This window comes from Hippopotamus amphibius, chromosome 13 (assembly GCF_030028045.1).
Source record: "Hippopotamus amphibius kiboko isolate mHipAmp2 chromosome 13, mHipAmp2.hap2, whole genome shotgun sequence".
In the NCBI taxonomy this organism is placed as follows: domain Eukaryota; kingdom Metazoa; phylum Chordata; class Mammalia; order Artiodactyla; family Hippopotamidae; genus Hippopotamus; species Hippopotamus amphibius.
In genome coordinates, this window is record NC_080198.1 from 20,698,717 (window position 1) to 20,801,044 (window position 102,328).

At 38.0% G+C, this 102,328-nt stretch overlaps 3 protein-coding genes across 7 annotated transcripts; all 3 read left to right on the forward strand.

Annotated features, from left to right (window-relative positions):
* Positions 1–1,100: 1,100 nt before the first annotated feature.
* UBA3 (ubiquitin like modifier activating enzyme 3) lies at positions 1,101–23,891 on the forward strand. Of its 2 annotated transcripts, XM_057704856.1 has the most exons (18): positions 1,104–1,458; positions 1,644–1,685; positions 3,541–3,661; positions 4,981–5,061; positions 9,175–9,257; positions 11,831–11,911; positions 15,365–15,408; positions 15,757–15,821; positions 16,117–16,272; positions 17,103–17,205; positions 17,337–17,450; positions 20,786–20,839; positions 21,325–21,361; positions 21,447–21,528; positions 21,882–21,982; positions 22,100–22,163; positions 22,252–22,306; positions 23,089–23,891. In XM_057704856.1, exons 1-18 carry the CDS (start codon positions 1,439–1,441, stop codon positions 23,175–23,177), a joined length of 1,392 nt encoding a protein of 463 aa, XP_057560839.1. In that variant the 5' UTR covers positions 1,104–1,438; the 3' UTR covers positions 23,178–23,891. The 2 variants fall into 2 exon arrangements, with proteins under 2 accessions (XP_057560840.1, XP_057560839.1); XM_057704857.1 differs by lacking the exon at positions 1,644–1,685 and having other exon boundaries at positions 1,101–1,458.
* Positions 23,892–25,426: 1,535 nt separating this feature from the next.
* TMF1 (TATA element modulatory factor 1) lies at positions 25,427–56,368 on the forward strand. The gene is made up of 17 exons (XM_057705714.1): positions 25,427–25,997; positions 28,501–29,705; positions 31,459–31,562; positions 32,226–32,352; positions 34,811–34,916; positions 39,014–39,156; positions 39,530–39,696; positions 40,003–40,159; positions 43,432–43,524; positions 44,242–44,398; positions 47,687–47,879; positions 48,717–48,786; positions 49,020–49,112; positions 49,976–50,077; positions 50,351–50,503; positions 52,336–52,461; positions 53,476–56,368. Exons 1-17 carry the CDS (start codon positions 25,856–25,858, stop codon positions 53,617–53,619), a joined length of 3,282 nt encoding a protein of 1,093 aa, XP_057561697.1. The 5' UTR covers positions 25,427–25,855; the 3' UTR covers positions 53,620–56,368.
* Positions 56,369–61,793: 5,425 nt separating this feature from the next.
* Positions 61,794–93,639, forward strand: EOGT (EGF domain specific O-linked N-acetylglucosamine transferase). 4 transcript variants are annotated; one of them, XM_057706520.1, is made up of 18 exons: positions 61,794–61,886; positions 62,680–62,838; positions 63,562–63,617; positions 65,358–65,581; positions 66,982–67,082; positions 67,690–67,798; positions 69,460–69,554; positions 69,909–70,013; positions 73,846–73,952; positions 76,695–76,798; positions 81,890–81,982; positions 82,326–82,397; positions 82,543–82,629; positions 83,135–83,203; positions 86,624–86,685; positions 89,012–89,131; positions 92,385–92,487; positions 93,074–93,639. In XM_057706520.1, the coding sequence occupies exons 4-18, from the start codon at positions 65,372–65,374 to the stop codon at positions 93,218–93,220; spliced, it is 1,584 nt and encodes a 527-aa protein (XP_057562503.1). In that variant the 5' UTR covers positions 61,794–61,886; positions 62,680–62,838; positions 63,562–63,617; positions 65,358–65,371; the 3' UTR covers positions 93,221–93,639. The 4 variants fall into 4 exon arrangements, with proteins under 4 accessions (XP_057562503.1, XP_057562505.1, XP_057562504.1 ...); XM_057706521.1 differs by lacking the exon at positions 61,794–61,886 and adding an exon at positions 62,295–62,510; XM_057706522.1 differs by lacking the exon at positions 62,680–62,838 and having other exon boundaries at positions 61,814–61,886.
* The last annotated feature ends 8,689 nt before the right edge of the window (positions 93,640–102,328 follow it).

Genomic DNA, 102,328 nt, shown 5'->3' on the forward strand with positions numbered 1-102,328 from the left:
AGTGGGAGTGCCTGGTGTCATCTATCAAAATACCACCACAGTGAGTCAGGGTGTTAGTCCCAAGGCACGAGCAGGGCCAGATGCCTTTGCAGACCTTTTCCTGGGCCAGCAGCTTCTTGTTAAAGGGCCTCAGCTTCCTCCTCACAAAAGAGATGGGTTTGGATTACATGATCTCCAAGGCGCGCCTTGGTTTTTACCATTTGAAGGGGTTGTGATGCTCTCTGCCACTAATGGAAAAGTCTCCTAAAAGTAGCATTGCTGGGGGCCCAGTACACATGAGCCTGTTTCGAAAAAGAAGGGTTCAACCTTAGTAGTTTCCATCTGTGGAAGAGTCTGGGCAAAAAAAAGAGGTTTCTGGATCGATGTTGAGATGTGAACTGGAGAGAGGCTCATGTCCCCTGCTACCCACTGTGGACTGTGAACTCTATCCCTCCATTTACTGCCTGGCACAGACTTTCAGCTCAATGAACGCTATTGAATTAAACCTGATTGGGGGATAATAAAGGACAAAGAAGAGATTAAATATCATAATTTATTAATAGCGGCTACATTTGCTGAGTGCCCATCAGGCTTTATGCATTCCACTTCGGTGGTTCTCAAGGTTTATTTTGCACAGAATCATCCAGGGCTTAGCAGAATGTTGGGGGTGGGACCTGAAAATTTGCATTTGTAACAAGTTCCCTAATGATGCTGATGTGGCTGATCAAAGACTATATTTTGAGAACACTATGGATTTCATTTAATTCCAGTCTTACAAGGTGAACATTATCATTCCCAGTTTACAAATGAAGACAAAGTGCCCAAGCTTTCATACTTAATAGGTGGAGAGTTAAGGACTTAAATTGTCCTTTCTGACTCTAAATTTCTTTCTTGTCCCACGCCAAGAAAAGATATATACATATATATGTGTGTATATACATATATACTTTTTTTTTTGAACATGGTTGTTTTTCTGTATCCAGCCATCCAGACATCCAAGCACACGTGTGCGCGCGGGGACACACACACATACACACACACACACCCCCCTATCTATCTCTGATTCTGGAACAAAATAGTCCAAAATTCTATCACCATTTATCTTTAGGTGATGAGATGCTTTGCATATACATAAATTGTATAAACAAAAATATATTACGTCTATATTTTCACACATAATAACATTATGCACTGGGTGAGATTTCTCTAAGTGTATTTAATCAAGATTTTAATTACAAAGAAGTCTTTAAACCCATGGGAGCCTCGCACTGTCAGTCCCAGCAGCCCCGCCCCCCCGCCGCCTCCTCCCCCGCGCCTCCTCCCCCCCGCCCCCCGGCCCCGCCGTCCCCGCCGTCCCCGCCCCTCTTCTCCGGCCCCGCCTTCTCCTGGCGGGCCCCGCTGCGCCCCGCCCCTTCTCTCCTCCCGCCGTGGGGGTGTCTGGGAAGAGGCGGAGAACAATATGGCGGATGGCGAGGAGCCGTAAGTACCGGGGCTCTGCAGGCGCCCCGGGCCGGGCTGGGTTGTGAGAGAGCGCGGCGGTGGGCGGTCGCCGCCTCCACCCGGGGTCCCCCCACCCTCCGCCCCGTCCCCTCGCCCCCCATCCCCTCGCGGCGCCCAATGTGTAGCGTGATGCTGACCCTTCTTTTATTCTCTCTTTCTTTTAGGGAGAAGAAAAGAAGGCGAATAGAGGAGCTGCTGGCTGAGAAGTTAGTGCTGCCGGGAGGCCGGGGCCCTCTCCGGGGACCCCCGCCTCCCCCCACCCCAGGCCTAGGGGACCAGCCGCAGCGGGCCCGGGGGGCTGGGAGGGGGGCACCCGGAGCGCAGGCCGCGCGGCCTCATCCCCCGACCCCCGCCCGCAGCCCCAGGGGCCCGGCCGGCCCTCCTGGTCTGTGTCTCGGGCGGGCGCCGGGCCCGGGTCCCGCGCTGGCCCGCCGCGGTGCTTGACCTAAAGGTCTTGCGGAAGGACCCTTGCGCCCCCTTCCTCCATCCCAAATTGTCCGAGTCGTGACTTTGTGAAAAGGGGATCTTGCTGTAAAACACATGAAACGGACACGGGGCCGTTTTTGGCCTTTCGTAAACACTGAGACAAGAGTATTAATTGCAAACTTTTTATGAAAACTTTATGTCAGGTATTGTACTAAGCACTGAAACCATTTTTGTGAAATCATTGGCTCTTGAAGGAGAGTGTCGACTCCTAAGAGCTTATTTTCTCCATTTATTACATACCCTGTTTCACATCAGATGCTTAGTTTTGTGCTAGTGAGACAGGTCTAAACGAAGTGTTTTCCACCCTGGGCCACACCACATATGTTTTTTCTTCCTCCTTCCACGGGAGGGGAAGAAAGTACTCTTGCAGTGGGCGTGGTGAGTTAGTAATTTCTGTGCCAATTCCCCGTAGCAGGGCCTTAGAGTCTTTAGGTATCTCCTTCAGAAAGTTGAATTTCATTTGCAAGAGGACTTGGAACAAGTTTAGTTTCACATTTCTGCGCACCTTTCATTTCCTTCCCACTTTTGCTTAAAATGACAGTTACAAATGACAGTTACAATTTGAATGTTTACTGTATACCAAGTATTGTTCTAAGGCCTCTGTGGATTATCTCATTTATCCTCATTCTGACCTTAAGAAGTAGCTGCAAACAAGGTGCAGATGAGGTTTATGGCTGTTGAGTAATCTGCTCAAGGTCACAATGCTATTAATTGTGGAACCAAACGCAGTTGTGACATCACAACCTCTATTGATAGGCGATACTTGGTCCCTTTTGCAAAAATTGGATGTTACTAATGTTTGAAGGTAGAAATTGTGGGATTTTAGGACATTTGAAAATTAAAAATAATCACAATGAAACATCAGTCTTGCAATGAGTAGAAAATACATGTTTTTGTTAGAGGAGTCCCTTGTTAGTTGTATGTTCTAAAAGATTTCTACATGGCAGTGCTTATCTATGACATAATTATAACCTAAAACTTTCTTTGTGTTTAGTGACAACAGAAACCACTTCATAGTCCTAAGAGGTTCTTTTTTGAGAGTTAGGACCTCTCAGAGAAAAATGTGTGAAAATTCCTCTCATCAAAAATAATCTTTAAGTCTCACCTTTCAGACTTGGAAAGGATACAGGAGTTGTGTTAGATGTCAAGCATCAGGATTCTGGAAGTGGAGGGTTTTTTTGTTTTTGTTTTTTCTTGTAGCTTATATTTCCTGTTCCAAGTGTATTCCTAGAACAGATTGGGCAGTTTGCAGAGATCTTTAGTAAACTCCAAATATTTAGAAAGCCCATTTCTCACTCGTTGACCAGTATGCCATGTTTGATCTTAGGTTGTTTTAGGAATCCAGAAATATGTCGACTGATTTATTTTCTCAAACATGCGCAATTCTTACCTTTAAATAAACTACATAATAGCAGGAAAAGACATTGAAAGCAAAAGCATAACCACATTGACTATTACCCTTTTTATTTAAGCAGGTCTGGTGTGGTTACCTTTTCTTTTGGGGAAACCATAATAGTTGTAGGTGTGGCTTTTTCATACTGATCTTTGCAGCTGAATTTACTGTGTTCTGTGCAGAATGGCTGTTGATGGTGGGTGTGGGGACACTGGAGACTGGGAAGGTCGCTGGAACCATGTAAAGAAGTTCCTCGAGCGATCTGGACCCTTCACACACCCTGATTTCGAACCGAGCACTGAAGTGAGAAACGTTTATTTTTAAATAACTCCTCTAATAATTTTATGTTTCAAAAATAATAAAATGCTTCCTTCATTTACTTTTATAATAAAAATACTAATAAAATTGTGTAAGTTATCTTGAAATACTAAATGGAATATTTACAACTGATTTTATTTGAATGACTAATATTTGAGTTATTTTCACATTTCTCATGTAATAGGTTGAAAATTTTCAAGAGTGAAATGACTTCCTAACCTCATTTAAAATTCTAAGTTCTACTTCAGTTAAAATTACTTTCGAGGCACACCTTTTTAGCCCTGCTATGAGACCTGCTATGAGAAATTTAATTTTCATAGGAATATAAATGTGCTTGTTTAAATTTTGAAGTTTATTTGAAACGAGCGTCTTAGAATTGAAGTATGTGACTGCTGTATAATAGAGGAATAGAATTTGGAACTGGTAGTGTCTGACTTAAAGCAAATGTTCGATTAGATACAACTTGTTTTTTATTACAAGGTAGGAAATGTTCCTTTACGGTAAATTTTTATGTCCTTTTGTATTGATGAAGAGATGTTGTTTTGAAATAGAAATATTGTGCTGCTCCTCAAGTTAAGGTGCAGACTCTTGGATTTCATGCAGTGTCTTAATCTGAACAACTTTTCTTTCCTTTAATCTTGGACAGAATTGACGGTATTCTGTGTTTCTATTCTATTCTGTTTTCTTGTGCTTCTTAATTTTTTTTCTTGGCCTAATAATTGAAGATACTCTGTTAAGTGGTTGCTTCAAATTGTATTTCTGCTGATAGGCAATTTTCTGAGTTTTATCTGCTTTTTTTTTTCCTGTCATCTTATGTTTTGTAGGTTTAATCTACTGTATTCAAAAATGGCTATTACTGTTCTTACCCCCCCATTTTTTTAAAAGACCTCTAAACACCTTGTGCAGTGCTTGATCTTCAGTTCTTAAGATTTTTACATTTCTTTTTTTAAGAAGTCAGTTAAATAATTGAGTATGATGCTTTCCATCCCTTTCAAAGTTCTAAAAAAAGACAACTCTTAACTAGGCATAGTTTTTCTTTTTAGAAATAGCCTTTTAATTTCATACAATAAAAATCCATTTACAAACATTAAAGTTGGAACTCTCTGAAATCATTAGGGTTATAGAATTTCTGGTTCTCCCTTGTTCATAAATTTAAATTAATTTATTAACTACAAAGGCTGCTCTTTATCTTCAGTTGCATTTTTCATGGAAACATCAGAAACTATTTTATAGTTTGTTGCTTTATTGGTGGTACTTGTGGTTTTTATCAACCAGGTTTTAATAAGCCTTTTTGTTCTTTACAGTCTCTCCAGTTTTTGTTAGACACGTGTAAAGTCCTAGTCATTGGAGCTGGCGGCTTAGGATGTGAGCTCCTGAAAAATCTGGTAATATATATACATAAAATATGTATTTTCTTCTTTATAATAATTAAACCTTCTTCCTTTTCTGTCATTTCTTTATTATGATTGTTAACCATTTCTCCTGTGCCTTTGTTAGATAAGTTTAACAGGTCAAATTCCAGATAGTAATTAAAATGATGATGTAACCCTAAAGTCCTCGGCTATAAAGTCATTGATAGAAATTCTTACTTCTCTTTTCTTCTCTGCTTTTTATTCAACAAATCTTTGTGCTTCCCCTTACAAAGTGCTCATTAATTCAGTGAAGTAAATAAGAGAACTGGTAATTCATATTTGACATGTAACTTCAGAGAATTTATTATTTCTTTTGTCCCTCAAAATAACCTACTTGGGTTAGGATACTGTCTCATTTTATATAGAGGGAGACACAGGTTCAGGGTTGTTAAATGACAAGTTTTTTCTGGATTATGGTGATGTGCCTGGAATCTAATTCAGGGTATCAGTTCTCAGTCAAGTGTTTCACTGAACCATTAGGCCCCTACGTGATCTAATCATACAGCAATTTTTTTTATTTTTATTTTTTTATTTTTTACAATAAACTGCATATATTTAGAGTGTACAATTTGGTATCCCAATCTCCCAATTCATCCCCCCCTGACCCTCCCCACTTTCCCCACTTGGTGTCCATATGTTTGTTCTCTACATCTGTGTCTCTATTTATGCCTTGCAAACCGGTTGATTTGTACCATTTTTCTATAGTCCACATATATGTGTTAATATACAATATTTGTTTTTCTCTTTCTGACTCACTTCACTCTGTATGACAGTCTCTAGGTCCATCCATGTCTCTAAAAATGTCCCAGTTTCCTTGCTTTTTACAGCTGAGTAATATTCCATTGTATGTATATACCACATCTTCTTTATCCATTCATCCATACAGCAATTTTTTGATGACCATATGGTAGTAGACCCATAAAATTTAAGAGAGCTAAACCCTTTTCTCCTTTTTTTGGTCAATCTGTTTTAAATGACTGTCATCTTAAGAGAGGATACTACTTAGTGAAGCTATATTTACATAATGGTTGGAAATCCTTAATTTGTGACTTAATTAGTTTCATTGACTTCTGATAACTACACAGTAGCTCTTTATAAGACTTTATCAGTTTATTTAACAAAAATGGATAGGGAAGAATTGATTTGGAGCTGTTGTATGCCAGCCTTCTGATTAATATGTGCAAAACTGAAAATGCTAGAATAGGCTTCTTAGAAAATGAAGCAGGAAACAGCCAGATGAAGGATCTAAAAAGTCAGCCTTGGGACCAAAGTTTAAATATAAACAGCCACATTAATTTTGCTAGGATACACATCACTTCTAGTGAGACTGCAAAAACTTAATACACTTCATGGTACTTAGTGCTCTGCTGGGTTCTGTGGGCCTTGTAGGTTATCATGATCCATGTCCTTAATGAATTTGAAGTATCATTGGGAAGACAAGTCTCTCACAAAATAAGCAGCAGAGGTATGATATTCTCGGTGATAGGGTGCCAAAATGACAATACCTTATCAGAAGTAAATACCCCAGCAACATGAGAACCAAAGGATTTGTGGAGGATGGGCAGTGGTTTTGGTAGGCATTGTATTCACAAATCCCCTAAATAGTTCGCTTTTTCTGTTTCAGAGCTGTTATTTGCAAATGTGATAGGTATCAGTTTTAAATGTAAAGTAATTGGAGATTAGATCTTAGGAGTAGTCATCAAGCAACTTTAGGAGTGGTCTTGTTATTTATTTATTGCATTGTGGTAACCTCTTAGGCAAAAGAAAAAAACTAAGGGTTTTCAATTTTACCATCTGTTACTTGGCTTGTTTCACACCTAAGTACAAAAGAGATATACATATATGTTTTTTCGATTGATTGTAAGCCCCCAAAGGCTTATTCTAAAAAAAAAGGATATGACATTAATATTATTGATTGAGCAAATATTTACTGAGCATCTCCTCTGTAACCAGGTACTGTTTTAGATGATAAAGATACAGCATTGAACAAGACAGAAGTGTGTTTATGGGTCTTCTGTTTTAGTGGAAGGGAAAAGACAAGTAAGTTATGTAGTATGTCAGATGGTATAAATGCTATGGAGAAAGGAAGGATGGAAGATAGATAGCCTGGCAGGCAGGGAAGGGTTCACAAAAGCTGCTACTTGAACAAAAACGTGAGCAAGAACACTCTAGGCAGAGGGAATAGCAAGTGAAAAAGCTGTGAAATGGGAGCGTAACTGTTATGTTCCAGGAGAGCAAGGAGGTCATTACAGCTGAAGCAGAAGTGAGGAAAGAGGGTCATTTTCTAGGAGGATATCAGAGATAATGAGAAATGGAGGGGCTTGGAGTGGGTATCACAAAAGCCTTCAGGTGCCACTGTAAGAACTTTGCCTTTTACTCTGTCAGGAAGTCATTGGAGAGATTTAAGCAGATGAGTTGACTCGATCTGACGTTAACCTGGATCACTGTGGCTGATGTATTGAGAAAAAGACTAGAGACAGAACAGAGGAAGAAACTGAGAGGCTGGTTGGAGAGTTGTTGGCAGTCTATCTAGGCAAGAGGTGATAGTGACTTAGAACAGGGTGGTAGTACTGCAGGTAGTGAGAAATGGTTGGATTATGGATATGTTTTGAAGATGGAGTCAACAGGATATGCTGATGGGTTGGTGTGGAACATGAGAGAAGGAGAGGAGTCAAGGATGACATGATAAGGTTTTTACCCTGAACAACTGGAAAGGTGGAGTTGGCATTCACTGAAATGAGGGGAGCTGGGAAAAGGACAGATTTGCTGGTTTTGGTGAGCAAGGATGATTGGTTTTGGAGACTGTTAAGTTTGAGATATTTGTTGGATGATGCTTTATCTTATGAGATTGTCTGAAATCGCCAGAACTAATAAGTGCAAGGGCACTCCAAATTCTGGCCAGTAAACTGGGAGGAAAACTCATGAGTGTGGTGAATCGGAAACCAATTTTTAAAAAATGTTCAAATTCTCATGAGTGGGGTGACCAGGTGAAGAACGTGTTTTAAGGAGGGGAATTGATCCACACCCTGTCAAATACTTGAGGTGGGTCATGTCAGAGAAACTGAGAGTTGGTCATTGGAAGTAGCAATGTGGAAATCATTGGTGACCTTGACAAGTGTGGTTTTTGGTGGAGTGGTGGGAGTGAAGGCTTGTTTACAGCAAGTGCAAGAGAGGAATTTGAGAAAGAAAATATGGACAAGTCTTTTGAGAATCTCTTGCTATAGACGGGCAGAAAAATGGGGAAATTATTGCCAAGTGATTCAATTTGATTGTAGAAGTAAACTGACCAAAAACAGAAAAACATAATTGATTATTGAGACCTATTTTTTTTAATCTTTTGCTTCTGTTGGTAAATTTGAACAGTGGTTGTACTGTTAAAATATGTGGCATTATCATTGAGACATAAGAGTGTTGCTTCCCTCTAGCTTTTTGATTGCTTGCTCTTGACTCAGTACTTTTAAGATATAGTATTTCTGTTACATGTGCTGTGTGTGTGTGTGTGTGTTAATGTCTTATAGTTAATTGTGAATGGTGGCATACTTATGTAAATGAAGATAAAGCTGGTATGACTTACTTTCAACAATATTCTGAAAAAGAATAGCAAATACAGTTAAGTAGTAAGACTACTAACATTAAAATATCTAGCAGTAGCAAAGCAACAAATTTTATAAATGTGTTTATGGAATTATGAAACAACTATAGAAATTTTGAGTTATTCTCTTTTGGTTATGGACTATTTAAAGCTGAGTAGTTATACTTTTTTTTTTTTTTTTTTTTTTTTTATTGTGGCACACGGGCTTAGTTGCTCCGCGGCATGTGGGATCTTCCCGGAGCAGGGATCGAACCCATGTCCCCTGCATTGGCAGACGGATTCTTAACCACTGCGCCACCTAGGAAGCCCAGTTATACTTTTTTGACCTTTACAAGAACCCTGAATTTCATATACCTCATAAGACTGTTTAACCATTGAATACAATTGTTCAGAATTTATTGAGAATTTGTAGACTTAAGACCACTGAAAAGAGATTTTAAAATTTCAAATGTGAGGAAACTTCTACTTAATTGGGTTTTTTTTTGTTCCCACAGGCCTTGTCTGGTTTTAGACAGATTCATGTTATAGACATGGACACTATAGATGTTTCCAATCTAAATAGGCAATTTTTATTTAGGTAAGTTTTAATATCTCATTTTAAAATTGTGATAATCGTTTGAACTTGTGTACATTGCAGTTTAATAATTTTCAAAACTGAGAGGATAACACTAATTTTATTAAGAAATAACTGCCACTCCCATCTTAGGTAAAATTTTGCAGGAAAATTTTGGACATTCTGGTGAAAGTAGTTTTGTAAGCAAATATATAGTTTTGTTGTTTTTAAGGAAATTTACAAAAGATGTATGTGATTTTGGGGCGATTGTGCCCTGAAGACACTGAATGCAGCACTTGTCTTCCTGTTGATTTCATAAGAGAACAGTAACTATATATTGGTGGCGACTTATGAGCCAAGATTTGAGTGGTGACTGGGGTAATGAAGTTGTGACAGAGTTTGAACTGAGTCAAGGAGAGAGAATCCAGGAGCAAGTGGAATGGAACAAAGAGGGATAATTACCTTAGACATACATGAAATATAGAAAGTGTCTATGTGCGAGTGTAAAAACTGAAAGTAGGCCTTATATGCTGATCTGAGGGAAAGTTCATTAATGAATTTTAGTATGTAGTATTTAGGGGCTTTAATGGCTTAGATAAAAATGTCTATTTGTTAATCAAAGAATTATAGATATGGAGAGATGAGGACTTTTTTCTCTCTCTCTGGTGATTATAGAGTACTGACAAAAAGCGCTCAAATAGTCCTAGGTATGCAGGATGAGGTTAGGTAAGCAGAAAAAATAAAATTAAATTTGTGGAAGATCTTAACGAGGTTGAAGGATGGGTTAAACTAAGTCAAGTTACTGCAGTATAGTAATTATAGTGTGAACCCTTCGTTTAACTTTGAAGGTTTTTTGTTTGTTTATTTTTTTAACCCTTGAAATTTCTCTTCACTTGATAGGAAAAGTTTGTGGGCCCTTTCCAATCTGACAAATTTTTAGTGTATGACTGCTCTAAAAAAGACACCAGTGAATTGATTGGTTATTGATAATAGGCTATGCCCTTTAATTTGGGGCTGAAATAGTGATTGAAGATCATAATGACAGCTAACATTTGTGGAGTGCCTAGGATGTAGTACGTACTTTCTCAACTCTTTTTTTTTTTAGAGTATTTTATTTTATTTTATTTTATTTTATTTTTTATTTTATCGTACTTTCTCAACTCTTTATCTGTATTACCTCATTTAATCTCAGAGTAAACCCCAGGGTAGATACTTGTTTTCCAGGTTAAGTAATTAGGCCAAGATGTCCTGCAAGGATGATGTGTATTAAAAGGCCATTTTACTCAAAGTGCAGTTTTTAGGTGGAGCAATCTAATCCCCTAATTCTGGAATGATAATGTATAACAGTTCCCACAAAAACCATCTAGGAGTTCTTTTATTTAGGATCTACTATGAAAGCACATGATGCACAATCTAAAAGATTCTTGAAACTCTATTTTATCTCCTTCACATATTTAAAGAGCTCTGTCCAGGGTAGTTGAATGCAATACTGAAATCAAGTTGTTTGACCTATGCTAGACCCTCTTCTATTGCAAATTAGGACAAAGTCAGAATAAAACTCTTATCAGAAGTTTTGAGTCAAAAAAGCATACCACTTTATTGGAGGAAAGAAAATTGACTTATTAAAGCATTTTTAAATTATAATTTTAAATAAAATATGATTATTAGGCACATTGATTTTTTTTAAATTTTCATTTATTTTTGAAGTGTTTACTTTGTGCTCAGCTAGGAAGGAGTACAAAGAGATAAGAATATGGTAACTTTCTTCCAGTTATTCATAGTTTAGTAGGCATGATAGACCTATGTATATAACCAAAAATATGTTGTGAAAAAGTAGTAATGAATAACTTATTTATAAATGAGGGAGTGATTTATTTCTGTAAGGGGAATGAGGAAATATTAGGAAATAAAATACCATTGGTACTGAGATCAGAGGAGAGAATTCATGTCCTTTCCTGTCTGTAGCTATGGTTATTATCTAGGAGTGACCTTTTTAGGTCTTTAATTTTTACCTTGAAAATTTTGAAAACATTTGCAATTTTGGATAATGCCTTTGGAATTATTCCTTCAAAAACATGGTTATGGCTTCTTATGGGACACAAAATTTACTACTTAATTAGCACACATGGGAAGAAGGGGATAAATGAATATTCTTGCATCCCTAGGACCCCTCAAATTTATTTCCACTAAGACCTGCATAGTAACACCTTGAAGTTCTGGGGTTCAGGGCAAATGCTTGGAAACCTCTGGATCTGGGATAATTTTTTACATTGGGAAACACAACAGTGAGAAGTGGCTAGGAACCATGCTGTTATTATGCTTTACCTTAAAAAATAAAAAAAAGCACTGTTCATATTTTCACTTAAATACTTAATTAGACTTGTCAGTACTTGTAAATACTTAATTTGGAACATCAACAAGGGTTGACATTTAGTGTTGAATGACTAATTATTCATCAGAAATACTTAGGTAAAAATAATCCTTCTAAATAGCCTCCAAATAAACTCACCGTGGATATTTTTATGTGTGGAAGTAGATTATGTAGATAATCTAGATTTATATCTTGAATGATAATTTAAATATAATTTTTCCTGTAGGCCCAAAGATGTTGGAAGACCTAAGGCTGAAGTTGCTGCAGAATTTCTAAATGACAGAGTTCCTAATTGCAATGTAGTTCCGTATCCTTTTGTCAAATAAGTTACTTAATACTTAAGTTTTTGAAGCTATTATTATTATTATTATTATTATAATACAAGAGATGTTTAACATAGAGAATACAGATAAGCAAAAGGAAAATAAGCAGCAGCAGTAAGCTTATTATTGAGATACCTGCTGGTAACACTTAGTTTAATGTCCTTCCAATTTTTTCTTAAGGTTATATAAATTTTATAAATGTAGCCGGTACCATCATTTATTTTGCCTTTTTGCCCTTAGTTTCAGTTTCAGTTGTATATCTCCTCTACTGTAAGTTCTTACACTGGATCCCTTTTAATCTTTGTGTTGCATTACCATAACAGGCAAAGTAAAGAGTCAGCTTTTTATTAGTCAAGTGGAAGGTGTGTCAGAGTAAATAGATTTTTATAAGAAATATATGTTTTAAAAAAGGACTGTTCACACTGTGTTGATTCCCATACCTATAGATCCAGGGGACTTTTAGTATTTTATAGAAATTTAGGAAATGGGATTTGTTATTTTTGGAAATACTGCAGGATACAAAAAAAGTATGGGTCTTGTATGCTGAATACTGCAAAATGTTGATGAAACAAATCAAAGAAGATCTAAATAATGGAAAGACACTTCGTGTTAAAGAATTGGATGATTCAACATAGTGACGATGTTGCTTCTCCCCACATTTGCATGCAAGTTTAACATAATTTCTGTCAAAATCCTGCATTTTTTTTTTGTTGCTCCAGACAGGATTCTTCTAAAATTCATAGAGAAGAGCTAAGGAACACCTAAGACAATACTGAGAAAGAATAAAGTTGGAGGAATCATTAGCCAATTTCAGGAGTTACTGCATAACTATAAAAATGAGGACTGTGTGGTGTTGCCAGAGAGATAGACATATCAGCAGAACAGAATAGAGGAACCAGAAATAGCCATGTGCTAGTTCAGCCGATTTATACTTGACAAAGGTGCAAAAACAACTCACTGGAGAAAGGGTAATCTCTTCAGTAAATTGTGGTGGCAAAAAAATGAATCTCAAACCTCAAAATCACAAAAATAAACTCAAAATGGATCATAGGTTTCAGTATAAAATGTAAAACTGCAGAACTTTGGAAGATAACATAGGAGAAAAATCTTAGGGATGTAGTGCTTGATGAAGAGTCCTTAGACCACATCAAAACATAATCCGTAAAAAAAACAAATGGTAAATTGAACATCATCAAAATTAAGAACTTTTGCTCTGAAGGATCTTGTAAGAGGATGAAAAGATAAGCTATACATTGGAAAATACTTAGGAAGTAGGTATCTGACAAAGGACTCATCAAGAATATATAAAGAGCTTTCATAACAGTAAAAAACAGTGCAATTAGAAAATCGACAAAGAATAGGAAGGGATATTTTGCTAAAGAAGATAGCAAAAAGCGCATGAAAAGATGCATTATCACTAGCTGTAAGAGAAATCCAAATTGTGATCATGAGTTATTACTATGCATTCTATTAGGATAGCCAAAATAAAAAATAGTAATAAATGCTGGCAAAGATACAGAAAACCTGTATTACTTGTACATTGGTGGTGGGAAATGTAAAATGGTATAGCCATCTGGAAAATAGTTTGGATGTTTCTTAATTTTGAATATATACTTTTCATACAAGTCAACAGTTTCACTCCTGGGCACTTACCCTAGAGAAGTGAGTACTATGTCTACAAAAAAACTTGTTCTCAAATGTTCATAGCAGCTTTATTTGCAATAGCCAAAAACTGGCAACAATCCAAACATCCATCAATAGGTGAATTGTTAAACTTTGGTGCAATTATACTGTGTATACAATATACAGTTATTGTACTAGTACAATAATACTGAGCAATAAAAAAAGAACTAATAAAATACAACTTGGATGGATATCAAGAGCATTATGCTCAATGAAAAATGCCAATCTTAAAAGGTCATATATTTATGATTGCATTTTTATAACCTTCAAATGAGAAACTTATGGAGATAGCAAATTGTGATTGCCAGGAATTAGGCATGGTGGAACGGATAGGTGTGACTGTAAAGGGGTAGCAGGAGGGAGATATTTTTGATGATGGTATAGTTGTGTATCTTCATTGTGGTGGTTACACAGATCTTACATGTGTTTAAATGACAGAACTTTACACACACATTTTATCACATTTGTGGTTTCATGTTGTACTATAGTTAACATAACTTGGGGCAAACTGGGTGAAAGAAATATGGAACACCTGTGGACTATCTTTGCAAAAATAAAAGTTTAAAAATGCAAATACAGGTCCTTATAGGTAGAAGGAAGCGGGGGAGAAAAGAGTGTGCACACTCTTTGTCTACCCCCATTTTTAGATCTGGAAAACTTTGGGCATTTTGTTGAAATCCAGGAGATGGGATTTCTTGGTCTGGCTCGTGCGTCTCCTGTTTTTGTTCCTCCAGTGTTTGCTCTGGTTCTCTTTTGACCTCCCTTTTCTAGCGGCAACTTATGCCTCTTGTTTGCCTGGCATTCTTGAATGGATTTTTCATAACTTTATTTGTAGGCCGGAATAAAAAAATCTATGGCAGACATATTATGTATTGTCCCTCTTTTCTCCATTTTGCCTTTTAAAATATATAATTGTTGATTTGTTTTAGGGGAGTATAACTTATATGTTACTAAACAAAATTGTTCCATTGGAAATTTTTTTTAAAAAGGTTTTTTTGGCATACATATCCTGTTCAGATGTTAAGTACTGTGATTCACACCCACAACCAGTTTTGAATGGGGTTCCCTTGGCACCCTCCAGGCTGGGGAAGACTGCTGCTATGGTGTGGGTTGGGTGAAAAGAGAGTCTTGGAAAACTGAGTTAAATGAGAAAGAAAGAAAATTCATCTCCTCACACCCCCAAGGGAAAAAAAACCAATAACAAAAAATTAGCACCTGAAAAAGCTGTTGGAAACATCTATGTTTTCTAAAAATTAACTTTGCAGTAACTTTTTTTAAAATTGACTATATCTAACATATAACACTGTATGAATTTAAGGTGTACAATGTGTTAATTTGTGCAGTAAATTAACTCCTAAAATCCCCTTTCTAAATGGGAACTATAATGAGCTTGTTCCCTTCACTAAACAGATGTTTTTTGCCTCTGCTTGGTGCTGGTGGCTGAAGACACATTCTGTTTTCCCAGGGCTTATGGTTTTATGTAAGAACTGAAGCAAAGTAGAAAGTTTAACAGAGACACAATTATAATGATGTGGAGGTTTGGAGATGTGAGAAACTGTAGTTAGGGAGGAGTGTTTAGAAAAAAGATTTTTCAGGAGGTAGGGTTGTATTCATTTTGTCAGATTCCTTGAATTCCACCCTTTAAACATTGATGACTTATGTCTTGTTTTAAATCTATATTTATAATTTGGCATTATTGAATTCATTTTAGAATTCAAAAGTTTAGCAGCTTAAGTTCCTTTACTTATATTCAGACATTTCAACAAGATTCAGGATTTTAACGACACTTTCTATCGACGTAAGTTTTCCACTTGAAATTAAATTCTCACTGAATTCTTACTGTTTTTCAGTTGCTATCTGTTTGAAGATTGCTAGCTATTTGAAGACTATTTATTTTCACTTTTTGGTGTTAGCTTTTCAGGAATGTTGTTGACTGATTGAAAAGAGAATAGCACTGTTTTAATTCTTACATGGTACCATTAGCTGCATTTTTATATGCTGTCTTGAGTAAGGATTACTCAAAGACTGGAAGCTGTAGGTATGTGTTTTATAATGAAAAATGTTTTTTTGTTTATTTCTTAGAAATTGTGGATTATTTTGTGCAGCAGCATTTTAAAAAAGTCAACTTGCATTTTTTTTCTTGTAGAATTTCATATAATTGTGTGTGGACTGGACTCTATCATAGCCAGAAGATGGATAAATGGCATGCTGGTAAAGACTGAGTGTTTTTACAGTTCTCTGAAGTTCTTCCTGCTGATTTTAACATACTGAAATTGAGACTTCTGTATCATATTTTTGAAAAATCAAAGTTAATTCAATTTTCATTAATAGGTGTAGTTCATTGTTTATTGCCAGGTGAGGATGTAAATTGCTACTAATGTAATCCCTTAGTTTGATACATCAGTACTCAATAATGTGATTGACTTATACAGTTACTTGATAGCATTCTCCCTTTTTTGAATTCTTATCCCCCTCTTCTTATAAACCCTTCAAATAATTTTCCTAGATATCTCTTCTAAATTATGAAGATGGTGTATTAGATCCAAGCTCCATTGTCCCTTTGATAGATGGGGGGACAGAAGGTTTTAAAGGAAATGCCCGTGTGATTCTTCCTGGAATGACTGCTTGTATTGAATGCACACTAGAACTATACCCACCACAGGTAATCACAAAAGCACCCATGTCTGTTTTATAGTATCTTGGGGTGGAATAAGGGTTGAATTAAGACTAGTCAATATTTAGGATTTTTAATTAGGAGTAACCATATTTTAAAAATCATGCTAAGAAGAAATGATAAAATATGAAATTTTGCTCTATTTTAGGAAAGATATAGATTGAATATCATCATTTTGATACTGTTCTATTCTCATAATTCATTTGTATTGTTTTTTTATTTGGAAAGTGGATATCAAGGTATCAGTTACAAAGTTATATGCTGGGATAGAGCTATAATCTATTTTGTTTGTTTTTTGCCTGTGTTGTTTCAGGGAGTTAAAGATACCAGAGATGAGAATGGTATTTCCAAAGATGGGGCTCCTTAATCTACATACCTACTTTAAAGGGCATTTAGAATTTTGATTTATAAATGTAAATAATTTTATTAGTATTTACTTGGAATTGATTTAACTATGAATTTGTTTTGTTTTGGTTAATTTTATATCTTCAGATTTAAATATTAGGTAAACATAATAAACTACTCATTTGAGAATTTATTCAGCCCTTTCTTTCCCATGTTCTAACAAAGCTTAAATTTATATACTTTGTAAATGTAGAACAAACCTATTTTTTAGGCAGATCAACTAAATGAAGTGACTCAGATCTTTTGTGTTAGTTTCAGAAGCATTCTCAATAGCATAAAATGTTTTGTTTCTGTAAGTGGAAAGCTAAAATGAATTATAAGAAACTGTTACAAACTAGATCATAACTAGAAGTTACATTTTAAAATAATTTATTGTTTAGAATCCACTAAAAAAAGGCACACTGTGGTTTTAGGTTAATTTTCCCATGTGCACCATTGCATCTATGCCCAGGCTACCAGAACACTGTATTGAGTATGTAAGGATATTGCAGTGGCCTAAGGAGCAGCCTTTTGGAGGTAATAAACCTAATTTTATACTCCAGAATTACATAAGATATTTGTCTGTTATTTATTTGCATAATTACGTTAAAAATAAGTTGGTTTATGTTTACATGTTTCTGTCTTGCCTTTTTTTCCTCCTCTGACAGAAGGGGTTCCATTAGATGGCGATGATCCTGATCATATTCAGTGGATTTTCCAAAAATCCCTGGAGAGAGCATCACAATATAATATTAGGGGTGTTACGTATAGACTCACTCAGGGTAAGTTACTGAATTGTCATGAATTATGATCTTAGGATGATCCTTTTTTCAGGGAGTGGGATGCTTTGGGGGAAAGAATTGATAAGTGATTTCAGATAGTACTATCCATTTGAGATTCAGTGAAGGTGCTGTGGAAGTAATAGTTCCCAGGTGCCCCAAATTTGGTAGGAGGGAGCTGAGTTTGCCAGAATCCATACTACTTCTTAACTAGGAGGAATTTAATAAAATCATTGGATCTTATTTACTCAGGGTTGGAAGAGGCCCTAAGTCATCCAAGTCGAACCATTTATTCACTTTATCTTTTGCTGGAGAGCAGTTTATCCCTTCCTGGGGCAATATATTTCATATTTGGACAGTATTGTTAAGACAGTTCTTCTACATATTGAGCAGAAATCTCCATCTTTAGTTTGTTCTGAGCATTGTCCCAGACTATGCCATATATGAATTTAATTCTCTTTTAAGTAATAGCCCTTAACATATTGAACCCTCCAAATCGTTATCACTCCCATCAGCCTTCCTAGTTCCTTTAACCCTTTGACCTGTTTCATGACTCAAGGTCCCATCATGTAGTTTTTTTCTAACCATATTTACTTATCCATACTTCTCTTAACTGTCCAGGTGAGAATACAGTGCTCTAGGATGGGTGTTATGATAAACTTGATCATTGATGCAGTCTTAGAGGAGAGCAGGCTTTTTTATTGTTTGTTGTTTACATTGATGCTATACTTTTGATTCCTTCAGGTTACTGCCTGCTAAAATCTGCAGGTTTTCTCCACATACACAATTTCTAAGCCATATCTCCCTATTACAGATTTGGCAGTTTTAGGGGGTGGAAGTTTTTTTTTTTCCCTTTTCTTTTCTACTCAGGTATAGGTCATTATAAGTTTCTTTTTAAATTTCCATCCTGCTGTTCTCTCTCTATATGTATATTCTTTTGTGCCTGCCAATTTATGTATTCTTTTTAGCTTCATATCACTTGTTGTTTTGATAATAATATCCTTTATCTCTTTTCCAAATAATTAATTAAAATTTTTAACAAGACTAAACTGGCTGAGAACAGACATCTGAAGCATACTTCTGGTGAGGCCCTTTTAGATTTATCTCCTTGTATTGATCATAGCTTCTTGAGTACTTTATATTTCTTTGCCTTGTTCACAAGGATGTCATGAAAGACCTTTCCAGATGCTCTCATGAAGCCTATCTTCCACATTTCCTTGGGTTGCAAAGCTAGTTGCAGTAACTAAATGACGTAGTCTTGTGACTTCTCTCAGTGAACAATCATAATGCTCAGTTTTAGTGATCAGTGTTTCCTAATGTGAGTTCACCCTTCCTAGAATTTTGTCCAAGATCATCAAGTTCACCAGAAAGAGCTTTGTCTTTGTGCAAATCTGCCATTTCTCTCCTGTGATTATTTCCTTATGTTTACTAATGTTCTAGTTTGTCATTTGAAAATTCCATTCCTATACACTCCCTTTTCCCCTATTCTGACCTTCTTTGTGTTCCTGAAACACACCAAGCATGATCCCACCTTAGAGCTTTAATGTACGCCTGGAATGCTCTTCCTTGGATTCTGCTCAAGGTTGGCTCCTTATCCCTCCAGTATCAACTGAATCATTTCCTGATCATTCAACTGAAAATGACTTCTAAGCTATTCACTATTTTATCTTTTTATAATTGCTCAGAACTAATGGTAGCCTTGTTTTTCTATGCAAAGAGTATTTTCATAATCTGATTCATCCCTGTTCTTGGGCCTTTGCCCTTGCTGTTTACTCTGTAGAATTGCTGTTTCTCTAGGTCATTGCATGGTTGAGTCTTTCTCTTGGTTTAGATTTCAGCTCAAATTATCACCTCCCTGACCATCCCGTCTTAACGGACTCCTCCATCATGTAAGAGCAGATAATTTTTTTACTGCTCCTATGTACAACACCTAGAACAGTGTCTGCCATATAGTGCACATTTATTTGCTAATTGTTTGAATTAACAAATGAAATCAGTTTGTCCTGATCAGGAACTGTAAACTCATTTCCGTATGTATTCTCATTTATCCTTCCATACCTTTTAGCAAGGCTTGGTGTGTACTTCTCAGCCTGATGACGGAGGGCCTTGACAAGGAGTACGGAAGCCAAACTGGAAGTGAAGTCCAGTTTTTTGAGGGGTGGGGGATGAGGGCGAATCTTTTATCATTTTCACGTTGCTTTTATTGGACAGTATTTCTTCAACTCCTCACTGCTTGTGACTACCTGTTCCTCCTTCCAGTACATCCTGCTCTATGTGGTTCACTGGAGAGCTTCCAGTAATCATGAGGTTAGCTCCTCCCTATTTCCCCTTCTCTGAAATTGTACACAATCAAGTGGTTAGAATTAACTTTTTAAACAGCTTTCCAAACTTCCTAACTGTCTTCCTTTCATGTCTTCTTAGATGTTTCCCTTTTTTCTGAGGTTTTTAAAACCTGCCTATGCCTGAAGTCTTGGGAACACATCTCTACGGTGGGCTCTCTCACACTCTAAGATAATATGGCTACTTTTCCCTGAATTTTTGTTTTCTAAAATGAACAGTACAAATATAGTTACAGAACATTTATCTTATACTTAAAATGGTTTAGGGTGAGGCTTTGTTCATTCCTAATCTGTGGATACTGATAAGAAAACAGTGAGGTAGAAATAGAGAACTATGTTTAATATTTTGTGTAATCCATGTTATAGAGTGAAACAAAAAGATTATGGGCAGTTTTTTTGTTTGTTTTAAATTTTTGTGACTAGAATGGCTAAAACTATTAGATGAGGAAAAATTAGATAACTGTTATTGTCCTACTCTATTGTACTCAAACCTTACTGAATACAGTATAGTATACTGTATCAGTTAAGATTATGCACTTTAGGGCAGATCTCAGTTCATATACCACCCCTATCACTTATAGCTGTGCATGTTGTTAATTTCTCTCACTCTCATTTTCCTTATCTGTAAAATCAGAATAATAAGACTAACATGATATTTTGAAAATTCAGTAATAATTTTATTTAATCTTCATACTGTTCCTAGGACAAAATAGATACTCTAATTTTTAGCAGTTATTAATATATTACTGTCTCATCTTTATATGAAACTTAGTGTGAAGAATATACTTTCTTTCCTACTGTAATTTTCTTAAGATAATGAACATGCTACAAAATGATGTGAATGTGAAAGATCATTTCATGGTAAAGCTTAAGTCTATTTTCTGACCTTAAAGCCTGAAAAATCAAGTTATGGAAAATGATATTTAATCATCATTGTCTAATTTAAGATACTTACTTTTTAAAAGAAATGACCATAGTTTAATGAATATATTTTTTCAGGGGTAGTAAAACGAATCATTCCTGCAGTAGCTTCCACAAATGCAGTCATTGCAGGTGAGGAAAAATGGCCACTACTTGTTTTCTTTCCTTCAGGTTTTAATTCAATACCTAAATTGGTATTTCTGTAGCTACTTGATCTCAGAAAACTGGTGTTCTGGGAATTTGATTATTCTTCTTGGGTGGGCAGTGGTATAATCAAGCTGCACCCAAAACCACAAAACAAGCTATTATATCATAGATAAAGTGCTCTGCAGTAGGGGGGTATCTTAGTGCCATTTCTTCTTAATCAGTATAACAGACTGCTCAGTAATCTGAAGAAGAGGGAGGAAAATGTAGTGGATTATAAAAAATAAAAAAAAAATGTTACTTTCTCAGTTTTTAAAAATAAGAGGGTTTATATATGTATTTTTCTATTTATTTTGTAATCAACCTTGTAAATTTATCTGCTCTGATTTATAACTGACTTTTTTTAAAAACTTCTAATTTTAAATATCTAATTTTTATTGAGTTAAAACACCTTTATTTTCTCTTCTCTTTAGCTGTGTGTGCCACTGAGGTTTTTAAAATAGCCACAAGGTAATGGGTTTCATTATTAATATGTATGTAAATTTGTGTTTTGATCTGGCTCAATTACATAAAAATGAACATTTTTTCATTACAGTGCATATATTCCCCTTAATAATTACTTGGTATTCAATGATGTAGATGGACTGTACACGTACACATTTGAAGCAGAGAGAAAGGTTAGTGATAGTATACTAATGAAAACTTTTTCAATCATGCCTATTTTGATTTTTTAATATTAGTTACTGGCTGGAAATGTGAATGAAATTGCCTACACCCTTTCTAAGTATTTTCTAACTTCCAGAACCCTACTTACTATGTATCTTTTGTAATACTATCTCCTGAAATAAATACTGTGTAGCAAAATAATTTAGAAAAAATGGCCCATTAGGAAAAGCAGGTTTTAAAACATAAAAATTTGTTCATAGGAAGTATCCATGATTATAAAACAACTGGATTTTCATTTCATCATTATAAAGAGACTGTTATTGGTACATGTGCCACTGTGATTTGTGTTTTGTGTTATACCTAGGAAAACTGCCCAGCTTGTAGCCAGCTTCCTCAAAACATTCAGTTTTCTCCATCTGCTAAACTGCAGGAGGTTTTGGATTATCTAACCAATAGTGCTTCTCTGTAAGTGTTCAAGACTTTTGTTATGTTGTAGAAAAATTTTTGTGACTTTAAAACTTTAAACACTAGAGTTGTTTTTATAAAAAGTGATCTTTGATTTTTTATTTTCTTATAATTTAGGCAGATGAAATCTCCAGCTATCACAGCCACGTTAGAGGGTAAAAATAGAACACTTTACTTACAGGTGATCAGTGTTCAGTTTTTATTTTTTTCCACAAAATTATATTAAAAGTTTAATTTCACTTAATGTGCCTTACATTATTGTTTTCCAGTCAGTAACCTCTATTGAAGAACGAACAAGGCCAAATCTCTCCAAGACATTGAAAGGTATTTTATTTATTTATTTATTTTTTTGAGATCTCAAATTATTAATTTTATTGCCTTAAGTTTTTGTTTACTTATTGGGGATTTTTTTTTAAGCTCTTTATTGGAATATAATGGCTTTACACTCTTGTACCAGTTTTTGAGGTACAGCAATGTGAATCAGCTGTATTTATACATATATCCCTATATTCTCTCCCTCCCACCCTCCCTGTCCTGGCCCTCTAAGGCATCACCCATCATCGAGTTGATTTCTCTTTGTTGTACAGCAACTTCCCACTAGCTATCTGTTTTACAGTTGGTAGTGTATATATGTCTATGCTACTCTCTCACTTCGTCCCAGCTTCCTCTTCACACCACCCCCCCACCTCCAACCCCGTGTCCTCCAGTCCATTCTCTGCATCTGCATCTTTATTCTTGCCCTGTCACTGGGTTCATCAGTAGAAAGGTATTTTAAATGAGTATATTTACTAATACTAATCAATTTCTTTCTTTTTTTTTTCCCTTCAGTAAATGTAATAAATGTTTCTTCTAGATATGCTCTTAATGCTTTTAAATAGTGGCACCATCCTAATTACTTATATCTTTAGAAACATTAACAGTTAATTGCTTTTTTAGTAGAATGTTAAAAAATCTCTTGGAATCAAATATAATATCACCTTGCTTAAATAACAACAACTGGATTTTAATGTTTATCTAGACCATAATTCTCCATAGTTTGTGTGTATGTGTGTTCTCTATTTTGTTGAGTTTTTATGCTTGGGTTAATTGTACTTTTTTTCTTTTAGAATTGGGACTCGTTGATGGGCAAGAACTGGCAGTTGCTGATGTCACCACACCACAGACTGTACTATTCAAACTTCATTATACTTCTTAAGGAAAAGAAATCCGCACATAATAGAAAACTCATGAAAATATTATACTTCATGGATGCTAAGAAATTTATTTGATGTCATTTTTAGCATGTGTTGCTGGAATTTGACTTTTTTTTATATAATGAGCCACTCTTTTTTAACTTTATAACTTTCCCTTGAAGACAGAATTTTGGGGTTGGTGCTTGTCAGCATTTTCATTAGTAATATGGAAAATGGTTCCTGGAGAGAGATTATGAGCGAATGTATTGCTTCTTTTAGAGGAAGCGGCAAACAGCCTCTTGTATATGAATTTTATTATGGTCAAAGAATGCATTCTTCAGTTTTCATTTGAGCACCCACATATACAAAAGATATCCCTTTAAAAAAATAAGGAAATTAAGTTTTAAATAACAGTAAATGCTACAACCTGACATGTAGAGCATATTGAACATAGCCTACTTCTTGCTTGATTTAATATTCACTTAATTGTGGCTGTTCAAATGAATATTATTGCAAAAGTTACCTTGTCCATAATAATTTGTAAATGGTGTTATAGCTGAATACCAGTGCATGGAAATGGGAAGTATTTTCATGTGTTTACTTGCAGTGCCATAGAGGCCAATATGCACAACATTAAAGCCAAGACATGGATGTTTAAAAGAATTTAATGTTTAAACAGTTATCACTGATGCTTTCACACTATTTATTAATAAAATCATATATTGTCTACTTTTCTCACTGAAATTTTTTAAAGTATGCTAAGGATAGTAAGTAGTTTTGTAGTAGCATAGAAATAATTTTTAAATATGTAGCAGATATGCTAATACAAAAATTTTATGGTAGCTGAATACTTTAGCCACAATAAATATCCACTGATTTAATATTTCTCTAACATAATATAATGAAATGGAATGCTTTTTTCCCTGCTCCTAAAAGACTAAGACTTAAAATTAAGCATAAGTACTGAAAATATGTCTTAGTATCTTAGTGTGGGAACAAGTAGTACATGTTCTAACCCTGTTTCTGACTTGGATGGCAATTTTGTATTTAAAAGCTTTGTGGTTACTTGTGACTGGGTTAAATTTTCAGTTATTTTTATTTTTACTTCAATATTGGGAAATAATTTGTTTCATTATAAAATCATACTGCATAAATTTATATGCTTTCCTTACAAAGTTACAGATTCAGTTTACAGGTGCTATATACAGATGCTACAATAATTCTCAAAGTAGCCTTGTGAGGTGACAGTATCTCCATCTGAGAGCTGAATAGTTTTAGAAAGTTTAGGTCATTTACCTCAAACTGTATCATTAGAAGTCTTGGAATGGGGAGGGATTCCACCCTTAACCTGACCTCCTCCTCAGGTTACTTAGCTAAGCTGTTTGAAGTTACCTGAGTTATTTAGTACTACTGTGTAGATTACTAAATTGTAGAAGTTTCAATATACAGATTTTTACAGAAGTTAGATAAAATCATCGTAAGATCATAACTTCTCAAGGGCAGGGTTTAAATCTGGCTAAAAATAATAAAAATAATTCCTTTATGGCATGGTTCCTTGCAGTGGGGTAAAACAAATAAGGTAAATAACCACAGTCGGGAGAGTGCAATTAGAATAGGGGGGTCTGTGACACATTGGAGCGAAAATTATTTGTCATAAGGTGCAACTGTTCCAGCTGACTGCCGTGTTGGTGTACGTATTTTTCAAAATCAGCCGGAAGTCTGGATTTTTTGTATGAAATCGGGCTTTTAAATGTTGGTAAAATTTTAACATTATGGGGGCCAAACCAAACGGCTGCTGACTAGATTACGAACGCCACCAATTTGATTTGTTTGAAGAGCGTATGCAGAGAAGTTGTATTTTAAATAATATGCGCAGAAGAGTAGTAGTTTAAATGCTTCCTCGGTTTGGTTTGACAGGCAGAGTGGATGTGTATTGTTAGGGGCAGATTGTGTCCTTGTTCAGATTTTCTCGTTATTTATTGTGGAGGACTGCTTTTTACTTGCTTGCATGTGGTGGGCTGGATCAGGTCTTTTATATGATGCCCAGTATTTTTACACAAGCCCAAACCCAGGGTTCCTTCTTAAGGCCAAGTTGACACGGACGTGATTAAATATTTGAGAGAAGGCGCTGAGGGAAATGCAAGACTCAAACTTCCCTGTGCAATTATTGCTGGCAAGGCGCTAGCTCTTAATAGGAGAGCTATTTTCCAGGAAGGAACCCAGTTGAAAACTCGCATATTCCTCCCAGAGGAATCAGCGCCCCGCCGGCGTAGCCACAGATTTTCTCCCGGGGCTGAGAATTGCGGCACTACGTTTGGAATCAGTTTCAATAGGGAGCGTTCCGCGTGGTTCGGTAACTAGTGGCAATCCTGGGCCCCCGGAAGTGACGTCAACGTTCTTCGGTTCTTCCGTCTATCGGCGGAACTCTGAGCTCCCGGACTTGCTGATTGTGTACGTGGAAGCAGCCAGCGCCTGCGCAGTCGGAACGTTTCGTCTCAGCTGTGCGGGAACCGCGGAGGGTAACGTTACGGGCTTGGGGGAGATCTTTGGGGTCATGGCCGCCTGCTGACAGGGCCCGGCGGGTGGAGAAGGGGGCGAGGCTCTCTGTGCACCTCCCCCGGGCCCGCGGCAGTCGACCTGTCCCTCGGCCTTCCCGCTCGGCGCTGCCGCCGCCGCTAACGCCGGCGGCTGAGGAGGGAAGATGAGCTGGTTCAACGCCTCCCAGCTGTCCAGCTTCGCCAAGCAGGCCCTGTCTCAGGCCCAGAAGTCCATCGACAGGGTCCTGGACATCCAGGAAGAGGAGCCGAGCGCCTGGGCCGAGACCATTCCGTACGGAGAGCCGGGTAAGGGCGCGGGCGGCGCCTTCCCTGTGCTCTCGCGGGCGTCTCTTGCGAGGCCAACAGGTGAAGCGGGGGGGCCGGGCCTCTGCCTCGCTGAGAGACGGACATCTGAGCAAGTCCTCGCCCCAGCCCGGCCCCAAACCCTGCTTTGGCCTCTCAGTTGATCTCTGCTTTCGTCCCGAGGGCAAGTCGAGCCCCGGGTCCCTCCTTGCCTGTGGCCCCGGGTGGGGGGCTGACGGGGACCCGGTTCGGTGGTCGTGGCCCCGCGCCCTCCCTCCACGGAGCCCCGAGCGCAGGCCCCCGAACCCGGGCCGGCTGCACGCTCGGGACGCCGTTGGAGCCCAGTATCGGAATCAGTCCGCGGGGATGGGAAGAAGCGTCGCGAACACTTAGCGAGCGCTGCGAGCTTGGAAGCGCGTCGTGTACTCTGTATCTGTATGGCCGTCTCTCGTGAAACGGCTCCTCGAGTCCGGGTGTTGTCCTCCGTGTGGACGGCACGGTCACTTCCTCTGGGTCACTCCGCCGGAGGGAGGGTCGGTGGGGGCGCGGCCCGCGACTCAAGGGTTGCATCGCGGTCTAGGCTCTGATAGCCCCGTCTCTCTTTCTCAGAGTCCTTGGGCTTCATCTTTAAGGGATCTAAAGTTGCTTTTGGCTCCAGGTCTAAGGAACAGTTTATCCTTTTGCTGTGTGCGGCAAAGATTGGCCCGACTTTGGGGTTGTGAACCTCTGGGAGAAAGAATAAGTTGTTCCTCACTACTCCTTTCTGATTTCTGTTTCTAATTTTACATCGTTGAGAAGTCAGGACCTAAATTTGAGGTGCCTCATTTTAAGACATTTTGGCTCATGTGTTTATGTCATCATTCTGTTATTTTTTTTACAAGATGTTACAGGATCTTGGTGGGAGGAACTCAACTTCCTTTTTAAAGGCTACCCCACATTTTAGTATATGCGCTGCCGAAGCGAGCACGGGCTGCCCCACATTTTAAGTGACTAAACTTTAAAAGAGACAGAATACAAGTTGTACGTGTAAGGATACTCCTTTTATGAAACCCGGGGCGTGAATCTTGCTCTGTAATTCTTTTATTTATTTTTTTTAATAGGTGACCCAGAATAGACTCAGGTTTTAGTGAAATGCCATAAATGTTTACTGATCACCTATGTTTTACGTCGCTGTCACTGAAAGATGACCAGTCCTCAGAATGGAGTGATTTAAGTGGATATTCGATAACGCTGCAATTTATGTTAAACTTTATACAACAGACAAATTTGGCTTGTCATTCATTGCCATGACCTAGTAAACTAATCAGCAGACTACTGTGCTTGTTCCTTTGTATCTTTTTTTCACTGTTCTAATATACTGAGCAAATGCATATAAAACTACATCCCCTAGCTAAAGTTTGCTCCCTGCCTCTGAAGTCGTATTAAAGGGTAGGCTTTAGTATCGGCTTGATAGCTTTTAGGAGTTTTTAGGTCCTTGTGCTCTGCGCACCAGCTTTTAATTGTTGGGGGTTTGTGATGATTCTGCTCAGCCACTTTTGAATTTAGAAACGGAAGAAATTTTTTTAAACAAATGCTTTAAATATTTTAGCAAGTATGCCATTTTTTATTTATCATCGGATTTTTCAGTAACATATTATTTGTATGACTGATATAATTACCTTTTTTTTTTTTTGCCCAGAAGATGGTTATTTTCTCCCTAGGGTTTTAAAAAAAATCCCATTGTAAACTGCTGTCTTTATCAAAAAGCAATAATTCTAAAAAAATGTGCATTTCTGAAATTCATATGACCTTCTACAATTGCTAACATAATTTGGAATTTAGCAAGAGAACAAAACTTTTCTCAGAGAGTGGGTTTGGAGAGTGGGACTTGGAGAATGAGCTTGTCATTTCAGTGGATGAAAATGAATTTGTCCTTTAGAAGTTACTGTTCCTATGAGTTTGCTTTGATCTTTGAAAAAGGACATTTGTCACCAGTATTTTGGGTTCAGTTTTTGAGTGTTGCTGCCTGTCTAGCTGATAACTATGTCTTATCATTGATATTACAAGAATAAAATTAATATGGAACTAATTGTATAGAAGGTAGATTCTATTTGCCATGACTACACATGACCTGTAAGTGAAAATACTGCCTACTATTGTGAGATGCATCGTATGTATCTTGGACTTAGCATGGATTATTAACATATACCATTACTTTATTGTTGTAGGAGGAAATAACATACTTGCTTCTGGTAGGCCAGATTCAGTCTAGTCTTTCAGCTTTGCTCCTAGTTCCCCTTGGGCAGATACATACCACTTTTCCTCTTTAAGGCCCAAAGTTAACAGATGAACTGATTAATTATGTAGTAAGCAAGGAGTTTAACTGATACATATTACATATCCCTTGCCTGACAATTCTGTAGGGTTTTTAAAAAAATATTTATATTGACTTATAATAATGATTGTAATTTAAATGCTTTATGTATATGTATAATTCTTTCTTTTTTTAATATTTTTTGTGTTAAAGGAATAAGTTCCCCTATCAGTGGAGGATGGGATACTTCAACCTGGGGGTTAAAATCCAACACTGAACCTCAAAGTCAACCGGTAGCTTCTCCTAAAGCAATTACAAAGCCAGTTCGGAGAACTGTGGTAGATGAATCTGAAAATTTCTTCAGTGCCTTTCTCTCTCCAACTGATGTCCAGACCATTCAGAAGAGTCCAGTGGTATCAAAACCACCAGCTAAATCACAGCGACCAGAAGAAGACGTGAAAAGTACCTTACAGGAGTCCTTGCACACTGGACAGCCAAGAACAACTGAAGTCACTGAGTCAAAAGTAGAAGACTCTCCTCCATGTGTATCAGGCGAAACTCTGGCAGTGAGTACTCTGTCACCTAAAACTGAGGGCAAGCATGAAGAAACTGTTAATAAAGAATCTGATATGAAGGTGTCAACAGTGCATTTGAAAGTATCTGAAAGTGTAATTAATGTGAAAACAACTAGGGAAAATGTATCTAATATGTCTACCCAGTCTCTCACAGCAGAAACAAAGGACATGGCTTTGGAACCTAAGGAACAAAAACATGAAGACAGACAGAGCAATACACCTTCTCCTCCTGTTAGTACCTTCTCGTCAGGTACTTCTACCACTAGTGATATTGAAGTTTTAGATCATGAAAGTGTAATAAGCGAGAGCTCAGCAAGTTCGAGACAGGAGACTACAGATTCAAAATCAAGTCTGCACTTGATGCAGACATCCTTTCAGCTTCTCTCAGCATCTGCTTGTCCTGAATATAATCGTTTAGATGATTTCCAAAAACTCACTGAGAGTTGCAGCTCATCTGATGCTTTTGAAAGAATAGACTCATTTAGTGTACAGTCATTAGATAGCCGTAGTGTAAGCGAAATCAATTCAGATGATGAATTGTCAGGCAAGGGATATGCTTTAGTACCTATTATAGTTAATTCTTCAACTCCAAAGACTAAAACAGTTGAATCTGTTGAAGGAAAATCTGAGGAAGCAAATGAAACATTAATTATGCCCACTGAGGAAACAGAAATGGAAGAAAGTGGACGGAGTGCAACTCCTGTTAACTGTGAACAGCCTGATACTTTGGTTTCTAATACACCAGTAAATGAAGGACATACTGTCCTAGACAAGGTGGCTGAGCAGCCCGAAGCTCCTGAAAGTCAGCCAGAAGCACCTTCTGAGAAGGAAGATATATGCAAGGTAACTAGGAAGTGGAAGGGGATTTTTTGATATGCTTTTCAAAGATTAAGTTATTGGTTTATTTTTAATATTCAGTGATGCTTAATGATTTGTACTGATTTAAAAAGACAGGCATTTTGCCATTTAAGTGTGGTGTTCAGGATCTTAAAAGTTGAAGAATTACTGATACTAAATTATTTGAAATTTCTCCAAAGCAACTATGGTAGCATGGTTGATATTTCAGTATAACTAAGCATAAAAAAGTTTCCATCTTAGGCCTTTACCGTTGAGTTTGTACCACCTTAGTATGTTCTTCTGCTTTACTCATTTATTTGTTAGTTTGTAAAGGACTGTCTTCTTAGGTAAACAGATACCTTCAACTCCTTTGCAGATAGAGGTGCTCAGACAGATCTAAATATTATATGATTTTTCTTATATCAAAAAAATTTTACGTGTTTATATTATTTGTAGCACATCTTGAATGAAAAATTTGGGCTCAGATCATTGATGTTTTCCTGTTGTTATTAATTGCTTGTTTGTTTTCTCTTTTATGTTGTTTTTGATATTTCCTATTGATAGCTGTTTTAAATGAATAAGAAAGGGAAGTGTCCAAGGATCAAAAGTGTTGCTTAGGAATGATAATTTGCTTCTATCTAATACATAAAAAAGGAAAGTGGTGTGAATTCTTTAACATTAAGTCACAGTTTTTTGGTTTTTCCTGTGATTTTTAGATATAGAAATTGAGTTGGATCTGGCATCTTTAATAGGCTCCTCTGAGATATAAGCTATCTTGAAGAAATGTCCTCTAGGTGTCATGTATTGAATTATTTAATGTAAAAAAAGTGCCAGATTCTGTTACCTAGGTTTAATATTATTCACAAATGCCATGCCCTAGCTATAGTAGCAATTTGAATTTATAGAAACCATCACTATTTATTATTATTAAGATATTTTTGAACCATTGTTAGAAGGTAAGTGATTTGTAAGTTCATCTAGACCTAAATCAGGTAAGACTTTATTTTTTAGTACCAAAGGTACCATTCCTCCCCTCATACACAACTGTATTTCTGCTTTAGCAGGACCTAAGAAATAAGATACTCTAACCATTCCTTTTTGTTTAGTTTTATACTGATATATTCTGGAGATTTTAAAAATATATGCCTATGGATTTTCTAAAGTTAATTCTATTTTTTAAATGCAGTGTATCTTGCTAAAAATGTTGCGTGTTACATGTTTGGGTTGAGGAATAATATGGAGAAACAAACAGTTGTATATCCATTATCCAAGATAAGGGAGAACATTAGTAGAGGCTTTGAAGCCCCTCTTTGATCTTTTTTGGTTGCATCTAATCTCCCTTCCTCTTTTAGTGGACATGTATACTCTTCCCACATTTTTGCTGTTACAAACAAACTGCTGTAAATGTTCTTGTACACTTATGCAAGAGTTTTCTCTTCTGAGGTACAACTAAAAGTAGACTTTTCCACATGAAAGGGTATGTAGATCTTCAACTAGATATTGCTTAATTGTCTTCCAAAGCGTTTTACCAAACTACCAAGTGTGTGGTTATACTACTAATTTATACCCTCCTACCCACTGTGTGTGAGTTCTTGCTGTTCTCTGTCCACTGTGTTCCCAGTTTTGTTTTTAATTCTTTTTATGAGATAATGCTGTTTTATTTATTATAGTGATTAGGTGACCTTTACAACTTTTCAGCTGCATGTAAAAATGGCCTTTTAAAGTTAAATGTTGGACTTTTTGTGTTATTCTTATCCAGACAGTTGAATTTCTGAATGAGAAACTGGATAGAAGGGAAGCTCAGTTATTATCTCTTAGTAAAGAAAAAGCACTTCTAGAAGAAGCTTATGATAATCTGAAAGAGTAAGTACTTTACAGTTGTGAGTAACATTACACATTTTATAGTGGCCCATATACTTTGTTATTACTTAAGAATGTTTTTTTAAAGTAAAATGTTTTATATTTTAACTTGTTTATAATTATTGAAAATTGAATAGCATTTCAGTTCTACCCTTAGAGATTACTTTTCTCTTCAAATTATCTTACTCTTTTACCGTTGGCACTGAAGAGAGGTGTTTTGCAAAACAAAAACAAAAAATCTTCCCCTTTGTTATTAATAATCTTTTAGTGTTAGAGATTTAAAAGGTGTATTTAAAGAAACCTGAGGTTATAGTTTAAAAAAATACTGGTAGTGGTTTGCTTTAAGGCGCTGATTAGTAAAATGTGACACAGTAATATTCAAAAATGAAAAGTTTTAGTTACCTTTTTGTCATTTTTACACATCAAATATTGGTGACATTTTCAATTTCTAATGGTTTTTTTGAAGTGTTTTAAAGTGAATTAAGCAGGTAATTATTCTCTTAAAAGTTCATAGGCCTAAAATTAATCTATTTTAGTAAAGTGTATGGCGAAGAGAATGTGTTTTGGGGGGGTTTTTTTGTTTGTTTTTTTGCAAAGTGAACTCATCTTGTTAATTTTGGAATATATAAACAAGTATTTTCAGTCTCAATATCATTTTAAATTTAGTGAAATGATCAGAGTGAAAGAAGAGAGCAACAGCATTTCTTCCTTGAAAGAGGAATTTACTCAAAGAATTGCAGAAGCAGAAAAGAAAGTTCAGCTAGCCTGCAAAGAGAGAGATGCTGCTAAAAAGGTAATGGAAGTTTAAAATAACATTAATTAAACTCTGTAGAGACATAAATTTTTGAGGAATGCATTAATAGTATTTTAGTGTTAGAAAAAAGAAGATTAAAGGGATATGTAGTATATTAACACATAAATTTTAGATTTTTCAGTACCTTTAGGATTACAGATTTTTGATACTTTAAAAAAATCTTGGACTTCCCTGGTGGTCCAGTGGATAAGACTCCAAGCTCCCAATGCACGGAACCTGGGTTCCATCCCTGGTTGGGGAACTAGATCCCACATGCATGCTGAAGCTAAAGAGTTCTCATGTCGCAGCTGAAAAAAAAGATCCCGCGTGCTGCAACTAAGACTTGGCTCAGTCAAAATTAAAAAAAAAAAAAAAATCTAAGCAGGTATTTGTTTGTATGATATATGTGTAAGTCCTTGCAAGGTATCTAGCCAGGATCTTTAGAATAATTTTTATAAATGATAATTCCACATAAATCTAAATGGCACTTTGTAAATTTTAAAAATTATCATTACTCTCATTTGTTATTTTCCCTTCTACTTCAAACATGTATATACTCCTTGAAGTCAAAGTAATTCTAAAATAAAAATTCCTAATGATTTGTGATGTTAAATATTAGAATAAAATTTTGATTTATTCTAATGTAGGATTTCTCCACCTCAGCACTGACATTTTGGGCTGGATAATTTTCTATTGTACGGGACTTCCTGTGCATTGTAGGGTATTTAGCAGCATCCCAGGCCCCTACCTACAAGATGCCAGCATCACCCCTCCCCACTCACCCTCATCCCAATCCTCCCTCAGTTGTGATAATTGAAAATGTTGCCAGACATTGCCAAATGTCCCCTTGGGAGCAAACCTGCTCTTGATTGGGAACCATTGTTCTAATTCTAATAATTTGGAACAGTTGGCTGTTTCAGATACTGGTAACCAATTAAGGTTAGTAATTATTGCTTGTATCCCAGCTATTAATAATAACATTTCTCAGTATTTGCCCTTCCGAGGTGGTTTTTTCCCTTCTTGACCAATGTTAATGTTAATATTTATAATTTTCTTGTGTATATTCATACAGAAAAGAAACATGATATACTTCTGTCTGCTTGGTTGCTTTAATTAGCAATTTTAATTAGTATTATTTCAGGCACTAACAATAACCTGAGACTGTCTAACCAACTTAACTCTTCTTGTTCTTGCTCTATTCCATCTGAATACAGTACAAAAAGTAGATTTTAAGTAACATTTGTCTTCTGTAGTGCACTTTGAATTGAAGATCTAAAATAGATCCAAAGCATTAATTATAGGTGGAAAAAACTTGGGTCCTAAGTTTTAACACATTTTATGTGTACTGCCATGTATGAACCCCCTGCTTAGGATCCATAGGAAATTTAAAGGTGAATTTAATTATCTTAAGGGAAGAGTTTGCTTTTCTAGTGTTGGAAGACAAATAATGTCAGCAAACATATAGTAGTAGGCAGATGAATATACACTTTGAAGTGGTATCATGTAGGATGAATTCTGATCAGAGGAACTGAGGAAGGTTTCATGGAAGACATTACAGTCTTACTGGATCTTGATGGATGGAATTTTGACAGTTGGAAATGGACAGCAATGCTGTGGATAGTTCAGAGCCTGGGCTTTAAGGATTCACACGTCTGGGTTCAAGTTATAACTCTCCCATTTTATAGCTGTCTGATCTTCAAAGTTTACTCAACCTTTCTCAGTCTTAGTTTTCTCATTTATGTAGTTGAATAGTACAAGTGCTTCCCTCCTAGGATTGTTGTAAGGATTAAGTGATAATGGATACAAAGCGTGGTTTTAAATACTTAATAAATGCTAGTTGATTTTAGCTGTTGTTTAGTTTCAGAATATCGTAAAAACCAAATTTTAAACCATAGGACACTTTTCATATCACTGTACTTCTCCATTGTAGTTTTAAAAGATAAAATATCTTAACATGTTTCTACTAAATCTGTGCTTTATTAAAGTAGATTGAACCTTATGAAGTTATGTTTTTCCTCTCACTTCACAACATATTTGTAAGTGCAGTGATTTCAGATGAGGAAAAGAAATACAGTGACAGATGGAGATGTACTAGTTGAATGTTCCAAAAATAATGCTTAACCTGTAGAAAATATGAAGAGATACTCAAAAAGGGTATTGGAAGTTAACTTATTCTCATTTATATTTCCATATTAAAACCCCTTTATGTTTGAATTCAGGTTTTCTATGTCACTTTCAAAGCTGTTTACTTTTAATTAACCAAGGTAATATAAACTCAGGTTAACAGAACAAAATTTATGGATTCTTATTGACAATGTGATTATTTGGATGTGGAAAAAAATTGAAAAATATGCCCAGAATGAAAGTAATTCTTTGTGATCTTCATATTCTTTCCTTTTTTTTTTCTTTAAGAACCTTTATTGAGATACAATTCTCATGTTCTTTCTTTTTTAATTAGGAAATCAAAAGTATAAAAGAAGAACTTGCTACTAGATTAAATAGTAGTGAAACGGCAGACCTTTTGAAAGAGAAAGATGAGCAGATCCGAGGGTTAATGGAAGAAGGTGCGTAAAATACTCGGTTATGAAAAGTATTGTGAGAGCAGGAAGATACTTAATATGTGACTAGCTGCTGCTTCCTAATGAAAAAATATTGGAAGCAAGAAAGGTTTGGACTTACACCCCAGAAATAGTAGGCAACAATTTATGGAAGAATGGGAAGCAAGATGTAGAGAGGTAGAGATATAATGTATGTAACTTTTTGTTGCTAGGGAGGTAAAAAAATAACCTCCTGAGAAATAGAATTTCATGCTTCCCTAAGAAGGCTTGTAACAGGTTTCAGAGCCCTCATTTAAACCAAGAAAGCTGTAATTCTGGAGTTTATATAGTATCTCAGTCTCTAGGTTGGGTACTATATGGTATCATTTTATTGTTCTGGCATTTGATAGTGAATTTTTTCTTATATTCATGTTTTAATTTTTCAGTTATTAAGCACTTTGTATGTGAAAAGGTTTATAATTAACAGGATTATGAAAATTAAAGATTCTTTTTGAGATAAAACATTACAATTGGATCTTGAATTAATTTCTTTGTATAATGTCATAGGAAAGAAAGTAGTTTTGGAAAAGATGGTTAAATTTTTCTTTGTCTTCAAGCTTTTTTTATTTATAAGAATAGTGCTTGCTACTTGCAGAAAATTTTGAAGTTACAGGAAGTTATGTGAAGAAAGAGAAAAAGTAGATCATAATCCAATTTTATAAGGAACTATTAATTTCCTCTAGTACCTTTTTAATGCATTTTAATACATTTTTAAACATAATTAAGATCGTATATCTAATGTGCAGTGTTCTTTCTTTTACATTTCCCTGTGCCATTAAATGCTTTGATACCATTATTAATGGCTGTATTAAAGTCCATTATATGGATATATTCTGTTTGTTTTACTCTTCCTAATGTTATACGTTTGTTTCTAAAACGTTAATAATACAAATAGTAGTGGGATGGACATTTCTGTACTTAAATCACTGCACTTAAGTGAATTTCCAGAGTAAGTGTTTGAGAACAATGGAAATAATCACTTCATTTGAAAAAAATAGTTTTACCCCATTTTTCTTTTTCATTTGTTTGGCTAATATTTAACAGTTAATGTGTCAGATATTATGTTTGATACTGTAATAAATGACACATTCCCTGTCCTTTAGGAACTTATAGTTTAATGAGAGGCAAATATAGATACACAGACAATTATAAAACATCTAAGTGCTAAAATAGAAGAAGGAAGGAAGAACTGATGAAACACAGTAACTCAAGGCATCTTGCAGTCAGATGCTATCTCGTGTTACAGCATCAGACTGAGCGGAAGGTTGAGTACGTGGTTTCATAATTTTTAACTATTAAAAGTATTATCAAATTTCACTATGTTGGAATTTACTGACTTAATCAGGGAGTGAGCTGATATTTTCTTTTGCTTAATGAACTTCTTTATAGGGAAAATAGAATGATTTCATATGGGTGTATTCACATACTGCTTCTGTATACCCTAAAAGTATTTTTAAACTCAGAGCTGAAGAGCTTGAAAGTCTCAAAGCTGAAAGTGCTTAACAAAGAGTAACTGATTACTCCATTACCTAGAGTCATCAACTGTTAACATCTAGGCATGCCTCCTCCACATCTTTCTGCACATGTGTACACTACCTTTGCCAAATCATTTGAAAGTAGGTGACAGACATCATATCATTCCACTCCTAAATTCTTTTTTTTTGGTGGCTTTCTTGAGGTATAATTGACAAAAAAAAGTTGTATATATTTAAGGTGTACAATGCGATTTTTTTTTATGTTGAAATGATTACCACAATCAAGCTAATTAATATATCAGTCACTTCACGTTTTTGTCTGTGTGATGAGAACACTTTAAGATCTACTCTTCTTAGCAAATTACAGGTGTACCATACGGTATTATTAACTTTAGTCACCATGCTGTAAATTAGATCTCTAGAACTTATTCATCTTGCATAATTGAAACTTTGTGCCCCTTGACCAACATCTCTCCATTTCCCCCATCCACTAGCTCTTGGTAATCCGCATTCTGTTCTCTGCTTCTACAAATTCAACTTTTTAATATTTTACATTTTTATATTTATATAAATGAGATCATGCCATATTTGGGTCTGGTTTATTTCATCTGCTAGATTCATCCATGTTTTCACAAATGGCAAGGTTTTTTTTTAAAGCTAACTATATCTATAGCTATATCTATCTATGTATAGATTGATATATCTGTGTCTCTATCTATATCACATTTTATCCATTGACAGAAACTTGGGTTGTTTCCTTATCTGGGCTGTTATAAATAAAGCTGCAGTGAACATGGGGGTGCAAATATCTCTGCGAGATACTGATTTCATTACTTCTGGGTATTTATTGAGAAGTGGAATTGCTGGATCATATGATAGTTCTATTTTGAATTTTTTGAGGAATCTTTATACTGTTATCCATAGTGGCTGTACCAATTTACATTGCCACCGCTAGTACACAAGGGTTCTCTTCACATCCTCTCCAGAATTTATCTTTTGTCTTTTTGATAATGGCCGTCCCAACAGGTGTGAGGTGACATCTCGTAGTTTTGATTTGCATTTCCCCGATGATTAGTGATGTTGAGCACCTTTTCGTATGCCTGTTGGCCATTTGTATGCCTTTTTTGAGAAATGTCTGTTCATGTCTTTAGCCCATTTTCAAAATTGGCTTAATTGGTTTTTTTGCTATCAAGTTCTGTGAGTTCTTACATATTTTGGATATTAATCCCTGATTAGTGCACAGGTTTTCTTCTGTTCTGCAGGTTGTCTCTTTACTCTGTTTGCTGTGCAGTAGTTTTTTAGTTTGATGCGATATCACGTGTCTGCTTTTACTTTTGTAGCCTATGCTTTTAGAATCATATCCAAAAAAATTCCCAAGACTTATGTCAGAAAGCTTTTCCCCTGTGTTTTCTTCCAGTAGTTTTACGGTTTCAGGTCTTACATTTAAGTCTTCAGTGTACTTTGAGTTGATTTTTGTATTTGATGTGTAATGGGGTACCATTTCATTTTTCTGCATATGCATATCCCATACCGTTTATTGATAAGGCTATCTTTTCCTCATTGTGTGTTCTTGGCATCCTTGTTGAAGATCCCTTGTCTGTATGTATGTGGATTATTTCTAGGCTCTCCATTTTGTTCCATTGGTCTATGTTTGTTTTTATGCCAGTACCATACTCTTTTGATTACTATAGCTTAGTAATATGTTTTGAAATTAGGAAATGTAATACCTCCAGCTTTGTTCTTGCTCAGATTTACTTTGAGGTCTTCTGTAGTTCCATTTGACTTTTAGGGTTGTTTTTTTCAATCTTAGTGAAAAATGCTGTTGGAATTTTTGATAGTAATTGCATTGAATCTGTATTCCACTCCTCATTTCTTCAGCCAGCATCTCCCAAGGGCAAGTACATTTTGTCTTGACAAGCACAACATCAAAATCACACCTAAGAAAATCATCATTAATTCAGAAGTGTATTCCAGCATGTATTTCATCATTTATCTCAATTGTCTCTAAAAATGACCCTCATACCTGGTTATTTATTCTGCCCCAAGATCCAATCAAAGTTTGTTCATTGCATTTGGTAATTTTTAGTCTTCCAGCAATCTAGGATATCTTTTTCATGACATCAGAGATTTTGTAGAGTCCAGTTGTCCTATTGAATACCCCATGTTCAGGAATTTGTCACTTTCTTCATGATTAGATTGAGATCAGATTTCTAGTAAGAAATATAATTAGTATTGTATACATACCACTCCATCACATCAGTAGACACATAATGTCAGGCTGTAGCACAATTAGTGGTGCCAAAACTGAAGTTTTGGTTAAGATGGTAAGCAGATTTCTCTATTGTAAAAGCACATTTTTTCCCCTTTATAATTTATAATATGTGGGAGTGATCCTGTTCCCACATCATCTTTCTACCTGGTAATTTCAGCATTCATGGCTGGTTCCTGTCCAGATCAGTTTAACATTGACTGTTACAGCATTGCGATTTTAAAAATCTGTCATTTTATGTCACTGGCTAGATAAAACGTTCTATCCACATTCTTAGAGAATCATCGTTATTTGTGTTTATACTTTTTTGCCATTGCCAGGAGAAAAACTTTCAAAACAGCAGCTGCATAATTCTAACATCATTAAGAAATTAAGAGCTAAAGACAAAGAAAATGAAAATATTATTGCAAAGCTGAACAAAAAAGTTAAAGAGCTAGAAGAAGAGTTACAACATTTAAAACAGGTGAATATTAACCATTCTCTGCACATATATATTGTTATTACTTCCAATATGAACATTTGACCATGGTTTATAAAACATTTGGAATGATTTATTGAGGTACATCATTTGGGAAGAATTTTTCAAGCAATTTAATGGTGATTGTTGGGACTTCCCTGGCAATCCAGTGGTTAAGAATACTGCGCTTTCACTGCAGGAGGCGCAGGTTCAATCCCTGGTCAGGGAACCACATGCCACATGGTGTGGCCAAAAAAAAAAAAGGGAATGTTAAGGTTTGTCTTCATTATTATAATACTTGAGATTCCTGGAATACGGTTGTTTACTGTGGTGTTTTTAATTGAAAAATACCTTTTTTTTTTTTTTTTTTTTAATATAGGTCCTTGATGGCAAAGAAGAGGTTGAGAAACAACATAGAGAAAATATTAAGAAACTGAATTCTGTGGTAGAACGCCAAGAGAAGGATCTTGGCCGACTTCAAGTAGACATGAATGAGCTTGAAGAAAAGAACCGAAGTATTCAGGCTGCTCTTGATAGTGCATACAAGTAAGGAAATGAACAAATATGCAATTCATTTAAAATCAATTTTCAGAGCAGGATGTTGAAGAAACACTTTTTCTATTATCTGATTACTAATAACGTTTATAAACTTACCTATATATGAACCTGTGACTGGTTCATACGTAGGTAGCAAGTTCAACAGAGTCTCCTCACTGTAGTTAGTGTTTATTGTGTGGTGAACTCTTCCTCATTCTGTAGATCTTATGGAAATCTGCATGGAAACGTCATTAATTTTGTCATGCAATTAACTATATTATTTTAAATTTAAAAGTATCTATTTAATTTTTTAAGGGAACTTACTGATCTTCACAAAGCCAATGCTGCAAAGGATAGTGAGGCCCAGGAAGCTGCTCTAAGTCGGGAAATGAGAGCTAAAGAAGAACTTTCTGCAGCACTGGAGAAAGCCCAAGAAGAAGCCCGTCAGCAGCAAGAAACATTAGCAATTCAAGTAAGCATTAGATGATAAATTAGTCTTTAAAATCTTCCTTTGTGCTTCTGCAAAATAAAGAATCCATTAGTTAATTTGAATCAAACCTTATGTAATGGCGCGTGTGTTACATTTCCTTTATAATCCTGTTGGGCACTTTTCTAAGAGTACTGGATTGTGCCAAACTTACTCAATTACGTGTGTTTTTAAATTGTTGTTAAAGTGATGCTTACGTTATACCAGTATTGCTTATTTTTTTGTGAATTTCAGACTTATTTGAGAACACTGTGAAATCTAGGGACATTCTTACCAGAGAAATGCTTATATGCAGATAAATACTAAACATTACATATAATTTCAGGAGAATCTGTTTAACTCCTGAGCTCATTCATAGCATCTGTGGAAGTCCATGGACCTCAAATGAAGGAAGTAAACCAACATTTGTCAGGCTTTGTCTTATAAAAAAATCATCATTTGATAGATATTTGGGTTATTTACACTTTTTTATTTTATTTACTTTTATTGAGGTATAGTTCATTGATGTACAATATTATATAAATTTCAGGTGTACCATGTAGTGATTCACAGTTTTTAAAGATTATTCTCCATATTTAGTTATTATCAAACATTAGCTATATTCTCTCTGTTGTACAATATATCCTTGCAGCTTATTTATCTTATACATAGTAGTTTGAGCCTCTTAGTCCCCTACTTCTAATTTTACCCTCCTTGCTTCTCTCTTCTTTTTGGAAACCACTAGTTTGTTCTCTAAATCTGTGAGTCTGTTTCTTTTTTGTTGTATTTACTAGTTTGTTTTATTTTTTCGATTCCACACATAAATGATATTATACAGTATTTGTTATTCTGTTTGACTTATTTCACTAATCATCCATGTTGTTGCACATGGCAAAATTTGAGTCTTTTTTATGGCTAATATTCCACTATACATATACCACATCTTGTTTATCCATTCATCTGTTGATGGACACTTAGGTTGCTTCCATATCTTGGCTATTGTAAATAATGCTGCTATGAACATTGGGGTGCATGTATCTTTTCGAATTAGTGTTTTCATTTCCTTTGGATGTATACCCAGGGTTCTTTACACTTTTTGGTTATTAATGAATAATGCTGCTATAAACATTAATTTACAAATTTTTGTGTGAACATATATTTTAAAATCTGTTAGATATATACCCTTGGGTCATACGGTAATCCTATGTTTAACTTTTTCAGGAACTACCAGACTTTTCCACAGCGACTGAACCGTTTTATATTCCCGTCAACCATATATGAGGGTTTTAGTTTCTCTACATCCTTGTCAGTGTTTGTCATTGTCTTTTTCTTTTTTTTTTTTTTTTCATTATAGCCCTTTTAGGGGTGTAAAATGGTATCTGATTGTGGTATTGATTTACATTCCCTTAATGGTTAATGATGTTGAGTATCTTTTTATGTGCTTATTGGCCATTTATGTATCTCCTTTGGAAAAATTTATTCAAATGTTTAAATCCTTTGCCCATTTTTATATTATCTTTGTATTGTTCATTTGTAAGAATTCTTTATATATTCTGCACACTAGACCTTTATCAAATGTAGGATTTGCAGATATTTTCTCCCATTGTCTTTCACTTTCTTCATAGTGTCCATTGATACACAAAAGTTCAATCAGCTTTGATGAAGTCCAGCTTACCTATTTTTTTCTTTTGTTGCTTGTGCTTTGGGCATTGTATTTAAGAATCTGTTGCCTAATTCAAGATTATGCAGGTTTTCACTAGTTTCCTTCTATAATTTTTATAGTCTCAGTTCTCACATTTAGATCTTCTACATGTGAATATTAAATTGTTCCAGCACTACTTGTTGAAAAGACTGTTCTTTCCTCATTGACCTCAGTGCACTTTTGATTTAATTTGACATGGATATGTAAAACATTTACATGATTCCAAAGTGAAAGGTATATAACAAAATATATTAAGATAACATTTGCTTCCAGTTTAGCCCCTCCCCATTCTCTTTCTTGGCTATAAATAACCATTTTATTAGTGTTTGGTTTATTTTTTCAGTGTTTCTATTTGTAAATGCAAGAAAGCACACATATCTACATTTACTTATATACCCCCACATATATATACACACATACACTTATACAAATATTTGTATATCTCTCATCCTCCCTACATAAAATATAATTTACTATTTATACTGTTTCACAGCTTGCTTTATTTACTTAATAAAACATCCTGGTGATTATTCCATGGTAGAGCATAGAGCTTTTTAAAAAATTCTGTTTTACAGTTTTATAGTATATCATTGTGTGAATGTACCATTCACTCAGTTCCTATTAATGGATATTTGGGTTGTTTCCAATATTTTGATGCTGTAAACCACACCATGGTCCATACACCCCTTGTGTTTCTGCCAGTCCCTCACTGGGGTAGATAAAATATTAATATTTTAAATTAAAAATACTCTAGAACATAATAATGGAAAATTGGGGGAATGGGAGATAGTGTATGGGTTACCATTCAAAAAATCATCACCTTTTACGAGTCTTGTCAGTTTTGTGTATTAACTTCTTGTCCTTATCTCCACGTACATATTTTTTATAATTGATATATAATTATTTTATAGTTTTTTCATTTAAGATTAAATTGTACATTTCTGCAAGTTTTTTATGTTCATCTTAATTCGTATTGGGTATATTCATGTTGTATCCACATTTGCAGAAATATATTACTGCTAATAGATATTTACAACATTTCTTGTTTTGCTTGTTTTTGCTAGTTTAGCTAGCAGTGTAGAGAACATCTTTGTATATTTACAGATCTTTCCTGAGAATAGAGTAAATTTGCAGGACTAGGATGATCAGATGAAAGAATGTAAAAAGTTTGATGAAAATGTTGCCATAATGCTTTCCAAAAAGGCTCTGCAGCTGTGTATGAATATAACAGCTAGTTTTTATAGCTCATATAGCTCCTGTCACATTCTGCCTCACCCTGCAAACATTTATGGATACATTGTCTTTCCTGGTATATTGTATGGCAGTGGCTGGACCTTGTACAGATTTATATGCTTTGTGTGTGTGTGTGCGCCTACTCGAACTTTCCTAAGAACATATTGAATATATATGGTTCGGGGATTGCCTGAAGGATGGGATGTATGACAATCATACATAAAAGCTCATTGGATGGTGTAGAGTATTATACATGCAGTAAGTCAACACAACACAAAATATGTAGTTAGCTAGACAATATTGTGATATTGGTTGTGATAGTGTGTTGGTTCTCCTCATACAGGTGGGGGACCTTAGACTGGCACTGCAACGTGCAGAACAAGCAGCTGCCAGAAAAGAGGATTATTTACGCCATGAGATCAGTGAACTCCAGCAGGTACTGTCAGAGTTTCCCTAAACAAAAACCTGAGATATGTTTTTCTAGAAATAAAAAATGACTCAGTGGGATAATGTTCTTAGAGTTGAGAAGATTACTACTATACTTACCATTAGCTGTTTTTTTGTGGCTTATGTGAATAAAATCAGAGTGGATGCCTTAAAAATGTATGCGAAAAGGCCTAATTTTGTTTTCTAGAAAATATTTTATCACGATAGATTCCTAGTGTATTCAGTATTTTTTCATTTGTAATGGCTGATTTATTAATTTTTATCAGTCTTTGATTACTGTGGGGCAGATAAGCAATGCCTACTTTTTATGCTACTACTCTGTTAATTTCAGTCAGTGAACATGTACAGGAAAAGGGGGAGAAAATGCCACTCAGATTGATCTTTCTGTCTTTATAAATACCTAGAAATATTTGGATGAGGAGGCAACTACTGGGAGGTTTGGATGATACTCCTTATTACCTTAAGGTAATCAAAGGCTGTCTTTATCTTAGAAATGCTTTGTAAAGAAGCACTTATTTAGTTACTCTGTTATGCAGCTTAACTGTAACTTAAGGATTGAATAGTTAGAAAATAGCTTAATAAAAAACAAATAATTTTATCTTGGAGAAATAATTTTTTCCAGAAATCTCTCATAAAGTTTGTTTGCTAGCGTTTTTAGTGTTTTTATTGCTGTCAGTAGTAATGACTTAAGAATGTCATGATTCAGAGACTCCAGGAAGCAGAGAATCGAAACCAAGAACTGAGTCAAAGTGTTTCAACAACAACAAGACCATTGCTTCGACAGATAGAAAATTTGCAAGCAACTCTAGGGTCCCAGACGTCATCATGGGAGAAGTTAGAGAAGAATCTTTCTGATAGACTTGGTAACTGCTTTAGTTCTTAAGCTCAATGCAGAAGCCCTTCCTTCTTGTTTTAAAATTAGGGTAATGGTATGAAATTGAAATTCACTTGATTTCATGATTTTATTTTGTATCTAACTAATAGATTTTTACTTCTTCTCTTTTACATTTATTTTCTAATACCTTAATTGACTCTTTCAAACCGTTCCTTGCAAGATGTATCAGGTACTGTCTGAAATACTTCCATGTTATGCTTTCATTCATTTTTACAGACTATTGCCCTCAGTTGCTTTCTTGTCCATTGCTAAATCTGACCTCATCTAGCAGTAGTGTAGGAGGGAGAGGTCAGATATGATTCTAGACAATGGTAGAATTTCCAAGAGCAGAGATAGGTCTAAGTTAGGTTAAGATCAAATTCTAGTAGGCAGATGCTATGGAGTCTTAAGATTCCATATTCTGCTTCTTTACAGAAATGTCCTAGGTTGCCCTTCTGTACTGTTAATAAAAAGAAAATTATTCTTCCAAGATAACTTATTCAAGCACAGACAGATAGAATATGTATATATTAGATATCCCAGAATCTAGCAAATAGTGAAAAATTCCTGTATCCATTCTATGCCTAAAATTAACTGTAATTTGAAAGACATCATGGTGTAGTGATTGAAAAGCAGATCTGAATGAGTGTTAGGAGACTTGGACTCAGAGATTTTATGTTTTTTGTTTTGAATCATCCAGCTACTTTGGAGCAAGTCAGTTACCTTCTCTGGACTACGCTCTGTAAATCATGAGGAGTCAACTTTCAAACAGATTCAGGGGCTTTCAAACAGTATTCAGTAGATTCCTTGTATGTCTTAGGGCTAGATGTCATGGTGAGATAAGTAGGTGCTGGGCTCCCTCCAGGCTGCCTTAATGAAAGTAGTGCCTCCTGTGTCTATCTTTTTTTTTTTTTTCCTTGTGGCTCCAGGTAAGATTTTGTCTGGAAATAGATTCATGTGCTTAAAAAAAAAAATCACTGGACAGATTTTAGGTCTATCATTTATGACAACTTTTTGAGACCCATTTGTTATGAAATATGAGATATCTGAAAATGATACCTTCTGAAACAAATATTTTTTAGCAATAAATGAAAGCTAGAAGCCATTATTTTTGTGGCTTTTAAACTGGAGCCTACACACCCTCAGGGATACTGGAATGTAGGCAAAGCCATAGGACAAATATACTGTATAATGCTATAAAAGGAGCATAGATACAGTATAGAACAGAATATATAATGTTAAATAGAGCTGTTATTAGGTCTACTTTGGTGGGGAAAAAATATGAAAATTCTTGCCTTGGTTAAATGTCAGAATCTTATCCACTAGTCTTCTTGTTTTTTAATTGAAATTTTCAATTGAGATAACTGTAGATTCATCTGCAGTTGTAAGAAATGATAAAGAATGGTCCCTTGCATGCTTTCCCCAATATCTAAATGTTAACATTTTGCAAAATTATAGTAGATTATCACAACCAAGGTATTGACATTGAAACAACCTTCTGATTTTATTCTGATTTCCTTAGTTTTACTGGTACTCATTTGTGTGTGTGTGTGTGCACGTGCACCTGTGTGTATTAAGTTTTATAGAAGTTTACCACTTGAGTAGGTTCATGTAGCCATCACTACAGTCAAGATATTGAATAGTTCTAACACCACAAAGATCCCTCATTTTGCCCTTTTTAACCATACTTAACACCCTCATGCCCCTCCCCCCATCCGAAATCCCTGGCATCCACTAATCCTCCATTTCTAAAATTTTGAAATTTCAAAATGTTATGTAAATAGAATTGTATAATGTGTGACATTTTGAGGATTGGCTTTTTTTGCTCAGTGTAATTCCCTGAAGAATCATACAAGTTCTTGTGTGTATCAGTGATATAGTCTTTATTGCTGAATGTTTTTCCATGTATGTAGCACATCTTGTTTAACCATCTACCTGATGATGAAAACTGTGGGCTGGATCTAGATTTTGTCTGTGCAGATAAAGCTGCTGTGAACATTCACGTACAGGTTTTAGTGTGAACATAAGTTTTCATTTCTCTGGATAAATGCCAAAGTGTGCAATTGCTGGGTTGTATGGCTAGTTGCATGTTGAATTTTTCAAGAAAATGCCAAACTGTTTTCCAGAATGGCTGTATGTGTGAGAATAATCCAGTTTGTGTACATCCTTGCCAGCATTTTCTTTTAGTGTTGTCTCTATTTTTTCTTTTAGTCATTCAGATAGTTGTGTAGTGATGCCTTATGATTTTTAATTCGCATTTTCCTCATGAAAGATGGTGAATGCATTTTATGTGTTTATTTTCCATTTTTACATCCTCTTCAGTGAAATATCTGTTTATGTCTTTTGCCCATTTCCTAATTGGATTGCTTGTGTTTTCACGGTTGCGTTTTGAGAATTCTTTGTATATTCTAGATACTAGTCTTAAATAATGTGGTTTGCATTTATTTCCTCTAAGCCTGTGGCTTTTCTTTTCATCTTTTTCACATACAGCAAAAGTTTAAAATTTTGAAGAAGTCTAGTTTATCAGTTTTTCTCTTTATGGCTCATGCTTTTTGTGTCAAACATAAGTACTCTTTGCCTAACCCTAGATCCTAAAGATTTCTTGTTTTTTTTTTCCTAAAAGTTTTATAGTTTTTTTTTTTTTAGCTGGAGTTTATTGACTTACAATATTATATTAGTTTGAGGTGTACAACAGTAATTTGACATTTTTATAGATTATGATTCATATAATGTTATGATAAAATATTGGCTATGTTCCCTGTGCTCTACATTACATCCTTGTAACTTACCTATTTTATACCTGGTAGTTAGTACCTCTTAATCCCCTTCACCCGTTTTGCCCCTCCCCTCATTATATTTTGTTTCGCACTTAAGTGTATGATCCATTTGAGTTAGTTTTCATATATGGTGTGAAGCTTAGTTTGAGAGGGTTTTTTTGTTTGTTTTTTTGTTTCTTGTTTTTTGGGGATATTTTTGCCTTTGAATATCCAGTTGATATCCAGCACTGTTTGTTGATTCACTACTCTGTTGATATATGACTCCACTTTCAAATTAAAATATTTTGGTGAAAAAATGATAAAGCACATAAATTTTTCTTTTTCTTTTCCTTTCTTTTTTTTTCTTTTGTCTCTGTAGGCATCCCTGCCTTAGTCAATGAGTACTTACAGTTTTAAGTGTGGCTACTTGAATCATTAAAAGTTTAAAGTCAGAATCTGCTTGGTATCTTGGCCTCTCAAAAATATGTACATGTGATTTTTCTTCTTTATCCTGCAATTAGGTGAATCCCAGACCTTGTTGGCAGCAGCAGTTGAGAGAGAACGTGCGGCCACAGAAGAACTTCTTTCCAACAAAATTCAAATGTCTTCCATGGAGTCACAGAATTCGCTCTTAAGACAAGAAAACAGTAGATTTCAGGCCCAGCTAGAATCAGAGAAAAATAGGCTAAGAAAACTAGAGGATGAAAATAATAGGTGAGCATGTTTCTTGAGTGTTATTCTTGGTAGTTTCAAATGACATTTTAAAGCACTTTAAAAAATATGTTGTTGGTTTTTAGCTTCATCACACTGAGAACTGAAAATACATACTTTTAGTGTTTAAAGTCAGTCGTTAGTAATAGGATATCATACCAAGATAGGACTGGGATTCACTGAACCTTATATAGGCTCTTGAAATTGTGTGTCATGTCCTAAATGTATTAGCATTTTCCAGGGAAAGGATTCATTGCTTTGATCAGATTTTTTAAAGGAGTTCGTGACCACAAAATAGTTCGAAGACCACTCACTGGAGTTATTTTTATATTACAAGGGTTTAAGCATTGTTCCAGTCTTTCTAAATAAATGTCTGGGCTGTTTGCAAACACAAGCTATAAAATCCATCTATGTGAAGTTATATTGAGGCTGTGATGAGGGGTTTTATCCTTTGAGTTCTTGCTTGGAAATTTTACTTTAAAAAAAAGTAGCCAAGTAAAAATGATTTATAAAGTAAAATATATGAAGTTTTGCAGACATTTTCATAGAACTCCCTAATAAGCTTTTGTAGAATCTGAACATATAGAGCGGTGGTATTCAAAATTCTGTTTAGAAAGTCTCTTTTAAAATGAAATCTTAACTCAGAGAACCAATAAATAAGATACACAGAAGTGGTAGTTCAGCTTCTGAATAAAACCCAAGTCATCTGGAAAATACAGTTGGAAAATCAAACTGATGATAAAAATGACTACTAAATATATAACTGGAGTTAATAAAATAGTTTTTAATACTCTGTACTATCATCTTTTTTGTTTTGTTTAATTCCCTTTGGCTTAATAGGTACCAGGTTGAATTAGAAAACCTAAAAGATGAATATGTAAGAACACTTGAAGAGTCAAGGAAAGAAAAGGTATTTCTATTAGTGTTTGCTCACCTCTTAGAGCTTCCATTAAAGAGTATGGTTGGGGATGGTAGCAAACTAATGAGATGACAAGTTAAAACGGGTGATATCTCTGCTTTTGTAACTTGGTCTTTAGTAGTAAAACAAATAGGAGTGTATACCTTATGTTCCTAACTTTCAGATTGACTTACAATGATGACTTGCTATCCTAGAAATTATCTAACTGTATCTCTCTCCATTAGACACTGTTGAATAGTCAGTTAGAAATGGAGAAAATGAAAGTTGAACAAGAAAAGAAGAAAGCAATTTTCACTCAAGAAGCAATAAAAGAAAAGGTATTAAAGTTTGTTGTTTTGTTTTCTTTCTGATATAACCAGTTAGTAGCTGTTGTGGTTAATCATTGTTTTGTAATTTTAGCTATACTTTATATATACCATTTCTTATTGTCTAAAATCCATAGAGTGATGAACTCTAGTAGTATAATCAGTGTTCTGCTCATCGTGGATCCAAAGTAATTTGAGTTTATCCAGAGACATCTGTGATTTCTGAGATTTGAATTACAAAACCTCTTGTCCCTTTTAAAATGAATTTTGTGGTCTCTCACTGACACTGATGCACCTCATTTGGCCCATAGGCACCTTGGGAGTGAAACTGTTCACTTTCTTTCTGGTTAACGAAGGTAATTTTTCTAAAGTGAGTTTCCTATACTTAAGGGATTGGAGTATACTTGGTAGTTAGCATAATATGTTAAAATTACCTATATGTACATTGAAATTACCTTTTGAATTTATTTGATTTAAAAAATAGAGTAAAAGTAAAATGGATAAGCCGGAAACTGGTTTGTAAATCTCATTGGTAACCTTATTCTAAAAATACAGGTTTAATTGGTGGTATGTTATATAATATGAAGTAATTAGCTCATATAATTGTTTCATTAAAAACATTCTCATCCCATTAAAGATAAGCCAAATTATGTTGTTGTAATATAAATGGGTCCTGTGATAATTTGACCAAGTTTCTCTATACTTTTAAATTACTAAATATTGTGCTTTTGATAAGACTTGAGAAATCATATCTGTAATATTTTATGAGGAAATTAGAGTGAATCTTTGTTGTCACTGATCCTAGAAAAGTTTGTTTTTTTTATTTATCATTTTACTCTTTAATCTGAACTGAATTTTTTTTTTAATACCTCAAGGAACGGAAGCCATTTTCTGTTTCTAGCACTCCCACAATGTCACGCTCAAGTTCAATAAGTGGAGTTGATATGGCAGGGCTACAAACATCTTTTCTGTCTCAGGTGATGTTTTATTTCTTAATCCATGTTCTTAAAGTGAATAATGATAAAGAGAATATGCAGATAGCAGTTTGGCTCTCACCATGACCTTGCCATTCTACAGGCAGTTCATCTGCACATTTGTAAGGGAGTGCTAATTACGCTGAAGAAAGAGATAATTTTCTGCCTTTGAGAATGTCATAGACATTTTAAAGCAAGAATTGACCAAACCATTTTTGTTTGAACCTTGTACACAGTCTGTAGTAACTGAATAACTGTGTGCTTTAATTAACATAGGATGAGCCTCATGATCATTCATTTGGACCAATGTCTGTATCGGCGAATGGAAGCAATCTTTATGATGCTGTAAGGATGGGAGCAGGATCAAGCATTATTGAAAATCTACAATCTCAGCTAAAGCTAAGGGAAGGAGAAATTACTCATTTACAGGTATTATAAAAATTAAATGTGCTATAGAAGTAAATGAAATTTTGAGGCCCAATAAGTAGCACCCTTCATTTCCACCTGCATTCTGAGCAAATTGAGAAATAAAATGAAATAGTGGCATGTGAAGCCCCAAATGAATCATGTATATTAATGATAAAGGCTGATTGGAGAAATTAGCCAAGGATGAAAGTCAAATGGTCCTGCTAACCAAGTGCCAGAATTTGGGAGACAGTTGGAGGAGATGCTGGACTGGCGTAAGCCTCCCCATGAGCGACAGCCTGCCACGATAAAACTTGGAGGCATCTAGGACAGAGAGCCCTTTGCAGGCAGCTCTTTCCAAATGTTAAAAAACGGAAGTTGCTGAGCTGAATATAGCTGTTTTAGTCTTCCCAGATACACTACTTAGGTAAGTTACTCCAGCTTCTCCTATGAGAAAAGAGTAAAGGTGATGAGAGAGATGAGAACTATAACATCCTGTACATAAAAGGAAACATCGTGAGTGGAGCATCCTCCCATCTTATCTTCCTTTTCAAAAACTTTATGTGGTGAGAAATGTTAAAATGTTTTATGTTTTCATTGTTAAGTTTGATTGATTGATTGATTGATTGGCTGTGTTGCTGCACACGGGCTTGTCTAGTTGAAACCAGCAGGGGCTGCTCTTTGTTGTGGTGCACAGGCTCCTCATTGCTGTGGCTTCTCGTTGCAGAGCATGGGCTCTAGGTGAGTGGGCTTCAGTAGTTGCGGCACACGGGCTCAATAGTTGTGGCTCACAGGCTCTAAAGTGCAGGCTCAGTAGTTGTGGCATGTGGACTTAGTTGCTCCACGGCATGTGGGATCTTCCTGGACCAGGGATCGAACCTGTGTCCCCTGCATTGGCAGGAGGATTCTTAACCACTGTGCCAGCTAGGAAGTCCCCATTGTTAAACTTGATACGCTCAAAAGTAGAACTTTCCTCTTCTATTCTTATTATATGGTTTTAGTTAGTTGAAAATATTACTCTGTTAGGGACTTCCCTGGTGGCACAGTGGTTAAGAATCCTCCTGCCACTGCAGGAGACATGGGTTTGATCCCTGGTCCAGGAAGATCCCACATGCCTCAGAGCAGCTAAGCCCATGTGCCACAACTACTGAGCCCATGTGCTACAACTACTGAAGCCTGTGTGCTTACAACCTGTGCTCTGCAAAAAGAGAAGCCATTGCACTGAGAAGCCTGCACACCACAACAAAGAGTAGCCCCTGCTCGCCACAACTAGAGAAAGCCCATGTGCAGCAACGAAGACCCAATGCAGTCAAAAATAATAAAATTAACAAAAAAGAAAAGAAAATATTACTCTGTTAAAGAAGATGTCCTTGAATTTGGAAGAAAATAGATCAGAATAATCTTAATACCTTTTATGTTTGTGTAGCCCAATGTTATGCTCGAAGTCACAAATGAACTTCTTTGGTAGTTGATGATAGATTCTACCAATATGACTTATGTAGTTGGTGCTACATGAAAGTTTGTTTTATTTTTCTAGGCTTTTGTAGTAGTTTAGAATAACTGAAATATGTGCTATTTCCTTAGATTAGAGGAAAATACAGAGTTGCATGTTTCAAACAGATGATTAAATTTTCTTCAGTTCTTTATCTCATAGTAAACCCGATAAATGGTACACATCTGAGGAAAGTTGAAACCCTTTTCGTGCTACTATTTCCTTTTACTTAAGAAAGAGCTAGCTGATCGTTATATGTTCACATATCTGTTTCTGAAAAAATAACACAAACATGTTTATATTAGTGGGATTATTAAACTAGATAATATTTTCATGTAAATCACTTTCTGGTACTGTTTCTCAGCTAGAAATTGGCAATTTAGAAAAAACACGTTCCATAATGGCTGAAGAGCTAGTTAAATTAACAAATCAAAATGATGAACTTGAAGAGAAAGTGAAGGAGATACCCAAACTTCGAACTCAGCTAAGAGTAAGTATTCTTCACTTTTATTTTTAGTTTACATAAAATGAATGTATATATGTTAGTGATTTCTTTGATAATTAAAAAGTATTAATATTTGAGGAACATATGAATCTTATATTGCTTGTCACATCACACATTCACAGTAATTTTCACAGTCATGTTTAGTCCCAGCATAGGAAACTAACTAGATTTCATTTGGCCAAGGCTCATTAATAATCCTGAACTTTTGCATGATCTGAGTAGTATTTGATTGATTATGGGATGTGTATCCTCATAATTAGCATATTTGGTATTAGAAGTTGCTGTTAAGCCATATATGAGAATGTATTTTCTTTTGACTTGTAGGGTGAATGCCAGGTATTACTTAAACCACAATGAATCATAGAGACTGAAATTTCATCATGTGCTGAAATTAATGGGAGAAAAGACAGATTAAGCTATATATGGGGAGAATTGTAGATTTAGTGTAGAGATATGGTAAGATTATTAGCCATCTGGCTTAGTTTATTTTTATTTTTATTTTTTTATTCTTTTATACCAACAGACTGAAGCGTGAGTTTAATTTTTATGAGAGCTGACTATATACTTTTATTTAGAGGGATGGGCTGGGAGTTTGGCATTGGTAGATGCAAACTATTTCATTTAGAATAAACAACAAGGTCCTACTGTATAGCACAGGGAACTATATTCAGTATTCTGTGATAAACCATAATGGAAAAAAATATAAGAAAAGAATGTATGTATGTGTATAACTGAGTCACTTTGCTATACAGCAGAGACTGACACAACATGGTGAATCAACTATACTTCAATAAAAAAATGAAACGAAAAAAATAGCCATTTGGCTTGGTTTTTTTTTTTTATGCTAACAGATTGAAGTGTGAGTTTAATTTTTATGAGAGATGACTATATACTTTTATTTAGATTGTAAAGTCTTTACTGGTGACATGATAAAATAAATATAATATTAAAGATTTTCTATACAGTTATTTAAAAATTGTAAACAAATATATTTTATAGGATTTGGATCAGAGATACAACACTATTCTGCAGATGTATGGAGAAAAAGCAGAAGAGGCAGAAGAACTTCGATTAGATCTTGAAGATGTAAAAAATATGTATAAGACTCAAATAGATGAACTTTTAAGACAAAGGCTCAGTTAACTTCTGAAAATTACATTCCCATCAAACTGAATGTAAACATTTAATATCAAAGTGCAGATATCCAATAAATTCTTTTATAGAATTAGTGGAATTTACTATAGTGTTCAAAAATTGAAAAAAAATTGTTTTATAGTATATAGTAATATTTCCAGTTAAATTATTTTGTGCAATATTTGAACTTTATTTTTTATTCTTTAAAGCTTTATTTTTTAAAGTCTTTTTTTTTTTTTTTTTTTTTGCCTTGAAAAGCACAGAGATTTATTACTTTATCCTCATACCAGTATGGTTAGGGAAGGAGAATGGTGTTCATATAGTGTATTGTAGATATATAACTAATTGTATCTATAATTTATATGTTTTTGTATATATTGAGAACATTTAAAGAGTGATAGTAGCATTGACACTGAAGTTTCACACTTAAATCTTCAGTATATCTAATTACTGTTCATGAAAATGGACATTAAGTGTTCAAGTAAAAAAATTATTAAACTGTGGTTATGAAATTTTGAATGAATTTTTTTCTTTTAAAAAAAGACACTGAAATTTAAAGGGTAAATAATTTAAACTTTAAAATTTTGTGGTCTCAAGTTTTATTTCACTCAGATTTCATGATTAAGTCTGTATAAATTTTGGTACCTATTTGGAGAAAGCTGTAGCTATTCAACGTTATCTAGGCATAATTGAATAGTGGAAAAATCTACTTATAATGATTTTGTGATATCATTAACATTTTAGTGGTTTTGAAGAGGTATTGTTTTACTACCCTATAAAATGAATCAAAAGTAATAAAATTACTAATGTAATTTCCTTTTTAAAAATTAATTGTTCAGATTTTGTAAAGTCTTATTTTTGGCACATTAAAAGTGAATGTTTGATATTTGTAGCAATATTCATAACAAAATAGATTTGGGAGTTAAATTTGGCATTTTGCAGTTTTCTGTAGTGTATCATTTAATTTTTTTCTTGAACCTTTAAACTCAAAAATAGCGTGAAATAGTTGAAAAAATAGCTATGCCTTCTTCCCAGCTGCGTTTTAGACTTGTGAAATATTTTAATACATTTTATTACTGAAAGTCATTCAGCTGCCTTTACTTGAAAATAAGAACTCTCACTTAATTTTTAGTTACATTTTAAACACTAGAGTATAGCTAGAAGTAAGCCATGTTGAAGATTTTGGAATGCTTTTCAGGGCAATTCAAGTGACCTCATTTTTGTTCTTTTTGTATTTAGGACAGTATTTCTGTCATTGGATCTCTGATTTGTAGCATTAATAAATATTCTTTCAGAGTGAGACAAATTCATAAAATTAATTTTCTATATTTTAGTGATAAAAAGCAGTATAATAGCTTTTTGTCAGCTTGTTTTTTTGTTTTTTTTTAATATTCAGGGGCTGACAATGAAAAGACTAATAGCAATAAGAAATGTACAGAATTAGAAAATATAGGAAACTTAAGTTGCAAAATTCTGTCAAGTGTCTGAAACTAGAAGTTTAGGAATTATGAAATTGTTCATTTAATATATCCATTAGTGAGAAAAAAAAAGCCTTCACTTGTGGAGAAAAGATTGAAATAAAACTTTACCTTTCAGTTTGATCATATTAAACATTCTCTTTTCTTAATCCTTGTTAACATTAATAAAATCAATTCAACTTAAAATTTTAAAGTGTTTTCAGTTTAATTTAAAAATGACAAGCAGCTATTAATATTTAAGTCTTTGGCTACATATTACCATGTATTGTTCTTTTATCCACAAATGAGTAGCTGAGGTTCAACTGATCTTATTTCATTATACGCCTAGATCTCTGAATACATTTGTAAGTTGAGAAGGTGTACTGAATTCCTTTCTTGAAAAACTCCACTATGTGGCAGAATACCTATTGAATCTTGGTTGCTGTACTTTGTTGTTTGCCATTAAAACTTATCTATCCATATTCTAGAAAATGTTTATATTTTAATAGATAAGAAAATAGTTTGCAGTCAGATGTTTCCATTCTTGAAAGAAAATAGAAAAATAATACAAATAATAACAATGTCAAGAATATAAAAAAGGAGTAAGAGTTGTGAACATTGTTGGCTCATATATAGACGACTAAGCACAGACAATGGGCACCCTTCTAACTCTTGGAAGCTAAATAGAGAGTACCATTTCTTTCTTTTTCTTTACCTCTTTTTTGAGAACTTCAAGTTGTACAGTGTTTAGCATATGGGGATGTATCAAATGTATCTATATTGTGATTTAAGATATTCTAAATATGGGTAATTTCTAACCCAGGAAAACATGTAGTTTAGGTAAGTGAAAAGAAAAGTTCAGGAAAATTTTTTTCCTGTAATCCTTCAATTGGCATTTGATTCATTAGTTGAAAGTTTTATTTAAATGCTTATTAAAAGTATGTGATTTATAATATATAGAAAAGAGCCACAAGAAGAAAATAGAAAATGACTGTAGATATTTTATCTTGTTTTACCACTCTTTGTCTACTATGTGTACTTGTATGTTCTAATGTATCAAAATTTTTCATTTTCATTTAAAAATTGAATTTCCCCAATTCTATTCAGTTTTAAACTATAACAACTTTAACTTCATATTTTGTAAAGGGCTAAAATATGATTTAAACTACAGATTGATATTATATTTTAATTCTAAATGAAAGAACTGTAAATAATAATAAGCATGGGTCTGATTTGAATAAAGATTTTAAAATGGTAATAATGTATTTCATTTTTAACATAATTTAGAGTGGTCAGTACCAATTAGTGAAGATAATTTTCTTTTATGAAGATAGATGACTGGTGTAACTTTGGAATTCTTATTTTAAGAAATGGTGCCCAAATTTTTATGAGTTTTATTACTAAGAGTTTTATTAGTATTAAGCATAGTTTTTCCAGTGAAGATATGTTTTTGGAAAATATAATTCTAAGAATTTACTTCTTGTAACTAACTGGTACAATTACTGTTAGGATGATTTGTGTCTTTTTAAAGTCTTAAACAGTATCAAGATATTCTTCTAAAAGTCTTAAAACATTTCTGTATTCAAATAATAACAGGTAAAATAAGTTATCCTCTATTCATAAGTTATCCTGAGTTCATATTGCTTGTACTATTGAACTCCGCAACTTTGATTCTTTAAAATACTTTTAAGGTATTGCCTTTACACGAATCCTTTTAACTTTTAGCAAATCAAGATCCTTTAACAAGATAGAATGGAAATTAAATGTATCTTTCTTCTTAATACTTAAATACTTTTTCTTAAACAAAACCTCACAATTCTTCAGTAGTCCACAGTTGTGATACAGGGAATTTACTTAGTGTTGTCCAGGATTTATTCTCTATACTGACCTACTCCCAAGTAAGTGAAACTTCATTTTCAGTCCTCAAATAATACTAAGCAAGGACTAATGGGAGATTTTTCTGTTTGCTTAACATTAAACTCTCTTCTTTTACAGGTAGCGATGAGCAGAGCATGGTGGATAGAGGTGTTCCTTCCAGTTTTAGATGATGCTGTGCTCATTCGTGTCTTTTGAAATGAGAGTCTTACTTTTTTCAAATACATATTATTTAAAAAAAAATCTGCGGTCATAGGTGATAGTAGGAGACACCTACTTTGTGCTTACTTTGTTGTTGTTTAAGGAACTCATTATATGGGATCATAATCATGTATCCACTGTTCTGAAATCTAGAAAGCTCTGAAAACCAAATGTTTTTTTAATAAGCTTATTGTCAAATCTGCTTTGGTAGTAAAACCTGACCTTCATTGACGGGGAGATTACAGGCTTTATGTCTCTTCAGTGTGAGTATTCATGCTTTTTTGCTGCATTTTGTGTGAGTTTATCGGTTGGCAACCTGGGACACAGTGAGAATGTTGGGTAGTAAGATGGTAATGCATACCCTATTCTATTAAAAAAAAAATCAGGAACACATGTGGTACCAAGGATGCTGGAAAAGGGGTTCTATATCTGCACTTTGTCTTCACATCAGCTTTTTAAAGATGGATACCATTACCTTCTCCATTTTTAAAATGAAGAAAGCTTAAGTAGTTGCTCAAGTTCATATGGCAAGTAAGTGGCAAAGTTAGGATTCTAATTTGTACAGCTTGGCTCCAGACTCCATGCTGTGAACCATTAACTCTACAATGCTGCTTCTCTTACTGCTCTTCTATAAAACCATAAGTATATATAGATCAACTGTGCCATGAGATCAAATTTAGTCAGAATTTGCTTGCTTAGCATTTCAATACCTTTGACTTATGGTTTAAGCAGTTGGATATATCAGAGAACCAAGAAGCTATATAGTCTGCTGATAGTTCAGCATTTTGCTGACACTCTGTGAGCTATCCAAAATGCCAGTGTATGAGCGGCAAACTTGTAATACAATGTAAAAATCATGATTATACAAAATTTCAGTTACATAAAAGAGACAGCAGATAATGAATCCCATATACTTATTAACGTTTACTCTTTAATAGCATTCAATTTATGGCCCATTTTGTTTCATTTATACTTCACTTGTGCATACTGACTATTTTGAAGCAAATTTCAGACATGACTTGCTTATTTAAGTCTGAAATGTTTCTGTAAAAAGTAACTTTACCTCATCAGCTATTTGGTTACTTGCATCATAACTCATATAGGAAAGACAAGATAAATATGCGTCATTCTTTTTCTTTGTTTACCTGTTTTCACAATTAAAGTTGGTTCCTTTCTGTTATCCGAGATGAACAATGAGGTTTTTGGCTTCTGTATTTGATCATTTAGCTGGATCTTTTTGAACTTGATATTTAAACATATGTGTGCTTCAATCCATTACAGTTACCCTATTGATGCTTTAAATTATTCTGTCTTTGGCCAGAGGGAGCCTGAGTCCTTTTGATATGACCCTCATAGCCTTTGATTGCTTCCTTGCTTCCTCCTGTAAGATCTTTCAGGTTCTTCTAGTACATTTCCTGCCCCATATCTAAGCTCATTTTTCTCTGAGTACCTCAAATTATCCTTTTTTCTGTGGAGCCCATGTATTTTTGTTTTTTCTTTTTAAATATCCAATTAAAATTCACCCAGATGTAAATTTTTTCCTCTTTCATTTTATTATTATTTATATTTATTTTTGGCTGTGTTGGGTCTTTGTTGCTGTGCACGGGCTTTCTCTAGTTCCAGAGAGCGGGGGCTACTCTTCACTGTGGTGCGTGGGCTTCTCATTGCAGTGGCTTCTCTTGTTGCAGCTCAGGCTCTAGGTGTGCAGGCTTCAGTAGTTGTGGTGTGTGGGCTCAGTAGTTTTGACTTGCAGGCTCTAGGGCACAGGATCAGTAGTTTTGGTGCAAGGGCTTAGTTGCTCCATAGCATGTGGGATCTTCCTGGCCAAGGGCTCGAACCCGTGTCTCCTGCATTGGCGGGTGGATTCTTAACCACTGCACCACCAGGGGAAGCCCTGAGCCCATGTTCTTTAAATGGGAAAGTGTTTGCCGAGATCTCAGTCTGGACACAAGGGGTGCTTCTTGCTATAAGGTTGGTTGTTTCTAGGCCTCTTCAATGGATGATGGAGGAGAGATTTGTTTCTAAGGATTAAAATATATTGTTTTTTGTTTGTTTTGTTTTTTTTAAATAAATTTATGTGTTTGTTTATTGGCTGCGTTGGGTCTTCGTTGCTGCACACGCGCTTTCTCTAGTTGTGGCGAGTGGGATCTACTCTGTGGTGTGCGGGCTCCTCATTGCAGTGGCTTCTCTTGTTGCGGAGCACAGGCTCTAGGTGAGTGGGCTTCAGTAGTTGTGGTACACAGGCTCAGTAGTTGTGGCTCATGGGCTCTAGAGCGCAGGTTCAGTAGTTGTGGCACACGGGCTTAGTTGCTCCGTGGCACGTGGGATCTTCCTGGAGCAGGGCTCAAACCCATGTCCCCTGCATTGGCAGTTGTGTTCTTAACCACTGCATCACCTAGAAAGTCTGGAGGATAAAACATACTGTTAATTCATGCTGTTACTCCATTTCAAATTCGGAACTGCAGGATTTTCATATAACATCATCAGGCTTAGAGCTATATTGCATGTCAAGATTTTTAGCTTCAAAGATACCATCTTAATTACTCCTGTTTGGTTTATCCCAGCTAACACTGCTACCAATAACTTGGCTTCTGAAATCAGTTACTATTTATTTGTAATTCTCTTAGTCCTGAAGGTACATTCCACCATGATGTTCAAATTCTATTTCAAAGTCACTTGGGTTAGTTCCCCTGTTGTGGTATATGCCACAACTGGATGGCATTTAGATCTGTTTCATTTTACTTTCAATTTTCAAGGATTACTTTTTTAAAAATTTAATTTTGTTTTATAATGCAAAATATTTACATGATTCTAAAGTCACAACTATATAATGTATATTCAGAGAAGTTATCTTCTTTGTCCCCTATACCTGTATTCCCTCCTTTCCCCTATTGGTAATCATTTTAATGTTATTCTGTAGATAATTTATATACATAAATATATGTTCCCTTTCCTCAATAAATGATAGCAGATTGCACATTCTTTTTCTGCTGTGCTTTTTCCTCTCAATAATCTATCCTGCAGTGTATAGTGATGTTTCTCAATCCTTTTTTAACATCTACATAGCTCTGCATTGTGTGGATATATCATAGTTTATTCATCAGTCTCCTGTTAATAGACACTTGAGTTTATTGTTTAAAACTAAATTTTAACAGTGGTATTTTGGGAGGGAAATTCTGTGTTAAGAATGGCTGTTACAGTATGATAGAACTCAAGCGTGTGCTCTTAAAGCTCTATCATATTTTGTCTCCTCTAAGTCTGAAAGAACACAACTTAATTTTTAGCAATTTAAAATAGCACCACGTGCATCTCACAACAGTTGGATTGGTTTGTTTGCTCTTGCAATGAGAGTAACATATTTTTAGGAAACTTCTCATATAGTCTCGTGTTCTTTAAAAATATATATATCTGTATCTATATATCTTTATTGCATGTCACTCAGGGGCAAACCAGCTTGTTTATTCATTTTCAGTCAACTAACAGGAAAGCTGTATTTCCTGTACATGACAAAATAGGTTGGTGGCAGGTAAGCTGCGAAAGCACTTATTAAAAAGTTACTGTCCTATTCATAAGGGGTGGGCAAAGTATGAAATAATACAGCAGTAGTTCCTTTAGAGGCAGTCTTTTACATGAAGAGTAAATGAGTTAATATATAAAGTGCTTTAGAATACTTGGCACATGTCAAATATGTGTTTTTGCATTGCTATTTGAAAGAAAAATTCCAGATAATGTTCCTCATTTAGCAGGTTACTAATTGAACTAACAGTTCTTATAACAGTATCTAAAAAATTATTTGAAGAGTATGTAAGCCTTTGGAAACAAACTGTTGTGTTTTTTTATGATCATAGTACTTAGTACCAGTGATTTTATGTGTCCGAGTGTAAGTTTATTTTGATGATATTAACTTTGATCAGTTCAAGTTGAATCAGTAATTAATGCTCAGCTCTACTGTGCTGTATACTACACAGCATACTGTATGAACCGAGGGTGCCAAGAGTAGACGTGTAGGAGATGGACGTTCGAATAATTATGATAATTATGCAATTGCATTTTAAATAATTATAAAATAATAAAACGATAAAAATCAAACTCCACAAAGTGGCATTGGAGCTTGGTGAGTTTTCGGATAGTTACGAAGAGAGGCAAGAGTACTCCTACATAATGTGCAAGGACTCCAAAGAATCCTCACCACCAGCAAGTGTGGCCAGCACGTACGAAAGTGAGAGCGGCAACTTCTGCCTTAATTACGAAAACAGTAAAACGCCGCTTCGGTGCAACGCAGTAAGAGGGAACAAGCGAAGGAGAGTCAGGTTTTCTACCCAACCCGTCCTAGTGTCCTTTAAGCGCCTTATCGCTTCTTCCCAAGGACAGTCCAGCCCCTCCCTCTGGCTCTCTGGCCGGGGCCGCAGCCCAGAGGCTCTGGTCCTGGCGGGAGAGCGCAGGGAACCGCAGCCGGTGCCCCTCGAGCCCGGCCCCCGCAGACCCGGCGTCGGGCCCCGAGCGCACAGCCCCCGCCCGGCCCTCGTGGCCGCGGCTCCGGCCCCGGCGGCCCCGTGCTGAGCGGGGGCCCGCCTCCCCGTGCTGGCCGGCCTAGGTGTCCCGGCGGCTCCCGGGCGCCCCCTGGCCCGGCTCCGGCGCCCGAGGTTTCCGGTGAGCTGCAGTCGCCGGTTATGACGACTCCCTCCTCCAGAGCAGCCGCCGCCGCCGCCGCCTCCTTCGCAGCCTCTGCTCGCCCGGCTCCAGGTGGGATTCGCCTCGCGGTCCGCGGAGACTTCACCCGCCCCCCGCCCCCCTGCGCCGGCCGGTCTGCGAGCCTCTTTGGGCCGGGCGCGCGGCGGGCGCTTCTGCCCGCTCCCGGCGCGGCTTCCCGGCGGGCCGGTGCCTCTCCACGGGTCCGCCTGCGCCTTCCCATCGCCCGCGGGCCGAGGAGGCGGACTTGGGGAAGCCGACCCTGACCCTCCCGACCCCGAGCGCTCGGCCTCTTCACGGCGCCAGCAGCGGCGCGCGGGACTCCGGGGGCCCCCTGGGCACGGGGAAGGATGCCGGGTCCTCGGCCTGCGCCCCCTTGACCGGGTTTCCCAGGCCGGGGCGGAGCCGCTCTCCAGGCCCCTCCCAGGCGCGCCAGGGACCGGAGGTGGGGGGTGGGGGTGCAGTGCTGGGTGGCTGGCGGCCGCCGGGATCTCTGTGCCGCGAAGCCCAGCGCGGCATCGTGGCCGCGGAAGGGCGCTCGCCGCTGACCTCGCCGTCCCGGTTCCGCAGATGTGCTAGCAGACAGCTGGTGGACCTCACCTGGGCAGCCAGGCCCTTTCTAACCTCCTGCCTTGTAAAACTTCCAGCACTTGTTGCGGCGAGCCGTTTTGAGTCCTTGTGGGTCTCAGACGTGTTTAACTTTTCACCTGTCCGCTGCCTTCTTTAAAGTTTCCCAAGCTCTGTCACAGAGCATCGCCCCATCTCGCCTGTTGTGTTCCCTCTCAGCCTCGGGCTTTCACCTCTTGTCATCTTTCAGGCTTTTCCCTTTTTCCTCCCCCCTTTTTAGACCTGCGGAAATCCAGTCAAGGGAGAGAGAGGTGGAGGGAACCAGTCGCTTTGTGCTGAAGGAAAACGTAGCTCAGCTGCAAAAGCTTCCATCTGCTGGAGCACTGCGCCGGCTCATCCCTCAGGGGCTCTGCTTGCAAGAGGACTCAACACCAGAAAGGTTCTCTGCCATGCCCTGTGGTTGTGGTTTTATGCACCAGCAGACACTCCTTCTAGTTTATGCAAGTGGGGTACGGCCCTCTGCAAGAGCCAGGTTTTTAATTTGAGCGTTTAGGTTTTTCCCTTGACCTAAGCGTTACTCCTTCATGCGTCAGTGGGTTTAGTTAGAGCTAGAGCTCAGCGCAGGACAATGGACTTGGATAATCAAAGGTCAAGACTTGGTCATAGTAATGACCTATGTCCTGGAGGGATGAGTCAAAAGATTGGCCATTCTGCCTGTTGAATCTGAAAGCTCAGGTGGTAGTAGGGCCTAGAGAGCAGTTCGATTTGGTCAAGTCAGATTGCTGTGGTGAGAACCAGGCAGATTGTTTATTCCTAGGAATGTTTTATCTGCGGAGTGTCCTTTGGTCTGTACCGTTTGGTGCCTGCATAAAGTGGGTCATCTTCTACCTGCTCACTGTTAGAATCTGGTCTCTTAAGTTACTGTGTTGAGGGGTGTTCCTGCAACCTTGCTTTTAGCTGTATGTATTTGTTAACACAAAGAAAGGGCACCTGAGCCAGGCCTTCTGCTTAAGGCTTATCTCACTCAATGCCAGGCCCTCTGCTTACAGGTTATCTTGTTAAAGTATCTTTTCTCTTAATATTTCCTTCAATTCAAAATATTACCTAGATGTGAAGGTCTATTTTAACATCCTTTTAAGGTAATATGTTTCATTTCTGACAGATTTTAGATACCTGAAACATCACAACAGCTTCTGTGTGGTTTTAAGGATTAAAGAGGTAAATATTTTCATTATAATTAGTCACTCGTACTATTAATATGTATTTTTAAATTTTGTGAAATTGCTATCAACTCACGGTTAAGTAAAAGTCCCAACTAAAAATATTAATTCAGGTGACCTTTAGAACAAATAACAATATAGTCTTTGGGGCTACCTAAAAGAATCACTATATTTACCACTCTAGAGGGGAAAAGGATTTCTTCTTGGTGTCCCAACTGTTTAGTTATGATTACTTGGCCTTGGGACTTGAGGCCTGATTGAACATAGCAGCCTGTTTCTAAAGGCCCCATCTTCATAGCCCATAGTCAGTGAAGACTGATTTTGAATGTTGGGTTTTCCAGTGTGCTCCAGTGACAGCAGACCCTGCTGGGGAGCTGCTAATATATACCAGGACTCTGTTATCTGGTGGGAAGACCACTTAAAAAAATAGAGCAAAGAAACCACTGAAGTGAACCCAAAATGGCATGATACTATCTGTGAAATATAAGTGAAATCTGGTCTAAGAGATTTAATACTTCTAGGGTGAGTTAGAAATGCAGGAAGGTCTGTGACCATTCATTGTCTCTTTTCACAGTACTAAGGCCAGATAGGGAGAGTTTAAGGGCGCAGCCTTAAACTCTGAGGCAGAGTGCCTGGATTTCACTCCTGGATTTTTCTTAGTCTTAGTTGTTAATATCATAGATTGTTATTATACCTACCGGAAGGTAAGCTTCACAAGCCTTAGGAGTTTAGTTTTCAACTGTACGTTCCGTGCTGTATCCTGATACCAGAATAGTACCTGGCACATAGCATATTCTCACATACTGCAGTGATTGTTAGTTTTCATTCAGCAGGTATGCACTTGCTCAGAACCATTGTACTTCCTTTCTTCTCTCTTCCTGACATGTTTTCCCTGCTTCTCATCGGGCAGATCTCAGCTCAAAGGTTACTTAGCAGTCCCACCCCATCCCACGTAGCTTTAAATGTTTATTTAATAAACACTTAACATAGCACTTAACATGCCAGTACATCTAGACACATTACCAGTATTAACTCACAACAGCCCTGAGGAAGAAGGGTTATTCTGATTTCCAGTTTACAGATGGAAAAGCTGAGGCACAGAAAGATTTAATAACTTACTTAAGGTCGAACAGCTTAGGAAGCTGCAGCCACATTCAAACCTCGGTGGACTAGCTTCAAAGTCTATTATGGTTAACCAGCATACTGTGTTGTGTATCACATTAGCTTACTTACTCAGGCATCAACAAACAGGGTCCCATCAAGGTCCTCCTCCCATCTTTGTAAGTAAAGTTTTATTAGAACACAGCCCCCCATTCCTCTAGCATAGCTATGGCTGCTTTCGTGACAAAGGCCTGTTGAGGAGTTGCCACAGACACGGTCTGGCCTGCCAGACCCAAAATATGTACTACCTGGCCCTTTCTGGCAAAAGGTTGCCGGCCCCCCAGTTTATTTGATTCACAGCCCTTGCTGTCATCTGAAGTTGTTTATTTATATGGTAGTTTATGTCCACTGCACTAGGTTGTAAGCTCTATGAAAGCAGGGGTCTTTCCTGTTTTGTTCACCCCTATATACCTAGCTCCTAACGCAGTACCTGGCATATAACAAGTGCACAATCAATATATGTAAAGGAACATTTTTCAGTGAACTAGCGAAGTTCGCTGTAACTGTGCTTAGCTCTTGACCGCTTTGGTTTTGAAGGGCTATGTCCTAATGAGGATGTTTTCAATGTGACCTTTAGGTTTGGAGGTTGCTATGTTCATGCTGCTTGTCTTTGGAGCTTTGCTTCCTGAGGTCCCCCTGAGTGGCCAAGACGAGGTTCCTCCCCAGGCTGATGGCATTCTGGGCGCCCCTCTGTTCAACTATGCCAGCCTGCGCCTGCCAGAAGAGCATATTCCCTTCTTTTTGCACAGTAATAGGCATATTGCCACGGTCTGTAGGAAGGACTTGCATTGTCCTTATAAGGTAAATATTATTTCTTCTCCTCTTGTATATTTTTAAAAGGATGCAATTTAGGCTGGTTTAGTAGTTCCTCATTAAAACTTGAACCTGAAGGTAGACCTCAGTCTCTTGGTTGTAACTGTAGGTCAGTCAATGTTTGTATTTCATCTAATGCCTCTTAGTGACTCAACTTTGCTTGGAATTACCTCCCACTCAAAAGAGTGAGATTTCAGATTAAATCACTAGTAAAATAGACAGCCTATACTGTTTGTATAATCTGTAAATGAAGTAAGTTAGACCTGATACAGAAAAGAATATCTAGTTAAAAGTAACTGAAGAATTTCACACCTCTCCTTTCTTGAACTGCACTTCAGAGAGTCTCTCAGCACTTCATTTGGATAATAACACCTCCACCTCTGTCTCCACATAATTAAGACTGTTACTGTGGCCTTCCTTCTGTCTTAGAGTTGTTGGAAGGGTTTCAAATTGGAGCCCATTCAGACATGTAACGAGGCCTCAGAGATCAAAGCAGGGCATTGTGAGCCGTTTCCTTTCCCATGGCCTGGCACAGGAAGCCTGTGGAGAGGCAGGGCTGGGAATCAGACCAGCGCTGCTCCTGGGGCCTTGCAGAGCAGCTCAGCTCCCTGGCCCGCAGCAGCTGCCAAGGCCCCCGAGGGCTGCGGAGCTGTGATGTCTTCTGGGGTCTTTGCTGGTCTGTGCTGATTCATTCACTTTAGTTGTGATTCTTCTGGTGATAGAAATTCCAATTTTTAATGACTCTCTAAAACTGATTTTAGAATCAATTTACTCACTGATTCCATTAAGCTACTTCAGGAAACTCCATTTCAGGGGAGGGGGTTAGGGGAGGGATGGAGTAGAAGATTGGGGTTAGCAGATGTAGCAGATGTTAGCAGATGTAAGCTTTTCTATATAGAATGGGTACACAAGATCGTGCTGTATAGCACAGAGAACTATCTTCAATATTCTACCATAAACCATAATGGAAAAGAATATTAAAAAAAGTATGTGTATTTATATATATATATATATATATATATATATCTGAATCACTTTTCTATACAGCAGTAATTAACAACGTTGTAAATCAACTATACTTCAATAAAAATAATTAATTTTTTAAAAATTCCAATTCAAATCATCTGTGGTAGTCTAGCTAAAACCCAAACTTTTGGTTGGAGGACAGACAAGGTGGGGGAGGGGTTGGTGGTTAGGGATAATTGTTGAGAAACTCGAGATTGCTTTTTTTAGAATTGACTTAATTTCTATTCCATGAATAAGTATTATAAAACCTCAAAGTCAAAGTTCTATAAAGGTTTGTTTTCTTCATGGAAAAAAATCTAAGAGTCCTCTCTAAATGTCAAAAGAAGGTAGACCAGTCTAAACATATACCTCTTATGTTCCAGAAACACTTAGAAAATTTAAAGTACTGCTGGGGTTATGAGAAATCCTGCAGACCGGAGTTCAGGTTTGGTTACCCTGTTTGCACCTACGTGGATATGGGATGGTAAGTTTCTGGGTGGAATACCTCCTCCCCTGTACTTTGTCTTCTGTCTCTGCAGTGTATGTTGAGGCCGCAATTCCCAGCTAGACTCTTTTGGTATTAGATAGTAATTCCTTTAGATATTAATGTGCTTGCACAGTCATGAGTTCAACTTCGCTGTCTCCCGCTGGGACAGGAATATTTCTCATTTCCTCTTCTGGAGGGAGAAAACAGTATGTATCACAGAAAATACTTCCCCCCAACATATGCTAAGAAGATAAATGGGTGGTTTGCTATTGGTTCTGGAGAAGAGAGTTAAATATAATCAGTATTTCCAATACATGCAAGGTTATGGGGTAAAGAAAATACAGTAATTAACAGTTCATTGTCTTCAGTTCCAGTTGATCCTAACTTCATACATTTCCATGGTGTATTTTTATTATAAAGAAGTAAGTCTATAAATAACTTATTTTGGTAACTTCATGTCGTGAGGGATAGATTTTTAAATTATGATAGTTTACTTAAAAAAAGATAATGACTGACTTCTAGCAATTTAACATTTAGAAAGAAAATTTAAGGTTCAGAAAAAGTAAAAAGATGAATATCACGAATTTTTTTTTTTTTCAAATAGGACGGACACTCTCGAATCAGCCCAGGAAATATTCTGGAAGCAAGCAGACTTTGGATACGCCGGAGAGCGTCTGGAGGAACTCCATGTACTCTGCCAGCCAAAGGAAACGGTGGGTGTTTAACCCTTTCATAAATAAGTGTGTTTATTTAAAAATATCCACAGTATTTATTTACTTATTCATTTATTTACTGAAGTATAGTTGATGTACGATATTCTGTAAGTTACAGATGTACAATATAGTGATTCAGATTCACACTTTAAAGGTTATAATCCATTTATAGTTATTATAAAATATTGGCTATATTCCCTGTGTTGTACAGTATATCCTTGTAACTTATTTTATATGTAATAGTTTGTATCTCTTAATCCCCTGCACTTATAGTGGTTAGATAGCAGTATAAACACAAGATTAATGGCACTATGAAAGGAATTCCTCACTCTCTGGTCCAGTGGCATCTGCTATACTGTTTGTGAGAGTCAAACAGCTAACATACAGAAAAGCATTTTGCAAGCTGCAAAGTGCTAACAAACACAGCATGGTGAGGGTGTACCACCTGTCCCAAACTACTTGCAAGGGAATTTATAAAGATGTAATTTATCAACTTATCTTCTTTAGTATATGTTGTGGGGACTAATTCTAAACCTAGAAATATTTTAATTGCCTCAAACCATGACAATCTGATATATGTCTGAAATGAGGTCATGGCTTCCAACTGCATTCAAAAACTGAGTATATGCTCTATAGCACTTTTGAAGAGTGTCACGTGGTAGAACTTCAAGTGATGCTAGCAAGGTGGCTGAACCAGAAGATAGAGGCAAGGCATTAACCTGCACTACTGCAGGGGGGTGTCTTTAACAGGTGATGCTTTATACTTTGGCGGGAGTCTAGCTGTTCATGTGGAAAGGGCAGGAAAGAACCCCAAGCCCACCTCACATACCTCTTCCCAGGTGGTTTGCAGAATGCTTTCCTTGCTAAGATCTGTCTTGATAGGTTTTGTGCTGTCAGGGTATGACCCCTTACCAACTCCAGATTCCAAAACCATTCAGGTCAAGATTAATGACTATTAAGAGTCTTTGGGAGTTATGGGAAAAGCAACAAAATGGCATTTAAATCTATAAATACAACCCAGAGCAGAGAAAAGTTTTTGAAACTGTCCCTCTCTCAGCACAATTGGCAGAAGTAGAAACAGCCTCCATGGTTGATTTTTAAACTCTTTTACCTCAGTGATTTAGAAAACATGGCTCTCTCATTGCTGTGGAGACAGAGACTCCCATAGGTTTTAAGGTTTGCTGAAAATACCTCTTATTCAAATTGGCCAACTGCCCTTCCTGCCTTGCATTTTAACATCTCCGACACGTGCATTCTTCCTTGTTTCCTTTGGCTCCTCTTTGGAAAATGCTTTTTCAACATAGCTGTGGGGGTAGGGGTAGTGAGGTTTCTGAGTGTTTTCCCTCACTAAGAGGATGAACTGAACTATAAATACAGCTCTTAGCTCTTAAGTTTAAAGGTGATAGAAATAGAACATTTGGGAGTTCTTCGTAGTAACCGGAAAGTATGTAAATTGGCAAAAGTATGCTTGGCCAATGTCAGCCAGGGAGAAGAATACTGAAACAGAAGCGGTCACTGGAGAGCATTTTTCATCACATCTTATGGTTGGAACCTGAAGGCTACATGCTATGCTGTCAGCGTGATGTCTAGCAAGTCCGGGTGTGTCCTTGAAGTGTTACTACTTGGAGTTATTTTTCTCTTGCTTCTCAACCTTATTTCAGGTTGACTCAAGTCTGGTGTGTTCTCGTTACCTTCAGTACTGCAGAGCGACCAATATCTACCTTGATTTAAGAAACATCAAGAGAAACCACGACAGGTACTTAAGTGGTGGATGTTAAAATCTAAGGGCAGTCCTGAAATATTTGTAAGTCCAGGGATACACCTTGGATTTGCTTCCTAATAATGTGGTGATGAGGTTGGGGGATGGATGGAAGATAGCTGACCCACATTGGTCATAATGAGTTGATCATTTTGAAGCTGGGTGATGGGTACATTAGATTCCTTATACCATTTTGCTACTTTTGTGTATATTTGAAATGTTCTATTATAAGGAGTTAACTTCGAATGAAAAACTGATTTTGGAAATTGGTAAACCATATAAGTTACAACCCATGTGCCTGAGTCATGAAAAGATTTTCCGAACTCAATTTAATTTTTTGTTATCTACCAGATTTAGGGAAGATTTTTTCCAGAGTGGGGAAATTGGAGGACACTGTAAACTTGACATTCATACATTGATGTCTCAAGGTCAGCGCAAAAGCCCACTGCAGTCTTGGTAAGATTTTTCTTTTTTTTTCTTTTTTTTTTGGAAAATATGTTTTTGAAATATTTGTCTTTATTTTTGGTACTTTCAGGTTTTGATAGGGACTCTCAAATGGAAAATATTACTCCATTTGTAGATAATTTGGCCTGAGCTTCTGGGGAGTGGTAGTTCCAGAGTGAATCATCAGTTGTATCTGAATTAAATATGTTCATAAAATATTAGGAAGTATGATATAGTACTTACTATTTGCTAATGAAAGAAAAAAATTCAAAACTGAATTTTTTTAACTCCTCATAATTGCTGCATGTGTTTTGGGAAACATATTTTAAAAATATGCATTTATTGAAGTATATACCACGCATGTAGAGATATGTACAGTTTGAATTATAAAAAAGTGAACCCAGGTGAGTAACTCTTACCTGGGTCAAAAATAGACCATCATCCACCTGGACTTCCTCCCAGACGCAACCCCCATCCTCCCTCCGTTTCCAAAGATAAACACTACCCTGACTTTACGTACCTTTGATAAGCTTTTTGAGCTTTATATAAGGATTGGAGAACACATTTTTGATTTAAAACATTTTGAATATTAAACTAGTTCTATCAAGAAATTTACCATCTCTGGAAATTACAGAATTAGGCTACTTTAAAAAGCTTTTTATGTAAATATAACTTGAGATTTGTAGACATTTAAAAATAGTTGTAAAATGGCACAAGAAGTTTAAAAATAGTACAGGGAGTTTCCATTGTACCCTTACCCCAGCTTCCTCCAATGATAATGTCTTACATAATCATAGCTCGATGATCCAAACCAGCAAATTGACGTTGGTACAATATCATTAACTAAACACATTTAGATTCCATCAATGCTTACATGCATTCTTTATTTTTTTTTTTTTTGGATGTTAGCTTTATAAAATTTATATCATATGCTTAGATACATGTAACCACTATCACAGTCACGCTACAGAGCTGTTCTATCATCCTAGAAACTGTCACATTCCCCTTTATAGTCACATAGAACACTCATACAATATTCATTTTCTTTTTATTGAGGTATAGTTGATGTACGATATTATGTAAGTTTTAGGTATATAACATAGGGATTCACAATTTTTAAAGGTTGTAATCCGTTCATAGTTACTATAAAATATTGATTGTATTCCCTGTGTTGTACAATATATTCTTGTAGCTTATTTTATACCCAATTGTTTGAACCTCTTAATCCTCTCCCCCTGTCTTGCCCCTCCCCACTTCCCTCTCTCCGTTGGTAACTGCTGCACCAATTTACATTCCCACCAATGGTGTATGAGGGTTCCCTTTCTGCACATCCTTGCCAACATCTGTTATTTGTGTTCTTTTTTGATGGTAGTCATTCTGACAGGTGTGGTTTTGATTTGCACTTCCCTGATAGCGATGTTGAGTGTCTTTTCACGTGCGTGTTGGCCCTCTGCATGTCTTCTTTTGGAAAAATGTCTCTTCAGTTCTTCTGCCCATTTTTGAATTGAGTTGTTTGTTTTTTTTGATGTTGAGTTGTATGAGCTGTTTATATGTTTTAGGTTTTATCCTCTTATCAGTCATGGCATTTGCAATCCCATTCCGTAGGTTGTCTTTTCATTTTACCAGTGGTTTCCTTTGCTTACAACAGCTTTTAAGTTTACTTATGACCTGGGAGTTCCCTGGCGGTCCAGTGGTTAAGACCGCACGCTTCCACTGCAGGGGGCACCTGTTTGATTGCTGATGGGGTAACTAAGATTCTGCATGCCATGGCACATGGTGTGGCCAAAAAAAAATAAAAAATTTCCTTAGGTCCTATTTATTTATTTTTGCTTTTATTTCCTCTGCTTTAGGAGACAGATCCAAAAAAAATATTGCTATGATTTATGTCAAAGAGATTTGATTTTTGTGGTCAAACATTCATGCTAAGTAAACCATTCATGATAGTAGTCATCTTACTTTCTGCAATGCAGGATCTTACTTAACAAACTTTTGCAGTAGGAGTTCCTGTTTTGTAGTGGGCATTTTGATTCCTAGTACACTTGGATATCTGAGATGCAAAATCAAATATTTGATATTTGCTTCCTGGTACCTTAGGATGTCATGATAGTTCCCTTGGGTGTATTTGTATTATTTATTGCTGTATAATAAATTCCCCATTTAGCAGCTTAAAACAATAAACATTTATTATTCTTTTTTTTAGATTTATTTATTTTTGGCTGTGTTTGGTCTTTGATTGCTGCACGTGGGCTTTCTCTAGTGGTGGCAAGTGGGCTGCTCTTCATTGTGGTATGCAGCCTTCTCATTGTGGTGGCTTCTCTTGTTGTGAAGCATAGGCTCTAGGTGCATGGGCTTCAATAGTTGTGGCACACGGGCTCAGTAGTTGTGGTGATAGGCTTAGTTGCTCCAGGCATGTGGGATCTTCCTGGACCAGGGATCCAACCTATGTCCCCCGTGTTCGCAGGCAGATTCTTAACCACTGCGCCACCAGGGAAGTCCCATCTCACGAAGTTTCTGACAGCCAGGATTTGGAGGCAGCTTAGCTGGGTGGTTCTGGCTCAGGGTCTCTGAGGACGTTGCAGTCAAGCTGTTCACAAGGGCTGTAGCCATCTCTAGGTTCAGCTGGGCCTGCAGAATCTGCTTCCTAAGCTCACTTGTGTAATCTTTGGGTTTTCTTGTCTGGCGGTTGGCAAGAGGTGTCACTTCTTTACCATATGCGCCTCTCCCTAGGGCTACTGACAACATGGCAGCTGGCTTCCCCTTGAGCATCTTGTCTGAGAAAGAGAGTAAGAGGGAAAAAAGGACAGAGAGACAGAGAGAGAGAGTACAAGTGTGTCCCAAGATGGAGGCCTCGATCTTTGTATATCCTAACCTAGGAAGTGACCACCATCACTTCTGCCATATTCTGTTCATTAGAAGTGAATCTCTAAGTCCAGCCCACCCTCCAGGGGAGGAAATTCGTCTCTAACTCCTAAAGGAAGAAGTATCAGAGAATTTGTGGACCTATTTTGAAACCAGTACAATAAATATTTCAGCACTATGCGTGTTTTAAAAGGATCTATTTGATATTTGTCTTACCTCAGACATGATTTAAAAGATGAAGAGTTACAAACAATCTTGGTTAACTTGTGATTTTCTTCTTTGCTATAGAAGAAAATCGTACCCAGTGGCTTCCAAAGTTGTTTTCTGAGAAACAGACTTTCTTTTCCTCTAGGAAGCACAGCTGTCTGCTGTTTTTCTGAGGCACTTGATAATCCTTGGAATGCCATCTTTCTCGAATCCAAGAAGGTTCTCTGGGTCCAGTGTTACTTCTGAGCCTCATCAGACTGCAAGAAACCTTTTTGAATCTTCCCACTTTACTGGTGGATTTTTTTGGGCCAGTTCTACGTGTAAATTTTTTCTGTTAGTGAAGTTCCCACTTGGTCTTGCACATTAGGTTGAAATTTAAAATCATTTTTGTTTTTTGTCTCTACATTAAAATTGATTATCAAGTTACATAGTAAGTTTAAGTTCCACGTTTTTTTTTTTTTTTTGTAAGATTTTCTTGATGTGGACCATTTTTTTTTCTAAAGTCTTTATTGAACTTGTTACAATACTGCTTCAGTTTTATGTTTTTTTGGCCATGAGGCACATGGGATCTTAGCTCCCCGACCAGGGATGGAACCCACACTCCCTGCATTGTAAGGGGAAGTCTTAACCACTGAACCACCAGGGAAGTCCCTGACCTCTCTTTATAAGAGTATTTTCTAGAAATGAAATCCGCTAATGAACAGATCCTGAGTTACAATGTTTCAGTAGGAAGCCCAGGAGGATCCCTTTGAAAGTATCTCTCCATTCTTAATTCCAGGTTTGCTGAGCTACAAAGCTATACTCAGCTCAACTTCAGACCTATAGAAGATGCTAAATGTGACATTGTTGTTGAAAAACCAACCTACTTCATGAAATTAGATGCAGGTGAGAAGTTAATTCGTCTGTTATTTATTTATTGCTTAATATGGTTTTGTTACTTTTTTTGATATATGTGTTCCTGTAATTTGGGGGGAAGCAGTGTGACAAGAAGCAGTAGATTTGCTTTTTGCTTTTTTCTCTTGAAGAAGTGAACTAACTCGAACCTCCTACTATTTTCTATTTTTGGCATGCCAGAAGAAACTTTCACATTGATATCAAATGACTCAATCAAAATCAAAAGATGAGAGGAGAAAGCCTGAGTACCCCTTTTGTAACTAAATTTACCCCATGTGGTTTCTGCGGTCCCTTGATTTAGCTTGTGCTTCAGTAGAACTTTTTAAAAATTAAAAGCCTTGTGTATAGTGTAGGTGGGAAAGGAAGGCCCATGACCTCTTCTGGCAAACTTCCTGATTTAGTCTCCATGACTAAAGATAACTTAAAAATTCTTTTGGAAGCTAGCTCTGCCGTATATTCTTGAAAAAAAAAAAGTTAAAATTTTTTTCCTACTTAAGGTTATAGCTTCTAATTCTCCACATGCAAGCACAGCTTTTGCTTTGTGAACTGGTGCCCTGGAGGGGAGAACCAGAAATCGTACTACATTATCCCTCTCATTACAAGAGATGGAGATTTCTGTGCCACACCACATCCAAATTCATGAGAGGCTGGGCTCACAGTGAAATATAGAGAGCCCCCTGTCAAGAATATTTCAGAATTCCTCTAATTTATTGATCATATTTTTAATGGGCTCTGCCTTGTGAAGTCATAATTCTTATATTACAAAGTATGAGGTTCAGAAATCAGATGAGTTTAGGTTTTGGAAATGAGAGCAGGTGAAAATGCTATGTTCAAGGTCCTGACTCATTTTAAAAATATGCAGATTAAAATGGGGCAAAGAAAACACTACTCTGCCTGAAAAAGGGTTGAACATGTGCGAACGGTTAAAATTTATGGAGCTACTTATGCAGTAAAAGATGTAAAGTAGGACTGATAGGCCAGGGTAGACATGTGTCATTTCTTTCCTGTATTCATAACTGTACCTTTTTCTTCTAACTTTTGCTGTCATCCAGTGTTCCTTTTCATATTAACTCTTACCTTCAGAGAATGAGCATTCCGCAGAACAAGACTTATTTGGGGCCCATTTCTTGAGGACAGAGCCTGCATTTTTCCCTCTTTTATAAATCCTCCTAGCACCAAGTCCTGTTTTGTGCATTCGGTGTCTTCAATACGTTACAAACTTGCTGAATGATTCACGAGAGAGCTAATGTGTGCTAACCTGGGAAAAGGGGATGAGTTGTCATAGAACTTTCTTTTTCTTGTTTATTTGAAAATATGCTCTTTGGCAGGACTTCTCTGGGTGAAGAAAAAGTCCCTCGAAACATTCATCTGAGATACTAGTCTAAAAAGAATGGAGTATTTTTTCTTCTTTCTGATCTTTGTTGAGATATAACTGACATCCAGCGCTGTGTACATTGAAGGTATACAGCCTAATGGCATGACTTTCATAAATGGAGTCCTTTTTACTCTTATTTTTTGGCACACAGCGTTATTATTATTCACCGTGGGAATGAAGTCAGAATATTTTATAATTTCTGCTTTGAGAGTCACTTTTAATCAACCTTTTCCCTTCTTTAAAGTGCACGTTTTAAATGTTAGTTCTTGGAATTTTGTCCCATTTAGATTTGTACATTTCCAGGTTGAATACTGGGTCCTGCATACCTAAGTGGGGGGGGGGGAGGGAGGGACAAAGGGAGAGGGAGAAGTGAGAGAGCGGGAAGAAGACAGAGAGCGAGACTGAGAAAATGTTCAGTTTCTTATGAATGCCAGACTTAGGAACTTACAAAGAGCAGTATTGCCCTCCCCTTTCCTCTGTTAGACCCAGCACAATCCAGCTGGTCTTTAAGTTTTCACTTTGTGCCAGGTGCTAGGCTGGGTACTTTGGGCACATTACCTAAGAGCTGGCACCTAAATATACTGATTTCCTATTTCTGGTAGAGAAGCTAAAGCTTTGAAATTTACAAACTCTTTTCAGAACGTTGCTCATAATTCAACCTAGTTCTTCTGATTCCAAAGTCCATGCTCTTTTGATTAGGACATGAGACATTCAGCTCTTTTAAATGATAGTTATTAATATTTTCCCAAGAAGCACTATAAGTCGTGATTAAATAGGAGGAAAAGATGCAGGAATGAAAAATACCAAAATGTTAATAGTTGCCATCACTGTCAATACTTCCATGATGAACAGGTGTCAATTGATTTAAAAACAATAAATGATCATAAAAATAGTAATTAGTCATCATGGTTCTATGGTTCTACCCCATATTGAGGCTTCTGTTATTTTTTCTGGGAACTTAATGATCATTTGTTTCTTAGTGTGTGTGGGAAAATTTATTCCTAATTTGCAGATAATCAATTTGAAAGTGAATTTTTTAAAAACTTTTACTGAGATACGATTGAAATACAATAAGCTGCATATATTTAAAGTATACAATTTGATTTTTTTTTCATATTAGTAATGTATATATGGCAACGCCAGTCTCCCAATTGAAAGTGAAGTTTTGAGCACAGTCAGTCTGTCAGCTGAGAATTACCTGTGTATTGATCATTTTAGGTTTGGAAAGGCTCTTAATTTCCCCCCATTGATTTCAGCTAGAAGTCTATCATACTATAAGTAAATGGGGTAGAGTAAAAAGTGTATAATCATTTGTTCTTTGGGATTAATTAACATGGATTCCTTTTTTCCAATCCTAGGTGTTAACATGTATCACCACTTCTGTGACTTCATCAATCTTTATCTTACTCAGCACATTAATAATTCCTTCAGCACAGATGTGTACGTTGTGATGTGGGACACGGTAAGTAAGAACCAGCTCTCTGCTTCAGCACTGTCTTTGCCCTGCTCAATACCTGTGTGGCTGTCCTCTTGTGTAGTGAAATTTTCTAAGATGCACGCATTTTCATGTACAGATGTGCACACATACCTCCGTGCACGTGCAGATGGGTGTGAATGCCTCTGTGTGGGTGAATTTACATGCAGGTATAATAATACATGGGCAGATGTACGTGTATGTATATACCTTTGTTCCTGGAATTTTAGAATGAGGTGGTAGAAGATTTCTTTCCCCCTTTGGGCAGGTGGAGCTCAGGGTTCCTGTGAGAGGGGCATGAAAGACTGTCATTTGCTTAACCTCCGTGACCCTCCGCGTGACCCACGCACCAGAGGAGAGCTTGCCTATGTTTACAGTGTGGCCTCTTCTAATCACCATCCGTTTTGCTTCACTGCAGCTTCCTTGTTTTTTCCTGCTTCGTGCCAGATTGTGCCGTGTGTATCTGCACATAAATACACATATTGAATCACACCTGCTATGGGTTTATTTGTTTCTAGTGCAGTCTTTGCTTCCGTCTTCTCTTTGCTTGTCTGCCTTTCCCCTGCTTTTTCCCATAGCTAGCCCCTCCACTGGCCAAGGTCGCCCCAGAAGTTGCCTCAGTGCTCTCACCTGTGAAATGGGATAATTACATTATCTACCTCAGTGTCCTTTTGAGGATGAACCATATCGTGTGCGAACAGTCACAATACCTGGTCCACAAGCACGTGGGCTCTGTGAACCATGACATGACAGTGGTGTATAGTGTCCATGAGAGAGGCTGCCTAACTGGGCAGCAGGGACACCCATCGGGAGGTCACCTCAGGGTCAGCCAGACATTCCAATGCCCAGGCCGCTCATAGGCGCCGCTTGTCCCGAGTCTGTTGGGAAGGCTAGTGCAGGGGAACCACGGTTTGCTGGCAGGGCAGCGTTACGCAGTGCTTCCGGGGCATCCTATCAGCCCCCACAGCACCGCTCACGTGCAAGGAGACGGGATCCGCCTGGGGCAGGTATAGGTCCCACGGGGGCCGATATCTTTTGGAACACCTGTGTTGGCCAAGCCCCCAGGATCCCGAGAGACACGGCCAGTTACGGGAGCCCTCGTACTCTTTCCCAGTCCACATGCAATACACCCATCATAAGCAGTGCCACCTAGAACATAGGGGAGATGTGCTGTCTTGTTTCCAGAGAGCAGAGCTAGACTGTTAACTGAAGGTCAGGTTCTCGTGCAGAAGGGGAACTGGTTTTGCTAACCCTTTTTGCACTGATAGGAGGCTGGTAGCAGAGCTGTGTGGAGAAGTTTTCATCACAACGGCTTCGTAGGCCTGTAGTTTCATTTCAAGTCTGATGAGAATTTGTTCTAACATTCCCGGCATGTTGATGCTCCCTTTTAATTTCCTTCTTTGCATGGATTTTTGTTTCCCTCTTGTGTTCCACTTTTGTTGCCATCCCAGTTCCATTTCTTGGAAATGTTCCTGTGAGCAAAGGAGTCAGAAGTTCCTTTCTTTTCCTCTTGCGTAAGATTGTGGCTTCCAGGCCATGTTCACAGGCTCTCAGCAGCCGTGAATGATTAACTCAGCGTTGTTGTGCTTTTTTTTTTTTAATTGCACTTGATGTTATCTCATTTAATGCTTACAACCCTCCGTGGACTAGGGCTTTTATTTGTTTATTTTACAGATGAGGAAGCTGAGGCTTTGAGCAGCAGGCGTTGTTTCTAGGGTGACACAGTCAGCAAGGGGTGGAGTCAGGGGTTCCCGTCCAGGCAGTCTGCCCCCAGACCCGTGCCCTGCAACCACAAGCCTTTATCGCCTCCCTGTACTTCCCTACAGAACTGGTTAGGTTGACGGAAAGTTTTCCTGCAGCTTCCTTGTATCTTGTTGCATGCTTTTCCTTGTCTTCCTCCAGTGGAGTAAGTTAAACTGAGCCAGCTTCTACAACTGGCCTCCCCTGCCCCGCCCCCCATCTTTGTGCCCTCTGGGGTGGAGAGAATAGGATGCACGGCCACCACGGGGCTTCCTGGTTACTCAGTTTACTGGGCGTGCGATGTTAGTGCAGCCTGACCTCAACTGCCCTGGACACACAGGGTGGATTTAGCCGAGCAGGTTGGCTGCCCTGATGTGACCTCCCTCCTCTGCTCCCCTCTGTGCGTGCATTTTAAACCATTTTCTTGGTCATGGAGGCCTTAGCTAGTTGCTCAGTCAGGCTCTCAGTTCAGGTGGGTGCCAGGTTGTTCCAGAATTGAGGCCCACAGGACCCTGTAGGTTGGACGGGGAGGGTGGTGAGGTGCTGTGTGGCCGCTGACTGGTTCTCTTGCTGGTAAGGCCTTGAATGAAGCAACCCCGTCACCCCGAGGCTAAACTGTGGTTCAAACCCCCACAGTGGACGGTGTTGCCACAGAGCCAGTGCTGAAGGCCTCAGACGACATTTATTTATAAATGTTAATATATCCTTATGCAACATTTGTATAAGGATTTATATAAGGATATATATATATTATATAAAATTTGCTCCCGGGGAAGAGCAGGGAGGTGGCTGTGGCTGCAGTTCAGATCCTAGTGATATTTTACCATGTTACAAACTGTCCCCACAAGGAAGCCTCTGAGGCCTCCGCTCTCGTCCACACAAAGCTCAGCAGTCTGGCCACCCTTCAGGCACATGGCTTCTTGGTGGGATGGGCAGGGCGGTCAACCTGGAGCCATGCACCGAGGGACACTCCTGCAGACGCATTTCTGGGCACAGCAGGGATGCTCTTAATTAACACAAGGAACAGAAGGGGGCTTACTGCAGGCTTTCCGCATTTCCTGGTACTGAGAAGTAGTATAGCTTTATTATTGCTGTTTTTTTTAAAATCCACCTTTATTGGACTCTAATTGCTTTACAATGTTGTATTAGCTTCCGCTGTACAACAAAGGGACTCAGCCACGTTTATACATATGTGCCCCATCCCCTCCCTCCCAAGCCTCCCTCCCACCCTCCCCATTATTGCTATTTTTAATTATGCAAGTAAGACCAGGTTATAATGAGTTCAAACAACACAGAAGTATGTAAAGTTAAAAAAAAGAAAAGTCTCTTCTTTGTCTTCTCCAATTCCATTTCCCTTGAAGGTAACTGCACTTAACATGTGTGAGAGTCCCTTGGGAGACTTTATTTTAATAAATATAAATATATCCTTATGCAGTATTTCTATAAGGATGTATATAAAGGTATACATATTATATAAACTTTGTATAAGGATATGTTTATATCCTTATAGAAAAGAAAATATATTCTCTCATATTGCTAACTTAATATTATATGACAGGCCTCTTTCCACATCAGCACATTTAGGAGTATCCTTTTTTAGTGGGTGCATGTTATTCCATTTGCTGGATGTAATAGATGCTCAGTGGATGCCCTAGTGCATGTATTTACCTCCGCCCCCACCCTGATCACATTTGTTTCTGATTCTTTGCTCTTTATGGAAATGCTGTCCTGAACATCGTTTTCATATACATGTCTTTACACAGTCATCCTACCATTTCTCAGGGTATATTCCCATAAGCGGAATTTCTAAGTCATAGGTTATTTGTCTGAGATATACACAAGAGGAAACTTCATGTCATCTTTAAAAATATCCAGATATTCTTCACCATAAGACTGGAAAAGTCCCTCCTTCCCCTGTGACATATAATTTGAATTTGAGGGACGTGGAAAAGAAGCTTGTAGAGGTGGTTATTACTGAAAAAGATGTGATTTCTCTGAAAAGGGACCAGTCAGGATTACTGTATTTTATTATTAAATTTTCCTTTCAAAGGTATCTTATTTTATCCCAAGTATTTTATCTCAGGAAACTGTCTAGAATCACTTCTTTTAATTGCCCTTTATTTATTATTGAACCAAAACAGGGACATTTAATTTTTGATGGTGTTGAGAAGGGCCTTTATTAGAACAGCACTGGAGAAACATTGAAGGAAAAAATTTGTATTTTTTATCACCACATCTAACAGTTCTCAATAACTTTGAAATAACTCTGATATGTGCAACATAAAATTTTCAAAATCTGAAAAAAAAGAATGCTGTAAAGATAAAAAGACATGAACATCATGTATAACCGACTATAGACCTTGAAAGTAATCCTATGATATGTACTTCTTACTTCTTTTGGCTGAATTTTTCAATGTAAGTTCTACCATTTCGAAATAAATTGACCTCCTTCCTTCAGCTGATGAAGCATGTAATTAATTTCTACTTTTCAAAAATGAAATGCATTTGGTACATGTACCAGAAAGAACTGGTTCTCATCAAGAGACAACTGCCATATAGAGGTTACAAGCATGGAGTCTAGAACCAAAGATTTGATCCCAGCCCCGCAAATGTACCAGCTCTACAGTTGAGACAGACTGCTTAAACTTTGTCTCCGTTTCCTCATCTGTAAAAGGGGGTAATGATATTCCCTCACTCATTAAGTTAGTGGGGTGGTTTAATGTGTTAATAATGTCAAGTTCTTAGTGCCTGAGATGTAGGAAGTATGCAAGATACTATTATTATTATTACTCTTATTAATACCGATGGGGAATTATCACCTGACTCATTAATCAATAGGGAGATCATTTCCTAGAGGTACATTCATTTTTTTAAAAATAAATTTATGTATGTATGTATTGGCTGCATTGGGTATTTGTTGCTGTGTGCAGACTTTAGTTGTGGCGAGTAGGAGCTACTCTTTGTTGTAGTGCGTGGGCTTCTCAGTGAGGTGGCTTCTCTTGTTGTGGAGTACAGGCTCTAGGCACACGGTTTCAGTAATTGTGGCTCGTGGTCTCTAGAGCGCAGGCTCAGTAGTTGGGGTGCATGGGTTTAGTTGCTCTGAGGCATGTGGGATCTTCCCAGACCAGGGATCGAACCCGTGTCCCCTGCATTGGCAGGTGGATTCTTAGCAACTGCGCCACCAGGGAAGTCCCAAATCTATTTTTCTCCTATGGATTTTATGAGCTTATTTCAGATTGTCCGTTCTTAACACTAAGAAGCTAATTCAGGTATTTTTCTCACATTTTTGAAAAGCCACATTTAGCCATATTCCCTAACTTATTTTGTTTCCATTTTCAGAGTTCCTACGGATACGGTGACCTGTTCTCCGTCACATGGGAAGCATTTACTGATTATAATGTTATACATTTGAAAAATTATGATTCCAAAAGGGTAAGGAAACTTTACTGAAATGTCTGTAAATAACTGTCATTATAGATGACACACTCATCAGATAAATATTTTATCTGAGTTTCTATGAGCTATTACCATTGATTTCTAACTCCTGTTTCTCTTATAATAACGAGAATCATCTTGGTTATTAACCACGTAGCTTTTAAAAACTTTTTCTCATAGCTTTTCCAAAAATATGAATTTCACTTGAGCGAAATAATTTGCTATGCAAAATATTTTAATGTAAAATAAAGATTAATTTTTTTTTGTAATTCTTAGTGCTGTTTTGGTGTGAAGGGTGCAGATTGTATTTTCTTACCTTTTAAAATATCTTCGTTCTTAGGTATGTTTTAAAGAAGCTATTTTTTCCTTACTCCCTCGGATGAGATACGGGCTATTCTATAATACCCCTCTGGTAAGTATGTCATCTCTGGTTAACATTCCTATTCAGAGAATTTATTCTTGCTGAATTTTAAGATAACACTTGCATGTAACTTGAGAACATCTTAAATAGTAACGCAGAAATTATTCATTGTAATAGGAAGTATTTTTTATTTTAGATATCTGGCTGTCAAAATACCGGATTATTCAGGGCATTTTCCCAGCATGTACTGTACAGACTGAACATCACACAAGAGGGTCCCAAGGTAATGACTGCATTATGGATTCTGAGGTGGGCTTGACTTTTCACTCCTCATGAAAATCAGTATCAACTTCCCAGAAAAAGGGGATCATCAGCAGACAGTGTTTTCTGGGTTTTCTGACCTGGAATGATTTGAAATCAGATGTCAACAACTAAGGAAATTTCGATAAACTAAGAGCTCGTGGGAGAATGTGCTTTTTTTCTCCTTTTCTTTTCCTTTCCCTATATCTCTCCATCCTCCCCCAAACCTCCACCCAGCCCACACAACCTCTGCCCCTAAATCCACCCAACCAACCAAACAGAAGCAGTGTCATGAATGGGTTTTGCCTTCTGTGGCTAAAGTGGATACGTTTTTATTCCCTGAGAGAACTGTGAAGAAATCAGGCTGAAAAAAGAAGTCCCATAAAGGTGTTCTTATTGAGTTTCATCTCTTGGTGAAAATCACATTTTAGGTTCAGTCGTTCATTTATCTGTCCAGGCACACACAGCATTATTTTGCCTTTGAACAGGATGGAAAAATTCGAGTCACCATTCTTGCACGGAGCACAGAATACCGGAAAATACTCAACCAAAACGAGGTTAGTTTTTGGTATGCATTTTTAATAGCCTCATATTGAATTTAACTTCCTGTGACTGATGTGCTTTATTTTTTTCACATCATACTAAATGCTTTGATTTGAAATTATTAGCTTTTAGAAAAGTTTGATGGCTGCGCCCAATGTGTTTATCGGATTTCTATTGGAAGTCATCAAGCCATCCATTGCTAAATGAACTTTGCCTTACTGTAGACATTCATCCGCACCAGCTCAGAGTGGAAACACAGACAAAACCGCTTGAGTCCTGCCTTTGCTTCCATGCATTGCCTAACTTTTTGTCTGTGGGCAAACCAGCAGTGAAACAATGGGAGAGTATCTTTGGGGAGATGGCTGATGGAGTGTGGCAGTACTGTGGCATCCAGCAGCAGATTAAGTTGGAAAAGTCTCCATCCTTTTATTGGTATCTTAGAAATTGTTCACCTCTTAGGCTCCCTGACTTATTTCAGCAACATCAACTCATAAATTATACTTAATCTCAATAAGATCACCATGGAATTCTCCCTATAGCAGTGTGGCTGGACGATATCCTTGCAATAGTAAGGTTTATTCGAACGTGGATGGCTTCTAGAAGCTGGAAAAGGCAAGGATTCTCGCCTAGAGACTCCAGAAGGAGTGCATCCCTGCCTACACCTTGCTTTCATCCCAGTGAGACTTCTGTCTCACTGTGTCAGACTTCTATCCTACAGGACCGTAAGAGGATAAATTGTGTTGTTTTAAGATAAGTTTTAGTAATTTGTCATAGCAGCAAATAGAAAATGAAGACACAGGGAGAGACATGAAACCGACTTATTTATTTGTAAATCACTCTGGCTGCAAGAGTAGGAGCAGGGAGACTGATTAAGAGCTGTTGCTCTGATAAGAGTTTAGATGAAGGGGTGACAGTAGGGATGACAAAATAAATGGTTTCAGGATATATCTTGGAGATAAAGCCTATGATACTTATTGTGGGAATGTACAGTTACAGCCTCCAGTAAGGCCCGAGAGGTAGAGAGAATCAGGAGTGAATTCCTGGGCTTTTAGCTTAAGCAGTTCGGTGGACTTGAGATGGGAGGGAAATCGGGGGCAGGTTTTGATGGGTAAAATGTTTTACACAAATTAATTTGGATGCCTCACAGGCTGATCCAAATTATGTAATTAGCATCTCTTCTTGAGATGCATGTGGATTATGGAGGTACATGAATGTGTGGTGGAATGAGGCATTGATTGTGAGCCGTGTGGATGGAAGACATGAACAGTGTGAGTATGTGTGTTTTAATGACCTGGAAATAAAAATGTGCCAAGTAATGCAGTGTTAGGGTCGGCAGTTGAGAAGCCTCATTACCAGACAAATCGATAGCACCTGTTGGTAGAGGTAACACGTATTGGGTATAATTGTGTGCCAAGCATATTGCTGTGTGCTCCCCATACCTGTCCTGCAACTCTCCCAGCAAACTGATAATATAGGTGTTTTATTATTACTCTCTATTCTAGACAAGGACACTGAAGCTTAGCAGTTTAAAAAAAAAAAAGTGCCCAGGGACTTCCCTGGCAGTCCAGTGGTTAGGACCCCATGCTTGCACTGCAAGGGCTGTGGGTTCGATCCCAGGCTGGAGAACTAATATTCCACCTGCCACGTGGTGTGGCCGAAAACACCCAAAACAAAATAAAAGAGAAATGTGCCCAAGGTCTCCCAGCTAGTGAGCAGAGTAATGGGGGGTGAGCCAAGGTCATCAGGATCTGAGCCTGTAAAGTGCTCCGCCGCTCTAACACAGCTCCACCTTGGGGGAGGCTGACCCACCTTGCTTCCCCGTCGGTCGGGAAGGGGCAGGCTGAGGCACGGCCTCAGGTGCTGGGAAGAAGTCCAGTGGACAGGTAGCGTCAGCCGGTGCTACACCACAGCCATCAGCGTTTTCAGATCTAGCCCTGCGGGTCGCCCGGTGCTGTTGCCCGAGGGTGGGATCTGGTAATTCACCTCCAACTCCAAGCCAAAGAGCGCCCAGCTGGCTGCTTTTCCCCCAGGATTGGAGTCATTTGGAAAGGCAGCTCCCAGGCAGAGGAGAAAGCACCCTTCCCTTTTCCTTGATTCATGCATAGATTACAAAACCCAGATGCCCTCGTGAATGATGGTTCGTGCACTCCTGCCCTACTTCAAGTTTAGAATAATCATGCTAGAAGGGATATGGCCACCTCTCTGGTGTGACTAGAAATCGTCAGGAAGAGCACACTTCCCTCAGGCCTCTCAGAGACACGTGATTCCTTTCATGTGGGCCCATCTCCTTACAAAGCCAGGGCTCACGCCCTCTGATTAATCCTCCTCCGGAACATGGAATTCTCATCTTCCATCCTTATTCCTTTAACTCCTCGAAATAAGCAGTGTATCTGTGGGCGTCCAGGGACTGTCTAATGAGAGAAACTTCCATTTTATGACTCCGTGTGTGTGTGTATGTGGGGGAGGAGATTGGATTTTGGCCACTGCCTGTTGCTTTTTATAAGCGGGACAGTGGAATGCACTGGCTAAGAACACAGGTTCTGGGGTCAGATAACCTAGATTTAACTTTGGCTCTGTCATTGGCCAGCTGGGAGAGCCTGGGAAAGTTACTTAACTTCTCTAGGCCTTCATTACGTCATTTGTGAAATGCGTATAGTAGTCATGCTTCCTTGGGACGATGTTTACGAGCAGGAAGTGGTGTGTACCTAAAGCAGTTAGAAATGCCAGCACGATTTCAGTGCAGAATCAGTGATGCTCCTGTACCTGTTGCCATCACGGTCACAGTGTATGCCCCAAGGCAACAAGATACAAATGCAAAGTATTTCTGAAAAGCAGTGATGCCCAGTGTTGGGTTCAGATGGCTTAATTGTGAGGCACGTAGAGAACCACGACGACGCATTTGATGATCGATTAATCGTGCCCGGTGGCTTTCCCTTCCCTAAAAGAATAGTTGTTTTTCTGTGTAGAAATGTTGACAGTGTTTTTCTGCCTGGAATTTACTATTTTTGGTGGCTGAGGTTCCAAAGCACTAGAGGTTTGTCTGAAACGAGATCATGGGTGGGAAGAAAATTCTGGAACAGAGTATCGGTGCCCAGTGAATATACGTTGAAAGTTGAGGGACTAACTATTGGAATAACAATAGCTAACACTTCCTGTGTTTCTGTGCCAAGCTCTTTGCTCTTATGAATTTTCTCCTTTCAGCCTCATAGCAGCCCAGGGCCGTACAATTTTAGGGAGGTGGTGTGTTCCTCCCTAAAATGCGGGGGTGGAGCCTGCACCTAAACTCAGTTAAGGGTTAAAACAATAGACCTGAGGGATACTTAATACTTGAAAATTATTTTATATGAAAAATAAGAAATTTGGAGACTCCAAGGTAAGTAAAACAGAAGAGAAGGCAGGAAAAGAAATTCTAAATGTTTCTCTTTTCTTCCCAGCTTGTAAATGCACTGAAAACGGTATCTACATTTGAGGTCCAGATTGTCGATTACAAGTATAAGTAAGTAGTAACCCACTCTGGGGCAGACACTGTTCTCTTTGGCTTGGATGAGTTACTGGGGGAGAGGAGGGACTCTGTGAGTGGGAGTTGTTGGCACTTGTAGACCTGGAAGGGACAAGCGGACACCATCAGCGAATGAAGTGGGCGGGTGAGGACCCCGGGCGTAGTGGGCGAAAGCTCTTCAGCCATGAGGGGCCTGATGTTGCCACACCATCCCTTTTCATAACAGAAGTGAGGCGTCCTGATTTTCATTTGAAATTTCTAAATTTCTACAAGTTGGCAACTAATTCCACATTTGAAAAAATGTTGTAGGCTTCATTTGCCTGCTGGCTGCTGGGTTTCAACTTCTGACCTAAGATTATGGGAATAATTTGAGGTTCATAACATAATATGAGGTTTTTAAAAAATCTTATAAATATTTACATTTTGTTTAAAATCCTAACACAAGTAAACCACTTAGAAAGACACCATCCGCCTATCATTTAGTGTTTAGGTAATCCCTGTTGACATAGAAAATATAAGGCTATAAAGTGAGTACATGTTCCTGGTTGAAAAAGTCAAGCAGTATAGGAAAGTTCCAAAGGAAAGTGAAAACTTCTCTCTCCTTCCTTTGCCCACCCACAAACATAGTCTTGCTTTCCAAATTTAACACTAGGAACAGCTTTTTTCTATGTTAAAAAAAGTACATATACCAGCATAGGGTGCCTGACATAGCTAGGTTGAAACTTACTGGTAAGCATGGGAGTTTAGCACGTCATTCATTATACATTTGTTCGCTTATACAACACATCTTTATCAGGTACCTACCACGAGCCAGTCACCAGGCTTTGCAGTAGGAATGCAGTTATGGAGGAAGCATGGCTCTTGTCTCGAGGACCTCAGACACAGAATAGGAATGAACAGCAGTTGCAGGAACAGCTGTCATTTATTGCGACTTACTCGTATGCTCTCCTTGCTCTGTCTCAGCTCCCTCTTCTGGGAGTCTTGTGAGGCTGGCAAAGCTATCCCGGTTGGACAGGTGACACTACGTCGAGGTGACACCCCTCACTGCCCCCTGAGGAAACGTGGAGGGAAAAGAGGGCCCAGCGTCAGGCGGAAAGAACTGGGGAGGGCGCCTCTGAGGCTCTGTCACTGACTGGCTTTGAAGGATACGCAGGGGTTTCCCAGGTGAAGGAAGAGTGACAGTCAGTTCAGAGCGTCCCAAGCTGAAGGACACTATGGTAACTTAACGACACCGAGGTTTGTGAGTCCTGATCCACGGGCGTTTCCCAGAAATGACAGCTCCACCGCTCTGTTCCCCTGGACCGATGCCCCTCCTTCCCTCCCTATCGGTTGACATTCCTGGGGAAACTGAGGCACACATACCTGGTGTGAGGCACACGTGGTGCTTTTGTCTTCCTTCCCCTGGGTGGGGGTGGGGTTTCTGTTCTGCTGGGAGAGGAAGCTCTTTAAAGAGCTGAAGCTGATTGAAAGGAACTTTGCTTCCTTTTCTTAGATGCAAACGGCTCTTGGTCATTTATTTTTCTTCCCTCTGGGTGAGTGGGACTAGGAGATCGAATTCCATTATGTTTATTCAGAATGTGATCCTCCCTCCAGCATTTCTTCCCAGCCTCACTTCAGTGAACTTCTTTGGAGCTGATTTTCGACTTAGACTTGGCACACCTTTTAGTGTCTTGAATTCAAAGACCACTCTTACAAGCCCAAGGTGCATAAAATTGTGGATTCATCTGTTGCCAAGGCAGGAAAATGCCCTCGTGGTATCCGAGACAATTTTAGGGGTACCCAGATGGAAATTGAGTGACTCACATCACTCAAGGAAGAATTTGTTTTGTTTTTTAAAAATTCTTATATGATTTTAAGGAAATAGTTTTCGATTTGGTGTTAATATATCATAACATCACTTTAATGCTTGCTAAGTTCACTTTTTCATAAAGAGAGAGTAAGCCACAGGGTCAGAGCTTTGCCTTGCAATGTTATCTGCCTCGATTCGAATAATGCTTTTTAGTTTCATTATATCCATTTTTATAGTTTTTTTTTTTACGTTATGTGTTACTGGTTTTCCATTTAAGACAGGTATAAAAGTTTCCTTCTAAAATAAGAACAGGCAAGTTTTCGAAAAGGTGAGCTTCACTTAGAAAAAATGTTAAGTTATTAAGTAATTAAGTTGTTAATTACTGGAGTAGGCTTGAAATTGGCAAAAAATCATGGTGGAATGTGCTTTAAATTGGGAAAGATGTATATAAATGCTGTTACCATGAATCATGAGCTTACTTACTTACCTTCTCTCTCCTCGCCTTCTTTCTTTTGTTGTTCTTTATGTTCACAGGGAACTTGGGTTTTTAGATCAGCTAAGAATCACGCATAACACGGACATATTTATTGGAATGCATGGAGCTGGTCTTACCCATTTACTTTTCCTTCCAGACTGGGCTGCTGTATTTGAACTGTAAGTGTTTGGGGACAGTTTTACTTTGAGGCAGCTGATAAGGCTTTTTCTGCCTGCTGAGACTTTCATTCAGAGCATCAAAAGGCTTAATATTTAATCATTACAAAGAAGTTACATCATATAGGCATCTAAAAAGAAAAAAAGACCTAAAACTAAAAATGTGACGTCTGCAGCCTGCCATTGCGCTTAGCAAGCAGATATCCCTTTCCTTCCCCATCTCAACAGGATTCAAATGTGCATCTGTGGTTTCCTTCCTCTGAGTGCATTCCTGTGTGCCTGTCAAACTGAAAGCATCTCCCTGCAATCAGTGTAATGATCGTGTTAAAAGAGAACATGTGTGTTGCACACCCATTTTCATAGCACCATTATTCTGTTAGCCAAGAGGTGGAACCAACTCAATTGTCCATTGACTGTTGAATGGACAAACCAAATGTGATACACACACACACACAATGGACTTTATTATAATTTTTTTTAAATTTATTATTTTTTGGGGGGTACACCAAGTTCAATCATCTGTTTTTATACACATATTCCCGTATTCCCTCCCTCCCTCAACTCCCCCCCACCCTCCCCATCCCAGTCCTCTAAGGCATCTTCCATCCTCGAGTTGAACTCCCTTTGTTATACAACAACTTCCCACTGACTATCTATTTTACAATTGGTAGTATATATATGTCTGTGCTACTCTCTCACTTCGTCTCAGCTTCCCCTTCACCCCCCGCCCCCCCCAAACCTTGAGTTCTCCAATCCATTCTCTGCATCTGCGTCCTTGTTCTTGTCACTGAGTTCATCAGTACCATTTTTAGATTCCGTATATGAGTTAGCATACAATATTTGTCTTTTTCTGACTTAACTTCACTCTGTATGACAGACTCTAGGTTTATCCACCTCATTACATATAGCTCCATCTCATTCCTTTTTATAGCTGAGTAATATTCCATTGTATACATGTGCCACATCTTCTTTATCCATTCATTTGTTGATGGGCATTTAGGTTGCTTCCATGTCCTGGCTATTGTAAATGAACATTGGGGTGCATGTATGTTTTTGAATTATGGTTTTCTCAGGATATGTGCCCAGTAGTGGGATTGCTGGGTCATGTAGTAGTTCTATATTTAGTTTTTTAAGGAATCCCCATACTGTTTTCCATAGGGACTGTATCAATTTACATTCCTACCAACAGTGCCAGGAGGGTTCCCTTTTCTCCACAGCCTCTCCAGCGTTTATTGTTCCTAGAATTTTTAATGTTGGCCATTCTGACTGGGGTGAGGTGATACCTCACTGTAGTTTTGATTTGCATTTCTCTAATGAATAGTGATGTTGAGCATCTTTTCATGTGTTCTGTGTGTCTTCTTTGGAGGAATGTCTATTTAGGATGGGGTCTATTAGAAATGTCTATTTAGGATGTCATTTTCGGATTGGGTTGTTTGTTTTTTTTGATATTGAGCTGCATGAGCTGCTTATATATTTTGGAGATTAATCCTTTGTCAGTTGCTTTGTTTGCAAATATTTTCTCCCATTCTGAGGGTTGTGTGTTCATCTTGTTTATGATGCAGTTGTAGAGAATGGGCTAGAGAACATGGTGGTGGGAGGGAGGGATGGGGAGACTGGGCTGTAGTAAGAGAGTAGCAGTGACATATATACACTACCAAATGTAAAATAGATAGCTAGTGGGAAGGTGCTGCGTATACAGGGAAATAAGCTCAGTCCTCTGTGATGACCTAGAGGGGTGGGATAGGGACGATGGGAGGGAGGCTCAAGAGGGAGGGGAGATGGAGATATATGTATACATATAGTTGATTCACTTTGTTGTACAGCAGAAACTAACACGACGCTGTAAAGCAATTATACTCCAGTAAAGATGTATAAATATATATGTGTATGTATATATATATTTTTTAGAGAAATAGCTAGATAATTGTAGATTCTATTTCAGTTCTTTATTTCTCCCAGAGAGGGAGGGAGGGAAGGAAGGAAGGAAGGAAGGAAGGAAGGAAGGAGGGAAGGAAAGAAATGTCATTGAGAAATATCAGGCCTTGCAGGTCAACAGACCTGGGAGCAGTTTCTGCTTTGGGGGATGTGTTACCTACTCCAAGGCCACGTTCGTATATACAAAGATGGGGGGTATTAGGAGTTAATACCAAGTTCACAGGCCTATTGATAAAGGTCTCCTCTATTTTTTAATCCTATTCTGCTTTTTGAAAGTTAAGATAATTTAGTTATGGGAATATTTTTTTTTAATAAATGTATTTACTTAAATATTGGCTGTGTTGGGTCTTCATTGCTGCACATGGGCTTTCCTTAGGTGCAGCGAGCAGGGGCTACTCTTCACTGTGGTGCTCAAGCTCCTCATCGAGGTGGCTTCTCTTGTTGTGGAGCATGGGCTCTAGGCACGTGGGCTTCAGTAGCTGTGGCGCATGGGCTCAATAGTTGTGGCTCACGGGCTGTAGAGTGCAGGCTCAGTAGTTGTGGTGCATGGGCTTAGTTGCTCTGTGGCATGTGGGATCTTCCTGTGGCAGGGCTCGAACCCATGTCCCCTGCATTGGCAGGTGACTCTCAACCATTGCACCACCTAGGAAGTTCTATGGTTATGGGAATATTTTAAAAATAGTCTCACTATTTTGTGTTTGTGTGTGTTTCTGTAAACAGTTTTCTTGGGACATAATTTACACACCATACAATTCACTCATTTAAATTGTATAATTCAGTGGTTTTAATATATTGACAGAGTTGTGCAACCATGACTACAATTTTATAATATTTCCATTACCCTGAAGAATCTTGGTACCCTTCAGCAGTTACTCTCATTCTATCCTCCCAGCCCCTGGAAACCACTAATCTACTTTCTGTCTCTATAGATTTTCTTATTATGGACATTTCATGTAAGTGGAGTCATACAATATGTGGGCTTTTCTGACTGGCTTCTTTCACTTAGCATCGTGTTTTCAAGGTTCATCCGTGTTGTAGCGTGGATCAGTACTCATTCCTTTTTATGGTCAATAACCATTCCTTGTAGGGATGTACCACATTTTATTTATCCATTCATCAGTTGACAGACATTCAGGTTGTTTGCAACTTTTAGCTATTGTGAATACTGCTGCTATGAACACGAATCTCTCTCAGTCTTGTTTACTGTTTATAAAACCTTTTGCAAGAATATATTAGGGAGGTGAATTTTTGCCCAGGGAATTGTGGATTGGCCAGAAATCCCAGGCAAAAGCCCCATGTGTGGCTGCCCTTGTGTCCTTAGATACAACTGTGGAGATGAACGCTGTTACTTGGACCTGGCCAGGCTGAGAGGCGTCTACTACATCACTTGGCAAAGGCAGAGCAAAGTCTTTCCTCAAGATAAGGTAAAGTTCAATGACAAAACACACCCTGTTTTGCTTTTTAATTGGTTTAAAGTGTCTAGTTAATATGACAAAGTATCTTTGAATTTCAGTCCAAAAGATAAAACTGTTCTCTGGAATTGTGAATTGTGTTTTATATTTGCATACTGGGGGAAAAGGGAAATTAATTACTCTCTATCTTTATGTGGAAAAGAGAACTTCATGAAATTTGTGCCTGGAGAGATCTGTTAAATTATTCAGAGAAGGGATCAGCAAACTACAGACCAGTGGGCTAAATCTGGCTCCACTTGTTTTTATAAATAAAGTTTTATCGGGACACTGTCCTGCTCCTCTTTTTACCTGTTGTTCTGTGGCTGCTAAAGCACTTCAGTGGCAGGGTTGAATAATTGTGGTGGAGACTCTGTGGTCCATAGAGCTGAAAACACATGTTATCTGGCCCGTCAGTGAAAAAATTTGCCAACCTCTGATGTAGAGCATAAATTAAAATAGTTGCTTTGGACAAAGTAAAGAAATGTTCTTCTTGTTCAGAGTGTCCAGAAAACCACATCCTCAATGCCTTACGAAGTTGTGTTTTGCTTTGCTTTTGCAGGGCCACCACCCAACTCTGGGGGAACACCCGAAGTTTACCAACTACTCTTTTGATGTAGAGGAATTTATGTACCTTGTCCTTCAGGCTGCAGACCATGTACTGCAACATCCGAAGTGGCCATTTAAGAAAAAACATGATGAGTTATAAATATGTTGAGTCTTTTTGCCAAAAGGGAGTGTTTAAATGGCCCCCTATCCAGACTCACCTCGCAGTTACATAGGTAAAACAGCCTGTTATCTCCTAGCCCAAAATTACCTTTTTTAAAAAATACCAAAACATGCCTTCAGGGTATTACTTATGTATTTTATAGTCTTTAACGGTTTCCTGTGATTGTTGTGTCATTGCTATTTATCGAGTACTTTTTTTGCACTGGAAACTTTACTTTTTATAGTTCAGAAATTGGGCCTGGTGTAATTAAGCCTTTTTCTTAGGGATACCAAAGTTTGCAACTTTCTTAGCTTTAGAATTTGTAAATGTTTTTATAGAATACCGTGAGATTGTCATTCTAGAGGCTTCCAACTTGTTAATGATATATTTGAGTAAATTCATGACTCATTTATTTGCCATGATTTGTTCATAGCACTGTTTGCAGTAGGAAAGGAAAACATGCAACACACGCACACACAGTTTGGTTCTCAGTACTGAGCTATAGGACTGTGTTATAGATTAAACTATTATAAACAGATTTGTGTTACTCTATTAGAGTCCAAATTAACTCCTGCTGAATTCTCGGTTATATCTTTTTAGTCAACACCAGGTTATATTGATCAAGAGCCTGAATAAACCATGTTGTTGCATTAATTCATATTCACATTTCATATGCAAATCATGTTTTCCTCACATGTAACAACCACATATGATAACAACAAATGAGGATGTTCTTTAGGACGGTTTTGTGTACCTTCAGGCTGGTTTCCACTGGTTCCTTCTTAGCCGTGGAGAGCATTTGCAAAGCAAATAGTGGTTTCGTTGCACATGGATTTGTAAGTGCATTTACCTGTGTATGCGTCTACCTCTTTTAGCAGGGAAGTATTCCAGTCTTTGATTTTGCAAACTTCAGATTAGCCCCAAGAAGAGATTTTTTTTCCCTATAAAAAAAGCAAAGACAAAAAAAAGGGGGGGGGGGGAGACACATAAATTATCCAATTCAAAATGAGCAAGAAGCCATAAGAAAAGGCCAGTGATGAAAAAGCATGTCTGAAATGCATCCCACTCTTTGAATGGGCTTCATTTCCTACTGTCGGTGAACTTTCAATTTAGTGGTGGGAAACCAAGGATTTATTTTATTGCAAAATGTGAAGTTTACATTTTATTAACACTTGAGTAGTCTAATTTAGAGACTAGCAATTTCTATTTTTTTAAGTAGGGGATTAACAAAGTACAGCAGAGCTATGAATTTTTTTTTAATGTTTAAAAAGGAGAATATGCAGCGGAGAAGTGACCTGAGAAAATGAAAATATTTATTACCTGGATCTTTATAGCACATGTTTGCTGACTGCTGCTTTAAAGGAGTCAGTCCTTATCAACAGTCTTCTAGAGTTTAGGAATATGTATTAAAATATCTGTAAAGGAATTAGTGGATCACTGTGGCAATAGCTTTAATTTGAGATCTTAGCATTGTTTAAAAAGACTTACAACATGAATTTTGAAATGAGTGGAGTTGCTGCTGTTTGTTCTAAACACAGAGAATACTGAGAAGATGGTTCACGGGCAAGGAATTGTCAAGGCCATGTTGCACTTTTACTCAGAGCCGTGTAAACATCTGAAAAAATGGCCTCAAAAAAGTTTCAACGTTTATCTTCTTACCTCATTTTAAGAAGTGTGTGGCAGTGTGATTCTGAAGATGAGAATTTCAGACATTGAGAACAATTTCATAATAAAATGTTATATTTGCATATTTCACATCTAAAGAGACTGTTTTATAGAAATGAGAAAACATGTTAGATACCTTATGGAATTCACTTTTATCAGACTTTTTTGATGGGAGCAAAAGAAGGTCTTCAAATTGTTATAAAATTTAAAATGTAAAGACTGCTCTTTTTAGCAAGTCTTTGAAAGAGATGCATGTCATTGTACATTTGGGGTATGGCTTTGGAATAAATCTTTTTATATTTTATTTGAATACCAGACTTTTCAGAGTTTTCTGTGTCAATGTCAGATGTGTCCTTTTTTTTTTTTTTTTTTTGGTAATATGGTAGCTATAGGTGATACAAATTGAGTAGCTCACTGATGAAGAAGTCAGTTTAAGGAAAAATTGTACCTTACAATTATTTAGCAGTTTATTATATGAGCAGTTTATTATATGATGCTTTCACAAATGTTATATTGCATAATCTTTTAAAAATGACATAAGAATTGTTCTTATTTTATCTACCTCTTTATTTATTTATTTAATTAATTGGCTGCACCGAGTCTTAGTTGAGGCACATGGGATCTAGTTCCCTGACCAGGGATCAAATCCAGCCCCCCGCATCGCAAATATGGAGTCTTAACCACTGGACCACCAGGGAAGTCCCAGAATTGTTCCCATTTTTAATGTTAAAAATGTCAGATGCTGTTTAAGGGACTTCTCTAAAGATCACAGGTCTTCCACATCCATAATTCTCCATTTTTTTCACTCACTTATTCAATATTGATGGAGCAACTACTGTGTACCATTTCTACTCTAGGTTCTGGGAATGCAGCAGTGAGAACAGAAAAAAACTCCTTGCCTTCATGGACCTTGTGTTCTGATGGAGGAGACAGGTATTAACATAAATAGGAAAATACCCTGTGTTCTTGATGTTGATACATGGTATGGCCAAAACTAAAATGGGAACAAGGGACATGGAGCTCTGGGGTGGGGTGGAGTCCAGAACACTTCGGTGGAGGGTCAGGGAGGTCCTCACTGAGGTCACCTTTGAGTCAGGATTTAAAGTAGCTAAGGGAGGAAGCAATGCAGACAGCTGGGTTAAGAGCATTCTAGGAAGACTGAATAGTACATGCAAAGGTCCTGAGGCAGGAAGATGCCTGGTGTGTTTGAGGAACAGCAAGGAAGCCAGTGTAGCTGGAGTGATAGAGGGGCAGAGGAGTAGAAGATGAGGTCAAAGAGGTAATGGGCCTGGGGTGCAGATGGCAAGGCTCTTATCCTTTGATGGTGATGAGATAGGAGTCATTGAAAGGATCTCAAACAGGAGGAATGACTTGACTTACTTTGAAGAGGCTAACTTTAGCTATTATGCTGGGTGTAGGCTGTGGAGGGATGTCTTAGGTCGTGTTCCCTGGGAAATAGACTCTGGGATGGAGATTCATACACAGGTGGTTTACTGGGAACGAGGCTTATGATTGACACCTGTGAGGAAGGGGACCAGGCTGGGGTGGAGGGAGGAACAGAGCTGCGATGCAGTAGCAGGTGAGGCCTCAGGGCGGCGCTGTAGAGCTCATTATAGGAGCAAGAGATCCTCATAGCAACGAATGCCCGAATACTGGCCTCTCCCTGCAGGGGTGTAGCCTTGGGCAGGGCAGCTCTCTTTAGCTGAGGGCAGTTGGGCCGTGATTCATTAGGAGCCAACATTCCCGGCAATCGGGGGACTCTGGTGAGGGGATCTCCAGGACACACTGCAGCATCCACAGTGGGGCCAGGGTGGTGCCGTTCAGCTTGTTCCGCTCTCCCTTCTACTGCCTGCCAACGGAGTTAGATTTAAGGCTCCATTCGATTCAGATTTTATTTGTTTTACAGACTCCTTATACATGATCCCATGTACTTCACATGGTAGAAGGTGAGAGTGGGCTTTGTGGGCCATGTGAGTTCTGTCTCATATCATTATTTGTTGGTCCCCACCCCCAATCTTAAAAAATGTAAAAACCATTCTTTGGGATATTTAAACAGAGACGTTAAGGAACTTGCCCAAAGCCACACAGCTAATAAATAACAGATGGATTGCATATAGGGCTTTCTTCTTGAAGGAATTTAAATAGGGAGATAATATAGGAACTAAAGGAAGGGAGGAAGGGAGGGAGGGAGAAGGGGAAGAAAGGGAGAAATTGAGTGGAAAAGAAAATAGAGAAGTAGTCCTAGAGTTAGGCTTTTTCTTGCGGTTTTAGTATAGTTTTCTTTGTAACATAGTCAGTGGAGAGAGAATTTGAAAAATAGTCATTTTTGAAACTAGGAGCGTGTAGGAAATCAACTCAGGTATGGTTGCCTTGAAGAAACCAGTCATTCAAAATACCATATTCCCAACAAAGGGCTATTGCCAGACACTTTAATACCGTCCTCCGCTGTTAGCTTATTGGGGCATGGTGAAAGATGTCATAAGCACTCTTGTCGTGGAGGAAGTGGCTTAGAGCCGGGCACAAGTTATGTGGGCCCTCGCTTTGGGTGGTAATGCACATTTTGACCACAAGGTGGCAGGCAAGCCGTTCCAAATGGCCTGTTTGTGCCCTGTCGCCTGGGTATAATAATCTCATTGTCGATTCCAGACACCTAAGTGCCAGGAGTAACGATGGCTTCTGCGTGTGATGAATTTTTTTCATCCCTGATTTGAGAGAAAGTGGGAAAATTATCCGGGGCAGTTTTCAGATTTAAGTGTGGAATTTCTTAGCTGCAGCTAATTCCTGAATCCTCTGTACTATCTCCTGGTTATTTTGTGCGAAGAGCATTTGATCCTGGGAAGATGATTTCTAGTGACAGAAGCTGTTTAGTGGAATACATTCTCATTGCTGCAAAGGAATTTCCTTGGGAGGAGAGCCCTATTGTAGGATATCGAGATAGCCCATTGATTCCTCAGCCCTTAGGAGCTAAATTCTTTCTTATATTGGCTTTATAGTTTATTGCATATGCAAGTGTCGTTATCATTTGGTTTGAGCAGAACCAAACTATAAATAGAGGAGTTCATTTAATCTAGATGCCAAAAAATGATGCCATGTTAATTAAGGAGGGCTTTTCAGCACAAAGGGTTAAAGCTCTAGTACTTGGAGAGCATTTAAATGCTGATCTCCAGACCTCTCCCCAGACTACAGTAATCAGAATCTCAGGGGTACTGTCACTGAGTCATTTGGTCAAATGTCCCCAGATGTTCCAATGCACAGGGATTGGGAGCTGCTGCTCTAGAAGAGAGTGGCAGCTGATGGCACTAGACAGCTCATGAGGTCTAAGCCAGCACTTGTCAAAGTCTCTTCCACTAGGTATCCTTAAGGTGTTATGTAAAAATCGATTAGTAGGGAAATGCTGCCTCAAGCCAAGCTGAGCCAGAGTTGTTTCTTGTGGGGTTTCTCTCCACCTTTGATACACTAATACACACTGTGAATTTCTAAATAGGAAGAGGGAATCTGCACTGTTCTCAGATTCATTTGACCACTGGATCTTTCTCTCAGGGAGCTTGAGGATTGATGTTGCAAGAATCCCCCTCCAGGCAGGCTGCTGTAAGCACCGGCCCCGGCTGTATCCCCCTTTTGGGGAATGGGTACCAGACAGTGCTTTATGTGTGAAGTTGCTCTGGCCGGTTGCACCTTATTTGTGAGCTAAATCAACTGTGCTACCTGATCACAGTTGATTGGACCAGGGACCGATAGCTGAGCCACATTTTATCCAATCACATGCTTGTAAGATAAAAGGTGAAGCAATGACCCACCCAGATCCCTTCAGCAGGGACATATGGATGTGAGACATGAGGAGGATGCCAAGGTTTCTGGTACCAAGACACCAGATCTGAGCTACTGGTTCTTCTTTCATATCAAGTACAATTATGAGCTACTCTTCATGTATCCATGAGGCCACGTGTACATTCAAGTCATGCATTGGATGACCTCTTGCTTCCAGCCTGAGAGAACCTAACTAATGCAGCCACGCCAGACTCAAGGAGTGATGATCCCTGCACTACACCGTGGTGATGGAACGACTTGGACCCAGGCCCTTCTTATTCCAAGTTAAATGCCATCCAACTACCCTAACACGTTGTTGCCTCTAAAGTCGAGGTCATTCCATTGGCAGAACAAGTAGAGGTAAAAAGGAATGGGAGTTTCCAGAAAAAATCTGGAAAATAAATTGCAAGGACACAAATCTGTGGAAGTACCTATGGTCTTAGGTGGATATTGGAGCTGGGCACAGGGTTAAATAAAGGTGCCGGAGAAATCAGGCCAGTTTGCTCTGAGGCGATTGAATAGGGTGTCAGCAAGCAGGTGATGAAGTTACAGGTGAAGGCTCCAAGTCCCAGAAGAAAACCCGCCCTTAACGAGGAAGAGACGGTAAATAAAGCCGAGGACAAGAGTGAAAGGAGGGAAGTACCAGACACACTGAACAGGCAAAGGAAAGGCAGGGAGAGGCTAGAATGAATATTGGAAATTTGCAGAAAAGGAGGTGGAGGAGGACTGTGCAAATGCTGAAGAAACCAGTGCATCTCTTACGGCAGCAACGCCTCCAGCCCCAAGGCCAGCAGAAAATGGGGAGAAAAGCAAGAAAGCACTGATTCAAAAAAGCAAGAAAGTCACAGCAATTCTACACTGGTAGGAAAATGTAAATCCTCCAGAGAAATACCTTTATCTACGCATCATTTTTCAAAAATGCAGGGAATATTCAGCAACATTCAGGGAGAGAATTTACACAGGATGCTTTCAGAAGTGTTTATGGTTCACTTGGTGGAAACGGGATGGGGAGTTTTTCCTCTGGATCACAAGGCTGCCGATGCATCCGCTTGCCTGTGAAGTTAAAAGAAAGATGTGATGATGGAGCGTCCATACTGCTGTCACCACTCAGAGACCACAGAGCCCAGATGGGATTTCGGTTCTGCCTGGCAGGTGTCTCTATACAAATAAACAGTCTTTCAGAAATCGCTGGGTAATGCTATCATATTGACTTTGTACTGGATTATATGTTCTTGGATAGTCTTGCTTTTGCATTTCAAATAGCAGTCTTTTGAAAAGTTTTATGGTGGCTGCTACTTCGTACAGGCAATAAATCTGGGGGACAAGGAATAAAAGTAATATGCAGAAAAAGGCACCCATTCTTTCACAACTTTTCTTTGAGACTAGTGAGAAGGGCCAACCGCTGGGAAGGATTTTATAGTCCGGTTTTCTTTGTCTTTTTGCTTCTTTTTCTTCTTCTTCCTCCCCCCCCCGCCCTCCATATTAGCATTTTAAAGTTGGCTTTCTTGGGGGAAGTAAATACCACTGGGCAGGAACCCTGCAGAAAGGTCTGGACAGCTTGGTTTCTAGCCAACAGCGTCGTGGTCCAAGTGGTCACCCACAGCGGTAAGACATTGTAGCAGATTTTGCACTTACTCTGTTGGGCTGTCCCTTGGAAGAGGACCCACAGTACCCATGGATGACATCTACTTCCCCCACTCAGGCTTCCTGCAACCGCCCCAGGGTCTTCTGCAGGGTAATGATGTTGGGTCAGTGCAAACACAAGAAATCTCAGGAGAAATGAGAGGGGCTTTGCAAAGCCGTGATGAGGAAGAGCGTCGTGGTGAGGTGGTGAATGTTACAGGCTCCATCCTACCACTTACTGCCTGGGTGACCTAGGGCAAGCCCGCTGAAGCTCCCGGAGCTTGTTTTCTCATCTGTAATTGGGGACTACTAAGGGAACGAACCTGAACGTTGTTGTGAGGCTTTATTTGGGGCTTCTATCTGCAAGGCACTTTGCCGAGCAAACAGTCGTGAGGAAGAGAAAAGCCTGATCTTAATCAGATAATCACGCAGGTGAAGGTATATAAGGATGAACCACGGGGCTGCCGGGAAGGGAAGGTAGACGTTGTAACCGAGGGAGATGCCGTGTGCTCGGGCGGTGGGGCGTAGAGGGGTCCGGGAAGGTTCTTTCCAGGCAAGTGTGAGATAACACACCTAGTATCTGGCGCGCAGCGAGGTCTCCTAAGCAGGGAGAGGAGCTGGGAGGTGGAAGAAGGAAGCAGAGGGTGCGGATGAGGAGGAGGAAGACACAGACGCACAGGAAGCCAGGGTTCTAGGCCTGTGAGCACCAGAGAAACCTCCGCGTGATGACAGCTTTAGCCTGAAATGCCCTGAGGACAGTGGCCATGGAGGTTGGCTCGATTCAGCCACGGGCTGACAGTCCAAGAGGTGGAAAACCTCACGGAGACCACATGGCCCCTGGGCAAAAGTTGCAGAGGGTCTAGGGCTGGAGGACTTGAACTTTGCTTCTCATTGAGTGGGTTTGTCGATATCACCTGAGAACCTTACCAACCATAAAGGCCTGACTCTGCTAGCCTGCCTTCTCCTGGCCTCAGCGTTCCCTGCTGCTACGTGAGGGGTTTGGGATCCACTTCTCAACTTTGCTTCAGCTCCTTAAGTCTGTGATTAAACGGCGAATGGTACGTGATGTATGCAAATATATGCACATATGTAAACCCATAGGTCAGTTATGTAAGGTAGCTGCGGGGTGACTCTGATGGGAGGGAGATTCATCTCGGCCTCATGCTAAAGTCTTTTTACAAAATGTGTGCCTTCTTAATGCTGGGGGGAGGGGAGATTCATTTATTTACTAAAGTGCTTAAGGATGGGCTGAAATTTCAAGAAATCTTGATATAGCTCAGAGTTTTCAATTATATGTTGGAAAATGACTACCAAGGAAGAGGAAACGCCAGAGCTGTGTTTATTTTGTTTTTTTAAAAGAATAAAGTGAATTGCTATCTGGTGGAGGGAGAAGGGAACTCTTCAGGCAGGTGTTATTAATGATGCTTATTGCTAGGGGCACGTGGTTGAGAAAGGCTCTGCCTGGAAACGAGTTTGTCTCAGTGAAGCTCCAAGTCTGCCCCCAACCCCTTTTCTTAAAAAAATTGAGGTACAGTTGCTGTACAGTATTATATGTTTCAGGTGTACAACATATTTTAAAGGTTTTATTCCAATTTTAAGGTTATATTCCATTTAAAGTGATTACAAACTATTGGCTATATTCTCTGTGTGTACAGTATATCCTTGCAGCTTGTTTATTTTATGCATAGCAGTTTGTACCTCTTAACCCCAAACTCCTAGTTTGCCTCTCCCCACCTCCCTCTCTCCACTGGTAACCGCTGTTTTGTTCTCTAATATCTGTGAGTCTGCGTCTTTTTTGTTATATTCATTAGTTCCATCCTTTAGATTCCACATATGTGATATCATACAGTGTTTGTCTTTCTGTGTCTGACTTATTTCACTAAGCATAATATACTCCAAGTCCATCCATGTTGTTGCAAATGGAAAAAAAAATCTTTTCTCTGGTGGAGTGGTATTCCAGTGTAAACCTCATCTGCTTTATCCATTCAACTGTTGTTGGACACGTAGGTTGCT

Excerpts from the sequence above, each read along its gene's own strand:
- TMF1 (XM_057705714.1), top strand. The coding sequence starts at position 25,856 with ATGAGCTGGTTCAACGCCTCCCAGCTGTCCAGCTTCGCCAAGCAGGCC. Across the intron at positions 39,157-39,529 it reads AGTTACAACATTTAAAACAG|GTCCTTGATGGCAAAGAAGA; the intron begins GTGAATATTAAC and ends TTTTTAATATAG. Across the intron at positions 43,525-44,241 it reads AGATCAGTGAACTCCAGCAG|AGACTCCAGGAAGCAGAGAA; the intron begins GTACTGTCAGAG and ends GTCATGATTCAG.
- EOGT (XM_057706520.1), top strand. The coding sequence starts at position 65,372 with ATGTTCATGCTGCTTGTCTTTGGAGCTTTGCTTCCTGAGGTCCCCCTG. Across the intron at positions 70,014-73,845 it reads AAAAGCCCACTGCAGTCTTG|GTTTGCTGAGCTACAAAGCT; the intron begins GTAAGATTTTTC and ends TCTTAATTCCAG. Across the intron at positions 82,630-83,134 it reads TCACACAAGAGGGTCCCAAG|GATGGAAAAATTCGAGTCAC; the intron begins GTAATGACTGCA and ends GCCTTTGAACAG.
- UBA3 (XM_057704856.1), top strand. The coding sequence starts at position 1,439 with ATGGCGGATGGCGAGGAGCC. Across the intron at positions 1,459-1,643 it reads ATGGCGGATGGCGAGGAGCC|GGAGAAGAAAAGAAGGCGAA; the intron begins GTAAGTACCGGG and ends TCTTTCTTTTAG. Across the intron at positions 21,983-22,099 it reads CTAACCAATAGTGCTTCTCT|GCAGATGAAATCTCCAGCTA; the intron begins GTAAGTGTTCAA and ends CTTATAATTTAG.